Below are 138,248 nucleotides of genomic sequence, written 5' to 3'. Positions count from 1 at the left end.
TATTTAAATATACGACGGCGGTCTAATTCGAGGATAAGCTCCTATCTAAGTTTTAGGCGTATCTCGGAGATCTATATAGAATTAGTCTTAGCCGGGAGGTTATCCTCGAGGGTCTTTAAATAGGCCTTAAATAAGCGAGCCGATTAACCAGTCTTCTATTTAGCTCGAAGATACAGGTCCTAAGTATATTATTGCCTTAGTATAGGGTTTCTAAGGGTGTCTAGTATAATAGTTTTATAGGTTTGCTACTAAATAGCGGTCTAATTATCGAGGGAATCAAAATAGTTATCCTAGGTACGTTTTAGGTCTCTATTAATGTACTATATAGTATAGACGACTAACGAATAGTCGTCTAGAAGAGCCCTTAGTATATTCCGCTAGTTAAGCTTATAGTTACGAATATAGTCGTTGTATTGCTTTCGACTAGAGCTATTAAACATAGTATAGTCCTTCAGTTTAGCATCCTTCTTTTAGGCTAGTAGTAAAGAAGGTCCTACTATTAGTTTAGTAGTAGTTATCGGGGCTTCTTAAAGGCGGCGAAGCTCGAGGAGGTTATCCTTTAGCTATTGTTCTTAACGTAGGGTAGTGAGCCTATTTTAAGTAGCTTCTTAAAGTCTCCCTACTAGTTAGGGGCTAAAGGCTAGTTAGCTATATCGTCGATTAACAATGTTATTAAAAATGTCGTTAATAGGCAATTCTAGATTGTTACCTAGAATTATAGGTTCCTATTCCTCGAGAGGCCCTATACTACTAGTGTTGTTATTACTAGCGCTGCTAGCGGCGCCGCGGTTGTTGTTGCTTCGTAATAAGCCGGCTATTATAAGGGGTAATACTAATAATATATTATAGCCCCTTATAGTGCGGATATAGCAGAATTAGTAGGTATCGGTCTAGTACGATTAACTTAGTATAATAGGCCGTATAGAAGGCCTTGCTTAATAATTAGTACGGTTGTTTTAGTAGAGTAGTACGTATAGGTCCCGTTCTTTAGGCGCAATATAGTTAGATTAGCGATTTCCGTAGCTATATCGCTAAAAGCTTGAAATAAGGACTATCTAGCTACTACCCTTAAAGGGTAGATCGAATACTATATAAGAAGGGTTATATTAGTAGGTAGATAGGGTAGTAGTAGGTACAGGTAGTATTCGATAAGGAGCTAGAAGGAGAGGGAGGAAAGCGGGCAAGTTAGCCTATTACTAAGCGCTAAGCCCTGCCTAAGGTATTAAGACCCTAGCTTTACTCGAGCCTAGTTATATACTAATTACGTACGACCTCTTTAGTCCTAATAACTACTCCGCTCTAAGTCGAGGAAATTAAGCCGTTTAGAGTTGTTTATTAAAGGAGGATTTTACGAGGTATTACGAATTAATTAGTAGAATAGCGTTAACTAAATCTAGATTTAGGTAAGGAGTTAATAGGGCTAGAAGAAGTCGAGGACTAGAATATCTAGGTCTGCTTAAGAAGCGTAAGGACTATATAGCGTCTTTACGTATTAGAGTAGAAATAGATAGCTACGGTCCGCGGAATCGAGCGCTTTCACTCCGATATATAAAGATACTGTACGGACATGTAATTTAAGGCTTGGCGCCAAGACATGCTAACTACTTATTGCAATATAGCAACTTTAAAGTCCTTCTCGCGACCTGTAATACTCTACTAAAACTCTTAAACAATACATTCTATAATAACGCTTATAGTACCGTCTAGACTACAGACTCGGCTATTCTAGCTATACTAATCGTCGACAATTAGCGCTTTTATAGCTCCTAGTATCTAGCCTTACTATAAGCGAAAATCTTAATAAAGCTAACCTTTCGAGAACCTTTATTAGTAATCGACCTAGTCTTCGATACTATATAACGCGTAGATTCAACTACGAGTTCGAGGAAAGCAGGATCCCTTAGTGCCTACCTATAGTAAAGATCTCAGCTACCGGCGGTCTATCGCGTATATAGCGAGAAATAAGAGTTCTAGACTAAGTAGGATAAGGAGATCGCGCCTGCTTATTAAGGGAGTGTCGTAGTAGTATCGAAGAATATGTTTTCGGTTAAAGACTTAGATCTAATAGTAATAATACTCTAATATTATATCAATTATAGCTCCGTATATATACCTGTAAGATAGAAAGAAAAGCGAACGTATACTACCTCCTAAGTTAGACCCTTACTATAAGAAGCGGCGGATTTTCGGCTTTACCTATAACGCAACTAAAGGCTCGTCCCTCGCGCTAGTTGCCGTATAGATAACGCGTGTCTTCGATCTAACCTATAAAATAACACGCTAAAATCCTTACACAGCAAGGGTCTAATACTAAACCGCGTAGGACAGTTATTCTATATAGCTAAAATTGCGATAATAACGCACAACGCGAAATACGATAATATTATGTGCTTAGATAATAGCGCAGCTATTTCTAAGTCTATTTATATTAAAATTATGTGTGTGCGATGTTGTAGTATTAAATAATAACTGTTCTATAGAAGCTACCCGAAGCGCCTAGCTTGTAGCTAGCCTATAGCTAGCTAACTCGTATAGCATCGATATTCGAAACACGAGATACTAAGAAGATATATGCACGAGCCGATAGCGCGTACAATTGCGGTTATTATATATATAGGGCAAAATGCTATGCGACGTTACGACCTCGAATAATAGCCGATTTTCGAAAGCTACTCTAGCTAGTACGGAAGGGCGAATATTTAACGATAAGATATAGGATCTAGACAAGATCGAGTCGATTTAGGCTACAATCGACATTATCTAATATATAAAGTATAGTCTGTTCCGATATGTTGTCGTAGAGATATTATTAATCCGTAGAGGCTAGTTAAGCCTAAGCCGGCTAGCTATATACCAATTCTCGATGCTTGTTAATAACAACCTATTAAGGTAGGATATTGGCTAAAGTCTAGTCGCTTAGATATCTCGGTACGCCTGTGTAACGTCGTTGTCGAGATAGCCGCTAGAAATCTATTACTTGCCGTAAGAAAGGCTCTACTACGATCGATCTTCTACCTAGCGTAGGAGTATTTAAATAAGTAGAGCTAGACGCGAATTTACTGTCCGTACCTATATATCTATCTATCTAAGCACCTATTTATTGCAAGTCCTATCTCCTTAGCTTAAATCTAGACCCCAATTCTACCTCTTTTATTATAGATAGTATAAGCGACCTAACTAGTACGCTACTAGCCGATATTGCTAAAGTAGCTAAAGAGGCTTACGAAGCCGAGAAAGCGGCTAGCTTTTCCTACGATAAAGACTAAGACTAAGACGAAGCTAGCGACTAAGAAGAAGAACTTTAGAACGAGATAGAGGGTGGTCCTAAAGCAGCTAATGCCGACTTATAGGATAAGGAAGAGCCCGAAGAAGAAGAGGAAGAGAAACTAGACGCACTGCCGCGCAGCGCGCTCTTAGTAGCGCAAGCCTAATTAAAGATAGCGCGATGTCCGTACCTTTATAAGAACTAAGAGGATAGGTCCTAAGGAGTTTATTAGGAAGTACCTTAGTAAGCTAGGCAATAGGACATATCGTCGTCGTCTCGAGGCTATATATAATATCGTACTATAGGAGGGCCTCGTTAGCGTCCGCGTAATGCGTAATAAGCTAAAAGCTCTCGTCGGTAGCAAGTTCTTCGATAAGTACGGACTATCTAAGAGGGTAGACGGTATAGGTTATAGCTAATTGTTCCGCAGGTACTTATCCGAGAAGAGTATATAGGAGCTTAACTTAAAGGAGATCGAAGGTATACTAACAAATCGCGTACTAAAGCAGTACAACTTTATCCGCGATATGCTACCTAATAAGCGTATAGGATAGAAGTAGTACTAAGAGACCTTTAAGGACAAGTACGAGGTAATACGTAAGCGGCTAACAACTATTATAGCTATTATCGTTAGATCGATAGCATTAGGCAAAGCTTCCTAGTTTCCCGTATCTGTAGGCATCTTCTTAGTTACTAGTAGCGTGCCGGCTCGAGTTGTTACTATGCTTAACAATATAGGCATCTACTACTTATTTCGTATAGTCTAGAGGCTGCTTGTTACTAACGGTTAAGCTTAGGTATATTGTTACTTTATCGTATAAAGCTTGTACTAATCGTGCTATAGATTGCTATAGCTAGGAAGTTAGCAAAAGAGTTAAATATATTTATCGTATATAACAACTTCAACCGCTAGTAGAAGCGACGTAATACTATCGTTAGCGATGTAACTAAATAGATTAATATAACTACCTCTTATATCGCAACCTTTCCGTATATAGACTCTATGCCTCCTAAGGGCCTAACTAAGTTAATACTGCATCTCGAAGTCCCTCTAAGTATCGACAAAGTCGTTAACGATATTATCCGCGACTAGCATATACCGGCTATCTCTAAGTACTACATTTATAAAGCACTATAGTATGTGTTCGGTACGGAGATTAAGGAGATCTTTAAAGGCGTCGACAAGAACGATCTAAATGCCCTAAGAGTGCTAGAATTCCCTGTTCTACGCAAGCTAGACAACAAGAAGAAATACACTATATACTCTCTACTAATCTCTAAGTATAATAAGGTATCGATCGAGGGCACTTATACCGTACTTAAAGACATCTTCCTAGATTTCCTAAAGATGCCGCGTAAGACCGCATTTAAGAAGAGATTGATTATTGTCGTTAGCGACCAAATAATATATAAGAGAATCCGTTCTGTCTAGGCGGAGAGTGTCGAGAGCAAGGTATGCTACTAGATTTGCTAATATTAGAAGGGATTGCTAATTAACTTCGTATAGGAGGACTTCGATCGTAAGGACTTTATACTTCTAGTGCCTATATTCCTTTATATCGAGATAAACGCCTTAAAGACCGTCGTACGTATACACTTCCTTAAGAATAAGGATAGCGACTATCTAGACTATGCCCTATATAATAATGCTAAGTTCTAGACTATTAACAACCTCGAGCAGAAGAACCTAAAGTACTTCCTTCTTAAATAGGTAGCACTACGTAGTTTTCGATCTTACATCGTTACAATAGCTGTCTAAATCTTTAAGAGCAATAGGCTACTCGACTTCGACGCCCTTAGTAACGAAACGCTAAAGGAAGTAGTATAGTTAGTTATCGAGGACCTAACACTAGAAGAATACTTAGGACTGATTAATAAAATCTACTAGAGAGCGTTTACTATTAAAGTATAGCGCGGAGTCCTCGGTAATAATAAAGATCCGGACCCTGCCTAGACAACCTAATACCGTATATTACGAGAAATCGAGAACACTTTAACCCTATATAAGGCTATCCGAGAGATAGATATTAGGCACTTGCGACGCATAGTAGACTAGCTAATCATCCCCTTCTATAGCGTAGGGCAGCATAACTATACTCGAGCGATACTATACCTTAAGTATATCCTAGACACCTCCGATACGCTATTGCGAGATACTATTCTAGCGACAATAGTCGTTAATCCTAAAGGCAAGCTAGGCAAAGCTATCGCTACTAACGAGTTGCTTAAGCTATTTAATATAGATTACTCCTTAGATATTAAGAGCAAGGCCAACTCGATATATATACTCGTAAAGATATACGAGAGGGTTAGTTTAAATCGAGAAGCCGCAAAGAGCCTACGTCGTATATTCGAGACAGGCATTAGCACTATCGGCACTGCAATATATACTACTAAGAATTCCGCGGACGATATATTTAGTATAGTATATAAGCTAGTAGCTAAGGGTCTAGTAGCACCGGTACCTAGTAGAGACGATGTCGCTTGCTCGAACAATATTATATAGCGAGGCGAGCAGGCTCTACGTAAGAAGATTAACGATCTTAATACCTTTAATAGTCGTTATAAGTTAGGCTTCGCTGCTATACTAGATAACAAAAAATTAATAAATAGCGATAATAACGCTACTAAGCGGCTTAATACTAAGGCGACTAAGCGAGGCGAAGAGGTCGCGGGTGCTAACGATAAGGTATAGTATAACCTAGAGACTAATAAGGACAATATCTTAGTCGACTAGCTAGATCTAACTGCCGACGAGTAACCTAAGCTTAGACCGCAATTAAACGAGGAGTAAAGCGCTATATCGGCATATGCTTCTATTATATAATAGTATTATTAATGTCGATAATAGGCTTACAAGTAAGGTATTTATACTTCATTATCGAATTGTTAACAATAGTAGTAGTAGACTTATATCTCTTCGTATTTGATCTTCTTCTTCTTGCTTCCGTTCTTTAGCGATATATACTATCCTTGCCTTTAATACCTCGCCGTCGCTATCGCTATGTCTAATTAAGAATTCGACGAGATCGCAGACTTTGCGCTTAACTTCCTCTTTTCTAGGGCATAGGCGCCTCTACTATAACAATAGTAGCAGTAGTAGTAGCAATAGTAGGACTTCTCGGTTTAGGATATTAACGTACTAGACTCGTATACTTTCGAACCTTCGAGCTTCGATTTAAGTAGCAGCTAATATATCTTAGTATCGTTAATACAGCGCCGCTAGCTCTAGCTCTAGCACTATCTCGCCGCTCTAGCCTAAGTGCATAAGTACGTCGCTAGTAGGATCGCTCTCGCTAAGGTCTGCCTCTTGTCTCTTTGCCTACTCCGCCGCCGCCTGCTCTAGCTTCGACTTTAGCAACTACAACTAGGGCACTACTACCGCTAGTACCTGCTCTAGCTCTAGCTCTAGCTCTAGCTTAAGCTTAAGCTCTAGCACTACTAATATAGGCTCCGAAGAAGAAGAAGAAGAAGGGTCTAAGTGGCCTACGTATTGCGCTACGCTATCTAGAGGCTGAAAATGCCTACTATTCTAAGTCTACAAAGCTATAGGTATAAAGCTTAAACGAGACGCAGATTAGATTAACGTATATTAGCCGGATTAAAGAGACAGATAATAGAGAGCTACGTATGCCTGCCTATAAGCGCTATATCCGCTTAGGATATACTTGTCGTATCTATACTAAGGAGGGCAAGACAGCATATAATAGCAGTGCTCCGAATAAGAAGTGCGGCCGCTATCGATACCGCAGAGTCGGCGCCTCTAAGTATATAGATTGAAATAATACTACTACTGTCTCTACCTACTATATATTAGTCTTCTATCTCTTGTCCTTAATTCCTTATTGTCTAAACGTTCTTGTCGCTTAGTAATGTCGCTTTAGTGCCGAGATAGAGTGTTGTCCTCTCTAAGTCCGTATCTAGCTACTAATGTTCGCTTAGGTATAATCCGCGCGCCTTAATATATATAGTATACTATAATTCCGCTAGCTAGGTATAATCCGCGCGCCTTAATATATATAGTATGCTATAATTCCGCTAGCTAGGTATAATCCGCGCGCCTTAATATATATAGTATACTATGATTTCGCTAGCTAGGTATAATCCGCGCGCCTTAATCTGCCCGTTTTTTTCGATTTCCGAGATCTTCGGGATCTAGATTTTTAGTCGTTTCAAGTAGTACTGCTATAATATCGTATCGCCGAAAGAAGACTCCTATAGAAGAAACTATTAGTATAGCGATTTGATATTCGGAGGATTTGTCGCTCTTACAAAGTTAGTAGGTTTAAGGCGCGCGGATAATACCTCGGAGCGTAAAAACAGCGGATTAGACTTAGTCGTTTTAGAAGTAGTAATGTTAGAGAGGAGATATAGTTTAAGAATCGTAAATTCGAGGAAAGGATAAGGATATCGATTCCCGCTAAGACCCCGGATTTACTATAGCAGAGCTCTTAATTAGCGGGATTAAATATCGCGACTTCTTCCTTCCGCGTATCGTAATATCGGCTTTACGACTCTCTATTCGACTTTTATAATATTACGATATTACGATACGAATATAACGAGGTACGTCGATTAAGTACGTTTCTAGCAAAAGCGCGCTAGCAAAAGTGTCTAATACGATAACGACGGCCGCCTTAGGTACGAAGAACTAGTTCGAATCTAGGAAGGTCTCTAAATATACTTGCCCTTAGATCTCTTCGCTTCTACCGCTATCTTTAATCTACCGGAGTGTTATCTTTTACGTAGTATTAAGCATTTCCTCTACTTAATAGACGACTACTACTATAACGACTGCTCCTAGCGGTACTAACCTAGCCTACTCGAATGTTACCCTATACGATAGCGAGGGCTGCTCGTACTAAGAGTCTACGCTAACGACCTCTATACTAAGTCGTAAGCCTAACTATGTTTAGCTCCTACTCTGCCTATACGGCAAGATCGGCTTTATCGACCTCTACTATACCCTAGCTAGTACCTAGTGCTATAGTTAGTCGAGCCTTCTTACTAGAGGGACTACTAGCGCTACTAGTTGCTAAACGAGTCTATCTAGCAGGACTAGGAGTAGGAGCATCGGGTATATTAACGTTAGCTCCGCTAGTAGTATCGGATATTAGCCCTACGTTGCCCTCTACCTTAAGCTAAGTAGCAAGCGCCTTAGTATCCGCCTAGGCTCGAGCCTTCCGACTAAAGATAGCTTGCTTATAGAGGACGTCGCTATTAGTAGAGCTTATAATTAAGGCCTGCAATTGTTAACGACGCTAGGCTTGTTTAGCTTTAGTCGGAGGCGCCGGTATCTCTAGATCTAGGTTAGGATTAGTAGCCTCTATAGCGGCCTTCGCTCTAGCCTCCTTATTAGCCTTTATCTTCTCCTTACGTGCGAGACTCTTCGCTACGTATACCTAGTATACCTTCGGTACTATCGCGTTTAGCGTAAAGACAATGCCTATTATCTCGAAGTTAAGGTATTCCTCCTTCTCTAACTATAGCTCGAGTAGTAGTACTCGCTTACGAACCTCTTCCTCTTTAATCTTAGTCTAAGTTAACTAGTTCTTAGCTCGCCTAAATATACCGTATAACTGCTAGACTAGCTTAATCGATATATAGAAGTCGTATAAGAGATCGAATATACGGTTCTCCTTTAGAAACAAGCTATTAGCACGGCTGCCGCACTACTCCTAGATAAATAGCAATGTAGTTACACCGATAGTAAGGTAGTATAGAGCTATAGGCTTCTCTAGTAAGGGATATAGTCGAGCGTCGAGATCGATATCGGATCCTAGTAGCTAAAGAATGTCTAGATTGTATATATTATAGCATAGTTCCTTTAGTACCGGCTACGATAGATAGATAGCCTTATACTTACAAAGGTGTATATTAATAATAGTACGAGGACAACGGCCTATACCGGGCTTAAGATAGTTATTCTAGATATCGCGCTAAATTAGATTAAGGCCCTTACGGAGCGCTAGATTATCCTTATTCTAGTTGTTAGACTTCTTCTTCGTAGTAGGAGGCTCTCTAGTATCGGACTTAGTATCTATATCGATATCGGTTCGGGTATCCTAATCTAATACGCCGCCGGCATCTTCTCTTAGTAGTGCTTCCTAGTTTAAGCTACTAGGACGAATTAGCGCGTATAGGTTGCGACGCGCTCTCTAACGCCTAGGAGCGATAGTTAGATTACTATTAATGTCCGACTCCTTTAAGTCCTTCGCATTGTCGTTAACCTAGTATAGTAAGAATAGGAATGCGATAGATCGCACTCTAGGAGGCAGTATACGACTAATACGGCTAAGACGCTACTAGACATCTTTAACATTTATCGTAATAGGGAATTTTATCTAGATTATAAGCTAGATATCCTTAATGTTAACACTAATACTAAATGCGGTCGTTATATCGAGAATGCGTATCGATAAGTCGGCTTTGCTATACTCTACGTAGCGAGCATCCTAGTCGGTTATCGATATACTGCTAGTATAGAAGGAGACAGTATCGAAGAGATTAACGCCTTCCTTGCCGTAGGTATACCGCTTCTTAACATCCGGCTGCTCCTTAGTTAAGTTATATAACTAAGCTCGAATTTAGGTAGTTAGATTGCCGATATGCTTACGACTATTAACGAAGATTAGTATCTAGAAGTTTAAGTTAGCGAAAGCAGTAAGAGCCTATGCGACAAAGTATACCTTCTTAATACCCTATAGGGTAGCCTCGCCTTAGTTATTAACTGTACTATTAAGGATAAAGTATAAGGCCTTATAGTTCTTAACCTTATTCTCCTATAAGGTCTTAAAGATATACGAGGTATCTAGCCGATCGATGCTGCTACGGATAACCTTAGTATAGTATTTAGCTAGGCCTTCTATACGGAAGCCTACGTACTTAAGGAGATGCTGCTCCGTCTCTTCCGTAATCGTAGCAGAGGCACTAAGCATTACCGTATCGCGACGGAAGGCATAATAGAAGGTATCGAGTTATAAGAACTCCTTACGGAATTCCTTGCCCTAAGCTAGAATAAGATAAATCTTATCGATTACGATTAGACTAACTATATTACGGAAGTGCTCCTTACGTAGAATAGTACGGAACCTAAGAGCGGCGGCTTGCTTAGGACTTAAGATTAGGTGCTAGTATTCTATGTCCTTAATCTGCTAGTAGACCTTAGTGCGGTTCTTCTTAAAAGTGTCGGCAGTAATAGAAAGGGGCTTAACCTAATAGAAGAAGAAGATACGGATTAGTATAGTCTATTTCTATTGTATAGCTATCTATTACGACAGCGACTAAACTAAACCAAATAAGTAATAATAGTAGGCGCGACAATTACCGACACTAAGCTTCCGATACTAAGTATATATAACGCTAAACCCGGCATTATATCTCCTTATTATTATTACTTACTAGCTTAATACTCTTATTAATCTTCTTAATGTCCTCTTCCTACTCGGCGCCGATACGGTTAAGTAGAACTAGCTAGATAGTAATATAGCTAGTTAGCATAGTAAAGGCCTAGTATACTATACTCTTGCCCTCTCCGGTATAGGCAATTATTAGTATATCGCACTAGCCGAAGATAAGGCTATTAATAGTATCGATCTAGATATCCTTTAGGTCTAGGTCCTAGTTATATAGCAACTTTAAAATCTTGCGAATACTAGCGTCGACTATCTAGCGATAGAATAGGACGGCTTGCTTATAGCGACTAGTAGTATAGAAGAGGCGCTAAACATCCTTTATATCTATATCGGCGATCTCGGAGATGCTATTCTAGAAGAATATAGTACGCTCCTCGTTAGTCTATAGTAGAGAGAGTAGCTTTAGGCCGGTAGGCAACTTGCGGCCGGCCGTTATACCTAGACTAAGACTAGCAGTAGCTTACTTAGCGGCATCCTTCTTGTTCTTACGCTCCTGCTTCTTACTATTGCCTAGTAAGACTATAGTAGCGGTAGAGGCGATATATATCGAAGTATATTAAGTAGCGAGGTAATAGATTAGAGGCAACTAATAATATACAACGGTTAGCAAGCTTCTTAAATGCTTTAAGGACAACGCGTACCGATACTTGTTTAACGATACCGTTAATCGCGACACTAGATACTCGAGCCGATAGATTTTAATAGATTTAGTAGTAGGAGGGGGACTTTAGAAGGCACTAATATGTTCTTTAATAGTCTAGATAATATTAGAAGATGTTTAAAGGCTTGCTATACTTTAAAAGGGCGCAGAATAGTAATATTAGAGATAGAAGTTAGTAAAGGAACAAAAGTATATAGGAGGCTAGGAGGCACTGTTTTTAATACCGGAGCGATAGATAGACACTTCGAGGTTGTTCTACGGGTCGAAATAAAGGGGGCTATATATTCTACGTATATAGAGTGTCTTCGTTTATATAATAGTTAATAAGGTAGGGGTAGAATAAACGGAATTTATAGTTAACTTAGATCTTAGATTAACTATATAGGCCGTATCTTATAATAGATATATATAAAAATTGGTACACTTTATATTCGATATACTTTCTAGGACCCTTTTTCTTCGTATAGCTATATCTGCCTTGTATATTAAGTATCTCGATATAATCTGTATTAATATTGTTACCTAGCTATACCGGAATAGCGGATTTGCGCGTTTTGTCCTTAGGCGCTTCGCTAACGCTCGTATTTTGACTACCCTACTATTAATTCCTATTAATCTAGTCCCCGAGATCCGCGAAAGTTAATTAAAAGCACTTGAAATAGAGATTACGTTATATTACGAGCGGAACATACGAAGCGCCTAACTTGGGAGGTAGAACGTACATATAGTAAGATGTAGGGATAATAATAATTCCAGCTTTGCTTAATAAGACAATATAATAATAATAGTGGCGTAGTAGAAGATCCCTAGGCTCTACCTCCATTTAGGCGCTTCGTATAGAATTCGTTGTGTGCATGTGACTTCCGCTTTGAGACTATTCTTGATTAGGTTTAGCGCCATTCGAGATCTTATTCTAGCGAAGCGCCTGAAGCCAAACCGTTCTAAGCAGGTGCAGGTTCAGCTATCAGCACTACACCACGTATAAAACAGGCCTAATATCTTAGCAACTATTAGTCGCAGCATAGTGCATAGTAGAGACGGTTCCTAGATAATTATACCAACAAGATTACTACACATTTTAATAACATTGTTCCTTTATAGATTTGAGAATTATAATTAGGAAACGTAAATCGCTAGTCTCGGCTAACTCGTTTGCCTACCCCTATATGCTTTACTATTAGACAAACGACGCTCTTGTGCATTAACAAAGCGTAGGAGGTCTACCTTTCCAGTGCTGTCTACAACCTCCGCGTATCCATTTGATCTGTATTCTAACCTAAACGGTCGCCGCAATCTAGTAGGGCAAACTAATCCTTCGGCCTCGAGTATCCATCTCTTTACTTCATCTCTTAAACACGTTATAAGCAGTACGTAGCTCCAAAGTTTGAGTGTTGTACAGGCTCCGCCGTAGGTCCGTGTGCCCTTAAACGAAGCTCAAATTCGACCTTACTGCCGCTCCCTAATTCTTCCTCGCCTACTTCTATTCCTACGGCAATTAGCACTCGACTTGCGCCAAACTAAGAGCATCGAAACTAACAGCATCGAAGCCTCCTATTTATCGAAGCCTCCTGTTTATCGAAGCCTCCTATTTAGCGAATATAGCATCCGGTAAGCAGCGTCGAAAGCAGCGCGAGAACGAGGCGAAGGCGCGCTAGAAGCAACAGCGACTCGAGCGTTAAGAACCACATCAAGCACTATTACTAGGTCGCTCCGCTGTTACACGCGTGCGTCTAGACTTCGGTATCCCTCCGATAAAGCTACCTTAACTGAAATCTAAATAGGCGCGACACTTCCGGAAGCGTATCGACAAGATTACTAATCCGGAGACATCACTCGCGCGTATCTAAGAGTTGGTATAGCAAGTAGGCTAGTTTAAAGAGACTGTCTAGTACTAGGCCGAGATTATCGAGAAGGGCTTAACGAAACTCCTCGACTTTAAGCACCCTAGTTTAGCATTCGTTCCTATACTAGCGCAGAAGATGGTAATGTACGTACTTATCTATAGCTAGAATGACATCCTATTTATTGCTCGTATAGGCGAGGGAAAGAGTCTGCCATTCTAGGGCTTTACAATGCTAACTAGTATAATCACTATCTAAGTAGTACTATTAAACCGCTTAGGCGCCGAACAAGTAGCAGCAATCGAGCGTATAGCTAGCAATACTAGTAGTCTAGTCCACTTAGTGCACATCTCTACTAAAACTAAGAAGATCGATCCGGGCATGTTTAAGAACATTCTAAATAGCAAGATCTAGCATATCCTCCTTAGACCTAAGTAGGTAGCATCTCCTCAATTCCTTTCTCTACTTAATGACCCGCGCGTACGAGAGAGAGTAGGTCTAGTTGTTATTAACGAAGCACACTTAATCTATAACTAGGGTGAGCCTTCTAGTTTCCGCGGCGAATACTCGCAGGTCGGTTAAATGCGCGATCGCCTACGTACCGACACTAGCACGCTATTAACCTCAGCTACTATAGATGAAGAGTGTACTAAGTATGCGATTAAGTATACCGGTATACGCAAGGAAGGACCGAATCCGTACGAGACTAAGATTATCCGTAGTAGTATCGACCGTCCGGAAGTTATATACATTATTAAGTTCATCCCGAGAGAGCATCTAACCGACTACGATATGCTATATATAGTAATCGACAATGCCGTGTCCTATCCCCCGGTTCCTAATAGAGAGGAGAAGGACATTACTAAGGGATCGGCTACGCTATAGAACATGCGCAAGTCCTTAGTATTTATCGACGGCTGTAAGCATATCTCTAATTTCGTTGACATTACCCGTAGCTAGCTGCTATATCTAACTAAAGCCAATCCGGACCCGACTAAGAGATACTAGTATAGCCTAGTTAGTCCTAGTATTAATGTCTGTCGCACTATCTCCTTCTACACTGCTAAAGTACCAAAGCTAGACTAGGATAATCGGTATAATAAGTATTACAAGCTAGACTCCGATATTCGATATATAGTAGCAACTACTGCCGCTAGCATTGGTTTAGATGTACTAGACATTGCAGATATATACTAGTGGAAGTTTAACATTACCCGCAATGCTAGAGACCTTATATAGCGACTTAGCCGGATTGCTCGGCGACTAGCTCTCTTAAACTCGGAGGGTTTCTTCGATACACCGCATTTCTATCGGCCTCGGGCATTCTTCTTTATACTATACTATGCTAGGGATTATATTAAGCGAATGCTAGAAGGCGCTAGTATGCTTTCCATCCTTCTACTACTACAGTCGCAAGCTAGCGGTCGTAGCGGAGGCCGTAGTCGTAGTAGAGGCCGCGGTCGTAGTCGTAGTCGTAGTCGTAGTCGTGCGGCTGCCGGCCCTAGCAGACTGCGACAAGAGCTTCCTAGTAAGGATATCGGCGGCGCGAGCGATTAGGATAATATGCATAGCGACACTGAGACAGATGCTAGAGATAATGCGCCCCGTCGCAACAAAGGCAAATCTAAGGAGAGCAATACTTAGAATACGTCTAAGTTAGAGAGCCGAAAGAAGATTCTAAAGATCTTCTTAGGTGCCCTAAACGATTACCTTAAGATCCCTAGTCGCTACTTTCGCGTAGTAATAAACGAGCACTATAGAGAGCATTTAACTCAGTTTCTATATCCGCTAGGCTAGCTAGATCTAAAGGACTGTTGCAACATCTACAATACTAACCTAATGGCTAAGCTACCCGAGCCACCGATGAAGCGTGTTAAGCCGGTTAATCTACTAGGTAAAGGTATAAGACCTAGCTGTGCACTTAAACACATTAAGAAGTAGTACTCGGAGAAGGTCGATACCCTATACCCGCGTAAGAACCGCTTGTTCCGTATACTAGCTAGTATGTACATAAAGGACAGACTAATGTAGTCTATATCGGAGGTCTTCCTGCTTGCTCGGTTATACGATGCCTAGGAGGATCTAACTCTTAGCACAGACAGACTATTGCAGGTCGCACTAGAACTAAATAATTAGCAATATAAGGATAATCTCGAAGAATTGCTTGCTATTATTATTAGTATTGCTAAGCAGGTGTATGCTGATTAGGAAGCATATAAATCCGAATAGAAGGCGAAAGAGGAGGCTATAAAGAAGGCTAAGGAAGATGCAGCGGCTGCTATTGCAGAATAGCAGACTATAGGAGGTGAAGGCAGCTCGTCCGAACTACGGCTAGTAGTATATAGGACCCGAGAGGAAATAGAGGCAGACCTACGCGACCTGAACTAGTCTTTAAGACGCTCTGCTTTTGCGAACACTATCCGCTAGTCTAGTATATAGAACAGCCTTGCCTAGCAGGCCTAGTAGGCCTAGTAGGCTTAGCAGGCTCAGCAGACGCCTGCTATTAACACTGCTACCGCGGCACTATCTAACCCTCTATCTAATAGCAACGACCTAAATGACGATGCTACTAGTCCTTCTAACAGTAACGCACTACCCGCTAGGAAGCGTCGTCGTCGTAGTGCTTAACTAGACCCTAGCTAAGGTCAATCTGCTTCTGCTTCTACTAATCCGGCCGTCGACGAGGAATACGATATCACCGTAGAAGAAGCAACTAAGCAGTTGACACAAGCTTATATTAGTCGTCGCAGTAGTCGCAATATTCGCATTACTTAGGCTGCTAAGGGTCTATATAGCGAGGGCGCTCGTACGAGGAGCCTAAGTATAGTAAGCAGCCGTAGCAGTAGAGTTAACGACGACATCCTATCCTAGTATCTGCCGAGTAGGTAGTAGAGCGTATAGACTAGAGGGCATTAGAATAGTATTAGAATAGCGCTAGAATAGCGCTAGAATTGGCATTTAATAAGGTTATTAGAATTGGCATTCGAATAGCGCTAGAATTGGCATTTGACAAGGTTATTCCTTACTACCCTTCTATTATGTCCTTGTAAGCGCGCTAAGTAGGCTTGTTTCGAGCAGGACGATATAATTCAAGGACTCTCCTTGCTTATTAAAGACCTCATCCCTCTCTATAACAAAGTCTGTCGACAGGTTGCCCTTCGTAGTCGAGCATATTGCCTTAGCTATTAAGCTACTTCTATAAGAGCTAGCGTATAATGCCTAGTTAAGCTGCTTCTATAAGAGCTAGCGTGTGATGCCTAGTTAGGCTGCTTCTACGAGTGCTAGTTAGGCTGCTTCTGCGAGTGCTAGTTAAGCTACTTCTGCGAGTGCTAGCGTGTAATGCCTAGTTATCCCATCCCCGGAAAAGTGAGCCGTAACACTACGCTCGATCGCGTTGCTTCTACGAGTGTAGGCCTAGTTGAGTTGATTCTGCGAGAGCTAGCGTATAATGCCTAGTTAAGCTGCTCCTACGAGAGCCGGCGTATAATGTAGGATGCCTAGTTAAGCTGCTTCTACGAGAGCTGGCGTATAATAAACTAGCTATAGCCTATACTAGCGCTAGAATTGGCGCTAGAATTAGCGCTAGAATTGGCATTTGATAAGGTCCTTCCTTACCACCCTTCTATTATGTCCTTATAAGCTCGCTAAGCAGGCTCTTCTATCGTGTCCTTATAAGCTCGCTAAGTAGGCGTTTCTATTATATTCTTTGCGACGAGGGTTTATAGATAGTCGTAGGTATCGATAGTCGTAGGTGTCGATAGTATATAAGAGCTAGGCGAGAAGCGTAAATTCGAGGAAGCGACAAAGATGCCGAGTCCCGCTAAGACCCCGGATTTAGTATAGCAGAGCGCTTAATTAGTAGGATTAAACGTTACAGCTACTTCCTTCCGCGCATTTACAATACCGACTTTACGACTTTTACAATAGTATATTACCAATACAGCGAGATACGCCGATTGCGCGCATTTCTAGCAAATAGCGCTAACAAAAGTGTCTAACACGATAACGACGGCCGCCTTAGGCACTAAGAACCGCCTCCGAAACCCGAGAAGTTACTAATACTAGCGACACTAGCGACACTAGCGACACTAGCGACACTAGCGACACTAGCGATACTAGCGACACTAGCGACACTAGCACTATACTCATTGCACCGCAGCTATTAGCACTACAACATGTACGGCAAGGATAGATACGTAGGGCGATAATATATATCGAGCGCTCGTAAAAGCACCCTTCGAGAAGCTACGATAGCCCTCTTACGTCAACGCCCTCTATTGCTTAGACTCTCCTAGAACGATCATTCCGATAACTAGTTACTATACGAGGCAGAGAAGAACGAGCAGTAGCGTCCGGGGATCTAATTAACTAGCGGCACTAAGCGGCTATAGAAGCATATACTCCGAACAAAGCATACTAGAATCATACATAGCCTATATGCTACGCGTAATGCGTAACAATTAACGCATTCTATTACTAACTATAGTACGTATAGCCGAAGACAAGGTGTATAGGAAGGGACTCATTAAGCGAAACAACAACAGCTTATTCGCTAAAGCGACACTTATTAGTACCTAGACAACAATAGAGTGTAACCGCGCCCTTAGTGTTAGAGACACCGCGAAAAAAAAGGTTGTCGAGCGCGTTACAGTCGTATAGCAATATTGATGCGCTTGCTAGAAGAGGAGGCGTACTACAGTCGGATAACAGTCTTAATACGCTTTCGGATCGGTGCGCACTGCAGTCGAATAGCAGTCTTAATGCGCAAAGGGCTGCAGTCGTATAGCAGTAAAGACCAAGACTAAGACTAAGCGCCTTCGGGCTTAATAAGTATACTAGAGGCCCTTACGCAACGACTAAGGTTATTATAACTAACAGTCCTAACGAAGGCGTTACGCCGACTTAACTAGATGCGCGTATATTATCCTATAAAGAATCCGAACGTAGGAAGCCTATAGCCGCTACTTAAGGTATACCTCACTAAAGAGTTTTTACCGAGTTAGGCCTAGCCGCTACTTAAGGTGTACCTTACTAAAGAGTTTTTACCGAGTTAGGCCTATAGCAATGCTACGAACCTATCCTATCCACTTAGTAGGAGAGTCGCTATCGAGCCGCTACTTAAGGTGTACCTCACTAAAGAGTTTTTACCGAGTTAGACCGTTAGCCGCATTATAGGTGTACCTTACTAAAGAGTTTTTACCTCCGCCAATCCATCTAAGACCTCTACGATGTTCTAACAAAAACTATACTCTTTCGGTTGAATGCGCAGTCGACGCCCGCTAAAGCTATAGTATACCTACTCGCTAGGAGAGTCGCCTTCGTAACGTCTTGCGTCGGCAAAGCCTATCGGAGACCTTAAAAGAAAAGAAGGACTAAACAAACTCTACCGATCGAGGAACCTTAACTAACTTAAGCGGTTCTATCGGTAGTAAGCCGCAGGACTAGTTAGGAGATAGTGTTAATCGCTATAGAGCTACCTATATACGACAAAGAGGTATCGACACTGTTGCATACGCCGATAGCTAGTGTGTTGCTAGGGGTGTTAGTATATTAGTATATATAGAAGAAGAAGAAGAAGTTGAACTAGGAAGCGTAGGTCTATATTAGCGTATCGCAGGTAAGGTTTGCCTCTACTAATAGGATTGCGCTATTCAGCTACAATAGTAAGGCAACAATAACGGCTATATATTATCGCACTTTTAACGTAATAGCCGCCGACTGCTACTAGTCGAATGCCTAAGGCCACAATTGCTAGCGACTAGAGGTATAGGCAAGGACTTCGCATTAGGCTATAGCTAGTTTAAAAAGCTCTTCGGTACGATAACAGAATGTACTCTACGCTCGTTAGCCGACGCAGCTCTTTACTCGAGTTGTCGTACGCCCGCATCCCCGACGAGGTACGCACTCTAGTCTACCGCTACTACTTCGCCGCTAACCGCTAGTTAGAGTAACGCTGGTTATTAAGCCATTATCGTACGCCTAGCTAAACCCTTCGACTTTATAAGCACCCCCTACGAGACACGCACTCTAGTCTACCGCTACTACTTCGCCGCTAACCGCCTAGTCTACGGAGCTATTAGCTATCAAGCCATTATCGTACGCCTAGCCTAGCTAGCTATCAAGCTATTATCGTACGCCTAGCCTAGCTAGCTATCAAGCTATTATCGTACGCCTAGCCTAGCTAGCTATTAAGGCACGCACTCTAGTCTACCGCTACTACTTCAATCTAGAGCTGCTATAGGACAACGACGATATTACAGGCGTTGTTTCAGTGCTTAGACAAGAATAGTCCTTCCTTAATATATTAAATATTATGCTCTATGCTCTATGCTCCGTGCTCTATACTCTATACTCTATACTCTATGCTCTGTTCCTTTAAAAGTTACTGCTACCCTTACTACTAAGGCCACCTATGCGTGCGAGGAGACCTATATTAGCTCCTTCTACTCCACCGTTACTAGTGCTAGCGCTAGTGCCTGTGCTAGTTAGGTCCTAGGTTTCTACACCCTCGAATAGCTAAGCAGTACTATCTGCAAGCTAAACCTACATATTATCTCGCTCTAGATCAAGTACTGCATCCTTAATTGGACCGTAATCAACACTATCTAGGCGCTCTACAGTATTAGGACCCTCTAAGGCATTAGATTCTAGCACCGTAGTACGGCCTCGAATAAAGTTCTAGTTAGCAGCGTTAAAGTTCTCGACGACTGATAGTATCTAATCTATACCGATGTTCTAGATGTCGTCCGAGAGCGTGAAATCTCCGTACTGCTACTTCGCGAACCTATCTATACGGATCTTATTAGCTCGATTGAATACGCCCGCGCTAATATCCTTATTAGTGTAGTAACTAGTCCGATAGACACTAGAATTCTCCTTAAACATATCGCGGATAAGGCGAGATAACTCTCGGTTTATCGATACTCGTTTAAAGGTAGCAGCAAGTCTATAAGTCGAATTAGCAAGGCGATTATAGTCCTCGGATAGGGCATAGTTAATAAGCTTAATTATCTCATTACTACCGACAGTATAGCCCTTCTTTCTAGACTAATTAACTGTTGCAGTAGCAAGGACCGCCTTCTATAGGTCCTCAGTACCGCCCTTATTAAGGAGGAAATAGAAATAGGTCATTAGACGACTATAGTTGCTCTGTCTAGCTCTAAGGAACATAGGGATCGTATAGTCTACGCATCGACGAAGGTGACCGACATCCTATATACGGACAGCATAGCGGACGCGCAGAAACAAAGAGATCTCCTTTATTAGTCTGTATATAGAGGTGAAGGCCCCATCTAGCCTAGTTAGTGTAGCGCTATTGTCGGCAGAGGCAGGTCGATTAGGCATTCCCTCCTATGCTTCTAGTAATAGGAGCAGCGTATGCATCTCCTTTAGGATATCTATATACTTAGTAGCGGATATCTTCTCGACAATAGCCTACTTAACGACCTTAGGCCGGGTCTAGTCACCTTCGCTAACAAGATCCTTAGAGATATAGCTACGGTTGACTATAATCTAGAGGAATACGGCGACAGTGCGGGCCTTAAAGCAACGCTTTAGTAGTCTCTATATACGGAAGAATTTTAGTAACTTTAGATTGACCTCTTTTATATCCTAGAAATCGACATCCGATAATAGAGAGAAGTTTATACGATCGCCGGCCTTGTTCTTATTCCAATAGGTACGGAAAGGTATAAAGCATAGGTTTATAAAGATATAGAACCAAGCGGGCACTAGAAGGACGTGCTGCTTCCTATCGTATATAGCCTTGTTCTCGATACTACTAAAGATTATAGCTAGTATACGCTCGATAGTAAGCTGATTACTAACGTTAATAATTAATCTATTGTCGAAAATCGGATCCTCTAGCTTTAGACCTAGATTGCCCTAGTAGATGTCGTCGTATACTAAGGCGGTGCCCTTATTCGAGATCTCGTTATTCTACGATAGAGGCATAGCTAGTAGCTAAGTCTTGCTACGAAAGCTATAGTCAATCTCCGGATATACTAGCTCTTCGACTAGATTGCTAGTATCCTTCGCTACCTTAAAGATGCCCTTAATCGCGTTACTAAATATATATATACAAGCTTCGTAGAGCTAATGTGTTTCGACTGCTACGATAGCATCGTCGCTATCGATATTCTAGATAATGTTCTCGGTTAGTACTAGCTTCGAGCGGTCTAGTATGTCTTGCGTTAACCCCCTCTCTAGTATATCTTCGTAGAGGGCGATGTACGAATTAGTAATGTTGACCTATTTATTATTGTCGGCAATGCCTTAGTCCTTCCGCTTTGCCTAGCGATTGAAGTTGTCGTAGTAGATCTACTAGATATACAACTTGGCCTACTCTAAGATCCTTAACCGCTAGGTGTTAGCGTTCTTCTTAATTAAGGCCTATATCGTCTTATATGCCGGAAGCAGACCTATACTATAAAGAGTATCGATAAGAGGGGCCGGCACATTGCTAATATAGACAAGCAGAAGACTAAGCGACTTTAGCATCTAAGAGGCCCTCTTTATCGCTATAGAATATACCACTATATATATAATCGTATAGATGCGCTTCTGTATTATGTTTCGCTTATCCTCGAAGGACATTGCTCGCTATATAGTATCCTTCCGGGTATTAGGAAGCATGAAGTCTTTAAGAAGGCGGTACTAGTTTAGAGCGATGCTATAGATTACATCGTACATCTCGGAAAGGCGACGTAGTGTAGCAAGGCTGTCTTCTAGCTTATACGCATCGAAGAACTTCTTACTAATTAAGTTCTTAACCTTAGCTCGGAGCTGAATAGCGCTAATGAGGTACTCGTTCGGTAACATGTCCTACACAGCCTATATACGCTTGCGATAGGTCTTTATACTATCCTTACTAAACTACATAAACATCATTTTCTCTATTAGCAATCCGATTTAGGCGAGATACCTTATAACAAGGGTATACTTCTACTTTAGTGTGCGACGTGGACTACGGAGGCTAGTAGGGTCGAGCTCGCCTTCTTCCTTATCGTCTATCTCGTCGAGGCCGCGCTAGCTAGGACGCTATATAGGCTAATCGCTATTATCGTTAGAGGCATTGCTAGTACGACTCTTAATCTCTAACTCGCCCTCGCTTTGCGACTCTTTATCTATATCGGCGTCCTCGTCTTCGGTTATATTATCCTTAACCGGTTAGGCATAGTTAACGCTACGATTAGCGTTTCGTAGGCGGCGAGGAGTAGTACGCTTATTAGATTAGCGTCTAGGCTAGCGTCGAGTAGCTAGGCGGTCCTTATTACCTAGCATATTCTCGGAGTTGTAATAGTCGCTATAATACTAGCGCTAGCGGCGGCGATCTTTATCGACTATATAGACTAGTAAGTCGGACGTCTGTCCTAGTAGATCTAGATCCTATAGTGTAACTATATCCTCGTCTTTATCTTTATTATATTCTAGCCGAGTCGGCAAGGCGGCATTGTCTTCGCTACGCCGGTCGAGTTTAGATATAGCTAGAACATCGGAGAGATAAGAAGAAGTATACTAAGCGCCTCTGCCCTAAGCGCCTCCGCCCTAAGCGCCTCCGCCCTAAGCGCCTCCGCCCTAAGCGCCTCCGCCTAAACGACGATCGAGCTCGGATATAGCTAGAACATTAGAGAGATAAGAAGAAGAAGCATACTAAGCGCCTCCGCTCTAAGCGCCTAAACGACGATCGAGCTCCGAAGTGTCGGGTTAATTAGTTAAGTTAGAGTCGCTTATATTGGCGGTACTGTGTAGGTCGTATAGGTCGTATAGGTCGTGCAGGTATTAGTTAGTTAGTGTTCGAAGTGCCGACTCGAATCGCTAGCTCGAATTGCTAGCTAGAGTCGCGTCTACTACTTAGCTATATCTTAGTAACGACAGTCCGTAGAGGTATACTAGTTATAGCAAAGTTAATTAGAAATACTAGGTATACGAGCTCGTATAGGTCTTAAGTAGGTTAGTAATAATCTATTTCGAACCTTCTAAGCCGCTAGTAACTAGCGTCGGCAAAGTAACGAGAACTTAGTACTACTATACCGGGCGCAGTTATACCTAGTAAGGAAATCGATTAGAAGTACTTTCCGAAGGGCCTTAAGCTAGTTTAATCAAAAATCCGAGAGGTGTTTCTAGCGGCTTCGTCGCTCGACGGCGAGAACTTAGTAGTAAGACGTCGGCTACAATCGGGCTTAGCAAGAAAGTTAATCGGACGATACTTGTCGAGAACCTCTAAGTATTAGCTTAGTGTATAGCGATATATTAAGAATCGGTGTGTTTAGGTAGGCGGATAGCTATAGAAGTAGGCTCGGCTAAATTGGTATAACTTAACGTATATACGTCGTAGAGACTTGATTTTTGAATCGCTATATTCGGAAATAGCAGCGCTACAACCTCTGCGTGTTAGATATGCTAGTCTTCGTTGGTATAGCGAGATCGTGTTTTGATAGCGGAATCCACGATGAAAATCAGCGGTTTGGCTTTAGGCCTTTAGGTAAAGGATTAGGTGGAGTAGTATGTAATTGGTTGTTCGGAAGTCGGCAAATGAACCCTAAATTTGACTGTATCACGTGTGCTAATCTATTCCGCCACCACCACCACCGCGGAACGTAATCCTTAATGCACAAAGGCCTGAACGGAGGTAGCCTGGGCTAGTCACCTCCCAAATAGAACATTTACCGTTTCCAGCTCCCAGCCAATTTCGGAGGCAGGGATTCGACCGATTGCTGGGGTTAGGGTTGGCAAAAGATCAATGCGACTTTGTCATTGGAGATTTTTCAAACTTCACAGGCATTCTCGCAGGGCCCTTGGGTTCCCCAGTAATTGTAAAGAGGGGGAAGTAAAAATGCTATACAGTACATACCGCTCGATTCGAACTTCCGAGCTCTTGGACTGGTGAACTCAGTTTCTCCAGAGGGTTGCTGTCATGACTATGCTCAAGGGTCATCCGTGCCAGACTCTGACTACTGGCAAAGCTCATCTCGACTGCCGCAGAATAATCCCTTTTGTTGTTCGCGGATGTGACGAAGAGGCCTGGAGCTTCCACCAAATTTTTTTTCCAGATGGACAGTTACAAACCTGGCGAGGAACCTTTGCTTGGAGAATGCGAGAAGCAGTCAGGGAGCAGCCACACAGCATTCCATCCCCCTCGGCCAGCGCCTCCGACGAAATGGCAGCGGGCGTGGGTTATCTGTCAAGTGCTGTTATTTGGAGCGAATCTCATCATATTGCTCTTCTGGTTGACGCATAAGTCCAAGTCTGATACCACGCCAACAAGCATGCGCCGCCAGTTTGGTATGAAACCGAATTCGTATTCTCTCTAAGCTGGGGCTGACCTGCGCTAGAACTTGAGGGTGCACCTACGAAGGAGAAGATAGTCACTTGGGATACCAGGCTTGACCGGAATTTTTCCTACACTTCCATGGACCCTGTTGAAGCGGATCGTGCATGGAACCAGATCTCATTGGCTGATGGTCGTACGTAAAGATGATGCAAAATGGCAGGAAGTTGAGTCGTACACTAAGGACGAGATTTGCAGAGGGATACGTGAAGTTGTCCAAAGAGCAACTCAAGAAGTTGAACAAGTATTCGCCGAGCTCCGTCGCCGCAGCGGATGGGTCGGGATATCTTGCTCTTGTCGGAGTGTTCCATCAGCTTCATTGCCTGGATTATCTTCGCAGAACCAATGCTCTGTATTCGCATCTCTACGAAGAGATGTGGGAATATTACCTGATTCCGCCGGAGCTCCACATACGTAAGCCACAGGGCCCACCACAAGATGCTGTGTATGCTGTGCAAGGCTGATGACAAGATTCCTAGCTCATTGTATCAACCTCCTTCGATTGGCACTCCAATGCCACGGCGAACTCACGGTGACGACGCACAACTGGGCAGATGGCTGGATCGAGCCATGGGAAGACTACATAACACAACACCAGTGTCGCGACCACGATGCCACCGTGGAATGGGCGAAAAAGAACAATGGTCAGACACCCTATACTTACATACACCCAGAGCTTGGACCAGTCTATAGTGATTACAGTGATGTTCTCTCTATACCTGTGGACAGGGAAGTGCGATTCATCCCGGATCTTTCTTACAGCGACTAGGCGCAACTTCTTGGGGCCATGCAATAAGAGCTGAATAGTACGCTTCTGAATACAGTCTCTTCAGTGTCGTGCTTGGGACGAGAGTAGCGATAAAGTGTTGATTGACTGTCCGTCAAGGAAGGTATCTATATGCTGGGCGGCAGTGCGACTGCGGCTACCGTAACGTGGATTGTATCGAGGAAACAGGTAAGTGCGGGCAAAGGGTGGCGATCGTTATACACAATACTGACAAAAATTCCTAGACTAAAGATATCAAAAGTCTCTCTTGTAGTGCTAGCTACTTTACTGATTGCCAAGTCTATGCTCTGCCGCGTACGCTTTGATCGCTTCATAATTCCTGCATAAGTGGAAAGAGCCTTCGCCGGTAGTTGCAGGCAGATGTGTACCAGAGGACTGGCCCTCAAGTGCGATGTCACCTGCACACATTAAGGCGCGTCTGATGTAGTCGAAGCAGTGATGCGTATGCACAAGACGGTCCCCTCCCAACTCGTCGGACGTTACCCGTTGAATGATTGCCTTATTAAAGGTGGTCTGGAGAGATTTCAGACAATGAAGCTGATGGAAGACCGAGATACCAAGGGCGAGCTGGGTGTAGGTGATGCTGTCATATAGCGGAACTTTGGGTGGTATGTCGAAGCGATCAAGAATGTTGTAGAACCAGAATGTGTGTTGAGGATGAGAATGCGGGAGGTTTTAGGAGACCACGTACATGATGATGCATTATGCGCTCGATCAGACTCATGAGAAGTTCCTGCAATTGAATAGGGGCGGCAATGACAGCTGTGCGGTGTACTTGTCGTGCACTGGCATCTTCATGTGATGAGCCATGGTCCGTCGACCCATTGAGCGACGTGCGATCGCGTTCAAGCAACGTGGTCTCCGTGGCAATAAGAGCAGCGAGTTGGCCGACGCGGACTTGCTTGTAGTCCAACATATGGGGATCAATGGAGGAGCTGAAAGGAGCAGGAGGTGCGATGGGGTCGGGCCATGCTGCTGCAAAACGCACCTAGGGCCCTGCGCAATGTGGTCCGCAAGCAAGTCAAGGACGACATGAGGACAGCACGAAACCTGTTGAGATGGTATTGGTGGACGTTTGCAATCACATGAAAGCGCACGAACAGTTATTCACTTGGAGGAGTATTGCAACTCTGATCGCGATGCTCAAAAAGCGGGATGCTGAGTCAGCCACTTGTAGAACTCTACTCCACCACAAAGTTCAAGACCTCTCGAAGATCTTCACCATCCGCACGAAAGTCAGCAATATGAGCGCACAGCATTCATATATTCGCCCGAACACATATCTTTTCCTCCGCCTCCCCACAGAGACATTGCGGCTAATTGAGATCAAACTAAATACGTAGGTGATGCAAACAGGTCCCCCGCGCAACGATTCGATGTGTCCTGGCTGCCATACACGATACTGAGAATGGCGCAGGATCATCGAGGTTGGCAAGCTGGGCTCTTTTCCTTCCAATCTTCTTCTAGGTCGACCGTACTACCACACTTACGAGCTGCTCGAGCGGAAAGCGGGCGAGCTGTATTCTAGACTGCGACTCGTGCCGCAGGCCGAACTGAATGCAGAAGCCGGCATTGGAGATGCTGAGCCGGCAGAATCAAGAGGCGAGCCGGCGACGCCAGATGATGGCGCGTTGCCCGATGGATACAATCTCGCGGCGGAGGATCCGACTGTGAAGACGAACCAGATGACGATTGACGATGCAAGCCGGCAAACACTGTCGCATGCCGAGATTGAAGAGCTGAAGAAGTCTGCTGCTGGGAAAGAGGTCATTGAGAAGATCTTGGCAAGCCATGTCGGGTTAGATGAGAAGACGGTCTACTCCAAGGCGAAATATCTGCTGCGAAAGCGGCAGAAGTACTTGAAACGCTTCACAGTGCTACCAATGGATATGGGGAACCTAATCGAGTTTTTGCTGGAGAAGGATGCTCCTCGGATAATGGAGATGCGGGAAGAGTCGCTGGGTCTGGTGACTGCCTGGAGTAACGTGCATCTCAGCGGTGCAGATCCACTCGGTCTGGTTGGAGAGGAGCGCGACACACCTTGCGGGAGGTGGCTCGTAGTTGACGATACTGGTGGCTTGGCGGTGGCAGCATTGGCTGAGCGCATGGCTATCCTCCATCCGCCACTCCCTAGGACGACAAAGTCCAACCCAGCTCCCGAGGCAGAGGATTCCCACGACCAACCACAAGCTAATGGCACCGCAAAGCCAAAGCAGCCACTACATCGCGACTTTCCCATGCCAGCTACTTCCAACAGCATCACACTACTGCACGCAGCAGCACAGCCCAATGCGTCGATCCTGAAATACTTTGGCTACGACACGAGTAATCCGACGATCGCAAGTCAAGAAGAAGAGCATCCACTCCACACCCACTTGAAACCACTCTCATGGCTCCAGCTCCTACATCCGGAAGAAGATCCAATCTACGTCGAGCCCGAGCGAGTGAGCGATGAAGCACTGGCGACCTGGAAATCCGGCAAGCGAGGCACTTACTACAAGAAGCGGCGAAGGTGGGAACGCTGCAAAGCAATAGTCGACGAGACACGCTCCGGTGGCTTCGACGGCCTGGTAATCGCCACACATATGGACCACACAGAAATCCTCGAAAACCTCGTCCCACTCATCCGCGGTGGAGGACATGTTGTAATCTACAGCCCTACCATCGAGCCGCTTGTCAACACCATCGACTTGTTCTCCAAAGATCGCCGCACAGCGTACATCAACCACCTCAGCAAGGGAGAGGTACCCGAGAAGGAGGATTTCCCGATCGACCCTAGAATGCTCCTCGCTGCGAGCATCCAAACAAGTAGAATCCGCGATTGGCAAGTTCTACCTGGCCGCACACATCCGCTTATGACTGGTCGAGGTGGTGCGGAAGGCTATATCTTCACGGCGAGGAGGGCTATACCTCTCGAAGGCACTGTGGAGGCGAAAGGAAATTTCTCCAAGAAGCGGAAAATTGCCGCCGTTCAGGATGGAGGGAGTGGTGGAGAAGGCTGCTGAAGGCGTTGGTTGAAAACGCATGATGGTTTGGCTATGCGTCTTGGACCATCGAGCGATCTATTGCTCGGGATGGTCAATTCAGTCCGAGAAACATCAACTCCAAACTTACTGGCAATGCAGCCTTTCCAGACCCCCGCGACTTTCGATTTCGACATCGTAGGTGGAATGGATGCAATCACTGATCGAGGAGAAGCGCTCATACCCAGTCTCGACTCGATGGGGCGTAGAGATAACGGCCGCTAAGTCAAAACAACACTCAATAGCCAGGAATAATCGGTATGATGTCCAAGACCACATTCTAACAAGGCAGCTAGCTACCTCAACTGGCCGAACGCACTGCATACAATGAGATTCTGCCGATTTTGGAGCTGTGCATGATCAATATAAGACTTAATCAGAGCTGTGAACGCTGCATTGCTACCCAGAACTGAAGCTCGCAATTTCTTTTACAGTAGCTGCTTGCCAGCGAATTTCTGGCCTGAGACAGAAAAGGATATCCCAGGTTTACTTGTAATGAGTGTTAGTCGAATTCATCTTGCAGCGCCTGCATTCTGTGATGAAAAATCTCATCGTATAGTTAGTCGCTCCACTGCGGTTCGATCCGTTGACTCTGAGTTGAATTACATACAGTATGGGACCGGCGTGAAGCTCGAAAGAAATTCGGCATTGAACGTGGTTTCGGAGGTGCAGCAAAACTTCTCTCTCTCTCTCTCTCTCTCTCTCTCTCTCTCTCTCTCTGATGTGGAGGATGTGGGAGTAATGAGATGTCGAGAACAAGATGATGATATTATGTACCAGGCCTGCTGCCTTGCCTTGCCTGACATGACACCAACCAAGCACGGAAACTCCCGACTACCAGCGACCACTTCGAAAGGATGCTACCGTAGAAGCCGGTCTGTCGATATCCTGCTGCATTTCAGCACGTGCCGATCCACCAGATTCTGCATGAGACACCGGCATCGCGAATCCAGCTACACCCTCTTCCATCTCCTCCCACAGTCTCTCGCAAGGCTCCTGACTCCGCTGAAAGGTTTGAGCATGGGCTGATGGCATCATGACACTTCTCTCACTACCCTCACTCCGCACAGTCGGAGAATGATAATGACTCGGTCTTCCAGGAGGTCTTGAGACGTGCTCGGCAGCTTCTTCAGGTTCGGGTGGTCCCTCACGATCATGCCCCTCCCATCCCGGACGCAGATATCTTTCATCTTGAAAAATCCCATTTTTGGTCTTGCTGCTCTCTGTAATCGAGATGTTGCGGTGAAGGCGCAAACCTCGCTCTTGCATTTCTTTCCATTCGTCGTAGGTCAATGTACGGCCATTTGGATGTGCGTCGCTGGGCAAGATGACTTTGGATTGAGGGCCGGCGATGGATGAGGTGGGACTTAGCGGGTGCGGTGTGATCCAGCCTCTGCCGGCATGCGCTGTGAGTCGCGGGAGGGGCTCATCCTCGCCTTGGGGTACAATGCGATCTGATTCCTCGTGTGCGCTGAGGGAGTGCATCGAGATCTGATTCCTGCGCGGCTGACTACGGACTGACGATGCATGGACGGAGTGTTCGAAGTGGTGCGAGACAGTGTTGGTGCGTCTTGGCGGAAGCTGAAATTCTAGTCCAGCTTCTGTGTGGTGACTGTCCTGTGAGACAGACACCGAGCGCGGAAGCGGAACTCGGCTTGGAGATGGCGAAGAACGGTGCAGTTCTCCGTATTGTGGCCAAGGTTCAATGTCCTGCGCATCCCGCTGTGCCCACGCATGAGAGAGTTGTGGAGACGCTTCGTCGAGATGGACCAGGGGCGGAGCGTGTCTCTCAATGCTCCGACTCGCGCGATTTGAGGCCTGTCGGGACTGAATGTTCGACGGGTGTGAGCGCGTCGATACTGCAGCATCCGGAGTGCGGTCTGGGGGCATCTCCTCCCAACCTTGGAACGAAGCCTGACTTCTAGTTGCAGAAGCAATACGCGAGCGCATCGATACTGCAGCATCCGGAGTGCGTTCTGGGGGCATCTCCTCCCATCCTTGGAACGAAGCCTGACTTCTAGTTGCAGAAGCAATACGCGAGCGTATCGATACTGCAGCATCCGGAGTGCGGTCTGGGGGCATCTCCATCTCCTGCCAACCTGGAAAAGAAGCTCGACTTCGATTCGCAGAAGCAATACGTGAACGTCCCGTGCCCAAAGAATGCTTCGAAGCGTTTCCGTCCATCCAGGCAGCATCGTCCTGACGGAAATTCCGCACCGAGGGCGCTCCGGCGTTCTGCTCCTGCGTCCAGCCTCCGTCAATCGCTTGAAAACTGCGTAAAGACATCATGCTGCGGTTGGACTCTCGATGCGGCCACTTGGCGGAGCCGACGTGCTGCTTACCTTCGCCCATCGGTTGAAAACTGCGTAAAGATACCACGCTGCGGTTGGACGCAGCGTGCTTCTCGACTTCACCAATCTCTTCCCATCCAGTCTGAGATCGTGTTTTCACGCTTTCAGCCGAGGGTGATGGTGGCTTTACTGAGCGCGCTCCGGCGTTCTGCTCCTTTGCCCAGCCTTCGCCAATCGATTGAAAACTGTGTACAGAAGCCACGTGCATACTGCGGTTGGACTCTGCTTGCTGCTTACCTTCACCAAGCTCTTGCCAATCTGTCTGATAACGTTTTTCCGACGGTGGCTTTACTGAGGTCGCCGGCGCGGGCGCGTCAAACTCCAACCATTCGGCGACAGAAGCAGATTTCGTTCGCGATGCTTGAGATGGTGGTTTCGGGTTTGGCTCTGCTGCTTTGTAAGTGGCCTCGGCCAATTCCTGCCAACCATGTGCTGAGAGCGCTTTCGTTGGAGGTGTTTTGTTGGATGCAGATACATGTTTCGCTGAAGATGACCTCGACTCTGCTCTGGCAACGCTTCCGGCTTGTGAGCGAGCAGAGACTGCCTTGCCAAAGCCAAAGCCAACGCCAGAATCTTGAGCTGATCCAGGCTCTGACGTGACGTGCTCTTTTGAAGGGAGCGCACCAGACATCAGGGCTTCAGCGGCAACTTTTGCAGCTTTAGCTCGTCGTCGTGATTCTTCCTTTTGGGGATTGTCCTGTTTCTTATTCGGCTTCTCAGATTGCTTTTGCTTCTTGGAATGCGGAATTCGAACTGCTGGTTTCTTCTTTTCCGCTTCTTGTCGCGGTGGTGGAGGCTCCGATTTCGTAGACGGTGGCCTGCTCGGCGCGAAATTTGGCACCTGTATAAATGCCTCCTCGCCGCTCTTCGCCAATATACGAATCATACGAGTAGGGTCCTTTGAAGTGACGCGCTCACTCCTTCCCACCGACACAGCGCTGCCAGAATTCGAGGGCTCTCTGGCCGAAGACTGTGCCGCTTGCCGTTTGGCAGCTTCTTGTTCCCGAGCAGCTCGCTCTTCTCCCGCTTTTGCTGCATTTCGCGCGTTCCGCAAATCTTGGCGGTCGGGAATGTGGAATCCTTGAGGAGATTTCGAGATCTTGCGTGATGGGGAAGATTCCTTCACTTCCTGAGCAGGTCGAAACGACTCTTCGGCGCGCTGCTTCTCGTTCATAGTGTGTTTGAAGAGCTTCCGTAGGAGGTCACCATCGAGAGGCTTGATTCGAGTCGCTCGTGGGACGTTCAACAGCGATTCGTCAGGCGGTGCCAAAGTAGCGGCATCGATGGCGGCATGACTTGGAGCCGAGGGGGCTGGCGGTCGGATACATGTACCGCCATCAATACCTGAGACCAACCCAGTAGCTTCTTCAGCACGCCCGTCAGCCTTCTTGCGCTTTGCAAATTTCTTCAGCTCCTGCGGCACAAGGAGTCGAGTCTGGTTTTCTCGTGCGTGTGCAGGCTCACTCCTCGAGCCCGGATCGATTGCGGAGGCAAAGTATGTCGCGCCGTCTGCGGCGTCTTGCTGAGGTGGGAGGAAGATCGGAGGTCTCGCAGTTTCGCTAGATGGTGGTGGGCAATTTGTAACACCCGGATCGATTGCAGAAGCAAATAAAGTCGCTCCATCAGATGCTCGTTCTCGCAGGTCGCCGACAGGCTTGGTGGCTTCCGCCGAGATAGGCGCGTCTAGAGGTCTTCCAATGCTTGCTTTGGGCAGAGAAACCCCTTTTCCCGACGAATTCCAGATTGTAGGACATCTATCGTCTACAAAGGAGTCCAGAGCGCTGCCAAACTCCCATGCGCCTGTTGCGCCCGCAGCTGCGCCGTCGACATGGCGCTGAAAGTCGAATCTGTCGTTTCCATGTCGCCGCTGCTGCGTTGAGCTGAACCCCGGTGGCTTCGACGCATCATCAATCCCGCTCTCAAACCTGGTCGAGGCCATGTCTATGGAGTAGATGCCAGCGGGGAGCTGTGTCGTCTTGGGGCAGTCTGATATTTGTTTATGTCGTGACGTCGTTGCTTGGACGGAAGCGAGCCGTTTGCAAGACATCTGCTTCACTATCGAGAGAGCAGAGGAGAAAGGATTCGAAGTCTCCCATAAGCACCCAGGCCTTTGTGAGGAGGAAATTGCTAGTCGTGTGCCAAAACTGGTAAGATCGTGCTGAAAATGAAGCGGAGCATCAGTCATGGGCATCATTCGTGCACTGTCGTCACTCCTCTCGACCACTTACTCGCTCTAAGTTGGTGAGAATTCTCATATACCATGCCATTACCATTACCATGATCACTCAGAGCTAGAGCTTAGCCTTCTCTCCGACCCTCTCCTTCTCCCACTGCCTCTTAATCCACCAACTCCTAACATAACTCCACCCCCCACTCAAAACCGCAACAGGCGGACACAGCAACAAAACCCAAGCCCACCACTGCGGACTCCCCTCCCGAACCCTCACCATAGCCCGATCAACCTGCCTCTTAAGCTCATCTTTCCCCCCATCATTCCAAACCACAACCCCCGCCCTCTCCCCCCGTCTCAAACACCTCTCCGCCTTATCCCGAACATCCCACTGCGCCGCCACCCGATTCCTCGCATCTTCGTCCGTGAGATGCACATCTCGCGCTCGTAACCGTTCCATCTGAATCCTCGGATCCGAAACCGCCACCACCAGAATCGTCCCACACAAAGCCTCCCATCCACTTTCGAAAAGCAACGGAACATCCAACACCACCGCCCAATGCCCTCGCACATACGCACCCAACATCTGTCGATACATTTCCCTCCGGATCGCAGGATGTACAATCCGATTCAACGCCTTCCGATCCTCATCTTTCCCCTCCCCAAACACCCTCCTCCCTAACGCAGGGCGGTTGAGAGCTCTTCCTTTCCCGTCATGCCCAGTTTCACCTCCGTTTTCCGGTGTGGGTTCCACGAGCAGGTCGGGACAGGTTGGGCCAAAGGTTTTGAGGATTTTTTGGTAGCCTGGTGTCCCCGGCTCGACGACTTGACGGGCGACTTTGTCGGCGTCGACGATTGGGAGGTTGTAGGGTGGGGAGGAGAGGATTTCGGAGACGGTGGATTTTCCGGTTGCTATGCTTCCTGTCAGGCCGAGGAGGAGCATGGTTATGGCGAGCGAGGGAGGGCGAGTTGAGGGTGAGTAGTGTGGAGGGAGAATGGATGCTGTCGTTGTGCTTATCAGTTGAGTAGAAGCTCGAAGCTCGATGTCGACCGAGGTAGAAGTGGCTCGTCAAAGTTACCGTCAAGATATTGAAGGAAGCACATCAATATTACTCTGGCCGAGTTTCACTTACAGATCATAGATATCTCGAGCATCGCTGCTGTTCGATCAACTTGTTGTTCTTGCTCCAGGCTTCGATTTTCTAGTACCTGCTTGACTTGTGCGGACAATCGGACTTTGAAGTCTGAGCCAAAGCACACAACATTCATCTTGAACGCCTGATTCCGTTCGATTCGTTTTTGGCCCTCTTACAGTATGGTATCTAAACCGAAGTGCTCACTCAAAGCTCGCTCTGCCCTCACCAGTAGCGCTGTCGTATGGTATGTATGCATGCATGCATGAGCCTCGAATTCCCAAGCGCTGACTTAATCCTCAGCCTCCTCCTTGACGTCGTCCTCAGCACCACCACCCTCAGCCTTCTTCTCCTCGTCATCCTTCTTCTCTGGAGTCGGCTCCTTCTCAGCCGTAACGTCAGCAGCAGCAGAAACCTTCTTCGGACGACCACGCTTCTTGGGCGTCTTATCTCCGTCAGCAGCCTTCTTTGGCGTGGGATTCTGCAGAAGGGATAAGCATCTTGCAACACAGCGCAACGTCCCGTTCATGACATACCTTCTTAGTCGGCGTAGTCTTGTCGACGCCACCGGCTGGCGAGCTGGCGACTTGGATCTTCTTGCGATTGATGGTGTTCCAGCGAGCCTTGACTGAGCCGGCGTCTTTCATGCCGAGCTCTTGAGCGACGGCTTCGGCGTCGAACTGGAAAGGAATCAGTAGATGTGCAGGTGTGGTCGTGAGCGGTACATACCTTGAATGTGCCACCTTCGGCATTCTTGATGGCAGCGAGGATGAATTTGACCTCTGCTGGGGTGAAGGTGGCGTCGCCGGTTGGAGTCTGGGCCTCGTCGGACATGGTTGATGCGATGCCTTGTGGTATGATTAGCTTGAAGTGCGTGTGGTTGATGTTCGAGATTGAAGGCGGTGGTAGGCAGTGGCAGGCTGTTTGGTCGATGCGATGTTTGTGGAAGAAAAGACAAGAAGGATTGCGAGTGGAAAGGAGACTTTTGTAGTTCGACGGAAGTGAGGTTCTGCGGCTTGTAACTGATTGTTTCGGTTTTCAACGTTCGCTATTGTTGTCCTGCTGCCTGCCCGCAGATTCCGTCATTGTTCACTTGCAAGATATTTGCTTCACTCAATGACCAAATGATGCATGGCCTGATGCCGGTGTACGTTGCTCGTCGCTGTGCAAGCTATAGCTGGCAAGACACGTCCGACTGGCGCAAGGCTGGAGTTTGGAGTTGGTGGCTATCAGAATGTGATTTTCAAAGGTCGTGCGTTACCGCTGCTGCGTCACTGCTTTCCGGATGGTGCTCGGACACTCATGCTGCTGGCTTTTCAAACAAGTAGTGGCAGACTCCCCACTCCTCGCCGCCATTCCATGCAAACAACTCTGCGCAAGCAAGATAGAACACTTGCCACCGGTAGAACCACGTCGCGGTGCTCTCCTTGCCGTACGTTTCTTCCAGATGCGGCCAGAGCTGCCTTTTGTTCGCATTCATCTTCCTCAGCCAGTCTTCGCAAGTCTTCGCATAGTGCTTCCCACTGACCCACCATTGCCTCTCTAGCTTAAGATCTCGCTGGAAGTAGTGAAGCAGATCGGCTGACGGCATGGTACCGCCCGTGAAGAAGTACGTGGTCATCCAGCCAGACTCAAAGTCGTAGGGCGAATTCTTGTGACAAAAGTAATGCACGAACAGTTTGCCCTTTGGTTTGAGCAGAGTTGAGATCTTGGCCAGGAGCAGCTCGTAGTTCTTCATGTGTTCAAAGAGCTCGATGGAGAGCACGCGATCGAATTCACCTTCCAGTCGCGTGCCAGCAAAGGAATACGTTGCGATATCGCCGGTCACCACCTCCAGGTTTCGTAGCCCTTTTCGCCTGGCTTCTTCATCGATGTGCTGCTTCTGTGTCTTCGAGTTCGAGAATGCTGTGATGTTCGCGTTTGGAAAGACTTCAGCGAGGTAGAGCGACAACGATCCCCAGCCGCAGCTGCAAAGGCACACATCAGAGAGACATTCGCGAAACGATGGATGCATGGAAGAATGGAGTGCCTACCCAAGATCGAAAAGCCGCATGCCGTCTTTCAATTGGGCCTTTTCGACGTAGCTCTCGAGCATGGCCATCTCCGCTTGAGCAAGAGTCTCGGTGCCCTTGGGATAGAGACAACTGCTGTACTTCATGCGTGGTCCCAGCATGGTGGTCAGCACTCCGGTGCCGACTTCGTAATGCTGTTCATTTGCCTGGGCCGTCTCAATGGCAATGGGTCGAGTTCTCAGCAGGTCGACATATTTCATCTTGGTCTCGTAACTGTCGGCCAGGCTTGTCGAGCTGATCATGTTGATGCGTGTCTGCAGCTGTTGGCGGATGCCACGACGCAGCACGAACTGTGGCAGATAGCCGCTGTCCACCACCTTCTCCACGAAGGCATCTGTGCACGATCAGTCGTCTGCTGCACCATCATTCCTATTCCTTGGCAGCATTCACCGTAGTAGCTCATCGTGAGATCGTCTGCAAATTTGTTCCCGCTCGTGCTCTGCATTCGCTTGGCCTGTTCACCAACGGTACGCGAGTCGCGACGCGATGCTCCTGCCAGCGAGCGCTTGGACCTCGCATGACATCACGACATTTTGCGAATCCGGTTAGACTGCGAATGGTGTCGGATCTCCTATGCACCGCCATCATCTCGAAAGAATCACATGAAAGACGGGAAACATGCTTGATATCAAGCCGGGCTGGATCCAACGGAAGATCAACCTGACGTCTACCCGTGCCTCTGCTTGAGACTTGAGGTGGAGTATGGCTACATCCAGTCCGGTGTTCATGAGCCCCTCACCAATATCTCGCGTGCAAGATGCCAGTGTACACAACTGTAGGACTCACATCCTTCTGTGTGGTGTTCAAATCAGAGGACCGCTTGACCTTGGCGAGAACGTCCGAGTGGAAGGTTATGAGCTTACATTCCTTTGTTCCATTCCGCCATCTCGCCTGCCTCTGCCCTTACCACATTAGCCAGCCTGAACACCAACAATCTGGATCGGCGTATCCTCACAAAGAAGCTGCTCAAGGAAAGCCAGGACCAGACGAGCGGACTGGCGGATCAGGATTTCATCCGTTCGCTTCTTTGAGCCGGCTGAAGATGCCAGCCTCGAGAGCGCCGGCAACCCAAAGCAGGAAAGTTGCCATGTTGTTTAGACCACGCGATCGTCTGGAATTTGGCCATGTGCTCAATGTCTGCCAAAGAAGATGCTGACTGATTCGACTCTCCTCGATTGTTCGTGGAGAGGGTGATCGCCTACTAACTACCGTCATTCGTTCTGGTTTGTTGTTTCTTCCTTGCGGTCGACGCATACTGGCGGCGTCCGTCGTCGATATGCCTTCGCTACGCGCTGCTTACCTAGCCCTTGCACTCAGTCTGCTGGACGATGTCGAGGCATTTTGGCGGATGAATTGCGCGGTCGTGCAAAGAGGACGGATTGACCCACTTGTAAACTATGGAGACATTGCAGCGCATTCTCACACCATCGTTGGAGGATCGAGTAAGCACACAAACATATGCAAAACATTCGGGAAGCTGACTTCTGGTAGACATTGGCATCAATGCGACGTATCAATCCCTCCTCAACTCGCAATGCACGAGTTGCGAAATCGGTGCTGACAAGTCGGCGTACTGGTCACCGACACTTTACTACTCTTATCCCAATGGCAGCTTCTTAGAAGTACCTCACGATGGCGCCGTGGCATACTACCTTGGTCGTGGACCACTGGTCAACTCAACGATCCCCTTCCCGAAAGGCCTGAATATTCTCTCGGGAGACAAATCGGCTCGAAGCTATGACAACCAAACATACACTTGGGGTAACGCAACTTATCCCGGCCGACCCATCGCAGATCGTGTTAGTTTTGCCTGCTTGGCGTATCAGCCGCAGCCGGAGACGCCCTACATGGCGAGCACCGATTGTCCATACGGCATGCGTGCCCAGATACACTTCCAAAGCTGCTGGAATGGGAAAGACCTCTACAAAGCTGACAACAGCCACGTCGCTTATCAATCGCAGATCGACAACGGCATTTGCCCTCCCACCCATCCCATCCAGCTCCCACACATCTTCCTCGAAACGCTGTACAGTGTCGCCAATGTACCGAAAGAGACCGGTGGCCGCTTTGTTTTCTCACAAGGAGACTCGACAGGATACGGATTCCACGGAGATTTCCAGAATGGATGGGACAGCGCCGTCCTCCGTCAAGCCGTTCAAAACTGCTTATCGACCGACAACTTCGGTCAGATCAGCGAGTGCCCGGCGCTGCAAGCTTCTCAATCCGACGGCTACCCCTACAACTGCCCAGAACGACCTCCTCAAATCGGCGAGCCAGTCAAGGGCCTGATTTCTCGCCTGCCGGGCTGTATCACCATCACCGATGGACCAGAAGCGGCGCCGGCAGCATCCATGAACTGTCCCGCCAGCTCACCCAAGCCTTCCATCACCAGAACTGTAGACTCCACGCCTTTACCTACCCTCACAGCAACACCAGGCGCCTCCTTCGGCATCTCCCCCTACCAAAAATACGTCGGATGTTTCAACGACACCGAGCGCGCAGTCCGAGCACTCAACGCCGTTTCAATCTCTAACTACAGCGTCATGTCCGTCGACTGGTGCCAGAGCTGGTGTAACAACCAAGGCTATCGCCTCGCAGGCGTAGAATACGGCCAAGAATGCCACTGCGACAACATCATGAACCCCACCGCCATTTCCGACCCCTCAAGATGCACCTGGAACTGCGGCGCCACCATGATCGAAGGCGGAAACCAACAAATCTGCGGCGGCTACTCATACATCAGTATTTACAACAACACCGACCCATCCTTCAACGCAAACGGAAGCATGGAAAACTCCGCCGGCGCCGTACAAGAAGTGAAAAATCTCACCGCATTCCCTCCCAATTACCTAGGTTGCGCCACCGACAATTTAAACGGAGCCGGACGAGTCCTCACGGGCGACTCCACCACCTCCCTCCGCATGAACACTACCGTCTGTCAAGCCTACTGCGCCGCCGGGAATAGAGGACAAGGCTACCAATACTACGGCACCGAATACGGAACGCAATGTTTCTGCGGGAATTTCCTCAGCAACGGCAACATCCTCACCAACCTCACATCTACCCCGACCAACTCCACTTGTAACATGCGTTGCACCGGAGCCGGAGACCAATTATGCGGCGGCCCGAACGCATTATCGCTGTACAAACAACTAGATTTCGTCGCCCCGGCCATAGCCCCTTCGATTGGAAAATACGTGACGAAGGGGTGTTTAACCGATCCTGGCGGTGCTGCCGGTCGTTCCCTGAAAGCTGCGAGTATGACGAGTGAGAAGATGACGGTGAATCTGTGTGTGAAGTTTTGTTTGGGGAGGTTTTTTCGGTATGCGGGGTTGGAGTATGGACGGTAAGTTACAAAGAAAGCGTGTGTATGGACTGAGTGGATTCTGAGCTGATTTGTTTTAGGGAATGTTATTGCGACAACACGATCAATTACGCCGGGGGAGCGAAGACAGGGACTTGTGATGTGGACAGTCTGATGCTGTGTGCGGGAAATTCGAAACAGTATTGTGGGGCGGGGAATTTGATGAATTTGTATTATTCGAGTACGGCGACGGTGTTTGGGTAGGAGAAGAGAAGAGAAGAGAAGCTCTCCGAGGTGTATGTATCTTCATATCTTTCATATCTCAAAAAAAGGCCTGTTCTTGTACCGAAGTCCCCCCCCCCCCCCCCCCCCCCAAAAAAACTTTCTTCACCTACAATTAAAAAAAGAAAAATCCCAGCCAGCCAGCCAGCCAACTCACTCATCACGCACTTTCTCAAGCTTGTGGGAAAACGGAAACGGAACGTACTAGCAGCCATTCTCACACCCCAACCAAGCATATCCATCGTAGACTGATTTCCCACGGAGAGGGGTGGCGAGGACGAGTGCAGGCATGGCGGGGATTGAATATAGATGGGTTAGGAGGATTCGGCTTTGTTTGGTAACAAACAGACAGACAGGATTAAAGTAGAGAGAGAGAGAGAGAGAGAGATGGTTGGAGAGGACCTAGGTATAGTATAATATATAAAGTTTGAAGACGCGTATACCGCATCGGCTGCGAGGACGTTGCTTCACTTCGAGAACTGTAAAGAGTAGCCATCCATCCATTTCATCTTACCAAACGTCTCAAATTTTTTCAGATCAAGACAAGAACACGCACAAATTTCTTCATATCCGGCATACATTCTCTGTCTGGCTGGCTACACTCACTCACTCATGCGCACTCAGCGACTTTCCTTGATGATGAAAAGGGGAAAAAACAGGCGTTAGTCAATTACTTCGTAGGCACCCATCCGCAATGCCGAACCGAGAAAAACCGAACGCCGATTTTGGGGGACCCCATTCCCTCCGTTATCATCCATCCATCCATCCTATCCCTTACGATTTCCCATTCCCACGAGTTCCCAATTTTCCAGCGGTAATGGTTGTGGTATCTTCTTGCATCTTTTTTTTTCTTTCAACAAGCGCTGATCACTTCTTCGTTCTCATCATCTCGTCGACCAAATCCTCGTCTCGTCGCCTCGCCTCGACTCGGACCCGGATCACTGTGCCAGTAGCCAAATCCAGTTCTGGTATAGTGTGGCTCCCACGAGCGAAAGGGTTTTGGTTGGTGTAAATGGGCATTGTCATGCTCTCTGAGTCTGTTTTGTATGGACCCCGAACTGTCGAGCACGCGCGGTCTGTAGCGCGATGGCAAGCCACGAGGCTGTGCTGATGGCACGCGTTCTTGTGACGGCAGCGGCGGCTCCTAATGTCCGCCTCCCTTTCTGAATCGCAGTAGCTCGCTCAAGCTGGCGAGAGAGCATCCATGCTGGAGGAATTCATGCCGTCCAAGCTCTTCTGCGGTGGCTCTGGACTTGACATCCACACAGAGACAGACGCTCAAGAACGCCTTCAGTTCCTTGCTCAACTTCTCCGGCTTCTTCAATCTCGGTGTGCCGTTGGTGGCGATCAGGTACAGTGCCTTGAGCGGCTCTTCGTTCAGGTATGGAGGCTCGGATTCTATCATCTCGATGGCCATGATACCCAACGACCAGATGTCAACCTTGGAGCCATACTCCTTTTGTTTGACGACTTCCGGTGCCATCCAGTATGGCGTACCGACCATGGTGGCGCGCTTCGAGCGCTGTTCAGTCAGCTTCGCGCAGAAGCCAAAATCGGTAATCTTGACTGCGCCGCGTGACGAAAGCAGCACATTGTCAGACTTGATGTCTCTGTGAATGATGTTTTGTGCGTGTAGATGGATGAGGCCCTTGCATGTCTGGGAAAAGTTAGTAAGCATTTCAAGCCGAGTGCCGCATTAGGCTCACCTCGTAGCAGATGGTCGCAATCTGCTCTTCCGTGATAGAAGCGTTGTTGTCGATGACATCTGTCAAAGCACCGCCCTCCATGAATTCCATGACCACCCAAAGCTCGAACGTGTCCTCTTGTAAAAATGCATCTAGAAAGTTGACAATGTTGTCGTGCCGGCTCTCCTTCATGACGATGATTTCGTTAACAATCAGCTCCTTTCTGGGCTGTGATCGCAGATCCATTTGCTTGATCGCGACCTGAGCTCGAGGACCGTACTGCTTGATAATGTCCTGCGCGGTCTTGCTGGGCGCGTTCTCGCGAATCCGTGCAACATATACTGAGCCTGATGCACCCTGACCGATCTTCTTCTGCTTGTTATAGCTCTCAAGAGGATTACTCAAGGTGACAACAGAACGCAGTCGGTCCATAACCTGGGCATCGGACATGGCGCTCATGCGCACTTCTTTCTGCTTCGACTCATTTGGATCTTTCTTCGTCAATGCTGCTTCCGCCGCCTTGACAGCATCGGGCTTGCCGGATGGCTGCTTGGTTGCGATATTGAGTGGCTTGACTTGTTGCGAGGTCGACCCTTGCTTCTGGTGACCGCTCGAGCCTGCCGGTTTTGGGGCCAACGGTTGGTCGGGTTTCTTCTCCTGACCTGGCGTGGTCGTCGGTTGTTTGACTGCGTATGGAGATGAGCCGTTTGCCACAGGTTTCTTAACAGAAGCAGACGAACCATTCTGTGAGCCCGGAGGCGCTGGCGCCGGTCTTTGCGCTTGCAGGCTACGCAGCGGCAGCTGACTCCCAGCCTGTCCGTTCTTACTGGCTGAGGGAGTGGCAGGAGCAGGCCTGCTCGCATTGTATCGACTCTGCTGTGGTGCTGGACTTGCATCTCGTGAACCAGAATCGCCCGAGTACCCACCACCACCAATCTCTTGCTTGGCCAGTGGGATCTTGTTCTTGGGCAAAGAATCGTTGTACTCGCGATCTTCTTGTTCTTGTCTTCTCTTACGCTCTTGCTCTTCATCGTTCTGTCGTCGCTGTGACTCGGTGCGTTTCCTTTCAGCCTCTTGCCTTTTGCGACGCTCCTCTTCTTGAGACGTTTTAGGCGCGCCGTAGCGGTCGGCGGACTGATCGCGCGATGAGCCGGAGTCGTATCCGCTTCCTGGAGCTCTCGACTGGCTGTTTCCACTTTGATAGCTCTCTTGCCGATTCATGCCCGGTGGCTGCGGTCTTGGCGGTGCGACGCTGTTTCCAGCAGAATAGCCGAGTTGCTTGTCTCGTCCACTTTCGGCAGAAGGAGTTGGAGTGAGCGAGGGATACGTCTTGGGATCGTCCGATCGCACAGCAAGCTTATCGGTGTAGAACTGAAGCACTTCCATGACGGCCTGAGGATTTTTCGCCATATCATCCTTGGTCAGGGCTGACCCCTTAAGCAAGCGCTCCCATTCTACAGGCAAGCCAACGAAGCCTCCAGTGACGGGGTCGAATCCCACGTGCACTCGGTGCGAAAACCCGGTTGGATGCGAAACACCACCCATCTGTGGACATCGGTCATAGATGCTATCCATCCAGTTGTAGACGTCGGTATCGGTATCGAACTTGAGGATCCATATCTTGTTGACTTCTCGGGTCATCTCCAAGGCGTAGGGATAGTTGTCTGATCGTGTGATGTGAGAGACGTCTTTCAGATAGATGGTGCTGGTGGTCTTGTTGCTGGTGCTGGATTTCAAAAAGTCAAGCTGCTTCTCCCTGAGGACCAGGAAGCGTTCTTGCCAAAAGGCCTTCATGAAGCCGCCGCCTTCCTCCTTGACTTTTGCCCAGCCATCTTTGACGACGGTGAGATCGCCATTGCTAGTTTCGGTGCGTCCCAGAGAGGTGGAAGATGAATTGAGAGAGTTGACCGAGGTATTGAGGTGGGTGAGATTGGGGTTTCCTGGTGTGTTGTAGACGTTGGGTGTGAGCGTGACCTTTGGGCGGTCCGTCGGCGGTCGCGGCGCTGGTCCTGGGTTGAGAAATTGGTCGGGCCTGTAGAGGCTGTAGGACGTTAGTATGCAGCACTCCTTTCCACACACGTGTTTCACAAGCTCCTGAGTGTGTGCGACGCTGCCACTGCCACTGCCACGAGATAGCACGCGATGCGATGCGATGCGATGCGATGCGATGCGATGCGATGCGATGCGCACAACAAGCTCGTTGTCCTCTCGCGCGCACGTGGATGGCACGGTGAAGATGAGAAAGGGAGGTGGTCTACTCACGTTCCCTGGTTGCCGGCCATAGCAGCGACAGCCTCGCGTAGAAGCTGCCGGCAATGCGCCGGGCGGTGAAAGGTGGGATATGGCTGGCGGGTTGGGGGGCTTGCTGGGCGCTGGATGGCAGCGCGTGATGCTGTTCTGTATTGATGCGGTGGATGGCTGTGAATGTCGTTCGTGCGGCGCGCAGGCAAGCAAGCAAGCAAGACCAAGTGTGGTGTGGTGGGCGTGTGAGGTCAAGTGCTGGTGCAGTGCAGTGCAGTGCAGTGCAGGCGGCGTTTCTTGGTGAGCAGGGATATTCTACTTCGGCGGGAGCGCTGAACTCAAATGTGTGGTCGGTGTCGTCGGCGGCTGTTGGTCGTGCTAGCGCTCAGCTCACCACTTGCACTGTCCGACTGCACTGGCAGTGTCGTCGGCACGTCGACTTCACTTCAGTATTCAGCTGCGTGCGTGCCTGGAGATGGTTGAGGCTGACAATGGGCGGCGTGGGCGGTGGACGCTAACAATGGCAGAAGGCCGCACAACGCCGAGTCGTCGACAAGTCTCGTTCTCAAAGCTTCCAGGAGAAGGGAGAGAGGGAGCACAGGCACAGGCACAGGCACAGGCACAGGCACAGGCGCGACTGTCACACAAACGCGCTGCGCTTGGTTCGACGATAATGTTTAACGTTGCGTTGCATGGATATCTTCATCGTTACAGCATTTGAGAACATCTCCCGTATGCATCAACCTTCACGTCACAGCCTGTGTCCCTCCCATCTCGACGTGATCGCACACGCATCACACGCACTCGGCTGGATTCTTGCGCTGGGTTGCCACTAGAACAAAGCAAATAATAATGCGAGTCAGAAGCACTTTTCTTGCCCACGACGAGCTGCGAGCTGCCAGAAATAGGCACCTTGCGCAGTAGGTTTCCAGCCGTTTGCCACATGTAAGAACCCGCGAATAGCGCTGTTTTAGCGGCGGAAAGTGAATATTCCAAATAACGGCTTATAAGAGCTTGCGTAGGCAATTTGGTGGCGTTTCTCGATCGACTGCTCAGTAAGCAACAGGGGTGCCAAGAAGCGCCCGGGGTCTCAGACCTCACTATAATTAGTACTATAGACTAGATGTCTATTGCTACGGCATACTATAGCAGAATACGACTCGGACGGCTTCTCGACTAATAGTAAACTCAATAAGGATATAATCGCTATCTATAGTAGAATACTAGTAACAACCGCGGCTATATTAGCCTCCGAGGTCGATAATCTACTAGATCTAGCTATTCGCCGAGAAGGCGAGACAGAGCGTAAATACTAGCATAGATAGGCTCGTAACAATAGGCTATATAAGCTGCTACGCGAGTATCTAAGAGATAAGTAGTAGTTACTAGAGACATACCCTAAGGCTAATTTCGAGGGCGACTTCCGTTTTACTAAGCAGCAAGTAATTAAGCTAGCCGAGTTACTAGATATTAGGTCGATCGAGTTACCTAAGCGTATACGTTGCGATCTAGTAATAGTGCTATATATCGTTTGCGGAAGGCTTAGTAATCTAGGTTATTAACGTAACCTAAGCTAGATATTTAGTCGCAGTAACGGCTAGATTAGTCGTATATTTAATACCGCGTACACTTAACTAGTAAGGCGTTAGAAAGAGCGATTAGTATAGGACTTTAATTAGCTAAGTAAAGTATACCTATAGCGAATAGCCGTTACTATTACTAACTTAATCGATATTAAGTATATCTTCGGATATATCGATAGTACGTTATAGAAGTGCTATAGACCGACCTATAACTAGCGGCCGTTCTATAATAGATATAAGTACTTCTATAGCCTCAAATATTAAGGCATTGTCCTTCCGGATAGTATAATATTACTATATAGTCTAGCACCTAGCTCCTACAGTAATATAACGTTAATACTAGAGAGTAGATTTAATTAGGTCTAGAAGTCGTATTTCGAGCCCCCTAGACAGCTATATCGACCCTTCGAAGAGCGGGTATTCTTATATAGTAACTAAGTATATAATGTCGTCGATAGTATTATAAGAAGCTAGAAAACCGTAAATAGCGAGTTTCGCAATACCGACGAGGCTACGGCTATAAAGGAGATAAGTGCTGTCCGCTAATTAGTCGAATAGGGCTTTACTAAGGTTGTTAATAACTTCGAGTTAATAAAGTACTTCTATAGGCTCCGAGTCGAGTTAATACCGGTTAGAGCGATATATATCGTTACTATACTACTTACGAATTGCCTTACTTGCTATCGTAGTAAGAATAAGATTAGCCGACTATATAAGGTAAAGCCTCCGAGTATACGCGAATATCTTGCTAACCTACTACCCCCTCCTATGCCCCCTTTAGCTTAACTAGTTAACGGCGACCTTCTACGCTATAGTAGGCACTTCGGAGCGGGCTTATAAGTAGGCGACGAGGTATTCGATAGTAGCGCTTCGTTTAGATATAGGCGGACGGTTATACCGGACTATAAGACAGACGAGATTAAGGTTATTAATATAACGGAAGAAGATTGAATTAGGTAGAAGATATAGGAAAGTAATAGGTACGGGTATACCCGCACTAGCGTATAGTATATAGTACGAGATGCTTTGCGACTTTAATTATAATAATAATATTACCGTTTTTATATATCCTTACGCGCGCTATATCCTTCGGTATACGACGCGTCGTATCGTCTAAAAACGAGCGAAAACGAGCAATACGTTATTACGTAGCGAGTCGATAAAGGTCGAAGCCCGCTTACTAAGCGACGAAACCTCGGCTTTCCGCATTACTTCGAGCTATATACTTTAATACCTATCCCGTTTTACGAGTCGCTTATAGCGGTCGATATAAGGTTCGCCGTTCGAGCTCCTACTCTACGGTTTTATTAGGTATAGAGGGTCTTAGCGCTCTCGTACCGAACGAAGCTACGATTTCGAATAGGTACTCGTAAAAGAAGATATCGACTAAGTAATTATAACATTCTCGATAATAAGAACACTACGATTGCTTTACCTAACCCTAACCCTAACCCTAACTCTAACCCTAATTCTAACCCTTTAAGTTATCTACGAGAATACGTCCTTATCGATAGTATTAAGGTCTACGAAGCCGTCGCTGTCGTTGTCGTAGTCTAGCGAGTCCGTTTAACTGTCTATAACAATATTAGAATAAGAAGGAAGCTCTATTTAAGACAACGGTAACGGCCGTAACGGCAATAAAGCAGTTATCGTTGCCTAAAGGGCCTAGATACTAGACTAGACAGCATCTATTTAACGTACTATCTTTAGCTTAACATCCTTTACCGCGGCACTTATTACGGCGCTTAAGTCGCTTCCGGCGCTTATATATCTAGCAGGACTTAGTATATTCGGAGCCCCGCTAGCGGCGCTAATAATAGAGACACTTAAAGACTCTAATAGCGAGCTAATTCTGCGTCTCAAGCTGCGGCCCTTAGCGAGTGTTCTTAGAGTATTAAACATAGGCGACAATACTTCTTTTAGTATAGCTCCTTATGCCTATAATCTACGCTAGAGCCGTTTAGACTCGAAGTCTAAACGGCGACGCTTCGTAAGCTAAGCAGTGTTGCTATCGACCGTAGATAGTGTCGTTAAGTCGATAACTTCCGCTCGTAGAACCGGCGTTATTAGAATAGCTAGAGCTAGAGTTAGCGCGACTAGAGCCGGACTGCTATTGCTACGCTAAGAGAGTGTCGATAGTATAGTGTTACGTATATTCTCGGTAGGACTGTTAAATGCCTTTAACTCCTTCGCATTTAATACCTTCTCGCGCTATACCTTATCTAGTCGAAACAGTGTCTCCGTAGCCTTATCGAGAAGCTAGTCTTAAAGAGTCTCTATAACGACAACTCTAGAAGCTCCGTTAAGAGGCCTTCTCGCAACCACTCGGCGCTTAATTATTGCACGATAAGCTCTTACTAGATCGCTAATAAGAGGCTTATTAGTTGGCTAAGTAGCAGTAATAATAGACTTAAAGCTAGCATTCTAGTTACGCACTTTGCTAGTTACTCGCTTATAGGCTATATAAGCGCCAACCTTAGTAAGAGTAAGCTTAGCAGCAGCCGAGACATAACTATTGCTATTTAGTCGAGTTGTACCGTATTCCTTAGCAATAGTAGCGGCAATAATCTCGTCCTAAGAAGGTCTAGTATTAACTAAAGTTTAACTATTAGTCTAGCCGTTAATTTGAGTGCTATTTAGCGTCGAAACAGGCTCCCTAATCGGTGTAGATACTAGTGTAGAAACAGGCTACTAGATAGGCTCTTCGACTAGCTATACTAGTATAGAAATAGGCTACTAGATAGGCTCTTCGACTAGCTAGACAGGCTCTTCGACTAGCGTAGAAACGGCCGTTATATTCACTCTATAAACCTAATTAGCTACTAAACGATAGGCTATTAGACTATTAAGTAATACAGTTGGACTATATAGCGCAGGTTAACTATAATAGTCGCGGAACACCCCTAATAGCGTATAGAATGAAGGACCTAAGCGAGGGTATAGATCGCTCCGCGAGAAGCTATAGTTTATATCGAGAAGTGCGGTAATAGGTAGTAGGGCAGGTCTTAGGGTAACAGGAACGACTATAATGCTAATAAGCTTAAAATAGGGGGTAATTGCTAACAAAACTAAGCCTCCGAGCACTCTACGTATTCTCGGAGGCCCTAATATATACCTCTCTCGAGGTACGGACCTAGTTCTAATTACGTCGGTCTCCCCCGAGGTCTCCGTAATTAAGTAATTGCACATAGGCCACTAGACCTATATAACCCTTAGCAGCCGCCCGGCGACCTTTATACGCCTCTTACTAAAGTCTCCGCTATTATATATATAGGTAGGGGGTGTATAGTAGCTCGCATATAATAGGCACTATACTAGCGGTAGAGGATTTAATAGAAGGCGGAGACAGGGTTTAAGCCATTTAGCTAAGGATTTAGTACACTCCCTTACTTAACTATTAACGGCCTAGCGTAGGGTCTAATTAGCGTATTTTCAATTATATAAGCGTGTACGGGTAACTGTACGAGCTCGTACAGTTACCCGTACTTTTATTTACTTAATCCTTTACGTACGAATAACTATACCGAGTTTATTTATATGCTAGTATACTAGCGCGAGCTACTTCCGTATATACGGAGCGTAACTGCTAATTCAAACCTACTGCGCAAGGTGCCTAATAACCTTAATCGACGTTCTAGCGGCGGGGAACGGCGTAGAACTCTCTACCGACAAGCTTTGCGGCCTATCTATAGAAGAATAGAAGGGCAATCGAGATACTATACCGCTAGAGGTCGACTTTGTATACGATTTATAGTTAATCGCACGCGCGTTACCGCGAGCGACCTATTGTAGGTTATTTGTATAGTGTTTTTTATAAGTCGGTCCTAGGTTAATACACATATAGTATAGTATGTAGTTTTCTACTAAAACCGTAAACGCGTCGAAATCGCGCTTTCTACTATATAGTCGTGTTTCCTCTACCTTATACCTTATCGTCGCTGTTATTGCTATCTAAATAGCACCTCTTATCGCTTAGTTATCCTTATCGTCGCCTCTTATTACGTATTTTAAATAGCTAAGCCTAATAACCTTATTTATTACTTTTTTAAGTAGTATAACGACTACCGAGTAAAGCGGCGTATTTCTTATCGCTTCTATAGCTACGACGCGGTAAAGGATCTAGCTCGAAATAAGGACTATATCGACGAGTGTAAGAAGCGGTTAGAAGCGATAAAAATAGGCAAGGTACTATCGTCGCTAGAGTAGATAAAATTGCTATAGGTCGCGTTAACTAACGCTTAGTACGATTATCTCGAGGAGCTATATAGTACTATCTGTTTTAAAGAGAACGAGCCGTTTATCTTCTTCGAGAAGTTAGTAGTAAAGGCTCTATTCGCCGCCTTTTACCCTTTATTCGAGCTACCTTACGAGGCCCGAATTCGACGCGTTCTATTACTACGGCACTTCGAGAAGATAGAAGAGAAGGTAATAGCAAAGGTCGCGTATTATAACGAGCTAAACTTATAAATTAATAGCACCTCCGATAGCAATAGAATAGGCGTTATAATATTATCGCTTGTCGACTCTACCGGTTACTATACCCTCGAGACGCGCTAGATAGAGACAGTCGATAAATCTAGTAAAGAAGGCGCGCGTTAGACGAAGGTAAAGTACTAATAGCTTACCGGCGGCGACCTCTCGAAGATTAGCTTAATCGCATTTAATACGTATATATAAGAAGGGTTATATTAGTAGGTAGATAGGGTAGTAGTAGGTACGAGTAGTATTCGATAAGGAGCTAGAAGGAGAGGGAGGAAGGCAGGTAAGTTAGCCTACTACTAAGCGCTAAGCCCTACCTAAGGCATCGAGACCCTAGCTTTACTCGAGCCCGGTTACATACTAATTACGTATAACCTCTTTAGTCCTAATATACGCTTCCCTTCTAAAGGCCGCGCCCTCGTAGCCGGTCTTTATTCTAGCCTTAACCTCTATTACTGCTAACTTAGCAGGTCTAATAAGCCGCTTAGTCCGCGCTAAATCGAACGTATAACTACCGATTATGTAACTATATTAAACTTTACCTCTAACAACACAATATACAACTCTAACTACGCTATCTCTATATATAATAAACTATAAAGTAATATATATCTATAAGAATTAAGGGCTATCGACTAATTATAATACGAGCGCGTTTTCCCTACTATAATAGGTAGACGTACGAGGTATTGCAGCACTACCTCCGTTCTAAGTAATGTCGTACAAGTTCTTTGCGTCTACTCTAATAGACTTAGAAATGTCCGCTCTAAGGGTTTGTCCGTTCCGAGGGTTGTTCTTATTATTACGAGGGCTATTATTTACTATCGTAGTTTCGCTAGCCTAAATTGGTTAGGTTTAGCAGCCTTTAAGTGTTAACTAATTATATCTTTTTAAAAAACTTAGTTCTTCTAGTTTCTATAGGTAAAGGCTATTATAAGTGCAGTAGTAGAGGTTCGCCTCGCTTAAAGAGTCGGAAAGATCGAGGAGTAACCTATTATCCGCAAGATCGACCCCGGCTAGCTTAGCTCTATAGTTTTGCCCTTAGTTAGTCTATTAGTCGCTTAATCTTTTAACTTAGTTAAAGTTTTGACTTAGCCTTAAAGTTTTAATTAAACCCTTAATAGGCTTAAGGCTTTAATTAAAGTTTTAATTAAGGGTGCCTTAGGCTCGTAGTATAGGTAAGGTTGTGTCTATAGACGTAGCGACAATAGCAAGTAATGTTAATAATAGTAGCGCTAGTCGTCTTAGCGCTAACTTTACCTTGCTTTCGATTTCCTTCTTCGACTAATAATATACTCGGCAATACTATTACTAATATAGCTATGTCCTTCCTTTCTTAAATAGTAGTACACTCCGCAATACTGTTACTAATATAGCCGCGCCGGCCGCGCCGTCGTTATTATTACTATCGCTATTTACGCGTGCGCCGTCCTCGTAGATCGCCTAGGCCTTAAGGCCTCGATAGAATAAAGGAATAAGAGGGGGACCTATAGGGCGCGTTAGTAAAGAGGTAGAGTCCTTAAAAGAGCAGGCAATTAGTTAACGCGTCGTAGCGCGCCTAGTATAGTCTTATTATCCTTTGTTACTAACAATCGCTTGCCTCTAATTAGTTAGCTAATAGCACCCTAGGGGTAGTATTATTCCTAGGCGACATTATAGGCCCTTAGCCTTCTTCTTATTCTTTACACTAGTCTAATACTTATCTAACAACTTAGTTATATCTTTAAAAGAGTCTTTAGCTTCCTACGAGTCCTATTTAGGTAAATAGCCTTACTATCTTAGTAGGTACTCCTTCTTGCCTTGCCTAGTGCGATGCTATAGGATACGTTCTATAGACTATAGCTCCTTACTATCCGCTAGTATGTCTTCGTATTCTATAGGGGCTTTATCCCCTTCGCGTAGGTAGTACGGCTTAAGGAGGGATACATAGAAGGTGTTATAGATAGTATAATAAGGGGGGAGCTACAACTAGTAGGCCTATATGCCCTTAGTCTCTCGAATGCGAAATAGGCTAATATATCTTAGTGCGAGCTTAGGCCTTGTTTTGCTATTAGGTAATAGGTATTTGCGGATGCGGAGGTTCTTTATACTAAGTATAACTATATGCCTTGCTTAAAGGTTATTAGTATATAGCGCCTATCGTAGTAGGTCTTTTAGTACTCTTAAGCCTTTATTAACTTCTCGGCTATCTTAGCATAGATTTCTCGCATCTTCTAAACCCTCTTAATAGCCGCTAGTATTTCGGGTACTTAACGCGCTTCCCTTTCCTTACGCTCGGCCTCGAGCGATAGTAGGTCCTATAGTATAGTAGCATTCTAGCCTATTATAGCTATATAGGGCGAGATCTTAGTTAATAAATATACACTGTTATTATATACGAATTCTATAGGCTATAGGAGATTAACCCAATCCTCGGGGTTCTTATTAATATAGCTACGTAGGTACTGCTATAGGGTAGCATTCTGCCTCTCTGTCTAACCGTTAGTCTATAGATAGAAGGCTATTAACAGCCGATGCTTTAGTCTTAGCTGTAAGCAAATCTCGCTCTAATAGTAAGATATAAATATCGAGCCCCTATCGGAGACTATCCCCTTAGGGGTTCCCTAATAGGTATAGAAGATGTTACTCTATAGCGCCTCTGCTATATTAATAGCAGTCTAGTCTTTCTAAGCAGGAATGTAGCGAGCACCCTTAGTGAATCGGTCTATAATAACCAGTATAGCGTTAAAGACGTCTTTGCTTCCTTTTCGCTTAGTAGGGGGAAGACCTATAATAAAGTCTATTATAAGCTCTATAAAAGGCTTCTTTAGAATAGGGAGTAAAGACAACTCGCTAAATAGTAAGTGCTTTAGTGCTTTAACTCGCTAGCATACTATATAGGTCTGTATATACTCCTTTATATACCGCTTACTATTTAGCTAGTAGTATGTGCGCGATAGTAACTCGTGCGACCTCTCTATACTATAGTAACTAGCGAGCTTACTATTATAGTGCCTCTTTAAAAGCTCTTGTCGGATCGATTGTTTAGCGGGGATATAGTATCTGCCCTTAAACTTTAAGTAACCTTTGTCGTCGATCGACTAGTTATTACTCTTACTAGATCGAGTCGCCCGTCTACTTATAAGCTTATTAATACGCTCGATAGCAAAGGCGTCCCTCTACTAAGTACGTAACAGCTTATCTATAAACGATTAACTATCCCTATTTGTAAGGTCGTTTAATAGTACCCGTACTATCGAACGAGGTACGTATTATATATATCTAATAGTACTAGTAGCCGGAACTACTATAACCTCTTCTATAGTACTATCGCTATATAGGCTATTACTATAGATAGTAATGTCTTTAATCGAGTTATTATAGCTCGAGCGATCTACGTCCTTTCTTTTAACGTATACTAGAAGAACGACAACTCCGCTATAGTATTTGTTATCGCCGCGGGGTCCGGAAGTCCGCTTATCCTACGCTTGCTTATTAACAATACGGGCTATAGCAATCTTATACTATAGGGTTAGAAACAAAGAATTGATGTGTTAGGTCTCGCTATCGTAATTAGGTCGCCTCGATAGGCTATCGGTAGGGTTACTTACGCCTAGCCGGTATAATATATTAAAATCAAACCCGGCGAGGTAGACGGCCTATCTAGCCTATCGACCTATAACCCTAGTAACCTTAGTAATGCTACGGAGGTTGTTATAGTCTATATAGACTTGAATTGTATACTAAGCACTATTAAGGTAGTAGCGCTAATGCTTAAAGGCTTCTACGATTGCTAAGAGCTCTTACTCGTAGGTCTTATATCGACGTTCTATATCGATTATCTTTCGTAAAAAGAAGGCAATCGGGTACTAGTAATAGTTATCATCTAATTGCTATAACATAATAGCCGATACAGCGAACTATAAAGCGTTAGTCTCAATTCGGATCTACTTGCTTAGCACGAAATAGTACAATAAGGGGACATTAGTAAAGCGTTGCTTTAGGCCGTTAAAAGCGGCTTGTGCTTTGTTAGTCTATTTGAACTCTCTAGTTAGGTTAGCCTTAGTTTTAGTAAGCTTAGTTAGGGGCATTACATGCCGTAAATAGCCCTTAATAAAGCGACGATAGAAATTAGCGAAGCCGAGGAACGACTATAGTTCCTTAATTAACGTAGGAATAGGCTATTTAGTAATTGTTTTAATCCGATTAGGATTAGCCTTAACACCCTTAGTTAATACAAGGAAGCTAAGGAATAATACCTCCTTCGTAGCAAAGGTGCATTTAGAAGGTTTATAATATAGTCTATAGGCTCGTAGGCGGTCGAGGACCTTACGCACTACGGCCTAGTGTTCTGCAATATTAAGTAAATGTATATAAACTAGGATGTTATCTAGGTAAACTATATAGAGATAGTCTAATAGGCCTAAAAGGGCTCGATTAATGTAGGACTAGAATATTATAGGGGCATTAGCTAGGCTAAATAGTATAACTAAGTATTCGAAATAGCTATAGCGAGTATAGAAGGCTGTTTTCTATTCGTCCCTCTTACGAATGCGGATATAATAGTACGTATCCTTAATATCTAGTATAGTATAGTAGTAAGCCCTAGAAAGGCGATCGAGGGTCTTATTAATAAGGGGGAGTAGATAGCGGTCTTTAATAGTATTGGCTAGTAACCGGCCCTATACACCTGGGCTGAGTTTTGAGCCTATATAAGAGGCCTCCTTCTGCATTATAGATAGAGCACTAACCTCGTATAGCACATTGTTTATGTTACACTTCTACAATGCCTATGTTGTAGGGCTCTAGTCTTTAGCCTAAGCAACCGTCTTGTTATCCTATTATACTAAACATAGCTACCTATATTGCTATAGGTTATGTTACCCTCGGTAGCCTATACTATTACTGTAGGTAGTGATAGTGGTTTTAGTTTCCGTCCTTTATTGGAGCCGAAGGTGGGGCTATCTCTTTATATCTAATAGGTTCGGGTATGTTAAAGGTAGTCTCTAGGCACGAATAGCTATAACTAAAGCGAGGGTACGATAAGAGCCTACGATACGGACGATACCGAAGTATCTCAAGGGGCTATTACGATAAGCAGAGAAACCTCTTAATAAGGGCATCGCTTTAACCCCGAAAAGCTGCAAACCCTTAGGACTGTTACAGCTTAGGGCCTAGTCTATAGCTATAGCTAGCTTTTAAGGACTCGGCTCCGGGTCGAAGACCTATTTAGCACCGCTTGCTCGAGATAAGCCCCGCCTAAGGAGGAGATAGACTGATCACCTATCGGCCTTGCTTAGTTTGCTAAGACTATCAATTGATAGCAAATACGGATTGCAGGTCGGATAGCCGGGGAGTCCCCTATTAATCGGGTAGGGCGTTCCTAGATTCGCAGCCTCGCTTAGATAGTGCTTAGCCTTCTACTGGAAAAAGAAGGCCACCGCCCCCCCGCCTAGCTAAAGGAGACACGAGCTGGTTTCTAGGATCTAGGTATGAATAGAGATTGCAGTCTCTCCCTCCGAGCGGCTTTTGTCCGAAATCTACTAAACTCAGCTCCTAGAGGTAGTTAGGCGACCCCTAGGAGGCTAAATCCTAATGCTACCTTAGGGGTAACACTAGGAGAAACCGCCTAACACACTACAACAGCTTGTATGTTATTCGAGAGGGTCTTTCTCGATAGCCGGAGGCCTATTATTTCTATAAGGGCTGCGGCGCTATCAATGCTCGTAATATAGCTACCTTCCTATTTAAAGATCTGTTTTGCCGCTAGGGAACACCTTACGAGATTATCTTAGACAACGCTACGAACAATATAGCTAAAGAAGTTTAAGCGCTACTTGTTTCGTATAGGGCGAAAAACGTTCGTATCTCCCCGTACTATCCCTAGTCGAATGCTATTATTGAACGTAGCTATCGGTCTTTGATTGATGCCCTGTCTAAGATAACTAATAGAGGGGACAGGTCGGTTCCTATCTCTATCCGGGTCCTAGCCCTTCTCTAGGCGGATCGAACTACTATTGTCGATACGACTAGACTTACGCTAGCAGAGCTTATAATTAGGAGGGACGCCGTTCTTCCTATTAAGTTGTCCTATCGCACGTATAGCGTTTACGATTAGGGGTCTGTTCGTACTAGAGCAGATCTCCTTGCCCTACGCGCTAAGGCTCTTAAGGATATAACTACTACTTCTTAGGAGGGACTTGCTCGACAACGGCGCCTTCGTAAAGAGGCTAAGCAGTATTTTAATGACTATAATGCTATTGATTAGGAGCCTCTAAAGGTTGGCGATATAGTCCTCCTATACTAGTCGGAGCTAGAGTATAGTTACTCCTATAAGCTAGCCTTTAAATAGAAAGGGCCTTATAGAGTATAGGAGGTCCTTTACGATAGTTCTACGTACCGACTTTAGGAACTTGATAGTGCTACCTTAAAGCACTCGCACCCCCGAGCTAACCTAAAAAAGATCGTCGAATTAAGGGAGCCTGCCCGTCCTCCCCCGACCGAGGAGGAAGTTAATGCCTCTATAGACCCTCTACCGACCTTAGATGCCTATCGAGAGGAGGATCCTACCGCGATTATAGATCCTGTTCTACCCGACAACTATACGCATCCCTAGATATATCTTAGTGAGCTATTAGGAATAACTTATAAACAAAGGGAGGGTTATATACATATTAATTATACGTAGAGCATTTCCGATGTTAATTCCGATAGTGAACTAGACTTCTAGCTATCTAACTCTAACTCCGAGGAGGAGCTCGACTAGTCTAGCGACGAAGACCGCCTAGAATTATAGCTAGATCCCGAGACTAAATGATTGCTTGTCTTTCCCTACCTCTACTACGTTGTTTTCCTTACCTTCTCCGCGCTATTAATACAGTGCCGCCCTATAGCTTTAGTCCTTACTGCTTATTTCTACGGATGTTAATGCTTATAGTTACTGCCCTCTTTTGCTTTTACTTTGTCTATTGTGTTGCCCTTTTGCCTTCGAGATGTTGCTATAACTTTATTCCTTTGCTCTTGTTTTTTCCTTAGATAGAACTGTACGAGGCGTGTTTTCCTAATAATACCCCGGGGGTAGCATTAGGAAGATAGCCGAACCTAACCCCTCTACCCTTCTAGGACTACTTCCCTCTAGATTCCTAGACTCTAGCAACCTTCCTTAAGTAACAACGACAATAAGATACTCTACTAGAGACTGTTCCTGCCCTAATTAGCACTAGTTACGTAGGACACTAAGAAAGGGAGGTTCCCTATCCCTCTCCCTTCCTAGCTCTTAGATAGATATAGCAACCTAGGCCTATAGCCTCTAAGAATGGGGGCCTTAGGCTGTTAAGCTTAGTGTTTAGAAGAAGGAAGAAGGTGAACGTATAGACTACCTTTACGTACTTGCTAATGTAAAAGGTAATGCTGCATCTATAACGGTAGTGCTATAGGCCAACGCATCGACGAATTAGCTGCGCTAGGCCTAGGCGGCTTGCTTCTCGCTACCGAGCATCTCTAGAGAAAAGCTAATGCTACCCCGGGGGTGTTATTAGTCCCGCTAGCTTTACTACTATAGATTTCTGCTAAGGACTCGAACTGACTAGTTATATTTCGAGTGCGCGAGAATCTACGATAGCTAAAGGTTAATAAAGGCGCGTAGTCGCTACTAGCAATTAGCTGGATCGATTGTCAAACTTTAGCCTACCCTAACAACAAAGAGGTCTCGTATATAGCTTCACTTTCACATACGGCCGTTATCCGTTTACTTTACTAGCGCGGAACATACGGACCACGTTACCTTCGCACTATATTTAAAGCGAGCTTCCTAAGCTCCTTCTTCTACTCGGTTACTAACTAACTCGCTACCGCCTAAAACCCCCCTTCTATTTAAACCCTTCAATTATTATTGTTAAGCAACGAATACACTTTGCAAACTCGTTTCTAAACCGCCTCGGTCGACTATGTCTTCCAGCGCCCCGAATCGGCTAGGCGCTAGTAGCAGCAACGACCTACCTACCCCTATTAACCTAAGCCTAGCCGCCCTAGTTCCGATCGAAGCCCTATCCGACAGCGCCTTAGCTGCTACAACCAGCCTCGAGCACTGCTTCTAGATCGTTACCGCCCTCGAAGACCCTTAAGAGAAGATCTAGAACGCTCGTACCCTGCTACGCGTTATTAATAGGAACATTAAGAAGGCTACTATCTTAGTTACGTACGGTATAAACAACTTGCGTTAGTCTATCGGTAAGCGTATCTTTAAGCACGAAGTTCTTAACGATATAGATATCGAACAAGCCTTTCCTATCGTCTATAGCCTCGAGATAGCCGGCACCTAGATTCGCTTACGCTTTAAGACCCTCGACTAGGCCTTCGAACACTAGGGAGGACTAAGCAGTCTTCCTAAGAGCCTTATTGACTTCGCCTATAGTAGACAAGAGCGTACTAAGCAGGTCTCTTCGTTCGTTAACAAGTATAAGGTCCGTCGTTAAGGCGCCGAGCATCTTTCCCGCACTATAATCTATCGCGTGTCTACCGCTAGTAAGAAGGTAGGCAAGCAGCTACTTAACTTGTCCTTTACGCTTAACGACTTTACGACAGCCTACTAGAAGAAGCACTACGATACGATTGTCTAGGTCGATCTTAACGTATAGACAACTAAGGATCTACTAAAGGAGAAGGGCTATCGTATTAATAGTACAGGTTTTATTGTTAAAGGTTAAGAGGCTCCTATCGTTAATGTTCTTAAACGTAAGGCTCTTCGCCTAGAAACGGAGGCCGATACGGCTACTAGTCTCGCGCTCGCTACGGAGATATAGGCTAAGGATCGTCGCTCGACCCGTAACCGTAAGGTCCCTTAAGAAGTTTAAGACGAGCGCGCTAAGGCCGAAGTAGCGCGTAAGAAGGCATTGCATACTCGCTAGGCCCTCCGTAAGGCTACTAAGAAGTACAGCGCTCCTTCTAGTACCGACTATAGTACTAACTATAGTACTAACTATAGTAACTCGGATATTGATATACTAGATGCACTACTAGAAGATATCTCCTCCGAAGGCTCCTTTAGCGAGCGTAGAAATAGAGGCCTCTCGCCGATCCTGTTAACTAAGAACATTTATAGTTCTTGTAAGGGCGACTCTATCGCGTACCTTATTACCGATATCGATATAGTTCCTAAAGCCGTAATAGGCGAAGCTCCTACCGCCCTCTCTATCTATTAACAGCTCGACGACCTTAGCAAGCTAGGAGAAGAGCCGTTCTCTATATATACTAACTATATTAAGAAGGCCGCTAAGGTCTGTAGTCTCTATACTAGTACTAAGGCGAGTGTCCTCGTCGGTCGCCTATTAAAGATTAGTCGCGAGGTTCCTAATTAAGACGCCTTCGCTGCCCTTAAGGCTAATTAGGCCTATACTGACTAGTTTCCTAGACGCCCTATTGCCGCCCCGATATCTCTAGAACTCTACGCGTTCAACCCTACTAGTACTATTACTCGCGCCCTTACGCCTACGGATCGCTAGAGTAAGTTCGTTACCGGCATCCTTAGCTAAGGCACCTCCTTCGACCGCTTTCGCTAGACTAGCAATACTATCTTCCCTTAGGTCTTTAGTTAGTTGCAAGAGCCTCGTAGAGTATATCTTCCTTTCCTTATCGACCTAATGTAGAAGGAGTTTAAAATATACCTTTAGCATATACGTGCGATGCCTAAGTCTAAGCAAGAAGGCCGCAATGCCCTTTAAACTTATAGTGTAAGCAACCAAATCGTCCGCTAGTACCTTGCCCTATAGCTCTTAGCTGTCGCCCTTCGACCTAATTACGTATACGAGCTTATCTCTGTCCCTAAGCCTACTAAGTTCTTTAAGGTTAGCGGCACTTATAAAAACTGTCCTTCTAAGGAGTCTGCTCGTCTCGGATAAGATATAGTTAAGCTCGCAGCTAGCGAGGGAGCTAGTTACCTGCGTATTAAGGTCTGCCTTATGTCTAAGGATAAGACTAGCTGCTCTACTATTATCGAAGGTATATATTAGCCCGAGGTCTTTACGAACTGGGTTGAGAAGCTCAAGGCTCGTAGCCTAGTCCTACTAAGCAAGATCGGCAAGCTTACTAACAAGCACCTTACCGACGACGACCTCGACTATATGTTCGATAGTTAGCCTAATAGTAAGGGGCGCAAAGCGGAGTAGATCCTCAACCCTCTAAAGGAATGCGAAGTCTCTATTTAGATGCTATACCTACTATATAGTAATCTGAAGACTAAGAGCAACCGTATATTAATTGACCTAGGCTACTCTCGCGTTATTGACGGCACTAAGGTTAAGGGTTACGAGAACTTAATAGTCTCCTAGGTTGCTAAAGCGCACCGCAATCTAACCGCCCTCCCGGCCTCTAACTCCTTCGTACTATTCGCTTTCCCTACGGCGATCTTAGTCGAAGGCCTCGGCTACATCTCTAACGCTCTAGTTAGTAGGATTCCTTAGTTAAGTTACGTTGTTTAGAACGAAGTTGAACAGATCCTCTAGCTTAATAATAAGGGACTTAAGGAATATCTACATAATTGGGAGAATGCTGCGACGGAAAAGGCTATTAACCTCCTCGTTAATTAGGCTTTCTACGAGGGATAGTACTTCGGGGCTAATAGCTTCAACGTATGCGGAGGAGATTTCGAGAGCCGACTAGCAGATAAGGTTATTGCTAGTAAGGATTACGGTATATTGAAGTAGTAGTAAGTTAGCGTAGTAGATTGGATACTTAGGAAGTTGTTTTTGTATATTAATAGAATTTAGGAACAATGCTACCCCGGGGGTGTTATTGCGGAATCTCTAAAAGATAGCCTTAGCTAGGATGCCTAAGGTTACTGTATAACTGTTTGTTTTGAGCGCGCAATGTGAAGCGTGTCTAGTTAGACACGAAGAAAGGGAGGGATATTAGCTAGTAACCGGCCCTACATACCTAGGCTGAGTTTTGAGCCTATATAAGAGGCCTCCTTCTACATTGTAGATAGAGCACCAACCTCGTATAGTATATTGTTTATGTCACACTTCTACAATGCCTATATTACAGGGCTCTAGTCTTTAGCCTAAGCAACCGTCTTGTCATCCTATCATACTAAACATAGCTGCCTATATTGCTATAGGTTATGTTACCCTCGGTAGCCTATACCATTACTGCAGGTGGTAATAGTAGTTTTAGTTTCCGTCCTTTAATAGTAACAGTATTAAGCCTACGATAGTCGACACATAGGCGTAGGCTACTATCCTTCTTTAGTACGAACAGGATAGGGGCACTAGTAGGGCTGTTACTATACCGAATGCGGCTATTAGCTAGGTTTTCCTCTAGGTACTTACGCAATATAGCAAGCTCTCGCTTACTAAGGTTATAGAGGGGGCTAAAAGGAACCTCCTTGCCCTCTATAATATTAATCTTATAATCCGTCTCCTTAAATATAGGCAGTGTCGATGCTAGGTAATGTTTAAATACATTAATATAGGTCTCTCGAATAGGCTCTAGTATACGAGCAAGCTAATTAGGATTATTAGGGGGCATAGGTTTATCGTTATTACTATCGAGCAAATCGGTAGTCGGATTAGCTAAGGCGGAGGCTAGTGTTAGGTTGCTAATAAACAGGACCCTAATATTATTAGGACACTCGCTAATATTAATGTATTTAATATCCTCTTTCCTAGCGATTCTAAATCGCTACTTCTAGAGGCCTAGGTCTATAGCTATAGCGTAGTACTTAAGAACAGGGTTGCTAATAACAATAGCGGCTCCTCTATATAGGTTGTCTATATCTACTACGTAGGTAGTAAAGTCTAGTAGGCGCTTATTTCCGAGGTCGTCCTTTAGAGCTATAGGAACATAGTAGGCCCTATAGGTTAAGTGCCGAGCGTTATTAAACTAAGTAAGGGTTAGTAGGTTAGTCTTCGGCAGTTGTCGAAGGTCTAATTGCTTAGCTAGGCGATAGCTAATAAGGGCACTAACTGAATTTCCTAGATCTAGTATAACCTTAGTTTAATAGGTAGTGCCCTTCGTGTCCTATATAAGGTAGGAGCGTGTTATAGCTAGCACAATATCGATAGTCTTACGCCGTATAAGGCTAACAGTTAGTGCGGCGCTTACTCTTTTTTCGAAGGTTAGCCTATAGGGGTAGCGTTAGCTACTAAGAGGTACTTTCGGTATTTAGCGGAAGTACGATTAATTCGGGCCTAGTCCTTAGGTTTGTCGCATTAGCCTAGTAGATAGCTAGTACTATTATAATTAAAGCACTTTAATCCGGTTAGTAGACTGCCGTAGCTATTGTTGTTAGTTAAGCGGTTAGTACTATAGGGATACGAGCCCCTTCTACGGCCCCTATCGCGGCCTCCTCTATATAGCCGCCGGCTACGGCCTCTTCTACGGTCGTTGTTACTATTCCTACTATTAGTATTGTTGTCCTAGTAGGAACCTTAGTTTCCTCCGCGGCTACGGTTACTACGGTTAGTACTAGTTAGTCGGATCCTTAATTCTAGTCGTTATTAGAGCTAAATAGCTCGTTCGGCTGTTTCTACTTCGACTATAAATTAAATACGTATTAGATTAGCTTGTTCGAACACACGGCGACGGTCTAATTCGAGGATAAGCTCCTATTTGAGTTTTAGGCGTATCTCGGAGATCTATATAGAATTAGTCTTAGGCGGAAGGTCGTCTTTAAGGGTTTTTAAATAGGCTTTAAATAAGCGAGCCGATTAATTAGTCTTCTATTTAGCTCGAAGATATAGGTCCTAAGCATATTATTGCCTTAGTATAGGGTTTCTAAGGGTATCTAGTATAATAGTTTTGTAGGTCTGCTACTAAATAGCGGTCTAGTCGTCGAGGGAGTCGAAATAGTTATCCTATATACGCTTTAGGTCGCTATTAATATACTACATAGCGTATACGACTAAGGAATAGTCGTCTAGTAGCGCTCTTAGTACATTGCGCTAGTTAAGTTTATAGTTACGAATATAGTCGTTATACTGCTTTCGACTAGAGCCGTTAAATACAGTATAGTCCTTAAGTTTAGTATCCTTCTTTTAGATAGGTAGTAAAGAAGGTCCTACTACTAGCTTAGTAGTAGTTGTTAGAGATTCCTAGAGGCGGCGAATCTCGAGAAGATTATCCTTTAGCTATTGTTCTTAACGTAAGGTAGTAAGCCTGTTTTAGGTAGCTTTTTAAAGCCTCGCTACTAGCTAGGGGCTAAAGGCTAGTTAGCTATATCGACGGTTAACAATATTATTAAGAATATCGTCGATAGGCAATTCTAGGTCGTTACCTAGAATTATAGGTTCTTCTTTAGTAGGTCCTATAGTAGGCTCTTCGGTAGGAGGCACTCTAGTAGGTACTTTAGTAGGCCCTTTAGTAGGCACTGTGCTACTAGCGTTGTCGTTGCTAGCGCTACTAGCGGTAGTACGGTTGTTATTGCTTCGTAATAAGCCGGCTATTATAGTAGGGGGTAATACTAATAATATATTGTTAGCCCCTAAGATACGGATATAGCGGAATTAGTAGATATTAGTCTAGTACGATTAACTTAGTATAGTAGGCCGTATAGAAGGCCTTGCTTAATAATTGGTACGGTTGTTTCGATAGAATAGTACGTATAGGTCCCGTTCTTCGGGCGCAATATAGTTAGATTAGTCTTATTCGTAGCTATACCGCTAAAAGCTTAAAATAAGGACTATCTAGCTACTACCCTTAAAGGGTAGATCGAATACTGTATAAGAAGGGTTATATTAGTAGATAGATAGGGTAGTAGTAGGTACGAGTAGTATTCGATAAGGAGCTAGAAGGAGAGGGAGGAAGGTAGGCAAGTTAGCCTACTACTAAGCGCTAAGCCCTACCTAAGGCATCGAGACCCTAGCTTTACTCGAGCCCGGTTATATACTAATTACGTATAACCTCTTTAGTCCTAATATACGTGTTAGAGTCTAGAGGTACAGGCTAAGGCTTAGCGCTAAGACTTACGTAACTTCTAGCCTATAAGTGCGCCCGAGATCTATACTTATTAAGCGCGGATACTTCCGATCTTTTATCGCGGCGTAAGACGCTAGTAAACAGGCGTACTAGTATAGCGGTCTAATACAGTATCCGCGCTTAACGGTCTATAGGTTTAACGGTCGCGCGTTCGATTCTCGGCGAGTCGGCGTACGCTTATTAGCCGACTAGGCTAATCCTCGGTAGACGCGGCTTCGGAGGCGCCTAATTGCCTTAGGCGCGCGACTCTGCTATAGGCGCACCTGCCTTAGAGGGGTCGACTTATAGGTAGTTAAAAAACATCGCTATACTAGATTGCGATAGTTGTTTAATTAGCTACCTCGAGTATAGGGTATACTAAGAAGGCGTTACCTAGCTATATATTCGGGTATAGGGTATACTAAGAAGACGTTGCCCGGCTATATATAAGGGTGCGGGGTATAACGTTATAGGCTACGGGGGCTGTAGCTAAGAAGAGGGAAGCGCGTGTTAGAGTCTAGAGGTGTAGGCTAAGGCTTGGCGCCAAGACTTACGTAACTTCTAGCCTATAAGTACGCCCGAGATCTATGCTTATTAAGCGCGGATACTTCCGATCTTTTGTCGCGGCGTAAGACGCTAGTAAACGGGCGCACTAGTATAGCGGTCTAATAGTATACTACAAACCTAAAAATAATACGTCTATTAGAAGATAACGAAGAGCTAAGTTACGTTATTATAGTGCCCTACGACTTATACGGCGGAGCGTTATTAATAAGAGACCTCTTTAAATACCCTAAGTTATAAGGCCTTTACGACGAGGCTTAGTACGTTATTAGTTACTTGTCGTAGAAGAAGGCGATATATTAGCTCTTAAAGAAGAAGCAGGTAGCGGTCTATAGCAAGACCTTCTCGCTAATTAGTATATATAAGACTCAGTAGCCGACTATAATCGCCTTATTTAAGTTACTTCTACGCTCTAAATATGCCCTTTAAGAGCTCGTTCGCGACTATCTTAGCACGCTAGATTACGAGGCTAAGAATACTATTATAGACTACGCATTCTAGACTAAATTCTAAGTAGCTATCGACCTTCTCGAACTACTTAATAATTAGCTTATCCTATCTTAGTTAAAAGAGGCTATAATAGACAAGGTAATACCTCGCTAGTTTGCTTATAAAGCGACCCTCGAGAAGCAGATTACTACGAGTCTACTGCTAATTTAAGAGCTTCTCGAAGGTGTCTAATTTGTCCTTAATATAAGGAAGTCAATAGCGACTATTATAGGCTAGTAGGAGCGCTTCTTAAGGCAGGTAAATAAGCACTATTAGGCGGCCTACTTCCTTAACCCTTCTACGGTTATTAAAGGAATTAAACCGTTACTAACTAAACAGGCTCTCGTTCTTAACGCCTTACGGTTAACAACCTCTAATATAGATAACCTGCTATTAATTAAGACTAATTTCTACGACTATATCTATAGAAGAGGTAGCTTTATTGCCTCTAACGACTACTAGACACGCTATAGCAATATAAAGCTATTCTAGAGCTATAAGGCCGCTGCCTTACTATTGCTAGCAGCCTATACCTTACGGCTTTGTTAGACTACTACTAATATAGTTACTGCTAAGCGGACCTTCTTAGCTCTTAAGCTAATATAGACGAGGCTTCGTTCTCGTCTAATAATAGAGCGACTTAACTAGCTAATCTTTATCTACTTTAACTGTCGAGTCCTACGTAGAGAGTAGGAGCTATAGAGCAAGAAGCGGAAGCGGACAACCCCCTTAAAAGGTAATACGTTTATACTAGAATAGAATAGATAAATAGACGAAGAAGAAGTAGCCGCTATTACTAATACGATAGTACTATTATAAGGTACAGTCCACGACGCTATAAGCGACAGTTTGAATAGCAATCTGCCTACCTATAACGAGTATATAGAAGAGGCGGAGCCGGAGATAGCATTTAGAAGGATAGATATCTAAGATCTACTAACCTAAAGCGACAGTAAGGTCTTTAAGGTCTATATAGCAATATCTATATATTTGGTGCCTGCGAGTTATGCCTTGCGAGTCAATAATAGTCGCACTATATTGTGTGTTATTAATAGTCGCACGCGCGCGACCGAATGAGGTTTGTCGCTGCAAGCCTTGCAGAGCGAGGGTGTGTGGGTGTGGGTGTGGGCGTGGGTGTGTTTCAGATTCTGCTATTTCTGCCACAGCCATCACAAAACTCTCCTCACACTTCTTGTTTCACTATCTTCAGGCTGTGGCGCTCGCGGGTGCCGGGATAGTGACCCAACAAATTTAATGCGAGTAGAATATCTCCGGTCGGCACTGATTGCACACCACTTTCCCAATCTCGTTGGTGTTGGTGTCCCTTATAAGTTATCAACGCATCTTCCACCACGTATAGCAAAAGAACGACCACCACTCACCGAGTCGAAGAACTTCGACCAATGCCCAGAACATTCTTGACAACGTTCCACATATAGTAAATAAAGTCCCTTCTCTTAAACTTCGCGTGGTCCCATAGCCCTCCTTGCACACGTCCAGACTACCCAGAGGAGGAGATGGAGAAGACAGAAAATTGAGAAGAGTGAAATTCCAGGTCGGTTCAGCAACTCATATATAGGAGCCCCAGACTTCAAGCAGCCAGGAACCAGTGTGCAGAGTGCTGACCTCGTTGCACTTGGACGTCGCGCCTGAGAGAACGCTTACATATGCTCCAAGGCTGATCTCCTTCCACCTCGCCCTTCCGCCGGAGAACGCCAACGCCAACGCCAACGCCAACCCAGTCCTCGTAGTACCTCATCATGCAAGAAGCACCAGATAAAACTCAAGTCAAAAGACCATCCTCATCCTCATCCTCCTCAGCAACCTCCCTCTTAATCTTCTTCTTCTTAGCCGGAGTCTCCTCTCCGTCCTCCACCTCCTCCGCCGACCCACCACTCTTCTTCCCCAGCGCCTTACGCTTAACAGCCGTACTCTTCTTCTTCTTCCTCACACTCTTCTTCTCACCATCCTCCCCACCAGCTCCTCCTCCTCCAACACCCTCCTCCACCTCCTCCTTAGCACTCTTCTTCATCTTATCAAATTTCTGCCTATCACGAGCGTCAACAAACAAACAAAAAAACCCCCCAGAATTCGGGATTGTTGAAAGTGATAAAAAGTACCGCAAAGCATTCCCACTAAACTTCTCCCCCGTAACCGAATTCAATTTTTCCGCGACAGCCTTCCAATCCGGTGTGGTGATGCTTTGCGTTTGGATGATGCACATGAGGAAATGGCGGTCTTTTCTTTCGTCCCAGAGAACCATGGTGGGTGGATGCAGAGATTTCAAAGGACTGGAAAAATGGGATGATGATGATGATGATGGAATAGAACGCGCGTGATGAAGTGAGCTTTTTGGATCATGAGGTTTTCTAGGCTGCTGCTGCTGCTGCTACTACTTCACTTCACTTTGTTTCGATTGAGAAGACAGGCTTGGTTCTCACAATCCATCATCATCATCATCATCATCTCCACCCTCGTCCTCATTCTTAATGACTTCCTTCTTGGCTTTCTTAGTTGGAGTCTTCTCCTCCTCATCATCATCATCATCACCATCTTCATCATCCTTTCCAGCCTTCCTCTTCCCACCCAAAACACTCTTCTTCCCTCCCCCATTGCCTTTGCCTTTGCCCGGAGTCTTCATCGCAGGACTATGCCCATCAATCCCCACCCCAACCTCCTTCTTGATCTTATTATAACGCTGACTTGAAACGGAATTAGCCAGTAGACTTCCACATCAGGAATTTACTATGTCTGACTTACACTGCAGCCGAAGCCGTGACATTTCCACGCAGGCTGGAGGCGATGGGCTCCCATTTGATGTTGGAGGCTCCGACTTGCTTCAGGATGCCGAGGAGGAGGGCTTTGTCGTCTGTGTCGGTCCAGCCGCCTGGGATGGAAGGTGGTGGCATGGTTGTGTTGCGGGTGGATGTGGTTTGTTTGTGTTTCGGGCGAGGAGGAGGAGGAGGAGGGCGTGTTTGGGTTGAGAGTTGGATTCGGATGCAAGGGAAGCAAAATTCTCACTTCCGTGATACTGGAAACACCGTTCTGAAGCTTCAACGGCTGTGCATGTGAAGTGCCAAGACCGACTGTTTCGGGAAGGCATGTTTCGCTGTGAGACTTGCAGCAGCAGCTGCATTCGCGCTTGCTCTTACTTTTGTTTACACGCAACGCAACGCGATTCCTCCTTCATCAAAAAAACTTGTTGTTGATGACCTCGCACCCTCTTATACCACTTCGCAGCATACTTTCGCACCACGACGACAGCGCCATGGCCAACAACACGCTGCACTACTACTATGCCAGGGTCATCGAATACAAAATCCCACATGGCGAAGGCTGGACATCTCAACTTCTCAGCAATGCCGTCGCGGTAGTCATGGGCTGGATGGTCATCACTTCCGTCGTCAAAATGGCAAACTCGAGCATCGACTACATTCTCTTGAACAATTTCCCAGCCGCAGCGAAAGATTGGTGTCACGCGGAGAAGGGACTGAAGAAGTCGCGACTGCAGCGCGTGCAGGAAATTTTACGTCGAGGGCTTTATGCGGTTGCTTTGGCGATGCGATGGCCAGGTCGACGCTGGTACAACCTCCATCTCGGACAATGCGTTCTCTACCCGGTGGTTGGCTTTGTGGCGTTCGAAGTCGCTATGGTAGCATGTCTTGCAGCACTTCAGATCTTCCTCTGGAGCGGCAATGAAATGGCGTGCATGACTGGATGGGATCCGTTGCCCGCCGAACGTAGGAGAAAGGCATGGCTGATAAAAACGAGAGTCGCGCCGTCGACTGGTCGCAAGCCTCTTTCGCTGGTGAACTCAGAACCTTTCTTTGTCGAGGGTGACGATGCAACGGGAGAATCTGTCGCAGCTACGGCATATCATACCGTTACTGCTCAGCCTGGAGTGCAAAATCTCAGCCTGGAAGAGCTGCGGCTGCAACACTACAGGGACGTCGGTCTCGCCCCATCAACGCCACCTCCCATGCACTCGCCATTGCAGACACCGCAGAGTCACTCGGCAGCGATACATTCGCACCAGGAAGATAGCTTCATGCAGAGTGAGGAGTCCGATAGCAGCACCTTCCCAAAGTGGATATCTGAACGATTCAACGACTCGATCTTCGACCCCTTCATCAGCAGCAGCCGTCGCGACTCGTTTGGCCTTCGCGATCAGTCTTTGGTAGCTAGCAGCGACACGGAAGATGCCGGTCAAAAGACCAATTCATCGGTCCCAGACCTCCTCACAGGCAGCCCGGTGGTGGGAAGGAAGTTCATTTGAGCTCAGCAGGTCTCGAAAAACCAGGCTGATGACAAATGCTGGAACGGTTTTGCGTTCGCTTGACTCTCCAGGATCTTTTCATCAGATCCTTGGCATGGTCGAATGCCACGGGCGTACGACTTGGAGAAAAGATAGTTGTAGGAAATTCGCGTCTCTAGCAATGACTGTACTGTATGTGCTGCGGCAGGTAGCTGCAGAATCTCAAAGATTTGGCATCGACCTGCTCGGATTCGTCTCGAAGTCTCAGTAGCTTTGATGGGGATTCTGTAACCACATCTTGCTCGCAAGTCGTAACATGGTGCCTTCCGGGTTCCAATAGATCATAGTCGAATTGCACTGCAAACCGCATGATTGCTTCCTGTTGTTTGTCGAAGACATGGAAAATCAAGCAAGTCCCCATCCGGTGGCTGAATCAGCAGTTTCTCGAGTCCATCATGTCATCTATGTCGATCGAAAACTCAGTGGTCTGAGCGATCCCATTCTGTCACTGACAAGGCTTTCAGACATTGAGAATCTCTCCGTCGACAGCATGATACCACCGTATGTAGTCTCTATCACATCGGCACTTGAATAGCTGAGCGTATTCCCAGCGAAACTCAACGCGAGTCTCGAGAATGTTGGGCGCTCGTATCCTTCCCAGTGGTCGAAGATAGTCGTTCCGTTCTCAGAAGGTTTTGTGAGACCGGAGGCGATGGGACATCGTCGCGCCTCGCGCTCATTGGACGCGGGTAGTGATCCGATTAACGTCGGCTGGTTCCACGTATCGATCCGTGTATGCTGCCATGCCCCGTTGGTAATGATGGTGGTGACGGAAAAGGTGGGTGTGATTGTGTGAGTGTGATGATGCAGTGGTCATAATGATGCCTCGGCCAGTCCGGCGCGTTCCCATTTGGCTTCAAGCTTTTGCTTGATCCGCCCACTTCCTCTTGCATGGCAGGGCAGGCACTTCAGGCACTTCAGGCACTCTTGCCGTACCTCCTGCTGCTGGTGAGAGCGCCAGGAACGAATGGCTCCGTTCCCTTCACACCTATATAAACTGTCGGTCCATGTCAGTGGCACGACGACGATGAGACGAGCATCTGACGCCCGCCGACACGAAACTCTATTCTGATGCGACACGACAGAGTTGCGGAAACAGCGCCATGGCCACCGCAGCCGCAGGCGACGACGATGAACCGACACCACTCCTCCGCTCCGCCACGGCAACGCGCGTACAACCTCTCCCAGCCTATGCTGCTGCGCGATCACGCCTACTCCAGCGAGGCTCCAGTGAAGGCCCGCCCTCTCCACAACCACCGCTACTCCCACGCCGACGAACCTCCATCCTCTCCTTCTCCAGCATAGAAGGTGCGTCGCGATCCTTTACTGATGACGTTCTCGATCTCAGGACGGACAATGGAAGTCGGAAAGTCGAGGACGAGCTGAGCACATGGCATTCATCCCCTCTCGCTTTTGCTATACTGCCTGCCATCGCGGGGCTATTGTTCAAGAATGGCTCAGCCTTCGTCACGGACATGCTGATCTTGGGCTTGGCGGGCATCTTTATGAATTGGAGCATTAGATTGCCCTGGGACTGGTACTACTCAGCGCACGCTCTGAAATACGACGTAGAGCCAGATTGTCCTGCTGCTGCTGCTGCTGCGGATCAGCCTGAAGATGCTGTGGACACCGCTTCTTCTACCGGCAGCTCCCCAAAATCGCCTTCTGATTCCAAGACGGAGCATGCGCCCTCAGAAGCTCCTGTGCAAGACACCCGCACGCGCGAGCTGGCCGCTGCAGAGCTGCGTCGACAAGAACTGCTCGCACTTTCCGCAGCCTTCCTGTGTCCGATTCTGGCAGCCTATCTACTGCATGTCATTCGTGCGCAACTGTCGGGAGCCTCGGGAGCTCTGGTGTCTGACACTAACATCTCCGTCTTCCTCCTGGCTGCAGAGATACGTCCGGTCCGCCAGGTCGTGCGTCTCATGTCTGCACGCACGCTTCATCTTCAGCGTACCATCACCGGTCTAGACGATCCGTTCCAATCGACTGTGGGCCACACGAGAGATATTGATGACCTAAGTCAGCGCATCACCGATCTAGAAGCCAAAGTTTCCGAGACAGCTAATGCTCCGCCAACTACTATGAATGTTGCACAGAAGAGTGACATGCTCGATCTATCCGCTGAGATGAAGAAGCGCTATGAGCCTCGGCTGGACGGTCTCGAGCGTGCGGTTCGTCGTTACGAGAAGCGGTCGGCGGCGCTCGAACGTGTGAGCGAAGCAAAGTTTCAAAGTCTCGAAGCACGTATTCAAGAAGCCCTGACATTGGCAGCATCGGCTGCGCACGAATCTCACAGTCGTGGCGCCTTCGCAAGATTCCTCGACACGCTGTTTTCCGTCATTGCATTTCCTATCAATCTTGCCTGGATTCTATTCCTCTACCCTTTCGTGGCGCTCGAGAATCTGTACAACAAGGTCAAGAGCATTCTCCTTGGACCCATACCCACTCATTCTTCTAAGAAGGGCCGAGGAAGGCGAGAAGGTACAAGCAGAGAGGACAGTAGATCTCGCAAGGATGCATCTTTGCGAAAGGTTGTACGGTAGAATGGCAGGCCTTCAAAGAGGATGGAAAGGAGTTTTGGGAGCGGGAGCGGGAGAACGGGACCAGGCGATGAAGATACCCATTCGAGTGTTTCTTTCTATCGTGCTAGAATGATCGTCTCGATAATCCATCTATCTGCGTAGAGTTGCGTATGACGTGATCCAGAGTAGTTCTCTGTTTCCGTTCACGTTACCTCGTCAGGTCAGATATCCATATTTGCGCTTGACCACATTCCGGTCTGGCCCCGACACTTGATTCGAGGCGAAGAAGTTTTGAACTGTATACGTGATTCGAGGATCGCGGTACACGCTTGATATCGTTGCCAATGCTGCCTCAATTGCTTGCAGTAGGCATGAGCTGACCAGGAGCAGAGAGAAATTTTTCAGCGAAGGACAAAACATCGTACCCCATCATATTCGGCAAGAAGCCGTTCTCGAACAGGGAACCAATCAACCCAATAAGGATAAGAATCAGTTCCAGTATTGCCTCTAAACAAGTAGAAATCTCTTAGCCTATCCGCTATGTCCTCAACCACGTCGAGATTAGTTCGATTCGCGTACTGTACTAGATGAAGTCATTCGGTCAGGTTCAAAAAAAAAAATCTAGAGTCTTCGAGGTAACGTTAGTGTGGTGCCTTCTATCTGGATATCCCAAACGCTGCTGGACTTGCGTCGTGTCATTGCCTTTCTACGAACCTCGACCGATCTCCTCGACGAATCAATTGCATCTTCTGCGGCGCACGACTTGGCGACTTCGCCCGTAGTCATCGGGCTTCCGAGAACCTTCGAAAACGCCGCCCATCCGCACCGCACTCTGCGCTGCTGATGACACGAATGGCGTGAAGAGGGTTTCTATAGCCCTGTCAGCAGGCTTTGTCAGAACTGGAGCAAGAGAGAGCGCGGGCTTGCTGATCGTTCTGTGACGACCGCAGCTCCTAGGTAAGTTAATCTCGACCGCATTTCGATCCTTTGGTGCATGTTCGATGACTTTCGACTCTAGCTCAAGTTCGACGGTCGTGGTAGTGTCTTTAGGCTTGAAGAAGGCATCGCTGGCAAGTCTTAACAATAGCTCGATCTCTAGGATTTTCGCTCTCATAATTGATGTACAAACTAACGGTTGTAAGAGATAAGGGGTTGGAGGATGTGCAGGTAGGTTATTTATCAAACATGTGTTTCCGTTGGAGATGAGGTTGAATGCTGTTTGCTATTAAGAACATGAAGACTGTTGAGATATCGGTAATGGAGGAGATGAGGAGTGAGATGAGGCACAATCTTCTACTAAGAAAAGCAAAAAAATCAGAACTTTCTCTATTACGGAGGAGAAGCCTACATGTATGAATAGTGAGATCCATCACCATAGCAAGAACACTTCTCTGAAATCCCCCAAATCTACCACCTCTCCCCCATCCCCCTAACATCAACCTCAAACGTAAACCCCCTCCTTCCTTGCAAATGCAAATCCCAATACATCTGCGCAATCCCCTCAGGATCAATTCTCTCCTCCAGCGGCTTATCCCGAAGAAAAGGCTGGCCCCAAGGCGTATCAATCGCACCATCCACAATCACGTGGACGACATGAACGCCTTTAGGACCGAATTCCTTCGCGGCGGAAATCGCTAGAGCGCGGAGGCCGTGTCGGGGAACGCACATCACGGCACTAGTGGGGTTGGCTTTGATTGCGGCGGTGCTGCCGGTGAAGAAGAGGGAAGGGGGGATTTGATGGGAGGGGGGACAGTTGAGGAGGAGGGGGAGGACGGTTTGGGCGAAGAGGAGGGCTCCTCGACTATTATATACGCAGGCAGGCAAAGGTTAGTTCAATCTATTCAAAAGGTTTACGAGGTTTCGAATTCTCTTACACGCTCACGCCAAGTCCCGCATCCATATCCTCCATAGTAATATCCAGCAAAGGTTTCCTCACAAACATGCCACTAGCGTTGAAAATCGCGGTTTGAACTGATGCGTTGGGGAATTTGGTCAAGATTTCCTCAAAAGCGGCTTTCACGCTCTCCGGGTTGGAAATATCGGTGCTAATGCCGTGGGCTTTGCCACCATTTTCGTTTATTTCTTTCTCGACGGGTTGGTAGCTGCTTGGTTTTCTGGCAAGGAGGATGACGGTGTATTTGGAGGCAAAGCGACGAGCGAGGGATGCTCCGGTGCCTGAGCCGACGCCGGCGATGATGGCGAGTTGTTGAGATGACATTGTTGGTAGATGAAGTCTTGAAATCAAGACATGTCGAAGTTCAAAGTATGATGGCATGCGGGAGGTTTTGTCCGTACCTGCATGCTCACCAATCCAAGAAAGTCAAAGCCAATCCCGCTGACTGACCAAAATGCATACGTGATCTCCATCGTCGACGGACGAAGCGGAAAGTCCAGACCAAGACCATGACTGAGGATGTCATGTCCGGAAAACGTAATCTGCGTAGCTGTGATCCAAGATTCCACAACCTTCACCTCCACCGTCTCCGAACGAACCGAACAGAAATCCAAAAACCCCAAACCAAGCCCATTCCCGCAGAAGCCCAAAAAACATAGTATGCATGGCTATTCCCCGACTCAGCAAACACATACCTCCCAGGACGCTGATATACGATCTCTTCGGGTAGGACCTGCTGCTTAAAACTTTCCTCCGAGCAGAGCTTCTCCAAATCCAAAGGAGTCTTCACATCAGTCGTCTTAAGAACCTTCCCATCCTTCGAAATAGCTTCCGTATAAACTTTCTCTTTACCAGCTACGACGCCAAAACGAGTTTCGAAAGAGATCTTCCTACGAGTTCCAAGTAAAGGATGCGCAGGAGGAAAACGTCGAAATTTCCAGGACGCGACTTCAGTCGCTCCGTTCCAGCTGACATGAAAGATTGTTTCGGGCGTGGGCCAGTTGAGACGTTTTGAGATGGTGACGCTGAGGATTGGGGTTTCGGAGGGAGTGCTGGTGAAGTTGAATTTGTAAGCTCGATAGGTATTCGAAGTGTTCTTTTTGCATTTTGCTTCGAGGAGAAGGTCGCCCGCGGCGTTATGTTCGCTGAGGTGACTGTTTTCGCTCCAGCCGATGAAGACGTTGCCGTTCGGGAGACGTTGGAAATTGCCTCGCTGCGAAGAGATACCCTCGCTTGGCTTATTCCAACGTTTGATGGACGCGGCAGTGCAACTCCAAAAGCACAGTCATACTCACCTAACATATATCGATGTATTGATATTTATTATGCCTTGCCATCACAAAAGCTCACCACCGCCCACTTGCCACTCCAAGCCCACTTTCTCGCACCAGTGTCCCCACCTCCGTCCTCCATCGCGCGAAGCTCCTCATCTCTGCCTTTCGGCAGGCCGACAACCACATCAGCTTTGCAAGTCCGCAGCGCCAAGGTCCTCACACCTGAGCCAGGTCCCATCGGCCCGATGGCCTCTGCAAAAGGTGTTGTGGGATCCCACGCGGCATCGGCAGTCAGCTTGCGGTAATTGAGATCACCCTTGAAAATGACGAGCTCGCTTTGCTGCAAATCTTCGTGCAGGTTTGGCGCGGTCTTGGGTAAGCGCCAGTAGCTGCCGGCTTCGGTCCAGACGACGTTCGGGCGAAGCACGATTTTGCCTTCTGCATACAGTGAACTCCAATTCTCGAAGAGCGTCTTCAAGTCGTCGCTTTCTGTTTGTGAGAGTGGCTGAGGCGTGATGTTTCGTGCTTGATCATCCTCGGAGGGCGTCTCGTAGAATCGCTTGGGATCGACGAGGACGCTGAGCATCTCGGCGAAGTCCTTTGGTATCACATCAGACACAAACCATGGGATGTTCTTGGGATGAAGGACAATACTCGTGGCCAAGTCCGCTTGAAGCAAATAGCCAGCGAGAATGAGGTCCACGAACAGCTCGAAACCGGCATTGTCGAGCACAATGTCGATTCTGCGATCTCTGGCGCCTGCACTCTTTGCCTTGCTGAGGATTGCAAAGGCTTTGTCGAAGTCGTTGACAATGATCTTGTCTTCGTTTGCTTTGCGAGCATTGGAACCCTGCAGTTTCTGGATATCGTCATAGGATAGGTTGGTGAGAAGGGACAGGTCTGTGGCATTTCCCCACAAGCAGATTTCGCACATTTCGATGAAGAGCAGCTTTTCAGCTTGTTCGCGCTCCTCGTCGGATGCGGTGCTCAACGCCGACTTGTTTGATTGCAGCTGCTTTGTGAGGTCATTGTACCGTGCTGCGAGCTCCAGAACGGCAGGTCGAGATGAGCGGAAAGTGGAGAGCTTCTGCTTTGAGAAGACATCGTAATTCTTCCAATGCTTCGAGAGGGCGAAGAGAGTGGCAACACGTCTATCATTTTCCAGTCAGCTTCTGTCGAGTAAGAAGCCTATCATACACCGCCATACCGATATAGGTAGCACTCTGAATAGAGCCAGGCGACATCATGCCATTTCGGATTGCCGCGCTGCTGAAGTTCGTGGTTGTAACGTGCTATATCCGGCTCTCCATCGTCTTCAAGTGGTCTGAGTTGGTATGTGAGCGCGTTACATGCCTTGTCATTACACGTCTTCTTACGTCAATTGGCGGTTGTGCTGAAGCTCATACTTGAGCGCCGCGATGCCGGAAGTGATTGTCTTGCCCTCTTCGACTTTGGCAGGATCGCTTTCTTTGATGACCGCTTTATGCAGATCGTCAATGGCACCAGTCTATCGCCACCGTCAGTGACTCTCCTCATGGCAATCGGGCCATGCCGCCTGCATACCAGGATGACTGGCCACCTCTCGCTTGCGGAAGTTGCGGCGAATGAGGTAGGATCGCTGGTGGAGTATTGGGCTGCAACGTGTCAACCAATGCAGTAAGAGCCTCGCGGTAGCCTCTTATCACTCACGGACTTTGGGGTCGTCCTCCATCTTGCTCTATGTCTATGTCTGTGTTCGAGAGCTTGAAGCGGGAGTTCAAAGTTTTTGGTTGAGCGCGTCGCGACTGCCCGATTCGGAGATGCCGCTTTCTTGGCATGCACGGGAGCTTGATTGGCAGCTTGCTGCCAATCTAAGGACCGCGCCCTCGCGCGCGAAATTCCAAGTTGTCCGCCAAGACCCGAATGATTGGCTGAGAATTTTTGCAGAGCCAATTGTACTATCAAAGTTGATGTAGAATTTGACTTACCCCGGATTTCAGCGTAGAACGTCAATCGAAACAAATATTAAAGGGAAATTTGACTTGCCCCGGATTTTAGCGTAGGTATTAGCTAGTGTTAGCTAGTATTAGCTAGTGTTAGCTAGTATTAGCTAGTATTAGCTAGTATTAGCTAGTATTAGCTAGTATTAGCTAGTATTAGCTAGTATTAGCTAGTATTAGCTAGTATTAGCTAGTATTAGCTAGTATTAGCTAGTATTAGCTAGTATTAGCTAGTATTAGCTAGTATTAGCTAGTATTAGCTAGTATTAGCTAGTATTAGCTAGTATTAGCTAGTGCTAGCTAGTATTAAAATCTAAGTTGTCCGCTAATACCGAAATAATTAGTACCGTAGCTACTAATCTAGATACCGCGCCTACTGCCCGCGAAAATCTAAGTTATCCGCTAAGACCGAAATAATTAGCTAAGAATTTTAGTAGAAGTAATATTTAATTAAAGATTAAAGGGAAGTTTAACTTATCCCGGATTTTAGCGTAGAACGTAAATCGAAAGCGCTTAACGAACCCTGGATATAAGCGTAATACGCTAATAAAAATTTAGTAGGAGCCTAACGTATACTAAAGACCTAGATATAGCTATATCCTACTAAATACGAAGCCTATACTACTAGTAACTTTAGACTATTAGGCTATTAGTAGGGATACTAGTAGGCAACTACTAGTAGGACTAGGTATTAAGAAAACTATTAACAGACCTATTAATTAGACTATTAGGTAAACTGTTAGATAGACTATTAGATAAACTATTAGCTAAACTATTAGTAAACCTCATAATAGAACTAATAATAAAACTAATAATAAAACTAATAATAAAACTAATAACTCAAATGGCACTAATAGTAAAACTATTAGTAAAACTACTAATAGGACTATTAATAAAACTGCTAATAAAACTGTTAACAAAACTACTAATAAACTACTAGTAAAACTACTAAGACTACGAGCTAACCTACGAATAGGACTACTAATTAAAGTACTAAGACTACTAACTAAACTAGAAACAAAACTATTAATAAAGCTACTAGTAAAACTATTAAAGAAACTACTAATAACATACTAATTAAAATTTTCGTTAAGCTGAAACTAGCAATCGAACTGCTAATGAAACTATTAATTAAATAGTTAATTAAGCTATTTTTGAAATTACTAATAAAACGACTAATTAAACCACAAGTTAAGCTACTAGTTAAACTACTAATTAAAATACTAACGAGATTTTAAATCAAAACGTTACTAGGAAATTAGTAGTAATTAAACTGCTAATCGAACTGCTAGCTAAACAACTAATCAAACTACTAATCGATCTACTAATCGACCTAATAATCAACCTACTAATTAACCTATCTCTATTTAGAAGTTAGTAATTTAGTACTATATACTTTAAATTATATAATTTATCGGGGGACTAGCTACTAACAAAACAATAGTTAAAACTTCCGTTAGACTAAGACTAGTAATCGAAGTACTAATTAAACTATTAATTAAATGTTTAATTGAACTACTAATGAAATTTCTAATAAAACTACTAATAAAACTACTAGTTAGACTACTAATAAAACTACTAGTTAAACTACTAATAAAACTACTAATTGAACTACTAATTCAATTTGAAATTAAACTATTACTAGTAATTTAAACTACTAATCGAACTACTAATAGAACTACTAATCCAACTGCTAATTAAACTAGTAATCAAACTATTAATCAAACTATTAATCGAACTACTAATCGAACTACTAATCGAACTATTAATCGAACTATTAATTAAACTATTAATCGAACTATTAATCGAACTATTAATCGAACTATTAATCGAACTATTAATCGAACTATTAATCGAACTATTAATCGAACTATTAATCGAACTATTAATCGAACTATTAATCGAACTATTAATCGAACTATTAATCGAACTATTAATCAATCTACTAATAAACTTACTAGTTGACCTATCTCTATTTAAAAGCTAGCAGTTTAGTATTATATACTTTAAACTTTATAATTTATTAGGGGACTAGCTACTGCTAAAGTACTAATCAAAATTTCCGTTAGACTAAAACTACTAATCGAACTACTAATTAAACTATTAATCAAACTACTAATTAAACTACTAATTAAACGGTTTAATTAGTTAAACTACTAATTAAACTACTAATTAAACTACTAATTAAACTACTAATTACGTTTTGAATTAAACTATTACTAGTAATCGAACTTCTTCTTAAACTACTAATTAAACTATTAATCAAACTATTAATCAAACTATTAATCAAACTATTAATCAAACTATTAATTAAACTATTAATTAAACTATTAATTGAACTATTAGTCGAACCGTTAATCGACCTCTACTAATCGACCTATCTCTATTTACAAGTTAGTAATTTAGTATTCTATACTTTAAACTATATAATTTCTCGGAGGACTAGTAGTAGAAATGACTAGTATAATAGCTAAATCTATAATACCTAGATAGTATAGCTTAAAGCTATTAATCTCTAAGAATTATACTACTAGACTTACTAGCTAGAGGATAACTACTAGTAATTAGGGGGTTATATATAATATATCTTAGCCTCTACTAAGGTAGTATATCTATTCTTTTAGTATATGTCTATTTATAGCCTAAATAATTAAGATTTATTTATATATCTTAAGCTAAGGTTAATAACTTTTACTACTAGCAAATTTACTACTAAAGTCTAAATCGCTATTTTAGTATATAGCTAAAGTCCTATTCTCTCTTACTATAGCAATTAGCTAAGTAGTACTTAGTATTTGCTATAGATATTTTTAATTTTTAACTAAATATTTAAAGCCTACTGTTACGGTTTAGACAGTAGTGCGGCCGATCCTACTCCGGATACTATCGATCCTGCCGCAGATTAGGACGATTAATATATATAGTTTCCTAGGCTAGTAACTAACTAACAATTAATTATCTTTATATACTAGAATCGTGTCCGTCTCCGCTCTATAGAGCGTATTCTAACAACTTAGTAGCTTCGCTAAGATTACGACCTAATTGGCTTCTATACTAATCAACTCCTCTACTAGAACCGAGCTATTAGTCCTAATTGCGACGAGAACCGAGACGATTAGCTAAGGATTCCCCCGATCTAGCGCCGACCGCGACGATTCGACTCGCTACGTTACGACCGATATTCACTCGATTTATACTATTCCGCACTAGTCGGCGGCTACCTACTATAGTGCCTCGCCGACACTAATATACTATATACCCGAATCGCCTAACCGCGGATTCGGTAGGTAGCCGCGCTTTAGCGGCTAGCAGCTATTTCCCCGCATCCCTAGGAAGGCACCTTTTAAGGAACAACGGAAGGATTAGCCCTAACTAGTTAATAAACTACCTTTTGCTACTAATCTAGACAGCCTCCGTAACGATACTCTACTATATAACGCTTTACGTTAATCCTACGCTTCGTTTCGCTTCTAACCCGGATAGAAGTACAAATCTGTTAAACTAGCGGTCCGACCGCTACCCTAGTACCGTAATCTTAGATTACTAGATACTAAGTCTTATATCCTACGTATTTGTACCTTTATCGGCTACTACGTCCGGCATAGCGAGAATTTTGCAGTCTAACTTAGAGCAAAGTACGGCCGTATAGACCTGCTTGCCTCCTACGTCCTATAATACTACCCGCGACTAGGAAATCTACTACCGTCTTAGGCTAAGATCGACGAGCTATACCTATATACCCTCGACGGGATCGACTTCCCTAGCTAGTAGGTAGTCGATAAAGGCACCTTAATACGATCAGTTAAGGAACTAAAAGCAGCTTTTCCGAATACTCGCGATTTGTACTATTATAAGCAGTTTTTCCCTAAGATATACTCGCCCGCGGACATTAAACAAGCACGAGTAAGAGAGCAACGCCCGTAGCCCGATCCGGCTACTTATCGCTCGCCTTCTTCGTAGGCACCGGAGTTTTCGCCGATTACTTAGTAGGCGGCGTCGTTGCTACTATCCTCTCCGAGTAGGTATCGACCGCCTAGAGCTACTACCTATTTAGAATAGCTACGCGCGCGACGTCCTAATAATTATATAGATAGTATATTGCCCTCTATGTTTCTACGTAGACTGTTACTAATAAGGATCTCTAGCGATAAATCCTTGCTATAGGAATCCTCGCCGTACCCTCTACTAGATAACGGACGAGGCCTAATAGACTGTAATTATAAGGACGCGCCGCGAGGCCGCGGGCTAACGAAGGGAAATCTAGGCAATAGCGAGCCTCGTAGCCGGCACTAGCGTCCGCTATCTATAGGGTCTACGATAGAGCTAGATCGTAGCGAGATTCGTAAATAACTAGACTAGTAGCGCCTATATGCCTTATAGGAGTCGGTACTACGTCGAGGTATTATCTTAGATAACCGCCTCGCCTAATTTCTTATAGAATAATGCCTTTCTTCTTAACCGGATTAGACCGGTTCCTAGGCGGGCCCCGAAGACTACGATAATAGTCGCGACGATCGTTCGCGTATCGTAGGTAGCAATCGTTCCTACGCCGGCTAGGGCGATCTAGGGTAGGAGGACCGCGACGGCTACTATAGCTACGAGTTCCGAGAGCAAGTCGAGGACTATCTTAGCCGGCGTTAGAGGTCGCGACTTAAGAGAGCCGGTTTAGTTTCTAAGAATAGCCGCCGCGACTCGCTATAGGATCTAAACGACTCGCCCGACGGCTAACTAGCTAGCTACAGCCCGCGGTTAGGTCTAGACGGTAATTAAGGCTATAATTACGCTATATATAGCGGAGGGAATACTAGCGGAGATCCTCGCTACTACTAGCAACCGGGACGCGATAGGAATACTAGCTAGATAGGCAAATTTGCTCCTAATAATCTATATAATTACTAGCAAACGTACGCCTAGGGCTAGGCCGCTCGTAAGCCTAAACGCAACGGAAATGCTAGCTAGGCGGGCTAATTTATTCCCGATCTACGTAGTTACTAGCAACCGTATACCTAGGGCTAGGCTGCTCGGGAGCCTAAACGCAATAGAAACGCTGCCTAGACGGGCTAATTCGCTCCCGATCTGCTATATTACTAGCAAACGTACGCCTAGGGCTAGGCTACTCCTAGCTAGATACGACAATTCGCTCCCGATAACCCTCGCTGCTATTAATAAGCGCCGCCCCGGGGCTACGCTACCTATACTAGAGGGAATATAGGCTAGTCGCGCTAATTTCGTCTAGATAATCCTCGCTATTACTAATAAGCTTACTAGCAAGCTTATACCCTAGGCCCTTATACGCAAAACAGTAGCTCGTACGACACTAACCGATACGATAGCTATACGGAGTATAGCGAGCTAAATCCCGGTTATTAGCGTAAGAACCGGAAGGGAAAGTATCGCGCTCGCGGTTCCCCTTCGCTATCTAATAGCTCGTCGAGCGACGATAATAGCTACTATAGCGGAAAACATAGCGCGTATCGCCGGGCTCGCCGTTATCGCTATTATAGAGATCGTTCCTCGTCTAAATTAGACTCCGAAGAACTAGCCGACTATCGGTACCGTCCTAGGTTCGATCTAGCTCGTCTAGGATTCTTCGACCCGACGCTAAGTATAACGGAATATAGCGACGGCGATTACGCCTTAGTAGGCAATAAAATAACCTACCGATCGGTATATGCCTTTATCTCGGCGGCTAAGGACTATATATATATCGTAGGATTAGAGGAGGTTCGCCTTAATATTTCCCTTTGTTTCCGCGGAATTGTATAGACCTAGTACTAGGCGCAGATTTCTAGTTAAAATCGCCGCTATCTTCGTAAGGGGCACGGCATTAAGCGTTAATAAGAGAAGCTTAGCAAGCGCTAGAAGATTTCGGTAGTAAAGGCGATAAAGCTACTTAACTAGTAGTCGTATAGGTAGAAGGACGTTAGAGTAGGGAAGTCGATTACAGACTATATCGTTATAACGATAAAGTTAGCGGGCGACGCTAGCTTCGGTAAAGAACTGCAAATCCTATAGGCCTATCGCCGTTTAGAGCCGCGTTTCTAGGAGGCTCTATTCGAACTAGACGAGGGTACGACGACGGACGAATTCGTTATAGCCTACGAGAAGAAGTTCTATATATAGGAGTAGATAGCTACCGGAGGTAAGAATCGTCGCTAGCCTAACTATTAGGGAAGCGGTCGCGATAATCTACTAAGAAGAGCCGACGGTGCTCGGAATTAGAAGGATAATCCTAGCTAGACTAGATCGTTAGGCGAGTATCGCGCCCGTTTTAATACTAACAAATAGCAGAATCGTCCTAATAACTACTATTAGAACAATTAGCAACCTAACGTAAGCGGAAGCGAGCTATAGAAGAAGTTCTTCCCTTAGAAGGATCTAAAGCGCCTCGATAGGGCCGCCGACGCGAAGCCGCGCTAGAATAATCGTTAATAAGCGTACTTCGGTAGCGAGGAAGCCCCGGAGCAAATTCCTTCTAAACGGGCCTATTATAGTACCGAGGATACTAACCTAGAATAGTTATAGGATTAGTCGTAGGACGCGGACGACTCCTAGCCTATTAAGTAAAGTTACTTCGGCGACCTAGGCGAAGATATATATTATTCGGACCCGTATTAGTCCGAGTATAGTACCTACTTTAGCGGTATCGGCACTCCTCTTTCGCTTGCGGCTAAAGCCCCTTAAGAAATTAAAGTCCCCTCTAGTATTCGTCTATATCTTTCGTCCGCCTACGCCTATAAGATATACGGTTATAAATTCGCGTCGAGAAATCTCTTATACTATTACGTTCGTACCGGCTACGCGAAGAAATTAGCGCCGCCGCCGCCTATATAGTAAAGATTGCTAGATAACCCTATAGTCTACCGATCTGTAGCGGTACCGTTAGTATAGCGCAGCTACGCCTTTCGCAACTTTTAGTATATAACGTTTCCTTACCGATTTTCGCCCTAGGGCGCTACGGAGTAGATTTATTTAGACACCGGCTATACTATAACTCTCGCCGATAAAGCATTCGTGCTTTAATAGCGGCCCGATATCTAGATTCTCTATCTTCGCGAGCCGCTTAAAATTAGGGGTATTATAGGGGCTTAGGCTACATCCGAGTATATTTAGTTAGATTTTTATATACTATCGCAGCGTGCGGACGGCACGGTAGCGCTAGCCTATACGGTCCGCGAGGTTTACCTTATTCCGAGTTTGAAGGCTAAGATTCTATAGGGAATAGACGCGGTCGCTATTAAAGGTATAAAGATTAACGTGCTAGTAAGGAAGGTTACGGTTGCTAATTAGGGCAACGCTACCTTTAAGGTTAGCGTAAAGCGAAAGAAGGGTAAACCGGTCCTTAATCGCCCTATCCGCGTAGCAAGCGATATCTAGCTTCTACCTCGTTCGGTAACTATAGTCCTAATTAATTTTGCCGGCGAACTACTATAATAACGCGACTTCTTACTAGAAGTAGGATTAGTACTATAACCGTACGGATCTGCCTAGGGATTGTCTGCCGGATCGCCGCCGTTAGTGTCGGTATACAACTAGTTAGTAGACTCGTCCTTCTCGTACGCGCAAGTCCGCAATAATTCTACCTCCGAAGTACTTCTAAAGGCCGGCTAGCGAATTAGTACGCTACTAGATTCTACCTTCGAAGGCGCTTTTTACGTAGACGCCGAGGATTATAGGCTAGCCGCGCTAAATCTAAACGCGCTAATAATAATAGCTAAGCTCGAGCAGAAGTACAACTTAGGTATAACTATCTACGGCGCGCCCGATCGGGCTAACGCAATCGCCGTAGTAGTAGAAAAATATCCTAAGCTCTTTACGGATCGGCGTACGATTATTAATATCCCCGAGTCTAAATATATACCGATCCTTACAACCCTAGACTACCTTAACAAACTCCCTCCGCCTAAGGTAATTAATTTAGGAAAGCGAGATCGGGAAGTAGTCGATAAGATATACGAAGATCTCTATAACTAGGGCAAAATAGAGTTTACTACCGAACTAACACCCTTCGGGTTCCCCGTCTTTATAGTTTAGAAGCGCGTGCCCGATAGGAAGGGCAGCAACGTTAATAAGCCTAGGGCGGTAGTAGACATTTACGCTCTAAACCGTATGTCGATACCGGACAGTTACTAGATTCCGCTCTAGTCCGACCTATTTAGCCTCCTAGTAGGATGCAACTATATTAGTACTATAGACTGCCTAACATTCTTCTACTAATAGGGAGTACGTAAGGAGGATCGCTACAAACTAGCGATTAATACCTACCGTAGATAGGAGCAGTTTAACGTAGCTATTATAGGCTACTCGAATAGCGTGCAATTTGTTTAGCGGAAGCTAGATCGCATCCTACGCGACTATCGGGGCTTTACTCGAGTATATATCGATAATATCGTAGTATTCTCGCGGACGCTAGAGGAGCACCTACGCTATTTAAAGGAGGTTTTTCGCCTCCTAGACGCTATCTCTATTAGTATTAGTCCGAAGAAGACGTTTCTTAGTTTCCCGTCGGCGATATTACTAGGCTAATATATTAGTAGGCTAGGTCTCGCGACGAGCGATAAGAAAATCGCCGCGATTACCTCGCTCTAGTTCCTAGAGTCCGTCTAAAAGTTAGAGCACTACCTTAGCTTAACTAACTAGCTCCGTTAGTATATACCCTATTACGCGTAGATAGCCGCGCCTTTATAGGCCGAGAAGACTAGATTGCTTAAGGGAGCGCTACTAATAGGCAATAGGAGACGACGGTATATCGCGATAACTCTATTAGGGGAAAATCTAGAGTATCGCCTAGAATTAGTTAAGGCATTTAATTACCTCTAGTCTATGTTTAGATCGCCCGAATTCCTCTATTACTTCGACTACTCGAGACGACTTTACGCTAATATAGACTCCTCGAGGGAGTTCGGGCATAGCGTAGTAGTCTACTACGTTAAAGGCGATCCGGAGCTACTCTTCGACGAATACGGTAAGGCGTAACTGTTCCCTCGCTACCGTATCTAGCTAATTCTGTTTCTTAGCCGTAGATTGAGTAACGTAGAGAAAAGGTACTAGCTAACCGAGCTAGAATACTCCGGGATTGTCTAGATAGTAAGAAAAATCGGCTATTTAATGCACGCTTTAGCGTACCCTACTACGATCTTTACGGATTACTACGCCGTAGTAGGCCTTACTAACTCGGTCTCGCTAACTACGACGACCGATACGGGCAAACAGAACCTCAAGCTAGTGCGGGTATCCCTATACCTATCCTAGTTTCGTATTAGCATAGTATATCGCCTAGGCCGTATCTACCTAGTTCTAGACGCTCTTAGTCGCCTTCTCGGCGACCTCGAATCCCCTAAGAAAGATCCGGAGGCGGAAAATCTAGATCCCTTTACGTACTATAGGTACGGCGGTTTATCTAGTCTAGGGGCGTTCTATATAATCCTAGTAGAGATAGATCTAGCATTTAAGCGTAAGCTTTCGCTAGCATACGAGCACGACGACTACTAGTCGATAGTATAGCGACTAGTGCGCCGTACGCGAGCGCGTAACGCGCTCGAGCGCTTGTATCTCGATAGAGTAGATATCCCTACCGTTACGAAAGACCTAGTTCCGTACGACAAAGGTAAGGACCTGTTCGCCGGGGACGAGTTTAGCAACCCCTTAGGGATTAAGTTCTTTAAGCGAGACGACCTGCTCTACTGCCGCGAATCTACGGCAGGTCGCGAGCGTTTATATATCCCTTAGTCTATAGTTAAAGACGTGTTTGCGTAAGCGTACGACGATAGGCACTATTAAGGGTTCTATCGCTACTACGACCGGCTTTAAGCGTCTTTTTATATCTAGGGTATAAGTAGGAAACTCCGCAAATACATCGACTATTACTAGTAGTGCCTCTTAATCTAAACGCAGCGTTATGCGCTATATAGCGAATTGTAACCTATCCCGCCGACTAGAGGCGTTTTCTATACCGCTATAGTAGATCTAGTAACGGCGCTACTAGTTAGTCCTAGTAGTATAGAGGCTATCCTTATATCTACGTACAAATTCTCTAAAAAGGTAGCGATAGTCGTAGGTCGTAAAGATTAGGAGGCAGTACGGTAGGGCGTAGCGTATATCGACTACCTCTACCTTATAGATATAAGCTTCCCTATAGTAATAATTGCCGATCGAGATCCGCGTTAGCTCTTAGGCTTTATAAAGGATGTCTTCGACCGATTGCGTTCTAAGCTGCTAACTTCTATAGTATACTACCCCTAAACCGATAGGCAATCGGAAAGAACAAATTAAACGGTTAAAACCGCACTTCGATACTAGCTCTCCGAATACCTAGGCGAAGATTAGACGCAGTATATCGCTTCTCTCTAGGCTACGTTAAACAATTCCTATAGCGCTATAACCGGATAGTCGTCTAACGAAATCGTAATAGGGAAGCGTACGAACCTAGACTCGATTACGTACTTAGACGATTACCCTAACGAATTAGCGGTAGCCCGAGGCAGGATCTAGAAGGAAGCCTAGGATACGATAGCGTAGGGAGCGATAAAGATAAAAGAACGATATAACGCTAAGCATAAGCTACTAATACTACGTCCGGGCGACAAAGTTATACTTAAGCTCTCCGTTAGGCTCGGTTATTCGGGCTACAAGGTTCTAGGGCAATTACGGAAGTTCGGCTATCGTCGCGAAGGTCTATTTAAGGTACTCGAGCGTGTCGGTCGGCTCGTATACCGTCTCGACCTACCGCCGATTATGAAAATCTATCTAGTAATCTCTATCGCGTATCTTAAGAAGGCCTCGTCGGAGCTAGATCCCTTCGGACGAAAGGCTAATTACGAACTACCGCTAGTAGCTATAGAAGAAGCACTTAGCGATTATAACGAAGGAGATTCTTACGAGATAGAGAGGGTACTCGATAGACGTATAATCGTTCGCTATAGTAAGCCGATCCGCTAGTTTCTAGTTAAGTAGCTCGGCTATAGCGACGCCTATAACGTTTAGTACGATATCGATAATCTAGAAGCCGCGCGAGAATTAGTCGAGGCGTTCGAGTAAGCGTATCCCGAAGACGAGCAACCGCCTTAGAAGAGTATTAGAAGAGTAGTCTAGAAAACGCGCTATCGTTAGCCTTTTTTAGACGAAACGTAGCCGCGTCGGTCCGAGCGCTAGCGCGGTAACGCGGCTCCTACGGAGTCGTAACGCGCTTATACCGGTAGCTAACCTATTCCTACCGCGCTATCTTAGACCCTAACCGTTATCGCAGACAGTAACCGGCCCGAGTTGCCGATAGTCGCTATCCTATCCGTACTATTAGCATTAATTTTAATATCCTAATCCGGATTCTCGATTAGAATATATTCCTTGCCTTTTTATAGTAGAACGTCGATATTTAGTTTCGCTCGGCGAGCGCGACATTAGAGGCGCCTACGATAGAGCCGGTTCTAGGAGAACTATTATAGCAAGTATAAGAAAAGCAAGTTCTCGTAGTAGGCGTTTCCTTTAGGGAAGACGTATAGTTTACGGTAGACGATATTAAAGCATATATTACGAAAATTGCCGGCCTACCGACTTAGACGGTTAGCGTTAGAATAAGCCTAATATATACCGACGGCCTTTTAGAGGATATAGGAAACAGATTGTTTGCAATTACCGAGACCGGAAAGGAAGGCTATCGTTACTACGAAGGAGGCCGAGATTCCCCCTATTACTTGCGCTAGAAGAAGGAAATGCCTTAGGAAACCGCCGAAGCCCGTAGGCAGATCTTAGCCTGTCTTTTATTAGGCGACCTATAGCTCGTTACTCTCTACTCGGCGGTAGCTAAGGCCTTTGCTTAGCCGACCTACTCTGTTTTCCTAGCTACCGAGGCACTCGTTATAGACGGCTACGTCTTTCTCCGTAATAGCGCACACTATTATATTACTAATAGAGGCGTAGAATACTACGGCTAGATACTCGCCGACCGCGAGGCTAAGCGCCGCGTCGCCCCTAGCAATAGCCTATTTATTACCGGCTATACCCTAGAGGTTGCTAAAGACCCCGAGGATAGCGAACTCGACGCCGGTTAGGAAGATATTAGTTAGGATACTAGGGAGAATAGGGCCGATAGTAACGAGCGGAGCGGCGATTAGGAAAATGCTAGAGAAAAGGGTAGCGGAAACGACGCCGATAAGGGCGAGCCGGGTAGTAATTAGAAGGAGAATAAAGCGTAGCGGAACAGTACTAACTTAGAGGACGATTAAGGTAAGAATAAGGCGGACCGGATAGAAATAGAGGACTACTTCGCGGCCTATTCTAACGAGCTCGGATTAAACAATACTAGCCTAACGATTAGACAATTTAATATAGCCTAGCGTCGCTAGTTCGCTAACGCGAGACTAATCCTCCCTAATTTAGCCCTTAAGCTGCTACGCGATACGAGTTTTGCCTACTTACGCGCCTACGCGCTAGCGGTTATCGTAGTAGCGAACCCGACTTACTCCTTTACGAAAGCGAGTTAGAGAAGCGCTGTCGAATCGCTTACGACTAGGCGTAATTAGAGCGCGACGTTAGCGGCCTATCTGTTCGACGGCGCTTAGTAGGACACTCCGCTACTTTGCGGCTATTAGATCTTCTAAAAGATCGACGCTATCTAGCGCGATAATCCGGCTTAGTCGTAGAACCTATACCTCGATACGTAGGACTTCGTACCTAAGAGCGCTAATACTATAGATACGATCGAGGGAGAGTACGTTTAGCGCTATCGACCTAACTACGCGCACCTACGGGACTATACCGAGGGCGATACCTATTATTTGCATTGCGATTAGTATAACCCTACCGCCGATATAGGGCTAGACGTACTAGAAGCTCTAAGGGATAGATACGAAAGCGTACGTAAGACGCTTAACGAGGCTCTTAAGGAAGTACGCGCTCGGTTAATAGGCCTAGAACATTCGATAGACAACGGACTGTAGGTAGAGCGTACGTCGACGTTATAAGCAGCACCGGCGATCTTATTGTCGTTAGGACAATTAACTTTACCTCCGCGGTCTCCGTAGCTGCCGCCGAAGTTACTAGGACAATCGACTTTAGCGTAATAACAATCGACTTTACCGCCGCTATCTCCGTAGTTCCTAGCCGCACTACCGAAATTATTATTACCTATACCGTAGCTACGATCTTAAGCGCTATTCTCGTACTTATAGGCCCTACCGACATCTCGATTACGCGCTTAGCCGGCGTCTACGCGTTCTCGCCTACGACCTGCGTCCCTAGAGGCGCTACCGCTAGTGCTCTAACTATTACGATTGAGACTACTAACTAACGATATAATTGCTAAGCGAATTATTTATTTCGCCCTACCTTCGCCCGGTCGTCGGCCCTAATTATACTAATTCTAGCGCGACGCCGAATTTACTTAGTACTAGCGCACTATCGACGAGTTAAGAACGCGCGGCTTCGTCGGACAGTCGGAAACGCTAGAGGCCGCTTGTATCCGCTAGCTAAAAGAAGCGGAGGAGTGCGACTTCTTAGTAGCTAGAATCCGGTTTATAGGCATTAAGGGCGATAAGGAGTTTTACAGTAACCGTTACTACGATAGAGCGTAACACATCTTCTAAGCTTTATTTAAATAGGACGTAAACAGTGCCTTACTAGAGCTGTTTCGCCTAAACAAGCCTTACGATTAGCAGGTAGAACATATTTAGACACGCTTAAAGCTCTACCCGCTCTATCTAAAGTTGTTATATTACGACAACCCGATATAGATCCCTACCGAACTGTATTACTATACTGCGTAACCGGTATACGACGTAGACGCTACCCTTTAGGAACGCGAATACGACAAGCTAGTTACGACCTTCTATATCCTAGACGGCGGCCTAGAACTCGACTACTCTATTTTCCGTATACTAGAGTTAATCGAGAAGTGTAACTATCCGGATAACGAGTACGATCTTCCTAATTATACCGATCCTATAGCGGAACGCACCCTTATTCGGTTGTATACGCGTAGAGCCCTCGATACCGACGGCCGTCTACTCGATTTTCTAACGTTAGATACGAAATTTAGAGGAATTTTCCCGCGATTAGTAACGTTTTAGTCCGCGTACTTACGCTACGGACCGGACGCCGTCGACGATTAGCCTCTAACCGACTACCGCTTCTTTACGCAACTACCGCCTCTACGATATCGCGTAATCGGTCTTACCGTCCGCTAATTTATACGAAACGTATAGCATCTGCTAGCGCTCCCGCTTATTGCAGCCTATAACTAGGTCGAAGAGACACTTCCGTTCGACTATATCGTCGCTATTATAGGCAACGGACGCCCTGCCCTATATACCCGCGCCGTCGACGGTTCGGATATTACCTATTGTACCTAAGGCGTCGACCGCGAGGTTAGTATAAGAATTGCCTAGGAAAAGGGTAGTAAGGCCGATCTTACTAACGCTCTAGTCTACTAATTCCTATTCGACCCTATTATAGGTCGACTCTCTACGCTTCGCTTCCCTCTAGAAAACGCGCAAATTAGCGACTAATGCGTCTATATACTAATGCGTATAAAGGTCGCTAGCCTTATTAGCGCCGAATAGCTATAGCGATACTAGTTAACGACGTTTAACGCTTAAGGTCTCCTATTGCCGTAGCGTCGCTAGTTAGGCGAACCGGCGGTTACTTAGGACGTTAAGGATTACTATTAGCGCTATGTCTACGTATACGGCGTCTATTCCCTACGGGGAGAGGGCTATACCGCCGACCTAGTCGACCCTAATAAGATATACGACGATATAGTAACACACAAATCGTACGGATATCCTTAGGTTCTAGTAGGATATCGCGAGTATATAAGCTACGCCGAGGCTAAACTTAAGAAGATCCCTATACTTACTCTCGATAAGAAGATCGCCCTCGATTAGGACGCGATCGTATAGCTATCCTTTAGAGATAAGGACTATATAAGTAACCTATTTAAGGCCTATATAGACAAGATTATAGCGAACCTACCCGCTAGCTTTAGAGTGCCCTTAGGAATCTTAAAGAACTAGCCTAAGAAGAAGATAAACAAGCAACTAGTGCCTAACGCCTTCGTACCGGCAGCTACGAGAGATAATGTAGTTAATTCGCTCGCGGATCGTAACGAGAGCGCTCGTTAGTATAACGTCGACGAGACGTAGGACCCGGTATCTTCCTACCTTATTCCTAACGATAACTATAAGCTAGATAAGGGTGATACTACGAACGCCGTTACTTTCGGTAAGATTCTGCCTTAGGCCGCCCTACCTCCGTCGCGGAGCTAAAACAACGGGTCGCGAGGTAGCCGCGTTAATAAACAGCTAGAGGCTAACAAGCTAAGTCGCATACGACTACGCGTAGACAGCAACTATAGCATACCGCCACTACCGCCGCCGTCGCGCAAGGAGAGCAATAATACCGAAAATACCGCTATATTTGCTAGCGCGATCGAGTAGGTAGACCTTAAATTGCTACTACTTCCGACCCTGCCCCTCTACGCTCTAAGCGGCGCTAGAGGCCGCCTATAACTAGTAGTTAATTAGACGATACTTACTAACCGCTCCCTTAACTAGAACGCACTTCTCGTATATCGATAGGCTAAGTATTACGACTACCTTATAGCGCAGATAAAGGATAGTAGAGATGCAATGCTAGTAACGGCCGCTTAGAACCGCGTAGTAGTATAGGTCGCGCTTTAGACCGGCAAGCAAAACATAGCGCTCCTCGCGGACGATTTTCTCCGCGATGCTACTAGCAACCTACCTACCGTCGCCTTAGTTCCGGCCGATTCGCTAGCAATTCTCGGCGGTAGTATTAGTAATACTACTAAAGAGGAGATTAACGGCCTATAGGAGGTAACCGATCGATACCTAGGCAAATACACTTTAGACCTAGACGCCCGCTATAGCGACGGCTTAATCGATTTTAGTAAGCTTACGGAGAAGATAATGCCTAACGCGGCGCTAGACACTACCTACGAGACGGCGGCGCATATAGCTAAGGTTATAAGCCTATATAACAGTATCGCTAAGGAGATAGATCTATACGTCCTCCGTAAGAAGGCTACTATTATACCGACCGTTACTCGGCTAGAGCCCTCTACGGAGACCCTAGAGTCGAAGCGCAAGCGTAAGCGCGATGCCCTTAACGCCTAGGCCGACGACGGGTCGCTATCTATCCCTAAGCGTAGTAGAAAGCATCTATTAGTATAAGTATTAGTACACGACTAATAGGATATAGTGCAGAAGTTACCTATTAGTATAAGTATTAGTATACGATTAACAGGATATAGTGCAAATAGTATAAGCATTAGCATTAGTAGATACAGTACTAAGAAGCATTAGGCGGCGTATTATATACGAGGGCGTATAAGTCTTTCCTTTTAGGGGGGAGGTTGTTACGGTTTAGATAGTAGTGCGGCCGATCCTACTCCGGATACTATCGATCCTACCGCAGATTAGGACGATTGATATATATAGTTTCCTAGGCTAGTAACTAACTAACAATCAATCATCTTTGTATACTAGAATCGTGTCCGTCTCCGCTCTATAAAGCGTATCCTAATACCTACTAACTAAGAGTCTAAAGGAATTAATAGCGCGTATCTAGACTAGTTACGGTAGCAAACTACTACTTAGATACTAGTACTTATACTAAGCTCTACGAAACTATATACTATAGCTAGAACAAACTACTATATAACTTAAAAAAGTATAACTATATAATAGGGGTTATATTAGTAGGTAGATAGGGTAGTAGTAGGTATAGGTAGTATTCGATAGAGAACTAGGAGGAGAAGGAGGAAGGCAGGCTAGTTAGCCTAACGCTAAGCGCCAAGCCCTACCTAAGGCACTAAGACCCTAGCTTTACTCGGCCTAATTATATACTAATTACGTATAGCCTCTTTAGCCCTAATAAACTACAATTAAGAATTGTAAGACTAGTAAGGTTTCCTTAATAAACTAGGGCATATATATATAGAAACTAAAATAATAATATTCTCTAAAACTAGTATCGTATTCCTAGAACCTTATAAATAGCTACATTATATATAATATAAAGATACCTAGGCCTATAGTTGTAGAGTCTAAGAGCCTTTAGCTATCCAATTTTACTAGCCTCGGTAATTGAGATATATATACGATTAGTAATCAAAACAAATACATTGCAAGCTGCCAGTCTTGGAACGCGATAGTGTTCCACAACACTTCCTAGTACTCACGATATATATATATATATATATATATTTATATGGACCTGCACAGCTTGATGCGGCAGCTACAATGTTGAGAATCAGCATAGTGATGAACGCATCATTGGTAGGAGGATCCATGTTGCAGGGTGTAGACTCAATGGCTTCCAACTCAAGACATCGAAAAGCACGAAAGAGAAATGCTCAGTATGCTCACTTTTCGGCTAGGAATAAGAAATACATGACTGAGGTCTGTCTGCCTTTGTAGCCTCCTCGTCAAGTCCGCGTCCGCGTCCAACCTGTACTGAACTTCCCTAGCTCAATCCTAGGTAGCACATGAGCTTCTGTATTGAAAACGACCCTATCAAGCGGTAGAAAATCGACAGGCGAAAACAGAAGATACAAATACTTCAGCGTCTCGGCCTGAACACGGAAGGGAACAAGTCAGCAAAGAAAAAAATCACGTCTCGAGCTCGGACACTTCGAAAGAACACATACCAGCCAAAAGCTTTCCATATTGTCGCGACGCGGGGGAGGGATTTCGTTGACGTTCTCTAACGACGTGTAGCCTCCGGCGAGTTCGACGGCTGTGTGTTTCCGGAAAGCATTGAAAATCTCGAGTCCCCATTGTCGATATTTCGAATCTCCCGTGATACGCCACATCACAAAAAGGCTCTCGACGCTCTCCGGTCTCTGGAGATTGTGGGCATCCAAGGGCTTAATGATAAAGTCGTCTCTCCACTCGTCCGGAGAGTTTCGACTTTTTCGTATGCGGGCACTAGATGTGCGCTGTTCGTCCATATTGAACCATACAATCTCCGGCGCGAGGCCGGTCTTTGTGACCTTGTACATCGCATGACAGGACTTCATCAGCTCTCGCGCCAGATGCATTTCTTTGCTTTTCTGTGCGGTCCAGGTGGGTAGTTTTCTGGCTGCTTGCTCTGTAAGGCCATTTGTAGCGCCGAGAGCGATTGCTCCGGGCAGAAAGCAGACGAGATGGTCCATTTTGGGAGATAATGGGCCGCCGACGCCTTGCGGAAGTTCAGCGACCATGAGTAGCTTTGAATTTTTCGTCGGCACGAGGAGGTGTTGTTCAATGCCATGTAAGGATTCCTGCCACATGTCGAGATAGACCGGCTCCTGCTCGGAAGTGTGAAGATATTGTTTGATGAGGTACTCTGGATAGCATCAGCGAGGATTCGCCCAAGGACAAGCAGAGCTCATACAGACCGTAGTAAGAATCACCTCGGCTTCCAAGGCGTACTTCACCTGTCGTGAATCTTCCGCTATCTGCATTTATGAAAATGGGCACTAAACCAGCAGCCGCTCGTTGCTCGTCAACCACTTTCATCACATTCTCTGCTCTGCGCCAATATGCCTCCACTCCGGTCAAATTGGCAAGGTATTTCATCTCCATTTGCAACGTAGTGGCTTCAGCCGTCGAAGAAGATCCGCCATCGGAATGCGACCGAATGCCTTTCCCTGACCTGAGATCAATACTGGCAAATGGGATGCCCGATGGACTGTCATAGGCACCGAGTAGCCTATCGGCCAGGTCTCTGGCCTTGGAGAGATACACATAGTCCCTAGCGGAAGACATGCCAGGCAGTTCTTTCGACAAATAGTGTGCGGAAAGAAGGCCCCCAAGCATTCTAATCGTCGTCTCGAAAGTGTTGACATCCTGGTCTTGCTCGTAATCCAGACTACGAGACACCCATCGACGCGCATCAGCGAGACGTGAGGTCAGATTCATTAGCATAAGCGTATCCAGGCTGTCCACAATAATCCAGCCCAAGCCTTTCGGACTCATCTGCGAGCCTTTCTTCGATAGAGGATGGAATCTATCGTGACCTGCTTGACATCAGTAATTCTATCCGAAGAATTTTTTTCCTCAATCTCATACCCCACGCATGCTCGGCGTATGCATCCCAGCTGTCAATGAATACCTCTTTCACTTCTTCCCGATGCCTGTCCCAGTCTTCTCTGGAGAACTGCGCCCGGGTTCTTTCCAGTGCCTCGGATCCTCTATCAGTGAGAACTATCCACCAGAGTAGGAGCAATGTTGCTGCCAGAAGTGTTGTGCTGATCCGTCCGAGTCCAGACCAGCGCGCCATCGATCTTGGCATCTGCTTTGGTCTTGGATGCTCGTCCGGACTGTGCCGGGCCTGAGACCGCGGAGGCGATCGCTTCGGAGACTGTCTCGACTTCATCAGGATTGCTCGTGGCCGCGCAGAAAGCTCTGAGTGCAGAAACAGACTGGCGGAAGCGGGCTTTAAGATTCATTTCTTGTTGACCAGGCCTCACCGGGATGAACACGCCACAGCCTCGTTGATGGACCCGTTGCTTTAGGCGGCTCATATGGCACAGGGCGCGAGCAAGAGCTGAACAGCGTGGCGCGCCGGAACGGGTTTGGGGGCGGATGCAAGTGACCAGGTATAGAATTGTGATAACCAGATACCATGTTCTGAGCAAAAGTGACCATCTTTATGATCTTGGCCAGAAGGCAGCATCCCTTCACTCGCAGGATGAACCTGATGAATCGACTCAGATCAGTGAAGCAGTCCATGCCTCACTTTTCGAGACTTAAGCCCCCAGTCTGGACGCGAGTTTGAAGCCTTGCTGTAAACATTCTTCGCCGTCGGACCCCTTCTTCTCAATTCGGACCAATGCTGTAAGCAGCGACATGTTCTGCCTGTGGGACCTGGATCCGTTACATGGCTGTTATCCATTTGATACCTAATGATTAACCTCTGCCGATTTTGGCGCCATCTTGCCGCCCGGCACGAGGGCGGCAGTTATCCCATTCGCTATCAGAATGCCGGGGGGTGGAGATGGTGTTGGATGCAGCAGACTTTTAGCGTGCAAGGGTTATAGTGGATTGCTTACATTTACGGATATACTCGGTAGTAGTAGAGTCGATTAATGAATCGAGATATAGCTATTTTTGCTAGCCAAATTAGGCATACCGAGGATCTATTAGTCGCCGACTTTATATCGTAGTAGGAAGTCGTTATATCGACGAAAAATTAGCTATATAGCTATATATAAGGTATTATTATAGGTATATAGGTAGGCTAATTTCTACGCTCTTTCTAACTATTATAATAGCCTATCTAATCCCCTCTTATCTCGATATATTACTACGTTCTTAGCTCTTTAATCTACCCTTAAATAGCCTATTCTTAGACGCCGACAAATATAATAAGGTATAGCTATTTGCTAGTAACTTCTAGTACTAGAAGCTATAGGAGAGGCATAAGGATAGCTTAATATAGCGGACAATATACTATTATCGTTATCGGTAGGATACTAATCGGCTACGCGAGGTACTAGATAGTATTCGGAAGGTAGAGTATTATAAGGAAGGATATAATACGACGTATATAGTAATTGCTATATATCGCTCGAAGAACTATAGAGAGCTATATATATATAAGGTCGCTTCGTCGTCGCCCGACCCTTCTACCGAGGCAGGCTCGCTATATTACTATTCGATAGATTATATAGTAAGTTTAGTAGGGTTGCCTCTCGAGTCGATAGCGGAGGCCTATTTAAGTCGAGTTAGAAGCTAATAGTAAGTAGGACGTACGAGGTACTAGTAACGGCTTAAAGGTCGTTCTCGAGCGCTTAATAGACTAATATAACTATAATATAGCTCGTATATTCTATCTAATAAAGGAAGGTCGTAACGCTAACCGCTTTGCCGTTATTAGAGGCTATCGTATAAAGGAAGGTATAATAAAATAGTCTAAGAAGAAGGATAAGAAGAAGGTAACCTTTACTAAGAAGGGCAATATCTCCCTCTAACTCGAGAACCTATATAACGAGCTGTCGCTATTAACTAATCTAGTAAACGGCGCTTAGTTATAGTATAAAGCTATATTAGCAACTATAGAAGGGCGCCTTTATAAGGGTATTATATAGCAGGCGGATTAGTAGAGGCAGTTATTAGATAATAGATTAGTAGGAGATATAAGCATACTACTACTACTACCCCGCTTATATAATTAGGCTATAGGAACCGCAAAGCAGCGACTAATCTAGGATTAGTTAACTTGATATAAACTGTAATGTATTTAGAAGAGGGCTAATCTATAGGAAGCCTAAAGATGAAGTGCGTAGTTTCAGCCTTAGGCATTATGCACGTAATACCACACACACTACATACTTCAAGTTACCCCCTTATCGCGTACATACAGCCAAATAAGCAAAGCAAACAAAGGGGTATTAGGTGTAGAAACAACTAGACTACTTTCAGGCTATTGTAACAGAGCAATCAAATAAATACAAGCAATCTATTTAGTACTTAGCAGTAGGCTAAGCGGCGCTCTTAATAGCAGCCTTATAATCTACCAAGTTCAACTGTTTAACGAAGCGAGCGTACTTGAGCTTATTAAGCGGCTTAGTAAAGCTATTAGCAATCTAATCGTAAGTGCTAATCTAGGTGACGTTTATAGTACCGTCTGCGATCTTCTTACGGATGTAGTGCACTCGAGCATCTATGTGTTTAGTACGGCTATTAACACTCGTCGACTAAGTAATAGCAATAGCGGACTAATTGTCCTCGTATAGCGTAACAGGCTTAATAGTGCCCTTGTAACCAATCTCTTATAGCAACCGAGCTAAAGCAACGGCTTCCTTAGCGCTAGTTGTTAACTAAATATACTTAGCTTCTGTAGACGATAGAGTAACTAAGGTCTAGCGGCCTGACTTGTATAGTAGCGGTCCACTAGCGAGCGTAAAGTAGAAACCTCCTATAGAGCGACGAGTAACCGGATTATCTGCCTAGGAAGCGTTATAATATCTAGCAAAGTTGAGCTTATCGCTCTGTGTGCCTCGGAAACACAGACTACGGCTTAGAGTGCTAACTAGGTACTCAATAAGCTAGAGAAGTGCGGCATAGTGTTCCTTAGTTGGGTTAGAAATGTATCGTAATAACAGGCCTACAGTATAGCAAGCATTAGGTCGAGTGATTATTGCTAGCTATAGTGCTTTACTAACACCTTCCTAATACTAAGTCTTAAAGGCAGCGCTAGCAGTATAGCCCTTAGGTGCACGCTAAATCGATGTCTTAACGTATCGAGGTACTATTAGCGTAGCCGGTACTATACGGCCCTATATACTATACTTCTTACTAAGCCTATTCAAATAGGCATCTTAAACGACGTAAATAGTGCGCTAGTTACGGTCGCGAATAATCCGCATACTAAGATAGTAGTAAAGGTCGCCTAGTTCTCGTATATTAAAGCGGTCCTTTAGCAACTAAGCAATAGCTTCTAGTGCTAATAGAGTATAGGCGATGATAATTATATCATCTACGTAGATAACAATAATAGAGCCGCTAACAGTGTGTTTGAATATACACACATTAGCTACTATCGGCACGAAGTCTAGGCTCTTTAGGTACTTTCGAAGCTCTTCGTACTACAGCATTAGTAACTGCTTTAGACTATATAGTGCCTTTAGCAACAGACAGACTATATTCTTGCTACTACGGTCTTTAAAGCTATGTAGCTGCTCGACGTAGATCTTATACTTATCTCCGATAAGCGCATTAAGGAAGGCCGTTAGAATATCGTATTGCTTAGCCTCTAGGTCGTAATAAGCAATTAGGCCAAACAGTACTCGCAACGTAGATAGCTTAGCGACAGCCGCATAGGTTTCATTATAGTCCTGTCCTTCAACCTGTATAAAGCTACGGACAACCTATCGAGCCTTAAACCGGCTTACCTTACTATTAGCGTCACGCTTGATAGTGAATACCTATCGGCTACGGACAACCTTGCGACCTCTAGGTACTTCTAGCCGAGAAACGTATACCTATATATAGTTGTCTATTAATGACTTGTATTCAGCTTTATAGGCCTCCTTCTATTATAGCTAGTATAGTGACTCTTTTATAGCCTTAAAGCTCTTTAGAATTGGAATAGCCTCCTTATTCGGGTTCTACTTAGCAACGTAGTAGGCAGCTATAAAGCCCTTTATATAGGCTATAGGCATGTTAGCTATATTGCGGCGCGTAGAGCGCTAGACACTAGCATTAGCTAGATAGCTACGCAACAGTTTACGAGCGCTCTTGTTGCTTCGTATCTTGCGTATAGAACGACTACTAGTCTCGGTTGGCCGCTTAAACTCCGGCAACTAGCTAGGCTCGCCCTTCTTAGCGTAAGGATCGTACGCTAGTTCTTCCTCGGCTAACTGAAAGCTATCTTCATTACTTAAAGGCGGTTGAACAGCTAGCAGGTTATCGTCGAGCGGTAGCGGACTAGCGACCTTATTAGGCATTTGCTAAGCAGGTTCGTCCGGAGGCTCTTCTTGCTAGGCTAGAAGCTGCTAGACTACACTAGCGGCGTCGGTTAGTAACGGAGCCTCGTTGCTTATAGAATTGAATAGAGCCGGTATAATAGACTCGAGTGTAACAAACTCGTTCTTAGCTAGGTCGTTAGGATTGGCGTATAGATTTATGCCCTCTAGAAGCAATAGCTTACTAGCCGTCTCAATAAATTAGACATCCTTTAATAGAATAACCTTGTGCTAGTTAGGGAGGTAAATTATGTATTTTCCTAAGTCTACTAAGTCCTTAGTATAGCCGACTAGCTTGCTAATAAGGCCTCTACTATCTATCTTCTTTCCTCGAGCAACTCCGTAATTATATGCAACAGTAGTATAGCTATAGGTACGAAGATATTGAAGGCGTAGCTGCTTTCGAGACCAATTAAGCTCCCTAGCTACAATAGTATAGGGGCTAAGACCTTCTAAGGTTCTAGGAGTGATATTAAGGACCTATATAGCAGTAGTAACCGCATACAGCTATAGGGCCTTTGGCAAATTCGTATAGAACATTATCTTCCGAGCGGTCGTATATACGATATAGTTACTAACCTTAGCTAGGCTATTCTAAGTAGAAGAATAAGGTACTATAACCTGCAGTACAATGCCCTAATTACGAGCCTAGCTTAATAGCTAATTTCCGCCGTATTTACCCCCTCTATCGAGGCGGTAGATTAGGATCGAATAGCTAGTTTGTGTACGGACGTATATACGATGATCCTTAATAGCTACTATAGCCCCTAACTTCAGTAAGCTAGCATATTCGTGTCGATAGCCTAACTTAGCGCATGTGAATAGTGTAAAATAGCGCTCCTATAACAGACTAGGGTTAGTAATAGTAACTATATCTATATAGACAATGTAATAGATAGTAGATAGTCGTACGCGTAGTAGTCGATTGTATTCCTTATATAACATAGCTATTCGATAGGCAATGTAGTTGCGGAAGTCGGTCTTGCTTCTAGTAATAACAATTTAACCCTTAGCTTCTATTCGTAACAGCTTGCGGTGATAGATATAGCTATATCGTAGATGCTACTCTTCTATCGTACCTATTAGCACCCCCTTCTTCGATAGAAGCGCAACAACCTAGCTATCCGGACTAGAGGTTGGTATATATAGATAGGGGAGACCATTCTTGCGGTATATCTAAGCAATAGTGACCTTAGAGCCGTTAACAACAGTGAATAGTACTCGCTTATTATTCCGATAGAAACAGCCCTTATCGGCAAGCTTCTTAGTAGACAGAAGGTTAGCTGCTAGACCTAGAACATATAGTGTATTAGATAGCTTTATGCTGCTTATACTACGCTTATTGACAACCTTAGTCTAAGCTATACCAACCATCGTAGCGTGCTTCGTGTTGCTACTAAACCGAATAGGAATGTAACAGCCTTTATATTCAATAAGCAATAAAGGGTCGTTAACTATATGTATACTAGTACCTAAGTCGACAACCCAATTAGTAGTACGAGTCGCTACAGTAAGTGCTGTAGAAGCTGCGTCACTGACAGTGATCGCATTAAAGGCGTAGTTGCTACTTAGGTCTAATAACACCCCCGGGGTAGCATTAGCCGCATACAGCCCCTAAGCACCATTCTAACTAGATAGCGGCTGCTGCTAAGCAGTTAGTCCACGCTGCTGCTGTTGCTACACCCCCTTCTTCTTAGCCTTCTGCTGTTTACGACGTAGTCGGTCTTCTTCCTTTAGATAAGGGTACTTAGTATAGCAGCGGTTAGAAGGGTGTGACCTCTAACAATAGGCGCACTTCTTACGGTTAGACTGATAACCATTCTAGTTCTAGTTGCTTCTACCGCGGCCTCGACCATTGTTGTTGTTTCCGCGGCTACTACGACCGCTACGGTTCGAGTTACCTCGACTATTGCTATTGCTATTGCTACCTTGCTGTTGTTAGCGCTAGAGACCGAAGAAAATATTGTATTAGGCCTAGTTCAGTTAAGCTACATTCTTATTAAGTAACGCGCTAATAATATTATCAAGTGTGTTATCGTTAATGGTGTATTCGGAGGCGCGTATCTACTCTCGGCGCATCTATACGAAAGCCTCGTAGAATAGAGAGATCTATATAATAAACATATAGACAGCCTAGTATTGGCTAATAGCTAATTTAGTATCCTTTAAGGCACTAAGCTTCTTCTTATACTTATTGTAGAACTTCTCAATGTCCTTACTATTATACCGAAGGGTAATATATTCCTAGTAGAGCATGAATTTAGTAGACCTACCTTTACTAGTGTATTTCTTATATAGGTAAGTCTATACTTCCTGCGATATAGCGAGACTAAGCAACGACTACTAAACCTCGGCGACATAGTTAGTAAAGATCTACGTACGCGCTAATTGATCTTTTACTTCCTATTTATCTTGTCGGTCTTTAAACTCTAACTAAGTTTTAAAAGACAACTTAACATTAGGCTTTAGGCGGGTCCCCTAGACATAGCGCTATACCTGTATGCCTTTGAGGGCACCCTTAGCGGCATAAGACTATAATGGATAATTCTCCTTATTCTTTAGCTTAGGGATGTTGCTTATGTAAGCGCTAGTAGGAGTTGTAGGGGGAGCTATTGCAGACAGCGACGGCGATAATATAGAAAGAGACTTTAGACTTGTCTTAAGGGGCGGCCGATAGGCGCGCCTGTGTTCTAGTATAGCGGACAGCTAACACTGTTATTATATAACCGACTCGAGTCGGACTAGCACCTACTAGAACACTCGAAGGGCGGCGAGGGTAGCGGCGACGATAATAGTATCGGCGTAATTTTTGGTAACGAGCGCTAGCTACGCAGCTATCGGAGTGACTATTAGAATACGTAGTGAACGTGTTGTGTGCGTTAGAAACGCAGGGGGCTTATAACCACTTAATATAAACTGTAATGTATTTAGAAGAGGGCTAATCTATAGGAAGCCTAAAGATAAAGTGCGTAGTTTCAGCCTTAGGCATTATATACGTGATACTACACACACTACACACTTTAAGTAGTTATTTCTCTATAACGCAACGTATAAGACTACTAATATAGGCTAGCATCTCTTTATAGTATATATCTATAATAGATTCGAAAGTTAGATGCTAGCAGTATATACACATTGCTACAAATATAGCGTACGAGGCTTTAGCAAGCTGCTTTCCGAGTCCTAAAGCGGTAGTGCCCTCGCTAGAAGCCGAAGTTAGCTATAACTAACGACTCGGTATAAGAACAAGCGGCTATTCGACTATCCTTCGACGAGGACGAGGAAATACGACTATATCTCTACTAGCGGTACGCTAAAGAGACCTTCCTTCGATACTTTCCTAAATTTAAGTACCCTATAGTCTAGAGACTGTTTAAGAGGGCTATTTATTAGGCTCGGAGTAAGGCAGAGGTTAAAGAGGTTATTACTACGATAGAAGCCGAATTACGGCTCCTTAATAAGCAAGAAGAGACTTAGTATTTACTAAAGAATTAGTCGTCGGACAAGTTATAGAAGTAGGCTATATAGGCTCGTTTAAACAATCTAGTCCTTATACAAATACGTACTACATCGCTACTAGAAGGATACTATAATACTATTAAATACGACCGGAAGAAGGACCTTCCTTAGTTAACGATATATAGTACTATAACTAAGTTGCTAACAATCGACGCTCGATAACTATATAAGGCGGACCTATAAAGCTATAGAATTAGCAAACGTACGCAATACTAGAAGGTTAAAGAGATACCGTATTTTAAGTAATTAAGCCCTCTAGCGGCGTAGGACTTCGTTAGGGAACAACTCGCTATTACGGAAGAATATAAGGCTAAGGCATTGCCGCTATACGAAGGCCTTATATTATATCGCGACAGATAATAACCTCCTTACTATAATTGCCTACTATAGTTTTAGTAGTACCTGCCTTACTACTATATTCTAAGACACTACCTATTTATAATACCGCTTACTCTATAATAATAATAGATCTATATTAGTTTCTACTACGGCTTTAATAGTATAGAAATTAGTTAATACTAGCGGCAACGAGATAGTGCTACCTTATTTCTCGAGGGCTTCGAAGATACTTAAAACTATACTACTAGCGACCCCTATCTTCGAGACCTTCGCGCTTACTTTAACGAAGGTATAGAAGGCCTCTTATAGCACTTCTATACAGTTCGTAACGATAAGACAATCTACGATAGTACGCTAAAGAATAGGTTTATAAGAGGCTTCTTACGTAAGGTAAAGGATACGCTTACTTAGTTAGCTAACTTCTCGCTAGACGACTTCTTTTAAGAAGGCGCGCCTAAGGTCTAATTAACTAGTAACTAGCGATAGCGATAGTAATAGTAGACGGACCTTCTACCTAAACCTATTACTCTAACTCGCTAATAATAATAACTGCCTCGGTATCCGATACTTCCGCTACTACTACTACTACCGCCGCTAGCGACTAAATATAGACCTCGAGCGTTTAATCTTCCGCCGCTTAATAAGACCCTTTTATCCCTAATACGTCGACCGTTATAAGTTATCGACCTTCTTACGCTAAGTCCGCTACCCTTTAGGCCCTTACTTCGTAAGAAGGCGCCGCTCCGCGAGTCGCTATTATAGGCGTAGTTAGCTTAGCTATTTAACTTAGATACTATTAAAGAGATAGCCGAGGTTATAGACCTTACTTCGCTAGTAAGAGCGGCTTTACTATTAAGGTCGGCTTTACTATTAAAAGAAGACCTAGAAGTAGTAGAAGACTTCCCTTAGTTAGATAATAATAACGCTCTACGAGAGGTAGTAGGCAAGAGGCAGACTTCTAATAAATATAGTAGCAATAGTAAGCGTAAGAGACCGAGAGCGACAATACTACGAGCTATTAAGAGGCCGAAGAAGAAGAAGCCGTAGATAGCAACTAACAATACCTTAGAAGTCGCTATACTAGTCTAATTGCGATAACAATATAGCCTAATTAGGCAATGTAAGAAGGGTTATATTAGTAGGTAGATAGGGTAGTAGTGAATTAGTATAGTATTCGATAGAGATCTAAAAGGAGAGGGAGGAAGGCAGGCTAGTTAGCCTAACGCCAAGCGCCAAGCCCTGCCTAAGGCACTAAGACCCTAGCTTCACTCGGCCTAATTACATGCTAATCACGTATAGCCTCTTTAGCCCTAACATACGCTTCCCTTCTAAAGGCCGCGCCCTTGTAGCCTACCTATATTCCAATCTCGACCTCTATTGCCGCTAACTTAGCAGGTCTAATAAGCTGCTTAGTCCGCGCTAAATTGAACACTTAACTACCTAATTATATAACTATGTCAAACCTCACTTCTAATATAATACAATATGCAACTCTAACTACGCTATTCTTATATATAATAAAGTAATATATATCTACGAGAATTAAGGGCCTTCGACTAATTATAATACGAGCGCGTCTTCCCTACTATAATAGGTAGACGTACGAGGTATTGTAGCCCTGCCTCCGCTCTAAGTAATGTCGTACTAAGTTCTTTGCGTCTACTCTTAAAAGACCTAGAAATGTCCGCTTCCGAGGGTTTGTCCGTTTCCGAGGGATTGTTCTTATTATTACGAGGACTATTATTGTTCGTAGTTTCGCTAGCCCTAATTAGTTAGGTTTAGCAGCCTTTAAGTGTTAACTAATTATATCTTTTTAAAAAACACAGCTCGTCTAGTTTCTATAGGTAAAGGCTATTATAAGTGCAGTAGTAGAGGTTCGCCTCGCTTAAAGGGTTAGATAGATCGAGGAGTAACCTATTGTCCGCAAGATCGACCCCGGCTAGCTTAGCTCTATAGTTTTGCCCTTAGTTAGTTAGTCCATTAGTCGCTTAATCTTTTAAGCGGCTCAAAGTTTTAGTTAAAGTTTTGATTAAAGGTGCCTTAGGCTCGTAGTATAGGTAAGGTTGTATCTGTAGGCGTAGCGACAATAGCAAGTAATGTTAACAATAGCGGCGCTAGTCGTCTTAGCGCTAACTTTACCTTGTTTCAATTTCCTTCTTTAACTAATAATACACTCCGCAATACCGTTACTAACATAGCCGCGCCGGCCGTGCCGCTCTTTAGTACAAGCGAGACGCCGTCGTTATTATTATTATTACCCTTCTACGCGCCTACGCGCCGCCCTCGCCGATCGCCTAGGCCTCGAGGCCTCGATAGAAGGAAGGAATAAGAGGGGGACCTAAATACTAGGAGAAGGGCCTTATAAGGCGCGTTAGTAGAGAGGTAGTTTCCTAAAAGAGCAGCGAATAGTTAGCGCGTTATAGCGCGCTTGTTAACACTCGGTGCGCGTTTATTATAGTAGTATAGTCTTATTGTCCTAGTTTGCCGGCCTCTAATTAGTTAGCTTAATAGCACCCCGGGGGTAGTATTGTTCCTAGGCTTAGTAGTAACATTATAGGCATTATAAGCTCTTAGCCTTCTTCGTGTTCTTTACGCTAGTCCAATACTCATCTAACAACTTAGTTATATCCTTAAACGAGTCTTTAGCCTCCTACGAGTCCTATTTAGGTAAATAGCCTTGCTATCTTAATAGGTACTCCTTCTTACCTTTCCTAGTCCGGTGCTATAGGATACGTTCTATAGACTACAGCTCTTTACTATCCGCTAGTATATCTTCGTGTTTAGTAGGGGCTTTATCCCCCTCGCGTAGGTAATATAGCTTAAGGAGGGATATATAGAAGGTGTTATAGATAGTATAATAAGGAGGAAGCTACAACTAATAGGCCTATGCGGAGGAGCCCTTAACTTCTCGAATACGGAATAGACTAATATACCTTAGTACTAGTTTAGGGCGTGTTTTGCTATTAGGTAATAGGTATTTGCGGATGCGGAGGTTCTTCGTACTAAGCATAACTATATCGCCTTGTTTGAAGGTTATTAGCGTATAGTGTTTGTTATAGTAGGCCTTCTAATAGGCCTAGGCCTTTGCTAGTTTGTTAGCTATTATAGCGTGAATTTCCCGCATCTTTTAAACCCTCTTAATAGCCGCTAGCGTCTTAGGTATTGGTACTTAACGCGCTTCCCTTTCCTTGCGCTCGGCCTCGAGCGAGGTAAATAGGTCTTGTAGTAAGGCGGCGTTCTAGCCTATTATAGCTATATATAGTGAAACCTTAGTAGATGAGTATACACTATTGTTATACACGAATTCTGTAGGCTATAGGAGATTGACCTAGTTATTAGGGTTCTTATTAATGTAGCTACGCAGGTACTGCTATAGCGTAGTATTCTACCTTTCGGTTTGACTATCTATTTATAGATAGAATGCTATAGACAGGCGATGCTTAAGTCTTAGCTATAGGCAAATCTCACTCTAATAATAAGATATAAATGTCGAGCCTCGGTTAGAGACTATCCCTTTAGGGGTCCCCTAATAGGTACAGAAGATATTGTTCTATAGCGCTTCTGCTATATTAATAGTAGTCTAATCTTTCCGCGCCGGGATATATCGAGCGCCCTTAGTAAATCGGTCTATAACGACTAGGATAGCGTCAAAGATGTCTTTGCTTCCTCTTCGCTTAGTAGGGGGAAGACCTATAATAAAATCTATTGTAAGCTCTGCAAATGGCTTATAAAGGATTAGCAATAAGGACAACTCGCTAAAAGGCTAATGCTTTAGTACCTTAATACGTTAATATACGGCGCACGTATTTACGTAGTCCTTTATATCCCGCTTACTATTTAGCTAGTAGTATATACGCGATAGTAGCTCGTACGACCTCTCTATACTATAGTAACTAGCAAGCTTACTATTATAGTGTCGCTTAAGAAGCTCTTATCGGATCGAATATTTAGCGGGGATATAGTATCTGCCCTTAAACTTCAAATGACCTTTATTATCGATCGACTAGTTGTTACTCTTACTAGATCGAGTCTTTCGCCTACTTACAAGCTTGTCTATACGTTTAGTAGCAAAGGCGTCCCTCTGCTAAGCCCGTAATAGCTTATCTATAAACGATTGACTATCCCTATTTGCAAGGTTATTTAATAGCACCCTCGCTGTTAAACGAGGTACGCATTATATACATCTAATAGCACTAGCAGCCGGATTAACTGTATTAGTACTTTAATCGCTATTACTATATATAGCGATATCGACTAGGGAGTTATTATAACTTCTCCTGTCTATATCCTTAGCTCTTGCCTTAATACGCACTATTAATATAGCAAGAGTATTAATATACTTTAAGCCGTCGCGGAGTCCGGTAAGCCGCTTATCCTACGCGTACTTATTAACAATACGGGCTATAGCAATCTTATGCTACAGGGTTAGAAACAATGAATTAATGGATTGCTAAGTCCCGCTATCGTAATTAGGTCGCCTCGATAGGCTATTAGTAGGGTTGCTTACGCCTAGCCGATGTAATATATTAAAATCAAACCTAGCGAGGTAGACGGCCTATCTAGCCTATCGACCTATAACCCTAGTAACCTTCGTAATTCTACGGAGGTTGTTATAGTCTATATAGACCTGTATTGTATATTAAGCCCTATCGAGGTAGTGCCTCTAATGCTTAAAGGCCTCGACAATAGCTAAGAGCTCTTGCTCGTAGGTCTCGTAGCGACGCTTAGCATTAATTATCTTTCTCGAGAAGAAGGCAATTAGGTGCTAGTAATTGTTATTAGCCTGTTATAACATAATAGCTAATACAGCAAACTATAAAGCGTTAGTCTTAATGCGGATCTACTTGCTTAGTACAAAATAGTGCAATAAGGGGACTTTAGTAAAGCGCTTCTTTAAACCGTCAAAAGCGGCTTATACTCTGTTAGTCTATTTAAACTCTCTAGTTAGGTTAGCCTTAGTTTTAGTAAGCTTAGTTAGTAGCATTACATGCCTCGAATAGCCTTTAATAAATCGGCGATAGAAGTTAGCAAAACCGAGGAACGACTATAGCTCCTTAATTAACGTAGGAACAGGCTATTTAGTAATAGTTTTAATCCGATTAGGATTAGCCTTAACACCCTTAGTTAATACGAGGAAGCCGAGGAATAACACCTCTTTAGCAGCAAAGGTATATTTAGAAGGCTTATAATACAAGCTATAGGCCCTTAGGCGATCGAGTACCTTGCGGACTATAGCCTAGTGTTCCGCAATATTAGGAGAGTATATATAAACTAGGATGTTATCTAGGTAAACTATATAGAGGTAATCTAATAGGCCTAATAGGGCCCGATTGATATAGGACTAGAATATAGTAGGGGCATTAGCTAGCCTAAATAGCATAACCAAGTACTTAAAATAGCTATAGCGAGTACGAAAGGCCGTCTTCTATTTATCGCCCTTGCGAATACAGATACGATAGTACGCATCCTTAATATCTAGTATAGTATAGAAGTAAGCCCTAGAAAGGCGATCGAGGGTCTTATTAATAAGCGGAAGTGGATAGCGGTCTTTAATAGTAATAGCATTAAGTCTACGGTAATCGACGCATAAACGCAGGCTACTATCCTTCTTTAGAACAAACAGGATAGGTGTACTAGTAGGGCTATTACTATACCGAATGCGGCTATTAGCTAGGTTTTCCTCTAGGTACTTACGTAGTATAGCAAGCTCTCGTTTACTAAGGTTGTAGAGGAGGCTAAAAGGAACCTCTTTGCCCTCTATAATGTTAATCTTATAATCCGTCTCTTTAAATATAGGCAATATCGATGCTAGGTAGTATTCAAACATATTAATATAGGTCTCTCGGATAGGCTCTAGTATGCGAGTAAGCTAATTAGGATCTATGCTATTAGGGGGCATAGGCTTATTATTATTACTAAGTAGGTCGACCGTCGGATTAGCTAGGGTTAGGTTGCTAATAAATAGGACCCTAATATCATTAGGGCACTCGCTAATATTAATGTGTTTAATGTCCTCTTTCCTAGCGATTCTAAATCGCTATTATTAACTGCCTAAGTCTATAACTATAGTATAGTAATTAAGAATAGGGTTGCTAATAACAATGTTAGATAGGAGGCTGTCTATGTCTACCGCGTAGGTAGTAAAGTTTAGTAGGCGCTTATTGCCGAGGTCGTCCTTTAGGGCTATATAGATATAGTAGGCCCTATAGGTTAAGTGCCGAGCGTTATTAAACTAAGCAAGGGTTAGCAGGTTAGTCCTAGGCAGTTATCGAAGGTCTAATTGCTTAGCTAGGCGATAGCTAATAAGGGCACTAACTGAATTTCCTAGATCTAGTATAACCTTAGTCTTATAGTTAGTCCTATACGTATCCGATACGAGATAGGTACGTATAATAGCTAGTACAATGTCGATAGTCTTACGCCGTATAAGGCTAATAGTTAGTACGGCGCTTACTCTTTTTTCGACTAATAAGAAGGTTGGCCTATAGGGGTAGCGTTAGCTGCTAAAAGGTGCTTTCGGTATTCGGCGGTAGTACGGTCGATTCGGGCCTAGTCCTTAGGTTTGTCGCATTAGCCTAGTAGGTAGCTAGTGCTATTACAATTAAAGCACTTCAGTCCGGTTAGGGGATTGCTATAGCTATTACCGCTATTATTAGCCGAGCGATTAGTACTATAGGGATACGAGCCCCTTCTACGGCCCCTATTACGGCCTCCTCTATATAGCCGCCGGCTACGGCTTCTTCTACGGTCGTTATTACTATTCCTATTGTTAGTACTATTGTTCTAGTAGGAACCTTAGTTTCCTCCGCAGCTACGATAGGTAGCTAGGCGTATCTTAGATTCTAACCGTTATTAGAGCTATACTATACGCTCTATAGTCTCGACTTTAACTATAAATTAAATGCGTATAAGATTAGTCTGTTTAAACACACGGCGGCGGTCCAATTCAAGGACTAATTCCTATCGCAATTTAGGGCGTATTTCGGAAATCTAGATAGAGTCGGTCTTAGCTAGCAAATCGTCCTCGAGGGTCTTTAAATAGGCCTCAAATAAGCGAGCCGATTGATTAGTCTTTTGTTTAGCTCGAAGGTATTAGTCCTAAGCGTATTGTTGCCTTAGTATAGGGTTTCTAAGGGTGTCTAGTATAATAGTCTTATAGTCTTACTACTAAATAGCGGTCTAGTCGTAAAGGGAATTAAAATAGTTATCCTATATACGCTTTAGGTCGCTATTGATGTACTACATAGCGTATACGACTAAGGAATAGTCGTCTAGTAGCGCTCTTAGTGCGTTGCGCTAGTTAAGCTTACAGTTACGAATGTAGTCGTTATACTGCTTTCGGCTAGAGCTATTAAACACAGTATAGTCCTTGAGTTTAGCATCCTTCTTCTAGACTAGAACTAATAGCGAGGAAGGCCCTGCTATCGGCTTAGTGTTAGTTGTTAGGGCCTCCTAAAGGCGGCGAATCTCGAGGAGATTATCCTTTAGCTATTGTTCTTAACGTAGGGTAGTAAGCCTGTTTTAGGTAGCTTCTTAAAGTCTCGCTACTAGCTAGGGCCTAAAGGCTAGCTAGCTATATCGTCGATTAACAATGTTATTAAGAATGTCGTTAACAGGCAATTCTAGATCGTTACCTAGAATTATAGGTTCTTCTTTAGCAGGCTTAGTAGCAGGCCCTTTAGTAGGAGGTACTTTAGTAGGAGGCACTCTAGTAGGAGCCTTAGTAGGCACTTCGGTAGGCACTGTACTACTAGCGTTGTCGTTGCTAGCGCTACTAGCGGCAGCACGGTTATTGTTTCGTAATAAACCGGCTATTATAAGGGGCGACACTAATAATGTATTATTAGCCCCTAAGATACGGATATAGCGGAATTAGTAGATTCGGCTTAGTATACTTAACTTAGTATAATAGGCCGTAAAGAAGGCCTTACTTGATAATTAGTATAGTTGTTTCGATAGAATAGTACGTATAGGTCCCGTTCTTCGGGCGCAATATAGTTAAATCGATAGTTTTCGTAGCTATACCGCTAAAAGCTTGAAATAAGGACTATCTAGCTACTGCCCTTAAAGGGTAGATCGAATACTATATAAGAAGGGTTATATTAGTAGGTAGATAGGGTAGTAGTAAATTAGTATAGTATTCGATAGAGATCTAAAAGGAGAGGGAGGAAGGTAGGCTAGTTAGCCTAACGCTAAGCGCTAAGCCCTGCCTAAGGCACTAAGACCCTAGCTTCACTCGGCCTAATTACATGCCAATTACGTATAGCCTCTTTAGCCCTAATAGGCAAACCGAGCTAATATACTAAAACCGAGTATTTCCGTAAGTTTAGTAGGTCCTATTATACGCCTAATAATCGGGCTATTTCCTAGCGGGAATAGTAGATACAGTCCCGTAGGAACCTAAAAGAATAGGACGCTAAAAGTCTACTACAATTAAGGCTATCTAGGGGATAGATCGGTCTACCGTCTATGCGACGCCCGACTCTATAATATCGCACTTCGTAGAAGCTTAAAGCCTTGTCGTATCCTAGTAATCTCTTAAATCTATAGTAGGTCTATAATAGCTAATAAGTACTCCTTTCTTACTTATAAAGAGACAATATAGTAGCCTATTCTTCTAACTAGGATATAAGAGAGAAATTAGAGTAAAGTAATACTAATTTTTTATTTATACTAGTAATAAGAGCTTTTTGCACTATATATAGGTACGGCTTACTTAATCTATAATAGACTTTACTATTTCTATAACTAGTTTTCTAAAATCTATTATCTACTAAATAAATACTAGTATAGTAGTACAATAGCCTAGTAGAAATAGTATTATTATCTAGATAGTAGAAGTAGAAATATAAGATTCTTTTATATAAACTCTAATATATTTAATATAAATGGTTTAGTTATAAACTAGTTATATATATTATATTTTAGTTAATAGAGACATTTACCCTATTTTAATTCTATATCAGCTACAGCCCTATCCTAGTATATAAAGTAGACTAACATTCTCTATAAAAGCTTAGTTATAGGACTTATCCCTTAGTACTAAACTATAGGAATCGCTATTTTCTCGTCTAGTCGCGAGATAAGCATCATCGACGAGATGCCTGTAGCTCGAGCATTGTCACGGCGCCATCACCTGTGACAGAGCAAACGTACAGGGGAACTGGCCAATTATCGCCTGGCCCATTTGCTTGGCCAGATTCAACTGTGCCGCAGAGCCAAGCTTTGACCACACGTCGCCTCTGACCTGCATCGTTGTCGTGGTTTCAAAATCTCGAGCTCGTTCGCGCATACATTATTGATACAGTATTCAATACCGGGAAGCGCCAACACACGATTGACCTTAGTTGTCATTTTCGCTCTTTTCTGTGCTCCCTAGGGCTGAGAACAGGTGCGAGGCTCCAAAAATCAATTCATGATGCAGAAGTTATATCGGCTGGGTCCAACATTGGAGCAGAGTGGACCACAAGATTTTTGTCCCCGTTTGAAGGCTCGAGTCGTTCCGTCGTTGCAGCGGCTGAGGGTCATTACCTTTGATGTGATAGCGTGGGAGTGGAGGACGTGTCCATGTGCATATCGGGCGGCCTCACGAGGAGAGGATGGATGGACCCAAAGGGCCCAATTGTGACATCCGCTGCGAGTGAGCGGCGTTCGTCGACAAACCTAGGATGTCGGCTAGAGTGAGCCAATCTGAGTGCAAGAAATGATCAGCAGTTCGCCGGAGTTGACCCCAGGACTTTGTTAAGCGGCTCTCACTCACTTCGTTAGTTGGCTGTCGGCGTTCATCGACAAAACAGAGAACAACCCCTACCGCTCCAGCATGGCTGAATCCGAGACCCACTCGGACAGTATCGCTGTTCGAGTAGTGATGCAGGTTTGTATAGAGCCACCCCAGATTTAGCATAGAAAGTGGAACCTAACAAGGGGACTGCTAGGGTGGGTGTTCGACGGACTTAACCACGGACTTCGTTAAGGGACAACTCGCACGAGATGTGCCAGCCTACCTGGGAGGTGCAGGATGTATAATCTGCGCTCTGCGCTGGTTGTTTGGCGCCAACCATGCGCGCGTGCTCGAAGCCGCAGGACGTATCTCTATGATAGCGTCTTCCACCATAGCATCCAGGACGCCCCTCGAGAGCCTTGCTCTGCGAACTCGCCTTGTCATGTCTTCATAAAATGATCGTTGGCCCAAAACAGTCGCATATTGTCGACGCATATTGGCAGCATGTCATATCCAGCACTCACACATGGTACAGAGGTGACCTCGTGGATACCATTCACTACGCCTTTCACCGCCCCACAGTCCTGCTCATCACTCTTCAACGTCTACGCGGCTGGCGATCTCGCCGCATTCGATCCGGTCTGGGGTGTATCAATTGATACAAAAGACATCTGCCAGCCGCCTGCTGTTACGACATGGTGGTTACAAGCATCAATCTTCGAACAAGGAGGCTTGCAAAATGTGCATACAGCTTGGAGCCTGCTACCGTTCAGTTGCCCAGGAGGATTTCAAACCGGCGCCTCATCAATCATCGTCAATGGAGCCAGCTCGACGACGTTGGCATTCTGTTGTCCAAGGTAAACAACGCCAGAGACATACACTCAGCATGAGCAGAAGAGCGTGTAACTGACCGACCGATTCAGTGGATATTCCGTCGCAAACCCAGGAACCGGCACGAACTTTGGCAACTGCCAGTCTGAGGTAACTGCTGGGCAAGTGATAACTCTGGGCTTGTCACGCGGGAGTGGCTATACGACCAGCGTCTCGACGGTCGCCTCGGCGATTGACGTGGGCGCCATTGCTGTGCAAGGCTACGCAATTCCCACGACCGCGACTAGGACATCGACTAGCAGTAGCTCTTCGAAATACACGGTCAGGACCTTAGGCAGTAATGCATCCCCGACCGACAGTGCATCATCACCCAGCAGTGAGTCACCGACCAGCAGTGCGTCACCGACCAGCGCAGTTCCTTTGCCGACTTCCTCGAACAACGACGATGATCTTTCGACTGGCGTGAAAGCTGGCATTGGTATTGGCGCTGCTCTTGGTTTCATTGGCATTGTCGCGCTCATAGTAGCTCTTGTTGTCATCCGGCGCCGTCACCAAAAGCAATCGAGACCGCAAGCTTCAGGACAAGGCGCGTTCATCGATCGGCATGGTGAAGGGGACTGTGAGGACCAAATCGGTCAAGAGCCAAAGAAGGGTCCGCAGTATCCAAGCGACAACACGTGGAGCGAGCTATCGTCTGGACAGCACATGGGTGAGCTAGACGCGACTCCTCTGCCAGCTGAGCTTGAGGGAAACAGTGAAATCAGACACGGCCGGCGGTTTTAGGAATGCCCTGTATTTGATTCTTCGTTAATCTAGCATGGCGTTTTCCCGGGTCCCTCCGGCGGAGTGGTTCAAGGCTCGGTGGTATCTCGATGCTGTTCATGGTGAAAGGTAAATGATAGCTGTGTATGACTTGAAATCAACCTGTGCCATTTCGTATTCTGACTTTGATGCATGCAGACATCAGTGTCTCGATGCACATTCATTTCCATGTTGAGACCGTCTTGGTTTAGATGTCGCACCCATCTTCATCGTGATCAGTAGAGTGCATGGTGATGAGGCAAAAAGTTGACTGCTCAGCTATAGCTCCCTCTCACGCATGCAAGTGAGTCGACCCATTCCTTCCTGTGCTCTGAGGCTTGGATTTGGATTCGGAAGCGATTGCTCTCGACACCTCTCCGCTCCAGTTAGCATCGGTCAAAGACATTAGAAATTCCAGCTTTTGATGTTTCGTGTAGTTGGCCGGCTGGCTCTGGTGAGTTGAGATGGAGGCAGGTAGGACGCCGCAGACGAGCAGGCATTTGACCAAAGGTGGCGCTAAACTCTCTTGATTTAGGTAGATGGAACCGACGCGTCCTCCGCACAAGGGGACGCTGCCGGTCTGAGATTCAGTCAGCATGTTGATCATCGCGAATTAGTTGGGTCTTGTGGCCATCTCGAACCTTCTTGCATTCGGACTTGTCTTTCTCTCGCAATCCCCACCGGAAGCTAACACTGCGTAGTCGTTGACAGTTCTGGACGCCGATGCTTTTGAACCAATCCATAATGGGCTCAAGCGTATCGTGGTTGACGACTGCCTCGAAGCGCGTCGATTCGTGGTAGAAGATTGGAGAAGCCTCGAATCTGATCTGTCGGCAGGTTCCAAGGAGTCCCACGCGCTCGACGATGGTGTCTGGACAAGGAGTTAGACGTGGCCTCTGAGCTCCCAGACGCAGGTCTGCTTACCTCGGGAAATGGTCAGAGTGCCATCGTCTCGATTCGGTCCGACGACATAGCCATAGATGATTTCGCGAAGCTCAGCTGGTAGAGCCAGAAGTCGAGAGGCCTGGCGGGTGGAGGGATGTGTATGAGCTTTCTTCTTCCGCACATAAGGAAGCCTGAGGCCTTGAGAATTGCGAGTCATGCGTGCTGAGGTCGACTTGCCGCGAATGTTTTCATCTTTGCTCGACATGTAAACGTAGGCGAGGAACTCAATGCCTTCTCCTGCCGTATGGCCTTGGCGGATGTTTTTGAGCATGAGATGTCTCACTCGCGGGTTGGACTGACTTCGCCTGTAAAGTTTTTCCACCGCATCAGCGATGCCGTAAAGCCGGTTGCGAAGCGCCCGCTGTCTTGCGGCCTGCGCGATGCGGCGCACGCATACATCGTCGTCGTCGTCCATGTCCGGCATTGTGAGAAGAGTGGCGCGATGAAGGCTGGCCCAGGTCAGGAGGGAGGAGGGGGACGGGGGTATTTCATGGAACGCGTGAAGCAGTAGTCAAGAGAGAGCCCTGTCTTGGTAGAACTATTCCACGGTTCCTGGTCAGGCATCACTTTTCATGCCTGAATCGAGGGGCTGGTCAAGTCAAGACTCATGTCGGCTTCTCGAAAAGAAGTTGTATCCAAACAATTGACATTACAGACACTCCTGCCAAACATGGCCATCGACGCACACGTCAAGGAGTGGCAGCACCGCGCGGACGCCCTCAAGCTTCTCAATCTCAAGCAGATCGAAGGCCCTCTCGGCGAACTCGACGCACACCTCACCCTGCGAAGCTACATTGTTGCCTACAGACTCACCGACGCCGACTTGACGGTATGGAAGACGCTGCGATCGAACCGAGTGGCCCACGCCTACATCAAGCAGAACCTCATGGTCAATCTGTCGCGCTGGTTCAGCTTCATTGAAGACACCGCCAAGCCCACCATCGACCTCCCAGCAAGAGTCAAAGAGCCGGCAGACGATGGCGCCAACTACGAAATCGGCCTGCCAGACACCGAGAAAGGTGTCGTCACTCGTTTCCCTCCAGAGCCGTCTGGATACCTCCACATCGGCCACGCCAAGGCCGCACTGCTCAATGACTACTTTGCGCACAAGAAGTACAAGGGCAAGTTGATCGTCCGTTTCGACGACACCAACCCGTCGAAGGAGAAGGAGGAGTTCCAGGACAGCATTCTGAAGGACTGCGAGCTGCTTGGCATCAAGCCTGATCAAGTGACATACACCAGCGATTACTTTCAGGACCTGTATGAGCGCTGTGTGCAGATGATCAAGGATGGCCACGCATACGCAGACAACACCCCGCAAGAGCAGTTGCAGAAGGAGCGCATGGAGAAGATTGAGTCACAACACCGCAATGACTCCATTGAGGACAACCTCAAGCACTTCGAGGAGATGAAGACGGGCAGTGAGGAAGGCAAGAAGTGGTTCATTCGTGCCAAGCTCGACATGAGCTCAAACAACGGCGCTATGCGGGATCCAGTCATCTACCGCTGCAACCCAGATCCACACCACCGAACTGGCAGCACCTGGAAGATCTATCCGACGTACGACTTCGCATGCCCGGTCGTGGACTCAGTCGAGGGTATTACCCACGCACTGAGAACCACCGAGTATAATGATCGTGACGCCCAGTACCAATGGTTCATCAAGACTCTTAACCTTCGACCTGTACACAACTGGAACTTTGCGCGCATGAACTTCATCAAGACTTTCCTGTCGAAGCGGAAGCTCACAAAGGTCGTTGAGGAAGGCAAGGTGTGGGGCTGGGATGATCCACGTATGCCGACTGTACGTGGTATTCGTCGTCGTGGTATGACCATTCCCGCACTGCAGGAATTCATCGTCAAGCAAGGCCCATCCAAGAACATCATCACCATGGACTGGACCACAATCTGGGCCACGAACAAGAAGTACATCGACCCTATCGCTGCTCGATACACTGCTGTCGAAGCCAAGGACAAGGTTATATGTACCGTTGCCGGAGCTCCGGAGGCCGCCCGCACTGAGGAGAAGGATGTCCACCTCAAGAATGCTGAGCTTGGCAAGAAGAAGGTGGTTTTCAGCAAGAACATCATCCTCGATCAAGCCGATGCCCGCTCTTTCGCTGAAGGCGAGGAGATCACCTTGATGAACTGGGGCAATGCCATCGTCAAGTCCAAGAAGCATAGCCTCAATCCACTCAACCTGGTCAAGTCCGAGGAGAACAAGCCAGTAACGGAGCTTGAGCTTGAGCTGCACCTCCAAGGTGATGTCAAGAAGACTAGCAAGAAGGTCACTTGGCTCTCCACGGATCAGGAACTTGTCCCACTCGTCATGTATGACTTTGACTACTTGATCAAGAAGGACAAGCTCGAGGAGGACGATAGACTGGAGGATGCGCTGACCGAGGTGACTGAGTTCAAGACTGAGGCGCTGGCTGACTGCAACATCGCCAACCTGAAGGAGGATGACATCGTGCAGTTTGACCGCAAGGGTTACTTCCGCATCGACAAGGCCTTCAAGCATGGCGAGAGCGTTGTGGCCTTCCAGATCCCAACTGGAAAGAAGATGTGATCCAATTTCGAATTCAAGGCAATCGAGGAAAGCGTTACGACTTAGGTACAGGTAGATGATTGACGCAAAGACGAAAAGCTGTCGGCACTGCCGCTGCACTCCATCTGGAAAATCGTCCTTCTTTTGAACGCTTCCGATCCTACGTTGTGAGCAGCACACCAGGCATGTGACTTTTGCCAAGCCGCCTTCTCAAGATCGTAGCGAGCTGCACGACTGCACTTCGCTTCAGCTCCACTCCTTCCATGCCAACGACCATCGACAATTCAAATGCCACCCAAATCAAAAACAATGCTTGATGCCAACATCTGCGAAAGTTTCATACACACTCCATTGCCAGATCCTTCTAATCACATTCGTCTTATCGCTCTTGGAAGCGGATCAAAGGGGTTCGAAATCTTGTCCTTGTCAACATGGCATCTCAAAGAGCTTCCCAAGTACACTGCAATCTCTTATACATGGGGCCCTTTAGAGATTGTTCCAGTTCAGGTCGATGGACAGATACTCAAGATTCGCACCAATTGCTATACGGTTTTGAAACAGGCCCAGAAGCTGGCTAGGACTGCATATCTCTGGATTGACTCAATCTGCATCGACCAGGAAGGCAATCGTGAAGAGAAGAATGCTCAGGTCAGTATGATGTACAAAATCTATCGGAAGGCCACAGAAGTGCTTGTCTGCGTCGGAGAGCATGAAGGCGGCAGTGAACGGCTGATGGCTGTCATCGGAGCTCTCAGCTACCCACTGCAGGTCATATCTCAGGAAGGTACGCCTTGGAGGACCAGATTCTTCTGGAGGACGTTTTTCGCCACGCTGGGTACTTCCGAGATCGAGGACATCCTTGTGTTGCTAGAAAACTTCGAGAGTCGTCCGTATTTCAAACGACTTTGGATCGTACAGGAGCTTTTCGCCGCTGGCAAGAACAAACAACTCGTGTGCGGTCCTCACGTGCTACCTTATCAGCTTCTTCGCGCCTTTCTCGCTGCGTTCATTGAAGGGAATCGGGAGCTTCGGCTTGATGATAGTCACAAGTTTCCCTACTTGTCCACAACATGCTTCGATTTAGCGGTGAGGCCTAACATGGAGTCAATCTTCCTACGATTCGGAGTACAGCACCTATGCTTCGATCCGCGCGACAGACTCTTCGGTATGATATCCTTTCTGAACACAAAATCCAGCGTTATGCCCGTGCCTCCAGTCGACTACAGCAAATCTACGCTCGATCTAGCTCTCGACTTAGCGCCATTCTACGATAGCGACCAGGTCAGGGCAATGCTCGCTGCATTCGAGCTGACCGCCCGAAGCGATAAAATGCAGCACCTCGTGCAAGGAATGTCAGGAGAGTTCGCGACTGACGGAAAGACTCCTGACAGCAAGTTTTTAACAATTGACAACCAAGTCGAAGCATTGCGCTTACGGTTAGGGCCAAATAAAGAGCTTGAAGCCGACTTTGACACCTTTTGGTTGCCCCGTGGTACCGTCGATTCGGCAAGGCTGGAAGAGCTTGAGTCGCTGTCAATTCGCCCGAGGTGTACTTCTCCTCCATGAAGCCCCATCGTCTCCCGAAAAAGGTGTTCTCAAGAGGCCGAATCGTCGCTCTTGTCGATGCCGTCGCAGAGGCTGGAGATCTGCTCATATCTCTGATCGCGACACCTGCTAGTGAAATGAACAACCTATTGGTGCTGAGACCTGTTTCTGGAAACACAAATGGCTATATGATCGCCGGACAAGGCATCGCTTTCTACAAGTTCGGCATGAACAGTATGGGCGCACAGCGATGCCAATGCGAAGCCACGCATCGAAGTCAGCATCCCAGATTCGAAATGCATTTCAGCCTCGCCTTAAGCACACGCGAACTTCTGGCGTACATCGGACAAGATTTCATTGGTCCTGACTATTATCATACAGCCTTCGATATCGACAAACGCTTGGAGAGACTTGCGATTTGTCCGATTCCTACACTTTCAACTTCGCGCGTACTGGACACGCGGGTACTAAGATGTTACGCCAATGGCGCTTCAGAGAATGCCGATGTGAGCAACTGCGGACCGCAGACTGTGATTCGGGATTCGAATATGAATGATGTTTCTGAGCTGGAGAGCAGTGACGACAGTACAGGATATGGCAGCATAGGAACCTCATCAGATGAAAGTGTCGACTTAGGCGATGTTTCGGCCTTGTCCATGACGGAGAGGTATCGAGCTTGGCAGATCAAAAAATTTGGTCGACGTAAACACATCGAAGATCTGAGGCAGGACTATGATGAGGCCCAAACTAAACGTCAAAGACTCAGCTGAGCTAGTAGGCGTAGGAATAATAGTACATGGGTAGGCTCGGCTCACTACACGTTCCACCTGCTTGCTGTTGCAATTACAGGCTGGAGTGTCGAGGAGGAATCATGGGCTCGTTGCAAGGAATCAGTGCTCGCAGTCGTGTTGCGCAAGCACGCCGGGATGTTCTCATCCATGTCAGGCTTGGAAGGGTCGCCATTGAGGCATTCGCACATCATCGAAGGTACCTACGCTTGCTTCTCAAGGACCTGGTCATTGTACGCATGGGTGTATGGAGAAGTACTTCGTGGCATTCGATCCTCCATAGTCTATGCCAATAGAGTCTGCACCAGCACTCTGACCTACAACCGTGACTTTACGAGGATCGCCTAGATTGAGTCAAACGGCGATCAGAAAACGACCGAACTCCAAACTTTGAGATGTGCTCCTGCACCGCAAGATGCTGATCTTGCAATCCTGCTTTTGCTGGAAATCCAAATGCACTCAGCCGATACTGTATTTTTATTGACACGGCCAATTATTTGTTCGAATCCCGGCGTACTTTCTCAAATATCTATCCTAGGCTCATATCCTACCCTGCCAGCTCCATACCTTATACTCGTCCGTAAGTACAAAACAGGACAGGATAAGGTAACCGATGATGCAAACACGATCTGTTTAGAAAAAGACAATCTTCATCGCCACTGAATTCGAAGTCCAGGTGCATCCAGGATAGAAGCCCGATTCGTGAGCATCCTATTCCTATCTCAGATCACTTTGCCTTTCCAAGCTCCGGAACCGGATTCCTATCAAGGGGTTATCGGGATGCGCGTAGCCTTCCCTGATATACGAAGTATCCGAACTCTAACTTCCTTGTCGAACCGCTACCTTGCTAGACTATCGTTGTGCCGAAGATTCAGGCGGTATCTGGTGGCAGGTCGGCTACTTGACGGGAACATAGAACTACAGGAGCAAAGCGCCCCTCGTCTACAGTACGTGACTTTCGCACATGCTAGTGAAAGAAAGAAAGAAAGAAAGAAAGAATACCAACGAAGCCGATGTGTACACCCTTCTTTCAAAAAAGTTTCGGTACTACTACATATTATCTACACCCTATAGAATAGTAGAAGAGCCTCCGAGCCCCTGCGACTGCAGTGCAGATTATGCCTGTATTAAGTTAACATCTACGTAGGAGCAAAGACTACCACTCGGGCGGCGGACGCTAAGTTATTACCCGTGTCCTGAAAAAGGGCACACACAGTAAGACTTTGCCCCAGATCTGTTGCTTATTAGCTAGAACGTGGAGGGCTCTGGGATTATGGCTAGGTCTGATCCCTGCTTGGGGCGTTGTTGTTGCTACTTCGAGCACAACGACTAGACGCTGCGATCCAGAAAATTCCAACCCGGCTCCGTATTTCAAAACCTACGGGGATTGATTACGGGCTTGGCTTTCGTTTCCATTCTTCCTCGGGAATGGAAGGAGGTCGACTCGCAGTCTCTCTCACACTCGTAGCCACGGATCCAGATTTCAAAAAGTATCGAATCTCTCACAACTTGTACTACATAATACCTAGAATAACTTCCGGGACTAATAAACCCTGTCACTGTGGACTCCGCAGCACTTACCGTAGGACTGGGCTACGCGGATAGTCATTAAATATAGGCTAATCAGAATCCTGCTATTCATACCTACTCATTATACATACGCTCCCCGGTAATGCTTCCCTTGTAACGTTATTACAGGAAAGGAGGTGCAATCCTAGTCTGAACAACCAACTCCGTTACATCGAGGGTGAAAGGCTAAAAAGAAAAAAAGTGTCGAGTACTACAAATACTGGCGTGCAATCGCCGTGGCCTTGCTTCGCTCGCTTTCAAAATCTTTACCGATCCTATCCTACCCTATCACGAAACAACACCGAACACCGAACACCATGCGGTCCATATTTACCCTCGCTACTACGATTCTCGCTCTCGTCTCGACCGTTGCGGCTGTGTATCAGGGAGACCAATGTGCTTGCTCGGGAGTCCAGGGGTGCCGAAAGATAGGAGCTTTGGGATGTGTAACCATTTCAGGCACGGTCACCTGTGTCACTGGGGCTACGGACTGCAATGCGCCGTGCGGAGGCCATGGGTTTAGCTACAGAAAATATGTGTAAGTGTTCGCATCATATATCTTCGGAAATTTTTGTTTCTTTTTTTCTTTTTTCAAATTTGCTTTTTGGAGATGAGGTTTTATTAATTAGAGTTGTCATACCTAGCTCAACCGACTCAGAATGTATTTGCACCGCGCAGGATGCAACTTCGACAGGCACTTGTGGCTGAGGTTTCGCCCGTACTGGCGGCGTATAAGGGAAATAAGGACGGATCATTCCGGCAAATTGTACCTACGAGTGGGTGGAAGCAGTGACGAAGCAAGCGAATTCATCATCTTCGTCCTTTGCGGCCAGGCGGGCCTTGGATACTGCGAACATCTCGAGCGCTGAGCTTCAACGTGCTGCCTTGCATCTTCCCAATCCCAGGTCCCGTTACGCCACGTACTCGAGCTTTCTCCGATGCCTTCGACCGTTGTTTGAACTTCTCCAGAATTATGCCGTTCTCCGCAGCTTCCTTCCTTCGACTTGCCTCGCGACTGGCAGCCTTTCCAGAAATGCCTTTGCGCATCGACATGGGCATCTTTTCCTGCTGAATTGCCGAAGTCTTGGCACCGAGATCTTGCAATCGCATGTCAAGAGCTTTGATACGGTCTTTGCCCTCTGGGCCGGTAGAGCTACGAAATGATGATGGATCGAGGAGATGTGATTCTTTCAGAAGTCGCTGCAAAGCGACGTCCTTCTTGAGGTTCGCGACTTCGCTGCCGTCGTCCTCGGTGCCAGGTTTTGCAGCCTTGGTCGTCGACTTCACTGGCCGTTCTTCTGTCGGTGGTTTCGAAGACTGTAGTCGCATTAGCGAATTCGCAGTCTCGTAGCCTTTTTTTCCAACTTGCCATGTACGATTTCTTGCCATTTTTGAGCCCGCCAAATATCGCATCCATATCGGGTTGGGCATGTTCCACAATCTCTACAGCATCCTCATCCTCAGAAATCCCACCCCAGTCAGACTCGTCGACATTCTCATTATCGTGATCGTCTGAGTCCTCTCCATCAGAATTTTCGTCTCTCACTGGCTGCACCTCGAGCGGCTTGAATTTCGCCTCGAAAGCCTTCTGGAAAAGTGCTCTTGCCTCATTGTCGCCTTCCGAGTCGCTGTCGACAGTCGCAGCCGCTTTCTTCGCAGGCTCCGCTCGTCGCTTGCGTTTCCCCAAAGTCGCTGACATCTCCAAACGAGATTACGATCTCCTCAATCTGATCGAGCGGTTGCGCGTGGTGTTGAAAACGTCGAACAACTGGTCGTTCTCGGAATTGCGCTCGGGCGGGAGACAAGGATCAAAAGTGACAACCCTGATGCCAAGCTTTTGCCCCAGCCTCTCCTCTCCTCGAGTCCTCTCACAAGACACGCGGACGTCTTGTCTCATCACGAACAAATTTCTAGCAAGATGACGCAGTTCAGACCTTGCATAGATCTGCACGCAGGCTCAGTCAAGCAGATCGTCGGCGGCACGTTGTCGACGGACAACGCAGGACTCAAAACGAACTTCACATCAGAGCATCCATCCGCATTTTTTGCAGAGCTTTATAAGAAGAATGATCTACGAGGAGGCCATATCATCATGCTTGGTCCAGGAAATGATGAGGCAGCTCGGTCAGCTTTAGCAGCCTGGCCAAAAGGTCTCCAAGTTGGCGGCGGCATCAACGATACCAATGCCAAACAGTGGATAGAAGCGGGTGCCGAAAGGGTAGGAGGCATGAGACAGTCTTTCCGCGTAATCCTGTGCTCACCAAACGCAGTAGGTCATCATTACATCTTTCTTATTTCCCTCTGGAACCTTTTCTCTTGCAAGACTGCAATCCGTCCTCGATGCGCTGGGAGGCGATAAGGAGAAACTCGTGATCGATCTCAGCTGCCGACGTGTGGGCGAAGGCTGGAGAGTAGCCATGGACAAGTGGCAGACCATCACGGAATTCGAGATCAACAAGGGTGGGTAGTATCGTACATACATCCATCACGCTAGGTCTCGAACTAAGCAGGGCTGACACGTGGGACAGAGAACATCTCCATGCTGGAACCGTACTGTAGTGAGTTCCTGATCCACGCTGCCGATGCCGAAGGTCTGCAGGCGGGCATTGATGAGAAACTGGTCGGCTACCTGGCGGAGATTTGTACGATTCCTGTGACCTATGCAGGCGGAGGCCGGAACCTTTCAGACCTGGAGCTGGTCGAACGTCTCAGCGGTGGCAAAGTCGACCTCACGATCGGGAGTGCTCTGGACATATTTGGGGGCAAAGGCGTCACTTTCGAGGAGTGCTGTCAGTGGAATCAGTCCCGGAGATCGTCGTAGCTCGCTAGGTCTCTTCTGCTTTCGGCACGCCTCCGAAAGACTTTGAGACTGCCGTAACTACGTACTACATCGGCCTTCTTTGTTAGCTTGAAAGCCACTTCTGTGCTCTGTATGGGGAGCACGTGGCCGAGAACAATCAAATGCTTAGCATAGTTCTCCGGCGGTCACTAAAGATGACAGATCTTGGTACATGTAGGTATGACTGGGCAAGCCACATCTGCAGCGCTATCATTCATACTTTGATGATGATCACGTAGCGCAATAAAATCTGAAATTGACTCGAGCTTCGTTTTGGCATGCCAGACAGTAGGTCTCAGCAAAATCTACGTGGGAGTACGTCGGCTGAGTGCGCCAGAGGAGAGGAGAGCTCTGTGCAGCTACTACATACCGATGCTCAATACCGATGCATGCATGCCGTATCTGTATATGCACGAGTGCTTTGCCATCTGACAGGGCGCGCAGCACTTGGCTTCACATGCTTTGGCCGAGGCTGAATAGTTAAACGGGCCGATTCTCCATGAACACTCCACGGGGCCGCATGGAGCGGATTCCAGAACTGTGGATGAACAGGTTCATGATGAGAAGACAGATGTTGCCACCAATAATGAATCATGACACGATCGTAAAACCTTCAGAGATTATTATTCTCGACTCTTTTCGCGAAAGTTCGTACCAAGCGCGGTGGCTAACGGCTTCCGCGCCATGTGTCATGGAAGCGTTCTGGAAGGATTCGGTTCGATTCGCGCCAGAAGAAAAAAAACACACGAAGTGGTAGTGTACTTAGTACGAAGCTAGCACTTTTACGCGCCGCGCATCGAGCCCAGCAGAAGGAGAAATCTCGTGTCAGGCTACTTGTGCTCCAGACCGCAGTTCGCGAGGATTTTGGTGGAACGTTGTCGCACGGCGCAGAGGCTCGAAAGGGAAAGGAAAGGATCAAAGCCACGTCTTGGCAGCACGCCTCCCGATGGTACCGTTGTAGTTCGAAAATCCTTTGGTGAAGTGGAGTGCAGGAAGGGTTTTTTCGGATGAGTTGCCGGCGAAAATAATGTTGCGAGGGCCGAGTGGTGGAAGCGAGGCGAGCAGGCATGAAGACACTATGGCATGGCTCGTCTCGTATCGGGGTGGGTGAGTGCAGGGTGTTGCAGAGGACACAGAAACATACAGTTACAGTAGGATTGTTGGAGGTGGGAGGGAGAGTGAAACAGCGATCACGATGGTTGTGTATGAGGTGGAGGGTACCAAGGCATTGGTCAGGACGAAACGCTACGCATATTATCAGTTTACCTTTTGAGCGTTCGCGATGGGAGTGGAGCGATGCAGCTTGGCTCAGCTGGTGGTCCAGGTCTGGGCGGCGGCAGAGGCGAGCTTCGGCCTTCGTGATTGCACAGCGCGGTGGTGGCGACGGCGACGGCGACGACGATGGAGTCGGACGACGACACCGAATTTGTCGGCCACGAGAGGTGTGACGATGGTCATGTGCTCGGCGATTGGGCGCACGCCGACCACATTTTCATTGTGAGGCCAGAACAAAGCGATGCAAGGCGGGCGCCGACAACGAGGCCGTCTTGTCCGTCGAGCACTAGTCAGTTGGCCAAGCGGAGTAGTGCTTGCAGGCGAACGGAGGAGGAATCAGGATGGATGGCTGCTCGGGGGACCTCTGGAATTTGCTCAGCGCTGGCTGCGGAAGGGGAGTTGCATTCCGGGCAGCTTCCCCGACAACTTGTACAATAATGCGATGGAGTCGCGAACAGCACGAACAGCACGACATGGTCTGATGCCGGCACAGAGCAGCTGCTGAAAGGCGCATCCAAGGGCAAAGAACGCCACAGTTTGCGCTGGGCGCTATTGATGCACGAGACCAGCATCTGGCACGCGTGATTGGCCGCGCGCAACCCCGTGGAGCGCCCCGACTGAATCTGGAGGCATCCACGTGAGAGCGCATATGCAATTTCGCGCTTCCTGTATTCTAATGTGTCGTCCGTGCGCTCGCCCGCTCCCCGCCAAAGCTGGAGCATGTGCTGCGGCTTCTTTTATATTAGACTCGCGTGTTTCCTCTTCGCCATTGTTTCCGACACAACGTGCATTCGCTCCACTCCTTCCTCCTCTCGCCCTGCCCTCGATAACCGACGTCGGCCCTCGAGCTCACTCACCTTGCTTGGAAGCGACTTCCACCCTTCGCTCCGCTGCATACCTACAACAACAACACCTATAGCAAGCAAGCAAGCAAGCAAGCAGGCAAGCACCTCGCGCCGACACAGCCATGGCGGGAGGCCTCGCTACGACCAGCGATGTCACTCGCATTGAAGCGCCTGTCACTTGGAAGGCCTACCTGATCTGCGCCTTCGCCTCGTTCGGTGGTATCTTCTTCGGTTACGACTCGGGCTACATCAACGGTGTCACTGGTTCCAAGGTCTTCATTGAAATCATCGAGGGTCCAGGCGCGGAGAAACTCCGCGGCTCCTACCAATCGCTCATTGTCTCTATCCTCTCCGCCGGCACCTTCTTTGGCGCTATCATCGCCGGTGATGTCGCCGATTTCATCGGACGCAAATGGACTGTCATCCTGGGTTGTGCCATCTACACCGTCGGTAAGTTGCAATCGAGTCGCGTTTCACGCGTGCAAGCAATGTGCCGCTCACGCGATTCGCAGGTGTCATTCTCCAGGTCGCTGCTCACGGTCTTGGCCTGATCGTTGCTGGTCGTCTCATTGCGGGTATCGGTGTCGGTTTCGAGTCCGCTATCGTCATCCTGTACATGTCCGAGATCTGCCCGAAGAAGGTCCGTGGTGCTCTCGTTGCTGGATACCAATTCTGCATCACCATCGGTCTCTTGATCGCGGCCTGTGTGAACTACGCAGTCCAGGATCGCTCCGACACTGGCTCCTACCGCATTCCCATCGCCATCCAGTTCGCCTGGGGTCTGGTCCTCGGTGGTGGTCTCTTCTTCCTCCCAGATTCCCCTCGTTACTACGTCAAGCGCGGTCGTGTGGAGGATGCTCGCAGCTCCCTTGGTCGCCTGCGTGGACAGGACAAGATGTCCGAGTACATCGAGGCCGAGCTGGCTGAGATTGTCGCCAACGAAGAGTACGAGCGCTCTGTCATCCCATCAGGTGGCTATCTCACCGGCTGGGCCAACTGCTTCAGCGGTTCGCTCTGGAAGTCCAACTCCAACTTGCGCAAGACCATCCTCGGTACCTCTCTTCAGATGATGCAGCAGTGGACTGGTGTCAACTTCATCTTCTACTACTCCACTCCATTCCTGCAATCCACCGGTGCCATCGACAATGTCTTCCTGATCTCGCTGATCTTCACCCTCGTCAACGTGTGCTCGACTCCAATCTCTTTCTACACCGTTGAGAAGCTTGGTCGCCGTCCACTCCTCGTCTGGGGTGCTCTCGGCATGTTGATCTGCCAGTTCATCGTCGCCATCGTTGGTGTTACCGTCGGTTTCAACAAGTCCCACACCGTTCCAGGCGTCGATGGCGGCGACCCAACCACCGTCGCCAACAACATCTCCGCCGTCAACGCCCAGATCGCCTTCATCGCCATCTTCATCTTCTTCTTCGCCTCCACCTGGGGACCAGGTGCATGGATCGTCATTGGCGAGATCTTCCCTCTGCCAATCCGTTCCCGTGGTGTCGGTCTCTCCACTGCCTCCAACTGGCTCTGGAACACGATCATCGCTGTCATCACTCCGTAAGTTCAACCCACTTCTACTCTCAGTCAATACCTCGCTAACAGGTCACCACCAGATACATGGTCAACGAGGATGAGGGCAACCTGAAGTCCAGCGTCTTCTTCATCTGGGGTGGTCTCTGCACCTGCGCTTTCGTCTACTCCTACTTCCTCGTCCCAGAAACCAAGGGTCTCTCCCTCGAGCAGGTCGACAAGATGATGGAGGAGACCACTCCACGTACTTCCGCCAAGTGGAAGCCAACCACCACCTTCGCCCACGAAATGGGTCTCGACCAGGGTATCTCAGCAGAGAAGGTGCACGAGGTCGAGCGCAAGGGTTCGTGGACCGGTTAAGAGGAGCACAGGGCGATCATGATACCAGCGTGTTGATTCATGCATGCATGCATTACGGGCGCGGGGCGCAAATGAGAATTCTAATAAAGCGTTGTACTCAGATCATCCAAGATACAGTCTGGAGTCGTGGTGAGCGCAGAAGCACGCCAGTACGTACTGCGACAGACACTGTTGTCATAGTCAATAATGCGAAATACCCAGGATGAGTTCATGAAGAAGAAGAAGAAGAAGAACAAGTCAGCGTGAGATGCTGTTACAAGTATATATATACAGGCCTTGCTGTCTTGCGTCTTCTCTCTCTCTCTCTCTATACATCTTTCGTTGTGCCGTTTATCCGCGCGCATGGGCATGTAGGCGACTGTCAGGATCAGCACAAAGTCTTGGCAAAAATTTTCTGCTCGCTCTTTTTGTTTCTGTAGATTGTGACTTGGACTCGTTGGTGTCGCAATTGGGAAATGGCTACTGTGCTGTTTGAAGTTGTTGGAGTATAGTCTACCCTATTATCTAAGGAGGAGGGGATTTGGTTTTTTGGTTTAGAAGGGGGTAATCCCTAAAAAACGGGATCTAATAGGCAAAAGCTAGCGTACTACCTAAAGGAATTATCCGTACCTTTTAAAAAGTTTACGTCTAACGTTTTTAAGCTAGCTACTATTTATAGAGATTATCCCTATCCGCTATCTTACTTAATCGCCTATTATAGAGTAACTCTAGATTAGAGGTTAATACCTTAGGTATTAACTCTTAGCGCTACGATACTTCCTCGTACGCTTCTTTCTACCTCTAGATAGAACCGTACGATAACTCGTCTTCTATCTAATCTATACCGTCTTATAATATTTTATCGTACTATCTAGTATTAAGTCTATTATAGAAGGTTTTAGAGCTACCGGAGAAGCGCTAGTATAGTATACTATAGTTAGGAAGAATTTCTTCGAGTATCGCGAGAAGCGCGCGTATATATCTAGTTAGAGCGAACTATTAGTAGTATAGTTACGTATATAGTTATAAATAGACGGTATCGCTAGGATAGCTATATTATAGTTAGGAATTATCGGCAGATCTGTTACTAGGATACTATCTAGTTAGGAATCGAAATTAACCTAAAATACGTTAAGAAAAAGAGAGTTATACCGTAGCGATAGTAATACGATAGCTATAGTGTTATTTAATAGTATATACCGCTCGAGTAGGAGCGTAGAGGAACCCTAGAAGTTCTTAATTAGGTTAGGTACTAACTAAACAGTTAGTCTTTATACTCTATACTTAGTTTCTATATACTATAGTTTTAGTTTTATTTTAGGTCTTATAGTTTAGTTTCTATATACTACTTACTATTATTTTATTATTCTATATCTAGTCTCTTCGAGTCGTAGTAGCCGACGTAGTACTCGGCCCCTCCTACTAATCCTAATAAGTAGCGGAAGTTACTTTAGGATCTCGCTAAGATTAAAGCTAAAGGTACCTAAGTACTAAAAGAATACTAAGTAGCTTAGTCCGTATAAAAACAAACCTAAGAGGAAGACGCGGAGTATAAAGGGCTACGCCCTAGATAGAAAGCGCTAGCCTTAGGCATTTAGCCTACGCAACTCTAACCTACTGCTTAGCGCTTAGCGTACTATATAAAACTATTCGGATTTATATAGATAGACTTAGCTCTTTATCGAACCTATTAAGTCTTATATCTAGTATCTACGTACGCGTTACTTAACTATAATATTAGGTTCGATCTTTATTATAGGAAACGCTAAGGTTTATTAGGAACCCGAGTAAGATAGCTAGGGGAACGCTGCCTCTACTACGCTAGAGATAACTAGGGATAAGATTTATCGCGCCTTCGAGAGTCTCTATACTAGGTAATAGATAATAGAAGCCTAGCTATAAGCTACGCGCTCCGCGCTCTAATACGCGGAAGTATCTCGCTAGGCCGGGCCTACCGAGGCTAATACGATACGAGACTAGTCTACGAACGAGATCCTAAAAGGACTCCTAGAAACCCTCTCGGCTACCGGCTAAAACGTAATAGCGTTACGCGAATAGAAGCTACTATCGTAGGACGGAAAAGCTAAGACGTTCTAGGACTACTTACTACGACTAAGAAGTTTATATCGAGTTCGTTCTAGGTTAAAACCGAGGCTCTCCGAAGATTACTACTAGGATACTATTTACGATACCCTACTAGCGAAGGAACGCGCTAGGATACGCTACTTCTAGGAAAGAGGAAGCCTTACGAAAGGAAAGGACCCCGAAGCTTTCTTCTAGTAACTCGAGGACGTCTTCGCGGATAGCAACGAAGCTACTAAGGCGCTAGAGCAACTCTAAGCCCTAAGATATACTTAGGGATAACTTTAGTACGACTACTAGCTAGAATTCGATAGCCTCCTACTAAGCGTAGGTAGAGACCGTTAGACCGACGATACGAAAATTAGATACTTAAAGAATACCTTCTCGAACGCGGCTAAGACCTATACCGCCGCTATACTAAAGATTAAGGATTACTACCTCTATATAGAGGAAGTCGAGCGAATTATAACGAACCTCGAGACAATAGACTAGTTTAAATAGGCTATAAAACGCTAGTAAGAAAGGAAGAAGGAGGCCGCGAGCCCTATAGTAGTTATCCTATTCTATACGGCTCTTACGGCGAATCCGAAGGTCGACTCCGACGGAGATATAGTTATAAACCCCGCTTAAACGAACGCTTTTCATAGAAAGAATCGCGGAGGTTAATAAGGAATAGTAGAGAAGCCTAGAGCTAAATAGGTCGACTCTATAAAGAGAGAGAAACGTAAGAAGAAAAGGCTCTACTTCCGCTATAGAGCGAGTATATTAGGACTAAAGAGGTTATACGTAATTAGTATATAACTAGGCTCGAGTGAAGCTAGGGTCTTAATGCCTTAGGTAGGGCTTAGCGCTTAGTAATAGGCTAACTCTCCTACCTTCCTCCCTCTCCTCCTAGGTCCTTATCGAATACTACCTATACCTACTACTACCCTATCTACCTGCTAATATAACCCTTCTTATATAGTATTCGATCTACCCTTTAAGGGCAGTAGCTAGATAGTCTTTATTTTAAGCTTTTAGCGGTATAGCTACGAAAACTATCGATTTAACTATATTATACCCGAAGAACGGGACCTATACGTACTATTCTATTAGAACAACCGTACTAATTATTAAGCAGGGCCTTCTATACGGCCTATTATACTAAGTAAAGTATACTAGGCCGATACCTACTAATTCCGCTATATCCGCACTATAAGGGGCTATAATATATTATTAGTATTACCCCTTATTATAATAGCCGGCTTATTACGAAGCAACAACAACCGCGGCGCTACTAGTAGCGCTAGCAACGACAACGCTAGTAGTATAGTGTCTGCTAAAGTGCCTACTAAAGTGCCTGCTAAAGTGCCTACTAAAGAGCCTACTAGAGGGCCTACTAAAGAACCTATAATCGAAGGGGATAACCTATCGTTGCCTATTAACGACATTCTTAGCAATATTGTTAACCGTCGATATAGCTAACTAGCCTTTAGGCCCTAGCTAGTAGCGAGACTTTAAGAAGCTACTTAGAACAGGCTTACTACCTTACGTTAAGAACAGTAGCTAAAGGATAATCTCCTCGAGATTCGCCGCCTATAGGAAGCCCTAACAACTAATACTAAGCCGATAGTAGGGCCTTCCTTACTACCCGTTTAAAAGAAGGATACTAAGCTTAAGGACTATACCGTGTTTAATAGCTCTAGTCGGAAGTAGTATAACGATTACATTCGTAACTGTAAGCTTAACTAGCGCAATACACTAAGGGCTCTTCTAAACGACTACTTATTAGTCGTATACGCTATATAGTACATTAATAGCGACCTAAAGCGTATATAGGATAACTATTTTAACTCCCTTAATAACTAGGCTACTATTTAGTAGAAAACCTATAAGACTATTATACTAGACACCCTTAGAAACCCTATACTAAGGCAACAATACGCTTAGGACTAGTACCTTCGAGCTAAACAAAAGACTAATTAATTAGCTCGCTTATTTAAAGCCTATTTAAAGACCCTCGAAGATAACCTTCCGGCTAAGACCGACTCTATATAGATCTCCGAAATACGCCCTAAATTAAGGTAGGAGCTTATCCTTAAATTAGACCGCCGCCGTATATTCGAATTGGCTAATCTTATACGAATTTAATTTATAATTAAAGTAGAAACTACAGAGCGTGTAGTATAGCTATAGCAACGGTTAGAATCTAAGATACCACTATCTAACAACCGTAGTGCCCGCGGAGGAAACTAGGGTTCCTACTAAAATAACAATGCTAACAATAATAGGAATAGTAACAATAACCGTAGAAGAGGCCGTAGCCGACGGCTATATAGAGGAGGCCGCGATAGGGGCCGTAGAAGGGGCTCGTATCCCTATAGTACTAATCGCTTAACTAACAATAGTAGCAATAGCGGCTATAGCAACCCCCTAACTAGATTAAAGTGCTTTAATTGCGATAGTACTAGCTATCTACTAGGCTAATGCGACAAACCTAAGGATTAGGCCCGAATCGACTATACTACCGCTAAGCACCGAAAGCACCTTTTAGCCGCTAACGCTACCCCTATCGGTCCTTCCTATTAGTCGAAAAAAGAATAGGCGCTGCACTAACTATTAGCCTTATACGGCGTAAAACTATCGACATTATACTAGCTATTATACGTACCTGCCTTATATAGGATACGTATAGAACTAACTATAAGACTAAGGTTATGCTAGACCTAGGAAATTCAGTTAGTGCCCTTATTAGCTATCGCCTAGCTAAGTAACTAGACCTTCGATAATTAAATAGAGCTAACCTACTAACCCTTGCTTAGTTTAATAACGCTCGGCACTTAACCTATAGAGCCTACTATATTCCTATAGTTCTAAAGGACGACCTCGGAAATAAGCGCCTACTAGACTTTACTACCTATACAGTAGATATAGATAGCCTTCTATCCGATATTATTTCTAGCAACCCTATCCTTAAACACTACGCTATAACTATAGACTTAGGCCTTTAATAGTAGCGATTTAGAATCGCTAGGAAGGAGGACATTAAATATATTAATGTTAGCGAGTGCCCTAACGATATTAGGGTCCTGTTTATTAGCAACCTAATACTAGCCTCCGCCTTAGCTAACCCGACTACCGACCTACTTAGTAGTAAGGACGATAAACTAGTGCCCCCTAATAGCATAGACCCTAAATAGCTTGCTCGTATACTATAGCCTATTCGAGAGACCTATATTAATGTGTTTAAACACTATCTAGCATCGATATTGCCTATATTTAAAGGGACGGATTATAAGATTAATATTATAGAGGGTAAAGAGGTCCCCTTTAGTCCCCTCTATAACCTTAGTAAACGAGAGCTTACTATATTATATAAGTACCTAGATAAGAACCTAGCTAATAGTCGAATTCAGTATAGCAATAGCCCTGCTAGTACACTAATCCTCTTTGTCCCTAAGAAGGATAGTAGCCTACGCCTATATGTTAATTACCGTAGACTTAATACTGTTACTATTAAAGACCGCTATCTACTTCCGCTTATTAATAAGACCCTCGATCGCCTTTCTAGTACTTACTACTATACTATACTAGACATTAAGGATGCGTACTATCGTATCTGCATTCGTAAGGGCGACGAATAGAAAACAGCCTTCCGTACTCGCTATAGCTATTTTAAGTACCTAGTTATGCTATTTAGGCTAGCAAACGCCCCTGCAATATTCTAGTCCTATATTAATCGGGCCCTTTCGGGCCTATTAGACTACCTCTATATAGTTTACCTAGATAACATCCTAGTTTATACCTATTCGCCTAATATTACGGAGTACTAGGCTATAGTCCGTAAGGTACTCGACCGCCTACGGGCCTATAGCCTATATTGCAAGCCTTCTAAATGCACCTTTACTACTAAGGAGGTAGCCTTCCTTAGCTTTATCGTATTAACTAATAGTATTAAGGCTAATCCTAATCGGATTAAAACAATTACCGAATAGCCTATTCCTACGTCTATTAAAGAGCTTTAATTATTCCTCGGTTTTACTAACTTCTACCGCCGCTTTATTAAGGGCTATTCGAGGCATATAATACTATTAACTAAGCTTACTAAAACCAAGGCCAATCTATCTAGAGAGTTTAAATAGACTAATAGAGTATAAGCCGCTTTTAACGGTTTAAAGAAGCGCTTTACTAAAGTCCCCTTACTATACTATTTCGTACTAAGTAAACAGATCCGTATTGAGACTAACGCTTTACAGTTCGCTATATCGGCTATTATATTATAGCAATTAGATAATAACTATTACTAGCACCCGATTGCCTTCTTCTTACGGAAGATAATTAATACTAAGCGTCGCTACGAGACCTACGAGCAAGAGCTCTTAGCTATTATAGAGGCCTTTAAGCACTAGCGCTACTATCTCGATAGTATATAGCATACTATTTAGGTCTATACGGACTATAACAACCTCCGTAGAATTACGAAGGTTACTAGGGTTATAGGTCGATAGGCTAGATAGGCCGTCTACCTCGCTAGGTTTAATTTTAATATATTATATCGGCTAGGCGTAAGCAACCCTGCTAATAGCCTATCGAGGCGACCTAATTACGACAGCGAGACTTACTAATCTATTAATTCATTGTTTCTAACCCTATAGTATAAGATTGCTATAGCCTATATTATTAATAAGTACGCGTAGGATAAGCGGCTTACCGGACTCCGCGACGGCTTGAAGCATATTAATGCTCTTGCTATATTAATAGTACGTGTTAAGGCAAGGGCTAAGGACATAGATAGAAGAAGTTGTAATAACTCCCTAGTCGATATCGCTATATATAGTAATAGCGATTAAAGTACTAGTATAGTTAATCCGGCTGCTAGTGCTACTAGATATATATAGTACGTACTACGCAAGACAGCGAGGGTGCTATTAAGCGAACTTGTAGATAGGGATAGCCGAGCATTTGTGGATAAGCTGTTACGTGCTTAGTAAAGGGACGCCTTTGCTACGGCTCGTATAGATTAGCTTAGAAGTAGCCGCAAGACTAGATCTAGCAAGAATTAGTCGATTGATGCTAATAGCTATTTGCGCTATAAGGGTAGGCTCTATGTCCCTGCCGAGCATTCGATCCGATAAGAGCTTCTTAAGCGATACTATAATAGTAAGCTTGCTAGTTACTATAGTATAGAGAGGTCGCACGAGCTACTATCGCGTATATACTACTAGCTAAATAGTAAGCGGGATATAAAGGACTACGTAAACACGTATGCCGTATATTAACGAGTTAAAGTACCGAAGCACTTGCTATTCGGCGAGCTGTCTTCGCTTCCTATTCTAAAGAAGCTATTTGCTAAGCTTATAATAGACTTTATTATAGGCCTTCCGCCTACTAAGCGTAGGGGCAGTAAGGATATATATAATACTATCCTAGTTATCGTAGACCGGTTTACTAAGAGCGCTCGTTATATTCCTACTCGGAAGGATTAGACGACTATTAATATAGCTAAAGCACTATAGAACAACATCTTCTATAGCTATTAGGGGACCCCTAAGGCCCTAAGGGGATAGTCTCCGATAGGGGCTCGACATTTATATCGTACTATTAGAGCGAATTATGCCTTTAGCTAAGACTAAAGCATCGGCTATTAACAGCCTTCTATTTACAGACTAATAGTTAAATAGAGAGGTAGAATACTACGCTATAGCAGTACCTACGCAGCTACATTAATAAGAACCCTAACGATTAGGTTAACCTCCTACAACCTACAGAATTCGTATATAACAATAGCGTGTACTTATTAACTAAGGTTTTACTATATATAGCTATAATAGGCCAAAACGCCGCTTTACTGAAAGATCTATTTACCTCGCTCGAGGCCGAGCGTAAGGAAAGGGAAGCGCGTTAAGTACTAGAGATACTAGCGGCAATAGAACGTATTTAAAAGATGCGAGAAATTTACGCTAAGATAGCTAACAAACTAGCAAAGGCCTAGGCCTATTAGAAGGCCTACTATAACAAACACTATACGCTAATAACCTTCAAACAAGGCGATATAGTTATATTAAGTACTAAGAACCTCCGTATCTGCAAACACCTATTACCTAATAGCAAAACAAGGCCTAAGCTCGCACTAATATACATTAGCCTATTCCGCATTCGAGAGGCTAAGGGCATACAGGCCTATTAGTTGTAGCTTCTACCTTATTATACCATCTATAACACCTTCTATATCTCCCTCCTTAAACTATATTACTACCGCGAAGGGGACGAAGCACCTACCGAGTCCGAGGATATCCTAGCTAATAGTAAAGAGCTGTAGTCTATAGAACGTATCCTAAAGCACTAGACTAGGCAAGGTAAGAAGGAGTACCTCCTAAGATAGCAAGGCTATTTACTTAAATAGGACTCGTAGGAGGCTAAAGACTCCTTCGAGGATATAGCCGAGTTATTAGATAAGTATTAGACTAGCGTAAAGAACAAGAAGAAGGCTAAAAGCTTATAATGTTACTATTAAGGCCTAGGATTAATACTACCCCCGGGGTGCTATTAGCTAACTAATTAGCTACAAGCAATTGTTAGCAAAGGACAATAAGACTATACTAGCGCGCTACGACGCGTTAATTAGTTACTACTCTTTTAAGGATTCTACCTCTTTACTAACGCGCCCTCTAAGGCCCTTCTCCTAGTATTTAG

The 138,248-nt window shown here is 45.5% G+C and overlaps 25 protein-coding genes across 25 annotated transcripts; 13 read left to right on the top strand and 12 right to left on the bottom strand.

Moving 5' to 3' along the window:
- Window positions 1-24,145: 24,145 nt before the first annotated feature.
- On the top strand, window positions 24,146-25,591 carry MYCFIDRAFT_88414 (uncharacterized protein). The gene is made up of 5 exons (XM_007929650.1): window positions 24,146-24,465; window positions 24,516-24,647; window positions 24,710-24,925; window positions 24,991-25,466; window positions 25,523-25,591. Exons 1-4 carry the CDS (start codon window positions 24,234-24,236, stop codon window positions 25,278-25,280), a joined length of 870 nt encoding a protein of 289 aa, XP_007927841.1. The 5' UTR covers window positions 24,146-24,233; the 3' UTR covers window positions 25,281-25,466; window positions 25,523-25,591.
- A 1,128-nt stretch (window positions 25,592-26,719) lies between these two features.
- Window positions 26,720-28,303, top strand: MYCFIDRAFT_138239 (uncharacterized protein; the record flags this gene model as incomplete). Its single annotated transcript, XM_007929649.1, has 1 exon — window positions 26,720-28,303. A coding segment is annotated over one exon (1,584 nt), but the record flags the coding sequence as incomplete, so codon positions are not given.
- Window positions 28,270-28,948, top strand: MYCFIDRAFT_211636 (uncharacterized protein). Its single transcript, XM_007929648.1, has one exon. The coding sequence runs from the start codon at window positions 28,337-28,339 to the stop codon at window positions 28,544-28,546; it is 210 nt and encodes a 69-aa protein (XP_007927839.1). The 5' UTR covers window positions 28,270-28,336; the 3' UTR covers window positions 28,547-28,948.
- Window positions 28,949-29,155: 207 nt separating this feature from the next.
- On the bottom strand, window positions 29,156-32,611 carry MYCFIDRAFT_82399 (uncharacterized protein; the record flags this gene model as incomplete). Its single annotated transcript, XM_007929583.1, has 1 exon — window positions 29,156-32,611. The coding sequence occupies one exon, from the start codon at window positions 32,609-32,611 to the stop codon at window positions 29,156-29,158; it is 3,456 nt and encodes a 1,151-aa protein (XP_007927774.1).
- Window positions 32,612-32,963: 352 nt separating this feature from the next.
- Window positions 32,964-33,785, bottom strand: MYCFIDRAFT_64875 (uncharacterized protein; the record flags this gene model as incomplete). The annotated part of the gene is made up of 1 exon (XM_007928919.1): window positions 32,964-33,785. One exon carries the CDS (start codon window positions 33,783-33,785, stop codon window positions 32,964-32,966), a length of 822 nt encoding a protein of 273 aa, XP_007927110.1.
- A 482-nt stretch (window positions 33,786-34,267) lies between these two features.
- MYCFIDRAFT_82397 (uncharacterized protein) lies at window positions 34,268-34,809 on the bottom strand (the record flags this gene model as incomplete). Its single annotated transcript, XM_007929581.1, has 3 exons — window positions 34,268-34,456; window positions 34,512-34,655; window positions 34,705-34,809. 3 exons carry the CDS (start codon window positions 34,807-34,809, stop codon window positions 34,268-34,270), a joined length of 438 nt encoding a protein of 145 aa, XP_007927772.1.
- A 466-nt stretch (window positions 34,810-35,275) lies between these two features.
- Window positions 35,276-37,405, bottom strand: MYCFIDRAFT_204034 (uncharacterized protein; the record flags this gene model as incomplete). Its single annotated transcript, XM_007929647.1, has 3 exons — window positions 36,911-37,405; window positions 36,009-36,367; window positions 35,276-35,942 (listed from the first exon to the last, which is right to left on the bottom strand). Exons 1-3 carry the CDS (start codon window positions 36,923-36,925, stop codon window positions 35,276-35,278), a joined length of 1,041 nt encoding a protein of 346 aa, XP_007927838.1. The 5' UTR covers window positions 36,926-37,405.
- Window positions 36,666-39,695, top strand: MYCFIDRAFT_208134 (uncharacterized protein). Its single transcript, XM_007929646.1, has 3 exons — window positions 36,666-37,489; window positions 37,539-39,393; window positions 39,428-39,695. The coding sequence occupies exons 1-3, from the start codon at window positions 37,324-37,326 to the stop codon at window positions 39,435-39,437; spliced, it is 2,031 nt and encodes a 676-aa protein (XP_007927837.1). The 5' UTR covers window positions 36,666-37,323; the 3' UTR covers window positions 39,438-39,695.
- Window positions 39,696-40,275: 580 nt separating this feature from the next.
- On the bottom strand, window positions 40,276-43,214 carry MYCFIDRAFT_59581 (uncharacterized protein). Its single transcript, XM_007928902.1, has 3 exons — window positions 42,146-43,214; window positions 41,340-41,893; window positions 40,276-41,290 (listed from the first exon to the last, which is right to left on the bottom strand). Exons 1-3 carry the CDS (start codon window positions 43,110-43,112, stop codon window positions 40,778-40,780), a joined length of 2,034 nt encoding a protein of 677 aa, XP_007927093.1. The 5' UTR covers window positions 43,113-43,214; the 3' UTR covers window positions 40,276-40,777.
- A 22,407-nt stretch (window positions 43,215-65,621) lies between these two features.
- Window positions 65,622-67,846, bottom strand: MYCFIDRAFT_176027 (uncharacterized protein; the record flags this gene model as incomplete). Its single annotated transcript, XM_007929645.1, has 14 exons — window positions 65,622-65,636; window positions 65,665-65,754; window positions 65,793-65,947; window positions 65,979-66,020; window positions 66,067-66,171; window positions 66,211-66,357; window positions 66,401-66,977; window positions 67,005-67,039; window positions 67,076-67,305; window positions 67,337-67,354; window positions 67,392-67,663; window positions 67,687-67,720; window positions 67,768-67,801; window positions 67,837-67,846. The coding sequence occupies 14 exons, from the start codon at window positions 67,844-67,846 to the stop codon at window positions 65,622-65,624; spliced, it is 1,764 nt and encodes a 587-aa protein (XP_007927836.1).
- A 166-nt stretch (window positions 67,847-68,012) lies between these two features.
- MYCFIDRAFT_82392 (uncharacterized protein) lies at window positions 68,013-68,879 on the top strand (the record flags this gene model as incomplete). Its single annotated transcript, XM_007929577.1, has 1 exon — window positions 68,013-68,879. The coding sequence occupies one exon, from the start codon at window positions 68,013-68,015 to the stop codon at window positions 68,877-68,879; it is 867 nt and encodes a 288-aa protein (XP_007927768.1).
- Window positions 68,880-69,822: 943 nt separating this feature from the next.
- MYCFIDRAFT_59578 (uncharacterized protein) lies at window positions 69,823-71,743 on the top strand. The gene has a single exon (XM_007928901.1). It carries the CDS (start codon window positions 70,022-70,024, stop codon window positions 71,462-71,464), a length of 1,443 nt encoding a protein of 480 aa, XP_007927092.1. The 5' UTR covers window positions 69,823-70,021; the 3' UTR covers window positions 71,465-71,743.
- A 1,107-nt stretch (window positions 71,744-72,850) lies between these two features.
- On the bottom strand, window positions 72,851-73,661 carry MYCFIDRAFT_40294 (uncharacterized protein; the record flags this gene model as incomplete). Its single annotated transcript, XM_007928797.1, has 2 exons — window positions 72,851-73,244; window positions 73,318-73,661. 2 exons carry the CDS (start codon window positions 73,659-73,661, stop codon window positions 72,851-72,853), a joined length of 738 nt encoding a protein of 245 aa, XP_007926988.1.
- Window positions 73,662-74,660: 999 nt separating this feature from the next.
- MYCFIDRAFT_82389 (uncharacterized protein) lies at window positions 74,661-76,322 on the bottom strand (the record flags this gene model as incomplete). Its single annotated transcript, XM_007929575.1, has 5 exons — window positions 74,661-75,762; window positions 75,819-75,935; window positions 75,988-76,118; window positions 76,175-76,245; window positions 76,301-76,322. The coding sequence occupies 5 exons, from the start codon at window positions 76,320-76,322 to the stop codon at window positions 74,661-74,663; spliced, it is 1,443 nt and encodes a 480-aa protein (XP_007927766.1).
- A 17,623-nt stretch (window positions 76,323-93,945) lies between these two features.
- On the bottom strand, window positions 93,946-95,972 carry MYCFIDRAFT_88410 (glycoside hydrolase family 47 protein). The gene is made up of 4 exons (XM_007929644.1): window positions 95,661-95,972; window positions 94,988-95,608; window positions 94,256-94,935; window positions 93,946-94,180 (listed from the first exon to the last, which is right to left on the bottom strand). Exons 1-4 carry the CDS (start codon window positions 95,965-95,967, stop codon window positions 94,034-94,036), a joined length of 1,755 nt encoding a protein of 584 aa, XP_007927835.1. The 5' UTR covers window positions 95,968-95,972; the 3' UTR covers window positions 93,946-94,033.
- A 17,046-nt stretch (window positions 95,973-113,018) lies between these two features.
- MYCFIDRAFT_208131 (uncharacterized protein) lies at window positions 113,019-115,755 on the top strand (the record flags this gene model as incomplete). The annotated part of the gene is made up of 15 exons (XM_007929643.1): window positions 113,019-113,038; window positions 113,064-113,172; window positions 113,198-113,286; window positions 113,317-113,441; window positions 113,472-113,558; window positions 113,604-113,658; window positions 113,687-113,774; window positions 113,803-113,827; window positions 113,854-113,886; window positions 113,918-114,083; window positions 114,116-114,337; window positions 114,367-114,380; window positions 114,413-114,539; window positions 114,563-115,246; window positions 115,287-115,755. The coding sequence occupies 15 exons, from the start codon at window positions 113,019-113,021 to the stop codon at window positions 115,363-115,365; spliced, it is 1,923 nt and encodes a 640-aa protein (XP_007927834.1). The 3' UTR covers window positions 115,366-115,755.
- Window positions 115,252-116,446, bottom strand: MYCFIDRAFT_211631 (uncharacterized protein). Its single transcript, XM_007929642.1, has 3 exons — window positions 116,196-116,446; window positions 115,913-116,142; window positions 115,252-115,851 (listed from the first exon to the last, which is right to left on the bottom strand). Exons 1-3 carry the CDS (start codon window positions 116,419-116,421, stop codon window positions 115,564-115,566), a joined length of 744 nt encoding a protein of 247 aa, XP_007927833.1. The 5' UTR covers window positions 116,422-116,446; the 3' UTR covers window positions 115,252-115,563.
- A 236-nt stretch (window positions 116,447-116,682) lies between these two features.
- On the top strand, window positions 116,683-118,887 carry MYCFIDRAFT_52738 (uncharacterized protein). The gene has a single exon (XM_007928863.1). It carries the CDS (start codon window positions 116,824-116,826, stop codon window positions 118,783-118,785), a length of 1,962 nt encoding a protein of 653 aa, XP_007927054.1. The 5' UTR covers window positions 116,683-116,823; the 3' UTR covers window positions 118,786-118,887.
- A 308-nt stretch (window positions 118,888-119,195) lies between these two features.
- MYCFIDRAFT_197585 (uncharacterized protein) lies at window positions 119,196-121,788 on the top strand (the record flags this gene model as incomplete). The annotated part of the gene is made up of 6 exons (XM_007929641.1): window positions 119,196-119,219; window positions 119,326-120,045; window positions 120,333-120,976; window positions 121,159-121,330; window positions 121,636-121,677; window positions 121,735-121,788. The coding sequence occupies 6 exons, from the start codon at window positions 119,196-119,198 to the stop codon at window positions 121,786-121,788; spliced, it is 1,656 nt and encodes a 551-aa protein (XP_007927832.1).
- A 465-nt stretch (window positions 121,789-122,253) lies between these two features.
- Window positions 122,254-122,706, bottom strand: MYCFIDRAFT_176020 (uncharacterized protein; the record flags this gene model as incomplete). The annotated part of the gene is made up of 6 exons (XM_007929640.1): window positions 122,254-122,274; window positions 122,310-122,318; window positions 122,353-122,390; window positions 122,422-122,459; window positions 122,493-122,598; window positions 122,658-122,706. 6 exons carry the CDS (start codon window positions 122,704-122,706, stop codon window positions 122,254-122,256), a joined length of 261 nt encoding a protein of 86 aa, XP_007927831.1.
- A 63-nt stretch (window positions 122,707-122,769) lies between these two features.
- On the top strand, window positions 122,770-123,374 carry MYCFIDRAFT_176019 (uncharacterized protein; the record flags this gene model as incomplete). The annotated part of the gene is made up of 7 exons (XM_007929639.1): window positions 122,770-122,780; window positions 122,816-122,844; window positions 122,876-122,988; window positions 123,053-123,084; window positions 123,126-123,168; window positions 123,196-123,281; window positions 123,311-123,374. The coding sequence occupies 7 exons, from the start codon at window positions 122,770-122,772 to the stop codon at window positions 123,372-123,374; spliced, it is 378 nt and encodes a 125-aa protein (XP_007927830.1).
- A 102-nt stretch (window positions 123,375-123,476) lies between these two features.
- Window positions 123,477-124,365, bottom strand: MYCFIDRAFT_138302 (uncharacterized protein; the record flags this gene model as incomplete). Its single annotated transcript, XM_007929638.1, has 2 exons — window positions 123,477-123,961; window positions 124,032-124,365. 2 exons carry the CDS (start codon window positions 124,363-124,365, stop codon window positions 123,477-123,479), a joined length of 819 nt encoding a protein of 272 aa, XP_007927829.1.
- A 219-nt stretch (window positions 124,366-124,584) lies between these two features.
- On the top strand, window positions 124,585-125,487 carry MYCFIDRAFT_82382 (uncharacterized protein; the record flags this gene model as incomplete). Its single annotated transcript, XM_007929571.1, has 3 exons — window positions 124,585-124,884; window positions 124,940-125,126; window positions 125,195-125,487. 3 exons carry the CDS (start codon window positions 124,585-124,587, stop codon window positions 125,485-125,487), a joined length of 780 nt encoding a protein of 259 aa, XP_007927762.1.
- A 517-nt stretch (window positions 125,488-126,004) lies between these two features.
- MYCFIDRAFT_176016 (uncharacterized protein) lies at window positions 126,005-127,699 on the top strand (the record flags this gene model as incomplete). The annotated part of the gene is made up of 14 exons (XM_007929637.1): window positions 126,005-126,045; window positions 126,070-126,168; window positions 126,204-126,261; window positions 126,312-126,372; window positions 126,399-126,459; window positions 126,488-126,516; window positions 126,543-126,608; window positions 126,633-126,736; window positions 126,780-126,911; window positions 126,946-127,002; window positions 127,029-127,054; window positions 127,084-127,209; window positions 127,239-127,315; window positions 127,350-127,699. 14 exons carry the CDS (start codon window positions 126,005-126,007, stop codon window positions 127,697-127,699), a joined length of 1,287 nt encoding a protein of 428 aa, XP_007927828.1.
- Window positions 127,573-130,088, top strand: MYCFIDRAFT_52736 (uncharacterized protein). The gene is made up of 3 exons (XM_007928862.1): window positions 127,573-128,075; window positions 128,138-129,182; window positions 129,239-130,088. The coding sequence occupies exons 1-3, from the start codon at window positions 127,748-127,750 to the stop codon at window positions 129,513-129,515; spliced, it is 1,650 nt and encodes a 549-aa protein (XP_007927053.1). The 5' UTR covers window positions 127,573-127,747; the 3' UTR covers window positions 129,516-130,088.
- Window positions 130,089-138,248: the final 8,160 nt, after the last annotated feature.

Source organism: Pseudocercospora fijiensis (assembly GCF_000340215.1).
Source record: "Pseudocercospora fijiensis CIRAD86 unplaced genomic scaffold MYCFIscaffold_5, whole genome shotgun sequence".
Classification (NCBI taxonomy): Eukaryota; Fungi; Ascomycota; class Dothideomycetes; order Mycosphaerellales; family Mycosphaerellaceae; genus Pseudocercospora; species Pseudocercospora fijiensis.
Note: the sequence above shows the minus strand (reverse complement) of the source record. Positions and strands in the feature narration are given on the sequence as shown.

Bases quoted from the DNA above. Each gene is read 5' to 3' on its own strand.
- MYCFIDRAFT_208134 (XM_007929646.1), top strand. From the start codon at position 37,324: ATGCCTTCGCTACGCGCTGCTTACCTAGCCCTTGCACTCAGTCTGCTG. The intron at 37,490-37,538 runs GTAAGCACACAA...GACTTCTGGTAG, and splicing joins CACCATCGTTGGAGGATCGA to ACATTGGCATCAATGCGACG.
- MYCFIDRAFT_88410 (XM_007929644.1), bottom strand. From the start codon at position 95,967: ATGAAGTCGAGACAGTCTCCGAAGCGATCGCCTCCGCGGTCTCAGGCC. The intron at 95,609-95,660 runs GTATGAGATTGA...GATGTCAAGCAG, and splicing joins ATACGCCGAGCATGCGTGGG to GTCACGATAGATTCCATCCT. The intron at 94,181-94,255 runs GTATGTGTTCTT...TTCCGTGTTCAG, and splicing joins ATATGGAAAGCTTTTGGCTG to GCCGAGACGCTGAAGTATTT.
- MYCFIDRAFT_211636 (XM_007929648.1), top strand. From the start codon at position 28,337: ATGCGTCTTGGACCATCGAGCGATCTATTGCTCGGGATGGTCAATTCA.
- MYCFIDRAFT_52736 (XM_007928862.1), top strand. From the start codon at position 127,748: ATGGCGGGAGGCCTCGCTACGACCAGCGATGTCACTCGCATTGAAGCG. The intron at 128,076-128,137 runs GTAAGTTGCAAT...CGCGATTCGCAG, and splicing joins TTGTGCCATCTACACCGTCG to GTGTCATTCTCCAGGTCGCT. The intron at 129,183-129,238 runs GTAAGTTCAACC...GGTCACCACCAG, and splicing joins ATCATCGCTGTCATCACTCC to ATACATGGTCAACGAGGATG.
- MYCFIDRAFT_59578 (XM_007928901.1), top strand. From the start codon at position 70,022: ATGGCCACCGCAGCCGCAGGCGACGACGATGAACCGACACCACTCCTC.
- MYCFIDRAFT_88414 (XM_007929650.1), top strand. From the start codon at position 24,234: ATGGACAGTTACAAACCTGGCGAGGAACCTTTGCTTGGAGAATGCGAG. The intron at 24,466-24,515 runs GTATGAAACCGA...GACCTGCGCTAG, and splicing joins AAGCATGCGCCGCCAGTTTG to AACTTGAGGGTGCACCTACG. The intron at 24,648-24,709 runs GTACGTAAAGAT...CGAGATTTGCAG, and splicing joins GATCTCATTGGCTGATGGTC to AGGGATACGTGAAGTTGTCC.
- MYCFIDRAFT_52738 (XM_007928863.1), top strand. From the start codon at position 116,824: ATGTCGGCTTCTCGAAAAGAAGTTGTATCCAAACAATTGACATTACAG.
- MYCFIDRAFT_211631 (XM_007929642.1), bottom strand. From the start codon at position 116,421: ATGTCGAGCAAAGATGAAAACATTCGCGGCAAGTCGACCTCAGCACGC. The intron at 116,143-116,195 runs GTAAGCAGACCT...CTCCTTGTCCAG, and splicing joins CACTCTGACCATTTCCCGAG to ACACCATCGTCGAGCGCGTG. The intron at 115,852-115,912 runs GTTCGAGATGGC...ACTGAATCTCAG, and splicing joins ACAAGTCCGAATGCAAGAAG to ACCGGCAGCGTCCCCTTGTG.
- MYCFIDRAFT_59581 (XM_007928902.1), bottom strand. From the start codon at position 43,112: ATGAAGGCCTTTTGGCAAGAACGCTTCCTGGTCCTCAGGGAGAAGCAG. The intron at 41,894-42,145 runs GTAAGAACGGAC...CCTCGCAACAAG, and splicing joins TCCTGCCACTCCCTCAGCCA to TCAAGCCACTCAATATCGCA. The intron at 41,291-41,339 runs GTGAGCCTAATG...AACTTTTCCCAG, and splicing joins TTGCGACCATCTGCTACGAG to ACATGCAAGGGCCTCATCCA.